The sequence below is a fragment of the Symsagittifera roscoffensis genome, chromosome 9 (genome assembly GCF_963678635.1).
Source record: "Symsagittifera roscoffensis chromosome 9, txSymRosc1.1, whole genome shotgun sequence".
NCBI lineage: Eukaryota > Metazoa > Xenacoelomorpha > Acoela > Convolutidae > Symsagittifera > Symsagittifera roscoffensis.
Genome location: NC_087070.1, coordinates 51,811,526 through 51,955,704, shown reverse-complemented (window position 1 = coordinate 51,955,704; position 144,179 = coordinate 51,811,526). Strand labels below are relative to the sequence as shown.

The 144,179-nt window shown below is 37.9% G+C and overlaps 3 protein-coding genes across 6 annotated transcripts; all 3 read right to left on the bottom strand.

Moving 5' to 3' along the window:
• Positions 1-28,003: 28,003 nt before the first annotated feature.
• On the bottom strand, positions 28,004-68,325 carry LOC134853833 (myosin heavy chain, striated muscle-like). Of its 4 annotated transcripts, none has more exons than XM_063869763.1 (38): positions 68,198-68,325; positions 66,890-67,072; positions 66,454-66,546; positions 64,796-64,939; positions 64,285-64,441; positions 63,739-63,766; positions 63,361-63,460; positions 61,615-61,820; positions 60,910-61,012; positions 60,495-60,612; positions 59,100-59,349; positions 58,362-58,633; positions 57,956-58,133; positions 57,534-57,732; positions 57,077-57,282; positions 56,547-56,689; positions 56,163-56,274; positions 55,742-55,946; positions 52,911-53,104; positions 51,815-52,004; positions 51,296-51,528; positions 49,289-49,379; positions 38,548-38,604; positions 37,500-37,724; positions 37,070-37,177; positions 36,792-36,955; positions 36,266-36,413; positions 35,949-36,025; positions 35,501-35,687; positions 35,064-35,209; positions 34,437-34,748; positions 33,705-33,897; positions 32,992-33,309; positions 32,499-32,699; positions 31,944-32,126; positions 31,491-31,637; positions 30,092-30,187; positions 28,004-29,193 (listed from the first exon to the last, which is right to left on the bottom strand). In XM_063869763.1, exons 2-37 carry the CDS (start codon positions 66,989-66,991, stop codon positions 30,119-30,121), a joined length of 5,859 nt encoding a protein of 1,952 aa, XP_063725833.1. In that variant the 5' UTR covers positions 66,992-67,072; positions 68,198-68,325; the 3' UTR covers positions 28,004-29,193; positions 30,092-30,118. The 4 variants fall into 4 exon arrangements, with proteins under 4 accessions (XP_063725833.1, XP_063725830.1, XP_063725831.1 ...); XM_063869760.1 differs by lacking the exon at positions 30,092-30,187 and adding an exon at positions 29,550-29,579; XM_063869761.1 differs by lacking the exons at positions 30,092-30,187; positions 68,198-68,325 and adding exons at positions 29,550-29,579; positions 68,062-68,182.
• A 5,610-nt stretch (positions 68,326-73,935) lies between these two features.
• On the bottom strand, positions 73,936-84,770 carry LOC134854668 (protein unc-119-like). Its single transcript, XM_063871017.1, has 5 exons — positions 84,438-84,770; positions 83,909-84,019; positions 79,190-79,364; positions 75,684-75,856; positions 73,936-75,065 (listed from the first exon to the last, which is right to left on the bottom strand). Exons 1-5 carry the CDS (start codon positions 84,637-84,639, stop codon positions 74,953-74,955), a joined length of 774 nt encoding a protein of 257 aa, XP_063727087.1. The 5' UTR covers positions 84,640-84,770; the 3' UTR covers positions 73,936-74,952.
• A 1,255-nt stretch (positions 84,771-86,025) lies between these two features.
• Positions 86,026-96,250, bottom strand: LOC134854493 (uncharacterized). Its single transcript, XM_063870763.1, has 8 exons — positions 95,905-96,250; positions 95,400-95,675; positions 95,017-95,260; positions 94,455-94,653; positions 93,324-93,578; positions 89,293-89,547; positions 88,691-89,063; positions 86,026-86,547 (listed from the first exon to the last, which is right to left on the bottom strand). The coding sequence occupies exons 1-8, from the start codon at positions 96,245-96,247 to the stop codon at positions 86,426-86,428; spliced, it is 2,067 nt and encodes a 688-aa protein (XP_063726833.1). The 5' UTR covers positions 96,248-96,250; the 3' UTR covers positions 86,026-86,425.
• Between the last annotated feature and the right edge of the window lie 47,929 nt (positions 96,251-144,179).

Below are 144,179 nucleotides of genomic sequence, written 5' to 3'. Positions count from 1 at the left end.
TTGAGTTTCCATTAATAGCGCGTTCGCCAAGCTAGGTTATTAAACCATATGTTTGCCAAGTCCATTTTAATTAGTTCCATTACATCAATGATTTAATGTGAAAGCTATATCCCTTTTTGTTTCTGCTTCATTTCCCAATAGTTAGTTCCTTTCCCAATTATAAGTAAGATGATCGATTCTCATTCCCAAGGGTTGGGGTTAGAGAATACGCCATATTCCGCAGGTAATCCCAGATTTTTCTATGCAATTTGAGTCCTAAATTAAATAAACATATTTAAAGTCGTAGTCTTTTTGTTAACCCCTTGTAGTTACGTCTTTTAAGCACATAGACGAAGCAAGGTTTCGCACTACTTGCTGTACAACACTAACAGCATGACAAATAAGCAGTCAGAAATTGAGAAGCAAGACGCAAATCGTTTTTTTTATGTCGAGAAAACCTTACTTTCAAACAACTTTTCATGAATCTTAATTTAAAGTTAAATTTGCATCGAAACTGACCATTTAATGTTTTTTAGACTAGGTTTTCAAACAAAGATTAGATAGAATGGGTATTTAAAATGCAAAATACTCAAAATATGACAGATGGTTGGAAAAATTGCAGATTTGAGAAACTATTCAGTGATTTTATTGGACTTAAGTTGTTTCACGAATCAGTCTTCTTTCCACATTGATAACCTATGCTAAAAATCATTGTATACATAAAAATTCCGTGCTTATTTGCAGACGGAGCAAAAAAAAGATTTTTTTGTTAAATTTCAAGTTTTATGAAAAATTTAAGAAAAAAAACTATGGGTCCTTAAAAATTCTAACTCAATTTTTTTCGCTAATGGCGCTTTAGAAATGGCAGTGGGGATTTTCGAAGAAAGTTTTTAAGAACACTAAAGGAGTCCGTGCTGCGGGAAATAAGCTGAAAAAAGAAACAGACACATAATAACCCGAAAAAGCAGAAGATTTCTAGTTTGAAAAACAAAAGTTTCCGGCGGTATTCAAATCACAAGTTTTTGTGGTCTCAAGCAGGTGTATTAATTCGATGCCAGATGTACTGGATAATTGTTTGATTATGCATTTTCTTATGATGCAAGATTGGTTCTTCATGCTTCCCCCCCCCCCCCCCCCCCCCCCGCCTGCACGTGGAAACTTTGAAAATTGCAAAGTTAGTAAAAGTGATGAAAATAAGTATGTAGTCAACAAAAATGACAATCTTTGAGCAGACAGGTTGATACAGAAAAATTATGATTATACAAAATTTTTTTTTTAATTTTTGAGTCCCACCTGAAACTGCAATGAAAAATTCTTGAATTTGCAATAACAAGGAAAACAAATCAGTAATGTAGCAACTAAGCCGAAAATCTGTAGGCAGACTCCGATTGAGCCTGAAAATTTTTTGGAAAAAAAAAATAATTTTTCAAGTTCTCCAGTGAAATTAGAGTGAATATTACTTCCACTTGCAATGAAAGTGACTTATAGCACAAGCAAGATCCGTTATGAGGCAACTTAGCTGAAAAAAAATCAGCAGACAAATGAAAGTCCGACAGTTAAGTTTAACCGAATTTTTTATTTCATTTGCATCAAACCGAAAAGAAAACATGGTCCAGCCGAGACGTCAACCCAAGACATTGGGATGAAATGGCACTGACATCAACGCTAGCCCAGTTAAGAAAGAAGCTGAAAATGGCTAGGTTTCAATATTAAAGACACAGAGGCGGCGCGCTACCCCAAAAAGAGCATTGCAAGCTAGCAGACAGGAAAATAAAGGAGAGCCACTACTTTCAAAATAAACCAACATTTTTGCAAAATCACAACTAAATATTTTCAACATGTTGTCCGGAGGGATGTATTTTTTGTGGAAAACACGTCCAGAAACACTATCAATAAAATTTAATGAAAACTGAAAGTTAATTATCGAGCGAAAAAAAATTGTTGTCAAGAAAAACTTAGAAAAATAATTTCTATTTCGAGATATGCAACATTTTGTTCCATCCGGAAAAAAGCATGCAAATTATGCTTCCTTCGAATGACCAAAAAATAGGTTAGCATGCCGAAAAAAATAGAAGTCGAAGTCACTTAGGACGGAAAAATTTTTAAGCGAAATTTTTTTTTGAAAACTATAATATACGAAGTCAAGCTTAGTAGATTTACAAATTGCAGGAATAAATGAAAGCACAAAAATCAACAAAAAAGAAAACTGTATACAACAAAAAATAATAATAAGACATGGGGCTAAGCCGAAGAAACATAAGCAGACAAATAATAAGCCGACAATTTTTTTGAAACGCAAAAATTAGGGTCCTGCTCAGGCTCAAAAACCAGACCTTTGCTCTCTCAGAAGTATTCATTACCTCCGGCTGAAGTGCCCCGGAGACGGCTTAAAAATTTGAACGCATTATGAACCAAGATACCAATTGGTTCAAGTGATTCTGTTTAACAAGTTGTTAACCCGAAAAAAGTCTTCATTCTGATTTGATAACGCTTGCAAATTGCAAGCGTAAATATATATCAAACATACTTGATTTTTTTTACTTAAGCTTGTAAGACTACTCATTACACCATAAAATTGATGATCATGCGAGGTAGGGAAATATAAAAAGTTTTCAAATTTGTTTTCACAAGGAAACTTAAAATTGGCTACGGTTCGAGATGGCCTGGATAACAGATATTGGCTTATTAATTCGATATCCATATTTTGAGAAGTTTTTCTGGAAAAAGAACTTTTCCACATCTTTCGTTACAAAAAAGGCACACGTCAATGGAGAAAAAAATCATAAAACAGTTTTAAATGGAGATTGAGATGACACTCCAATGATCAATCGAATTTGAGCGAAACAAAACCATTCATTGAGAAGGGAGTCAAATTTCTAAATCTGAACTGAATCAAGACTTAAACGTCACAAATGTGCATGCAGTTATAAAAAAAGAAAAGGAACCAATAAATTTTATGACCCTTACTGCTATAATTTTTTGTGGCCAAGTTTCACTTCAGTACACTATAAAGGAGAAGAAGGGTTTAACTGATTGCTGAAAATGATGAAAACAAAAAGCTCCACATCTGTAGGAGTCATAAAACGGCTGTGAGCTGGACAAACAAAAATATTTAATTATGTTTTTTGATGAAAAACTCAACCAATAGCACCAGGGGTGGATCTAGGATTTTCTCGAGGGGAGGCGGGCAAATTTTCGAAAGTTTGATCGATCTGTTTTTTTTTTCGGTCAACCAATTTCATTTTCTGAGTTTTCCCAAATCAAACAAAAACCCTATTTTGACCAAATTTTTGAAGAAAAAATGCCAAAAAAATACTTTTTGTTAGTTTTTGGAAGGTTTTACCAAATTAAACGCGTTTTTGCGACCTATACTTTCTCTTTTAATTAGTATATATTGGCGCCAAAGTCGCCTTTGGTAAATTTTGAGGATCGGTCAGCAAGAAAAAAGTGTGTCATTATAACCAAAAAGAGGATCCGGTGGTCAGGGGGTCAAATTCCTAAGCAGGAGGAGCGTCCCCCTAAATCTGCCCCTGAATAGTTCCATAAACGACATAATGGAACCTGATCTAAACTACATTTTATGATTGGATAAATTAGATATTTTACCAATGTAAAGTATTTAATATTAACCAATCATGATCCATCTAACTAACAACCCACTTATTTGTAAGTGCTGAAGTTACTTGTAATTTCAGCACCAGAGAGATTTGAATTTAACTTAGAAATTAGTTGGACTCTCCCGAGCACTTCAGCAGCCGCAATAAACCAGTATACCCTAGATCTATTGAGCCTAGCAGAGACTAGTTAAACAACCTGAGACTAGATAGTATAAGAGTAAGATTAGGATCGGTATTAGACTAAGAAGTTGCACGAATCTATCCGGCCGAAAATAAGATAGCGTGACGAGCAGACGGTGTACCCTATCCGAAATTACTCTATGAGTTATACACTCCAGTTCTAACTCATCTGGTGCGACCATAAGTCTCGAACAAGACCTTAATAGCTTAGAATTAACCAAAATAGATTAGAAATTAGACAAAAACATTTACAAAATGTTATACGACAATAATTTAATCGAAATGTCTCTACGACTCAATAGATCAGAGCCAATATTCCGAACCATAACAGAACTACCCGGAATTGGAAGAAGACCTCGAACCAGAGACGACATACGACAAAGTAGAAACTTGCCATATAGCTATATGATAGTTAGGCAAAAACCAGAACAAACTTTTATATTTAGAATACTACTGGCAATGAATTTAGATTTTCATTTGCAAACATAAAACCTTGAAGTTAATCTTCAAAATCATTTCAGGCGCTAAACAAAATTATTAATATACAATAACGATTGATAAAAAGATCTAAGATCGTTACCCTAAAACTCTGCAGTAATATACAAAACATGTTTGAAAAATATTTATTGAAAAATAAAAAATAAAAATTAGTAGCATGACAATAAATGGTTAGTAATCATAAATCATCCTGTTGTTCCAGCTCCATCACCTAAAACATAACAGCAATCATAAACCCACTAATATCATCAAAACACTAAATCTTTCCTTTACACACATTTAAAATTTTATTAAAACTTAAATTCACTTAATTTTAAAACCAGATCATCAAGGCTTATCCTTGGATCTTAAATCATTTTCTACTTAATTAAATTTCAAAAATTGATCATCAAGGCTTATCCTTGGATCAAACAGAACAACTTTGTTCTCCCCCACCCACTTAATTAGTGTCTAACGACCTCAAACGTCGATTCACTACCCAACCCTTTCTAAAGACCTAAGACTAATAGAAATTTTTAAACAAAACTAATCATTCAAATTAGGATAAACAGTGAAGAACTTCGGTTATTCATCCTTCACTTGACCCCCCCTCTTAACAGACCCAGGATAAATCTTAGACTTAGTAAGTTTAAAATAGTATCTAACGAACTACTCGCGTTCTAATTATACCTGAACCTTGTGGATCGATTTACTATTCTCCAACCCTTGAACACAATCACTACCCCTAAGAAAGATTAAGTAAGTTAACACCTTAACTTATACTAGCCACGAGAAAGTAAAAAATCATTCTTCGGAATCGATATACTTTTCTCTCCAACCCTGAACAAATAGACCCAGGTTAAGCTAACCAAAAAATCGTAAGAACTAACAGTTTAGGAAAATAGAAATCATTTAACAACCTTTTGCATACGTCATCCTAAACCTTATGTCATTTAAAAACCTAGGAAATAAACAAACAATCGTTTTACACAATTGTCAAATAGATAATAAAAAATACGACCTTGTAATCACACCTCATACACAAACAGTTGGATACATTCGAACAAAACGACAAACACTAAAAAGAAAAATAATAACGAAACAAAGACAAATAACACGAAAAAGATTTTCAAAAAATCGAAACGCATTTTCAGAATCAGAAACCAACAGTTTAGACGAACTTTACAAACTAAAAGAATCAATAGATAAAAATTGCCCACTTCACGATCAATTATATTTTTCTGACTCAGAAACAACTTCAAATTCATCAAAAAGAGGAAAAAGAAGAATAAAAAAGCAGTATAAACACAAACCAGTACATTTATACAATTGGAATCAACCAATTCGACACATTAATAATTACATATTAACAGTCATCGAACGAAAAAATGAGCTCAACGCACACCCCAGGTGACGAAACCCCAGATGATGATGAAATCTTTCCTTTTATAATAGATGCAACCACTGATAGAGGACAGCATATATTTTGCAAAAATTTACTATTAAATTTATTTGAACCCGGAATCAGTCCATGTAAAACAGAGTTCCCAGATGTAAAAATCAAAAGACAAATCATAGACCACTACTTAAAAGATATATGCAACATAACACAACAGTATGGAATCTACTCCATAGAATTCACCTCACCAAACCATAATAATAGAAAATATACAATTCAAACAGACGATCTTGATTTAGAATTTTCAAAAGTTTTTTCAGAATATATAAAAAGCATCCAATATCATAACTCACAAAGAGCAAACTCCATATTCACCAATGAAGTTTTCGCAATAATATATAGTTATATTTCGATATTAGAAAATGAAATCCCAATAACAAATGTCTCACCGACAGAAACATCTAAACATTTAAGAGTACGACATGAAATCACACTACTCTCTAGTTATTTAAACATCATTAAAGAAAATTTCACGAAAGACGACGTTTCACAACATACAAAACACGATCTACAAAAAATTTTGGCATGGTTCATAATAGATTATTTCACACACAATATTGATTTAATTGCACAAGCAAGAAAAAATTTTAGGCCCCAAAACTCGAACGATGATACCGCTATCACAGAACAATCAGATTATGTTTGGGACCCCGAATGGTCTCATCCCGCATTTATAAGCTTCCCACAATCAATCTCAAGTCAAGCAATAAGTACGATATCTTACATAAGAGATTATGTAAAAATAATACCATTCACCATTGATGCAACACCATTAAACTATCATACATTTTTGCCCGATACACAAAATAATAGTTTAAACTCTACAGTCATACACAATGAAAACCTCAATGGAACTAGGAATCTTACTCAACAAGATATCCAGACACCATCACACTTCATAAATGAAGAAATTGTACACACAACAACTACACAACAAAGTATTTCACCAATACGCCCAAATTTAACAACACCAAGAAATACAAATCCTTCACAAACACAGGTAACCTTACAATCAACCGTTAAACCTTCGGTTGCCCCTAAATATTCACATATGGATTACCAAACATACAGACCCATGACAATACCATCAAAAACACGCAAAACATTCACTAGAAACAACTTTACAGACCATAATTATAATTATACACATCCATCAAAAACATATAATCAACCACAAAGAAATTTTAACCAATATACAAGATCTCGAAATTGGGATAACCCAATGACCCAACCTAATTCAATAAATTTCCAAACAAATCCTCCACAGGATCACAGTGAAAATTACCCATTTTTTCAACAAAATAAAAATAAAAAACAGACATCTTATCAAATGGATTATTTATCCTCAGATGATGATTTCTTACAACCAGATATATTTGCACCAAATACTCAAGAATATCGTAGACAAGGAATACAGAGAACACGTACAAATCATAGAAATTTTTCTCCACAATCAATAGATGCACAACATCAACAACCAATTCAACAACAAAATCCAATGACTGCACACTCGTATCAACCATCACAAATGCAAAATGAAATACCACTCCCATATTATCTCCAACAACATGAAATAACAAGAAACCAACTTTCAAATTTTTCTCAAATGCCAAATGCAGCAGAATCATTACAAATGACAATGAATCCATACCTTATGGGTGGATCATCAATAACATCAAACAAACCTTTAATGGTTTTCACAGGAACAGACCCTGAATACTCTGTAGAAGATTATTTAAATGCAGTAACAGCAAACCTGATTTTAAATATTGGACCTGAACCAATTAATACGCCACTACATCAAAACTGGATACATCGACGCACAGCGTTAATACAAACAACCTTAGATGGCGCAGCCCAAAAATGGTTTTCAGTACTACCTCTAGAAATAAAATCAAACTGGAAAAGGTTTACACAGGAATTTTCAAAAATGTTTGACTCCGAAAGAAACAAACAACAACAAAGAGTTTTATGTAATGAAATTCGCAGATTACCAAACGAAACCATCAAGCAATTAGCAGTACGAATCGAAACACTAGTTCGAAAAGCATATTCATTAAATACACATGACTATAAAAACACAAAGATGACAGAAATCTTAATGATGACCTTAACACCACAATTAAGGAAAATAGCAATAAAAAAGAGAGCATCCCATCCTTCTTCAATTCGAGAACCCGATTTAGATTTTCGAAAACTAGTAGACAAATTAGAACAAGCAGAAATCACGATGAAACTAGAAGAAACGGAAAATCTGAAATTACAATACGTTAACAGAATTGAAACGACTCCCACTAATATTAATAATATACAGGAATCAGAGACAGACCTCGTTGAAAAAATCACTGAAATACTCAATATTTACGAAAAGAACCCAAACTTTAAAGGCAAACCATCTTTCAAAAAATGGTGTAATTATTACCGACGATACGGACATAGTATTTCCGAATGTAGACAAAAACAGCAAGACAATCAAAATAAACCTCAAAAATATAAAGAACCAAATAAATCATTCCATCAATACATGAAAAAAGATCAAAACCTACCGAACAAAACAGTCTACAGCAACAACAGTTCAGGAAAACCACTCCCGAACAATACAAATTATACAAGAAATCAATCACCATATAACTCAAGTTATAGAGGAAGATCACCAGAACGAAGAAACACGCATACTTCATCACAAAATCACTACAATAGACCAAATAGTCGAAATAACTACTCCAGATCACATTCAAATACACAACGATTTGTTTCTAGATCTAATTCCCAATCAAGAAATAACTACTATCCAAACAACCAATCACGAAATTCATCATACAATAGGAATAGAAACTACTCCTATAATCGAAATAGAAGTTATTCAAACAACCGAAACCAGAATTACCCGAACAATCAATCAAGGAATAACTCATATAATAGATCGAACTTTAACAGACCAAACAATAATTACCAATACAGATCGCGAAATAATTCACAGAATCGACACTCAAGTTATAATAATCGTTATAGAAATTATTCCCAATCACCACACCGGAATAATAATAACTATAATAATTCTAATAATCGCCACAGAAGTAGTACACCTAAACATCAAAGACATATTAATCAAGTACAATCTAATCCAGAAACAACATCAGACCCTCCAGGTATTGATGACACAGTAACTGATACGTTACAACTCAATCAAATAAACTGTACATCATCAGATTCAGAAAGTGATACTGAAAACACTCTTTCTATCAATATGATAAAAGTCGAAAATGACTATGAATCTGTCATATATGAACAACCTTTTTCATCACACATATATGAAAATCAATCAGAATTTCTTCAAAATTATTACACTACACCCATAAATTCCACACCAACGACGCAAGAAACAAATGAGATTAACACTACAAATCAAACCAATAAAAATATCAAAACAAAATGCTTGAATACAAACCACATTTATCAAAATATACAAAAAGAACAACCCAAAGAAAAAATTTGGACAATACCATTTCTCTTAGAAAGCCCAAGAAATAAAGAATTTCAACCACCAGACCTTGAAATAGATTTTTTAATTGATTCAGGAGCAGAATCAAACATAATAAACATCCCCACATGGAATGAAATAAAAACTTTACACCCAAAGCTAACACCTCTTGAAACCTCCAGTAAGTTAGCAACAGCACAAGGATCAACATTGATAAACTACGGAAAAATCCAATTATTTCTCCTCCCCACCAGAACAATGGAGCAAAACAAAATTTTAAATAAGCCATTTAAACAAATATTCCATATCACTGATATTAAATATAATATCATTGGAATACCATTTATTTCGAAGTATATACCAACAATTAACATACTAAATAGTAAAATATTAATCAAAGATAAATATACAAAAACAAAAGAAACATCCTTAACATTTTTTCAAAGATTAAATAAACAACCACCATTCTTTTCAAAATTCTACCCGATATTTAACCAACAAAGAAAACACCTAAAACCACTATCAGGAAATATCTATAATTTTTCAATCAAACAAGTTCACCAATATGATAAAGAACAAAACAAACAAAAATTTTATATGTCAGATTTTGAATTCAAACCTATTCACAAATTTTTCAAAATCACAATCTCATCTATAAAATATTTGAAAAATTCGAATTCAGATATCATTTCCTTACATGTCTATAACAACACACCTTACCAAGTAACATTACCTTTAGGACTTTTAGGATATTGTGAAACCAACGCTACAATATCACCAATACACGAAAAAGCTTATCGCGTAAATAATATACTCCAATTACTAGATATTTGCCAATCTACAATTCTTAATGAAGAATTATCTATAAATAATATAATAAGTAACGAAAACAGAAATACGGATTATTTCACAAAAACTCCATATTTCAAACCTACATTCAACATAAGTAACTACACAGAGGACCAACAGAAATTTTTAACAATGTTTAATTTCCAACATTCACAAATAACACAAGACGAATTCGAAAAGTTAGCCAAACAGCTAATTAAATATTCATCAGTCTATGCAACATCAAAATTCGATGTTGGAAAAATCAGTTCATCACTACATCTCCCGTTAATACCAGACGCAGTTTTCAAAAAACAGAGAGCAAGTAAAGTACCAATTCACTTACATGATAAAGTGAACAGATTACTCGATATTTTAGAACAATACAACATTATATCACCAGTTAATAAAGAAGAACAACCAAAAGGGAACACATTTATCAACCCCGTTATCATTCTAGCTAAAGGAGAATCATTAAAAATCGTTCTCGATGCTAGATACCTCAATTCACTTATAGATGAATCAAAATGTAATTGGCCCATTGAACCAATACAAGTTATTTTAACAAAAATAAACGGCAAATACTTTACAACCGCCGATATGAATAGTGCATACAATCAAATGCCACTAGATGAACAATCACGACGTTTAACACAATTTGTTATCGGAAACCAACAATATGAATTCAACCGCTTATTCTATGGAATATCCATAGGACCAGCAGCATTTTCAGCTTTTATGAGCAAAATTTTTAGACCACTAATACTCAAGAAAAACGCAATCACCTATTTAGACGATGTTTTTATGCAATCACAAACAAAAGACGAGATGTTCAATGTTTTAGAAAAATATCACCAAATACTTCAGAACGAAAATCTGAAGGCCGCCCCCGATAAATCACACTTCTTTTTGACAAGAGTTAAATTCTTAGGACATAATATAGAAAGAAAAACAATCACTCCATTGAAATCACGCATTGACGCTATTCAAAAACTTCAACCACCAACAAATAAAAAGAAAATCCAAGAATTTCTTGGAATGTTAAACTTTTTAAGTAAATATGTTTATAAAATGCAATTATATCTACGACCATTTTATAACATCCTTAGACAACAAAATAATTTTGAATGGAACACAGAACATCAAACACGATTTGAAGAAATAAAGAAACTTTTAACTGAACAAATTTCAAACACAATTCCAGATTCAAATCAACCATTTTATGCAATGTGCGATGCTTCGAACTTTGGCATCGGTGCAGCACTATTACAATCACATAATGGTACAAATAAAATGAACCTCATATCAGCAAATTCTCGATTATTCACTCAAGCAGAGCTACGACTCTCAACTCTAATGAGAGAATGTACAGCCATAATATATACACTGACAGAATATGAATTTCTGATACTTGGATCAAAACACCCCACAGTTTTATTCACAGACCATAAACCAATCATCTTTCTCTTTACACAAAAATCTAACCCAAACCACCGAGTTTACAGATTTCAACTAATTCTAATGAAATTTCCAAACTTACATATAGTTTGGACTGCAGGAAAAAATCTTGCATTACCAGACACCTTAAGTCGAAATACACCACCTGAATTACTTACACGAAAAACAACAGTTGAAATACCCAAAAACATAAAATTCTACCTTGCAGAAAACGAAACATCACCCCGATTGGAATGCAAATATGCAGTAAAAACTGATATTGAACAATCACAAATAAATAGTTTACAACATTTCCCACTTTATTTAGATTGTCAAAATAATCATTATGAAGTTGATCTACTTGGAACATCAACTTTCAAACCAATCCCATATTCTCAATGGATAAAAAATAACACCCAACAAAAACGAACAAAACAACACCCGCCTAAGAAAGACCATTTTCCACTAATTGAAAAAGAAGATTTAACTGATAAAATAAATTTATCAGGACCACAAACAAATGATTCAAAATACACAATAAATCAAGTTTTTGACCTTCACGACCCACTTGATACAATACCCTTATCTAAATTCGAAATTGAAAACATTTTTCTCCCTCCAACAGAAACGATTACAATTTCAACACTGAAACAATACCAAAATCTTGACCCGGTAATTCGACAACTAAAATCATGGCACAAATATAAAACTAAACCCGTCAAGGCAGATACAACTATTTTAGGAAATAAAACACTCCTCCGATATTTTCGAAAATTCAATAATACAACAATTAACGAAAACACAGACCTTCTAGAATACAAATTAAATGAATCTACAGTTCCCTGTCTCCCTCTAAGTATGATTCTCATAGCTTTTAATATTTCACATACACAAAATATTAAAGGACACTCTGGATCAGAAAAAACATATTCAAATTTTATACAAAATTTTTACTTCCCAAATGCACCAATTTGGATAAAAGTACTATGCAATGATTGTATAGTATGTCAACTAAATAAACCTTACCCAAATCAAAAACAAATAGCACAAAAACAAGATTTTAAAGGACAAAGTTTGTACTTTAATCATCGTATCTCATTTGATACCAAAGGACCAATTTCACCCTCATCCGAAGGAAACTCCTACATTATGGTAATTGTTGACGCATTTACACATTATGTAGCAATTAACCCAGTACCACATTGTAACGCTTATTACGCTTACACAACACTCTATGAACACTGGATAGCAAAATTCGGACTACCAGAAATTTTAGTTACAGACAACGGTACAGAATTCATAAATAATGAAATTATCACACTATGTCATTTATACAACATTAAACACAAACCACGTACATCTCATGCACCTTGGACAAACGGCTTAGTCGAAGGTATGAACCGTTCATTACAAGAATATCTCAGATGTATCATCAACGGAAATGATACAAAATATATCGAATGGTCAGCAGATGTAAAATTATTTCCCTTAGCATATAATTCACAAATTACGACAACTTTAGGAATGTCACCATACGAAATGGTTTTTAACCAAAAGCCACGCAAACCAATAATGTTTACAGCAAATTCTCATAAAAACGCACAAGGTTATTGTCAACCAAATAAAGACTCAATTTGTTATAACCTACCTTTACATACACACGATGAAGATCATTTTCATCACCCACAAATTCTTAAACTAGCCTCCGGTACACACACCGAATGGATTCTAAATAGAGATAAAAAACACAATGAAATTTATCAAAAAATAACAAAAAAGTTATTACAAAGACAAAACATTAATGAACAAATCAATTCACGTTTTACACCAGCCTCCGAATTAAAAATTGGAACATTTGTTTTAATACCTAATTTTAATACTCAAAAGGGAATTTCTAAAAAATTACAACCCCTTCGAAAAGGACCATACCAAATAATTGCAAGACCCACTGAGGTCACATATAAAATTACCGACTCAAACAAAAAAGAAATCGTTCAACATCGAAACAACCTATTACCTTATTACCCAAAAGAATACGCACTCCGCGAATTAACTCAATTATATTCTTTCACAGGATTAAAAATCATTCAAAATGAACCACATCTGAAAAACACAGAACAAAATGATAACCCCACCGAAAATCAAAACACAAAACCAACCGCCACCAAAAACAATACACAAAACCATAAAGAATCCCCAAAACAAAGAAAAAATAGAAAAATGACCGAACAAATAATACCCCAAGAACAGATCGACAAATCAGAAAATCGAAAAACAACAAGACTCCGAAATCAACCACGTAAAAACTATAAAATATTCATCCCCCAATCTAAAATTTTAAAGAAAGTGGAATTTCAAAAGTAATTTTAACATTATACTTCACAACCTTGAAACCTCCGAAACATTTTTCATTTACATTTTTCAAAATAACATGCTGACAAGTACGCAATAATTCTAGTTCAAAATAGACCAATAGGATTCATCCAATCCGTCACTTTCTCTAACTCAAACTAAGACCAATTAGACGAATCATATAGAACTCCAGGCACATCTATAACTATAACTTTACGACCTCCAGGTCAAAAATAAGCAAACCACTCCAACTTGACAACTAAAATAAACATCACCATAATACCGTACCCCTCCCTTATCTAATAACCCAAAGATCAACAATATTTCCCCAACTCAGACCACGAATACCCCCAAAACAAATTTGTTAACTTAGCCTAAAGTAACAAAATAAACATTTTAATTAGCCTAAAGTATAAAAATCTCACCATACCCCGGATTATTTGACAAACAAAAATAAAGAAAAAGACGACCTCCCGATCACCATGAAAATTGCCCCCAACAATTTTTTACAAAACTCAACCCACTTGTCAAAAAACTAATAAATAATCCGACCACACTTGAAAATCGCCTCAAACAGCAAAAAATATTCGACCAAGAGATCATTTCTTAAATGCTCTTCTCTCAATCAGTTACTCAAATACTCATAAATCTTAAACATTTTTTTACAATACTTGAAACCTTTATAATATTTCTTTTTGATATACTTGAATCTTTTCTAATAATCCTAATCATTTTTTGTAACATTTTTTTAATTTTCTACACTATATTCGAACTATTTCTCCAACTTTCCAAAACCCTTGATTATATCCACAGGTACGATTCATATAACTTGTCTAAATGATACGAACAATTTTCAGTAGAACTGATATTTTTTTATTGTTTGTAATTTTCATAACATTTTTATCATCCCTCATTTTGACAATATGCAAATGTATAAAGAAAGCAATCATCACATTTGCCCTAGCAACAATTTTTCTAATTATTTTTTTGGAAGAATATTATAATAAACATAAACCTTCCCACTAAAGTAACAATTCAAAAATCCATCAAAAATTGCTACCCAACAGTCACAGAATCAGTCTTCACCGACATCATCCCAAGATAACCCAACACCACCTTCAACTACTCAAAATCCTCAAACATCTACACGAATTTCTTTTCAAGACAATCCATACACTTTTGAAGAAAGACATGCTCGTTTATCAGAACCACTAGAACCAGTTCAACGACAAGCACCTCTAAGCGAACCAACATATAACCTATACCCAACACTACCACAAGAACTAAGTAGAATAAGAAATCCTAGTCAAAACCAAAATACAGTCGAAATAAATAGACAAATTATACATCCTCGACGAAACAGAAATTTTCAAACTCCCCGAGTTCATTTTGATATACCTCAATCCCCATCACAAAACACTCCAGAAAACCCCATTGGTATATTACCAGAAACCCCTACGCTTCTTTCACAACGTCGCACCTCAAGCCTACCATCAGATTACTTAGGTTCAACACCAACATCTGAACAAATACGTGAAAATCCCTTTAACCCCCCAAACCAGGCATCACGACTACCATATTGGACAACACATTCATTTACACAAGGTGAATTAAATTTAGTCAATAATCCAATAGATATTTCTACGGATACAACAACATCCTCATCATTACCAGAAACATTATCACTACCATCAACACCATCAATAAGCCAGATTTCACCACCACCTTTTAACTTAAATTTTCCAAATAATCTCGACGCCAGATATCGAGAACAATCATCAATAAATATTCCTTTAAGATTAGATTGGAATACATTTACAGCACCTCCACCATTATTTGGACAACATCAAGAAAGTAACCGCCTTCATAACTGGGCACTTAATAGATTACAATATCGCCAAGATATTCACAACGATATCCGTGATCACAATATTCAAATACTCCAACAAAACAGTTTACAATTAAAGTTTGAAATCACAGTTAAGTTAAACAATATTACCCAACATCCCTACCCATTAAACCCACCTAACATAACAGCTCAATCACTACCACCACCGTTTATAACTACTGAAGTAATATACAAATACGACAGATATACCAAAAACACAATTGGCTACATTACATTTTATAATCCATACTCAGGATTATCATACACATGTATATTCTAAAATTATTAATTTTTCTCCAACTCCTTTTTCTAGTAATCTCAAATCAAAACATAAACCCTTCCCCTCGTACAGGACCACAAGATTTATTAGTAACACATTACGATTGTGAAGAAAATGAACAAAAAACACTACACAAATATGCAATAAATCAAGTATCACAATGTGAAACAGAACCACAAGCTATAGAAACCACAAATGTAATAGCAACACTCTATTCAAAAGCCCGAGCAACAACAGTTACAGGTTATAAATTCACAGCAACATTTTCCGAAAAGAAAGTACATTGTTCACAAGTCTCGAACGGAAACAAAAACCGACTTGACCATGAATCATTCTATCAGAAAATATAGAACGTCTTTTACATCTCAATCCCGACGATTGTAAAAATGAATTACTTAGACTAAACATCACACAAAATAAAAACTCCGAAAGAAAGTTAGTTAACTTTCAAGTTTTTTCAGACTCTGTACATCAATCACAACTTGTACATCAATCCACTTCACAGAACACAATACTCTGAAATATTAGTTGAATACGAAAAAGGATTCGACATGACCACTGGAAAAATAAAACTTGACCCATATGCCACAGGTCATCCTCCAAACGAAGGAACATCCTATATACCAGTTAATTTTGAAAAAAGCAACGGACAACCTGGTGGACATCTAAAACCCCATGACACCAGAAGCACACGCTTACAAGAATTATCACTAATGAATACTACATATTTCGGTAATATCCACTATGATATTCATTTAGATATGAAACTAGATTATACAATTAGCCGAATTTTTCAAGAAATGTCACTCTCCGAATTAGAAACACTACACCAACTATGCGAATTAGAACGAACACAAATATTACAATCACTTGCACTAGCAGTATTAAAAATACCCTATGCAGGATACTTATTATCTGGAAATAGATCAAATTTTTTAGACTATGAAGGAAACATCTTATGGTTTTATACTTGTACTAAAAAAGTATCACCACTATACGTTTTTGAAGATAAACGATGTTATAAAAGAATCCCTATCTTTTATAAGAATAAAGTACATTTCGTGGATACACTTTCACGAAGAACCTATTTCTGGGATACCGCAGTCCCATGTGGATCAGAAAACAGCCACAATGTAGTACAACTAAACCCTGATGAAAATAAATATTATCTTCTCACTCCATATCCCACATTAATGCAATCACTCAAAAAATTTTCACCAGAAAGCATTCGCGCTATTGCTCGAAACCCAAATATAGACTTACAATCAATAGGAATCTATTCAAAATCAGATATTCAACATCACATTAGAACACAACAATTCCAAGAATTATTAACACAAATGGACACTATACAAAGACAATCAATAGATCAAAATTTACGCAAACTTGCAGAAACCGCAGGATTTGCCGATATCTACACGCAAGACTATAGCGGATATTTTAAAGACATTAAAGATTATATATATCTAAACGGTGAAAAATACCGTCCCCAAGATATATCACCAATTAACATTTTTAGCTTTGTTACACTCAAAAATGAGATCCTCGATTTTCTAGGATGGCCCTACTACATCTTAGAAAAATTGACTATTTTATACGCAATGTTTAACTTTATTGGATTTCTTTTCTCACTTTTAAAAGGAATCTACAACACATGTGCTATACACACACAAGTAAACAGACAAGCAAGCGTAGCACGCATACTCTTTGCAGGATTTTTTGGAATCTTTTCTACATCTATAAACAAAATTCTTTTAGACGCACAAATAAAAGAATATAACACAAAAATAGCAACACGACAAAATACATACGACGAAGAACATAACAATGTAGACATAACGCCAACGGCACCACAATTACCACCCCTACCAAATAACCATCCACTATCCCTAGTCCCACGAAATTTTCGAAATTTAGCCATCACACATAATCCAAATTTTCGACTCACCACATCACAAAGTCCCATCCAACATATAATGACACACCAGTCACAAGATCATAATACTTATGAACAAATTATTGAACAACCCCATACCACCGCTTTTCAGTCTCAAAATAATCATTTTTTTAGCCCACGATGAGCCGCCAACTTGGATCACTACACCGATCAAATTTCCACCCAACCAATCTTACCTCTCCAATCCCAATAATACCACTTTTTGCTTTTCCGCCACCCGATTTTCCATCTAGTAATGTAACATCAGGCATGAATTCCGACACTAATTCACACATCTCAGTTTTATATTCCATCTCACAACTCAATAACCCGAATATTGAAACCCCCGATGAATTTGCCGACTCAGAACCATCCCCATCCAATAATTTTCATAACTCTTCTAATTTTTCTCAACCCCCTTTTCAACCCATATTATCCAATAACCCTGACCCAATCACTTCCACACCCTCTTATGCTTCCCAAGTTACCCCAACCTACTCCTCACTTCATTCTGACCAATCATCTCATTCTCCAGACACCCCCCGAATCTCCCCAGAGCTAGATAATTTTATTACCCTTCAACAACAACCCTACCACCTCCATACCCCAACAATAAACCAAATCTCCTCCACAATAGATTCATCCAACCCTCCTACCCCTACACCCTCTTCAATTTATACTGATTCATTAGCACCATCATCCACAACTACTGTATCTTCACTCAGCACTAATAGAGCTTACCGCACTTTTAAAAGGAAGTTCCCCAACCATCCTTTCCCAGCGAAACCAGGAACAGCCCGTGAATACATCAACCATCCACAACACACTAACACAAAAGAATTTTTAGCTATCACCTTACCCTCATTTCCACAAAACACCTTAAACACCCCTCATGACACTAACGAGACACGTAACTTTGTAGACGAATACGTTTTAATGCCTACCCTTCCTTGGACCTCATATTATCATTTTACAAATCCCCTTTGCTTACCTTTATCTAACACTCATATCGATATAGAACGAAATATGGACATGCTATATCGACTCACTACACCACTAACACCTAGACAATTTACTTACATTGGATACAAAAAATCACTAAAAACACACACTGCACCCCGAGCTAATGAATATACACTAGAATATTACGACCATAACATCATCAGAACTAACCAAGATCAATTCTTAGACGACGATCGCTTCGCTAACCCACAAATCACCGAGAAATTTTTCATTAAAACACCATATGTATTTACACTAAATATCTTCGATCGCAAGTTTGACCACATTATCTCAGAAGCACTAACAGACACACAAGCATACGAAAGTTTTAAAGAACGCTTCCAAATATTTTCACTAACCTTTCATTTCCTTGCACCACACGAAAGAGATTTACACTGCTCACACGATATTATGTTGCGCACTAAACAAACCCACACATATAGTTATTATCGCTTCATCCAAAATCACTTTGACCTACACACACCCTCTAGACAACCACACCATCGTTTTCAATTCATTAATTCCAAATACACTTCACCATTTTTCCTAAATTTCACATATTGCATTAAAGATACTAACCTTCATGGTATTCTTCGCAATTATGATCCCATAACCCAAATGTACATCTTCTGTCCCATCACCAAGACCTTCAACGCCGAAGAATCCCGACCCTTCCTTATCCCGCACGAGTTTGTACAACCTATAGAAATCCCAATTTTAGAATTCATCCACAACACTAAATTCAATCACAAATTATATAATCTAATCCAAAACACACCTTATGAGTTTGCAGTTGGCACGGAAGAACTAACCACTATCAAGGCACTTCAATTGTTTTGGCCACTGCTTCAGACTAAAAATATCATCCGCATCTTAGCTAAACTACTAACAACTTCCGATCTCATCCACGACATCTTCCCCCACGGTTTTTTCCCCGACGACTAACAGGTAAGTATGAATTAAATGAATATTACTAACTAATTAAAATATTAAAAAACTCACCATACTTTATCCATGTTTTCTTTAGATTTTTAGCCTTCATCCGACAATTACCTACAAAAACCACAAAAGACAAATAAAAATCGCAAATTTCATCAAACAGATTTCAAAAATTCTATTAATCTCTTACACTTATAAATTTATAAATTTAATACCAATGCAGTAAATTCATTTCTAAAATTTTCCCCACAAGCAGTAAATCTAATTATGATGAAAATTTGTAACTTAAAATTCCCCCATAACTAGCAGTAAATTTCCAAATTCTATGCAGTAAATTAATAAAATGCAAATGCAGTACTAACCTTTTGATATTTTCATTCATTCGCACAGAAATTCTATCCACACTCGCACAGCTCGCCCACGAAGAATTGTTTAAAATAATGAATTTCAGTTTCAAGTTTTCACACTCAACAACTCTAACATATAATAACATGTTTCAAACCTTCCTTTAACCCGGTTGGAAAGGAATCATATACTAAACAAAACTAACCAACGCAGCTTACTAAATACCACAAATCATAGAATAACAGCATGACTAAGAAAAGGAAACCAACGGTACCCAAACCGGATTAACCCAGTTTAAAACTGGATAATTTATTCTTTTGAAGACTATTATAAAGTCTAAAAAAGAAATAATAAAACACAAAAAAGTCGAAAGACAAACCCATACCACGAACAATTTGCTTTTTGGAAAAAGAACATAACCAACAAGACATAAGAAAAACCACAACAAACCCAACATAAAACGTTGTCACATAACAGGACCCCTCATAAAAACCGCATGAAATCATACTCCCACTCCTGGCCTAACCCACCAGGAAGGACGTCCTGAGCATGCTCTATAGCCGGCCTAACCCACCGCGCTACATCCACGCTTTGTGACCACACCTCTATTTTTAATAAGAGCTACTCAAGGGTGAGTAACTCTTCAAAATAACCGAACTAAAACAAAAAGCTTTTGTGAAAACAACTAACTAAAATCATAATTAAAAAATATTAAACTAATAATTGTTTTATAAAATGTAAATTACATTATGCAATACATAGATCAGAATACAACACCAAGGACGAACATCTAAAGATCCCACTACACTCGAGAGAGAATGACCAACCACAATCGATATGCCACTCACAATCACAACTCAAAGGATTTAGAGTACGACTTGACTTCGCAGAAAAGGACTTCATTGAACTAGACCAATGACCACCTCGATGTTCAAGTATACGTACAGATCCGAGTAACCAGGCATCCCCTCCACGCACAATCTCCACGCCATTCCCAAACTAGATCAGACACAAAAGAAGTTCTCCACGCAGAACAGAAAAACCTGACATAGCCAACCATTCTGAAATCAGATTTGAGTTTGTGGCAAAGACTTAGTCGTTGTCACTAGAAGACACAACGTCTTATGTCTCTAACTCCAGCTTCCTGGAACTTCTTTAACAAAGAGGAAACGGAAGAAAATGATGTTCGCCAAAAACCAACGTCCATCATCCATCCTTCAAATTGCAGAAGAACTATTCTAAAAAACTCTGTAAAACCCGGATGGGTGGAACCTGATCTAAACTACATTTTATGATTGGATAAATTAGATATTTTACCAATGTAAAGTATTTAATATTAACCAATCATGATCCATCTAACTAACAACCCACTTATTTGTAAGTGCTGAAGTTACTTGTAATTTCAGCACCAGAGAGATTTGAATTTAACTTAGAAATTAGTTGGACTCTCCCGAGCACTTCAGCAGCCGCAATAAACCAGTATACCCTAGATCTATTGAGCCTAGCAGAGACTAGTTAAACAACCTGAGACTAGATAGTATAAGATTAAGATTAGGATCGGTATTAGACTAAGAAGTTGCACGAATCTATCCGGCCGAAAATAAGATAGCGTGACGAGCAGACGGTGTACCCTATCCGAAATTACTCTATGAGTTATACACTCCAGTTCTAACTCAATAAAATTGCCAAAAAAATCTTTCAATCTTAACTGCGAAATTTGACCAATAGCGAATGATGCACTCTGAAACTATGCGGCAATAAAACTGAGCTGAAGGCTTTTGACAATTCTTTTACTCAAAAAGAACAGATAGCTCACTGAATAACGAGGAACAACCACCATTTCAACCGATTCCAAAAAGTAGATTAATTAAATGAAACGCTTACAAAAGTTATTACGCTTACTTCATTTAAGTGTCATGAAAAAAAATAAATTATAATGGAATCATAGTCAAAAGAATCAATAAGAAATCATTGTACTAGTTAGACTAAAGCGCTTTAATTTTGTTTCACAACAGATACTCTTAGTTAAATCTCCACTGCTGAATAATTGTTCCGACTTTCGATGCGAAAGTAACGGAATATTTGTGCTCGGGGTGGTTTTCTTTCTTCAGACAAATTTCGACTTTTTAACTAGCCATTTTTGACGGAATTTTTTATAGCATTCAAAAAGTATTGTTGTCTTGAGCTCAAACTTGAAAAGATATTTCACCTGTGACCCCTTTTCGTAAAGTTATGGGGGTTTAAAGATTGCCATTTTGATCAATTTGGGACAATTAACGCGCAATATATTTCGCACTTTTAACGCGTAAGCGGAGATTTAATCCGTCTTAGAAATCGTTCCAAATTGGTTGAAAGAAGCTTATTTGCCATGGTTGATGTGTTACAAGGAGCGAAATCTATCCTTTTGTTCTTTATATGGCGTGTGGGGGGATAATTTTCATTAAAAAAACTTCAAATTTTAGAAATAAAAATCATTTTATTTTATTACATTCAATTTTTTTAAGGTCATTACTGCTCCATAAACCCCAAAGGCAGTCGGAACATTCAGGGCTTTGCCTTGATACGAGCAGTCCTGTATATTTTGAAAACATCAATTTGATAGCTCAAATTTGAAGCAATCCTATAAAAGTCTGTGCTGTAAACTAAACTGGTATTAATTTGAAGTTCTTGATTGCAATGTTTCAGAAAATATCAGTAGCATTGATAATAGGGGGTCTTAATTGATTAAATGTAACAAAAAAAATAAAATCAATTATTGAATAAAAATAAACCTGTTTAATTCTAACCTAACCGTCTAATGAAAATGAAATGCATATCAATCAAAAGACCCTTCCTAACCGGTTCCTAACCAAAGGACCAAATCTAAGTTGGTTGGCCACTTCCTGCTCAAGATGAGTTTTGTCACTAAGAAAAAAGTTGAGGAGCTAAACAAAAAACGAATCCAAACACACAGGAAAAGTTTGTAATAGAGCAAGGTTTGTAAGATTTTGTCATGTTCAATAAAAGTTTTATTTTTTTTTGAGAAACTTTCAACAGGTTTTTCTGCAAAAGTCAAACTATTAATCCTAAATTTTATACGCATTTAATACTGAGGCGTGCTGAATTTTACCTCAGAGAAACCGGACGTGGAAAATTATTTTATTTCTTTTTATATCTTTTTTGATCGGTATTTCACTAAAAGTCAACCAAACGACTACTCTTCATAATTTTTTGACAAGGTTTGGTTAATAATTTGATAAAACTGAGTTGTACAAAAATGCATGTCTGACTAACACAGTATAGCTAATTTTGGTCAGTTTACAGTGCGAGTGGCCAGAAAAACCAAACATTTGTCCAATTCGGATCAATTTTTATGAGAAATAAATTTTCATTCTCTGTTATTAGTGTCAATAAAGATAAAAAAAAAAAAAAAAAAATATATATATATATATATATATATATATATATATATATATTGTTTTCTGTAATTTTCAGAAATATAGCTGTTGCAATACCTTACCGTAAGTTTTCATCAGTATTTTTTTCTTAGCTCTTTTACCTACACATACTCCCAAAAAAAAATATTTCAAATCAAAAAAGAATAGAAACTTAAGGGTCCTAAAAAACTTAGAAAAATTAGATATCAAAAATTTTGAATCCAACAGTGAATTGTTCTGATTATAACAAAACAGCAAAGGTATTATCGTTAGAGGTTAAAATTTCAATTGGCGTTTTCCAACAAATTGCCAAAGCATTTGATTTCTACAAAAACAACTTTTACATAGGAAGAAAAAAAATTAGTTTTTAAAACTAAAATAGAGGCGGGCATCAATTGTTTAATTTACCAGCAGAAAGAGAGCTTGGTGGCCCGCAAAATTATTTCGGTTCGTTTGACTTTTAAAATTTTTTGTGTAGCAATTTTGAAGTAGATCTCATATTCGGAAAAATGAATGGTTTTTTTTTTATAATTTGCATTTTTGTGTTATTTTCAGGTTTTTGATCAATGACCCGTTCACTCCGCACTTAAAAGTTTACTTAAAGAACCAAAATGTATTTGGTCAAAAACTGGCTAATATCCTTGAATATTTAATGGGAAATAACCAATCTTTTTAATTCAAATTTTTATTTTGGTCAATTTACTGTCAATCGACAGTAGCATTTATGATAGGGGTTCTTAATTGATTAAGTGTAATTTACAAAAATGAAATCAATTAATGAATGAAAATCAACATGTTAAACTCTAGCTCTCTAATGGAAGTTATATGCAAATAAAACAAATGACCCTTCCTAACTATCTCCTAATCAAATGACCAAATTTAATTTTTTGGGGATAACCTGAACCCCGTGCGTTTTTTTTTCACTAAACAAAAGTGCAGCTTAATAACCAGAGAATCCAAACACACAGGAGGAATTTGCATTAGGGCAGAATTTCTCACTTTAAATAAAACTTAAAGTATTAGGACAGTTTTGAAACAGGTTTTTTTCTGCAACAAAAACCATCAATTTTTTCGCTATGTTTTAGTTTTAAAATTCGCTTTTATAAAGAGTAGAAGTTCCAGCTGGAGCCCATGAGCAGCAATTACTTGAAATTTTGATCTATGTTCCTATCAACAAAAAAATCTTGATTAAAGATAGGTCGGTAGACTAGTAAAATAGTTACTGGGCAGAGACAAAATCACAGGCCTTTATTTTTTTGCCTCATCTAAGATAATTATCATTTTTATAGTGTCACGAGCGCTTGGAGTGATAGAATAGAAAAACAAGATCAATTTTGTTTGGAGTCGCCTAATTAGTCAGTATGCCTATTAATATACAGTAAGATAATATGAATAAAATTTTTAAAAACAAAACTCATACGTTGCAAAAATGTGAGGCTCGAAAACAAAGAAGACCGTATCATTTTTAACAGGGGTTCTTAATTGATTAAGTGCAATTTACAAAAATGAAGTCAGTTATTGAATGAAAATTAACATATTAAACTCTAGCCCTCTAATGGAAGTTATATGCAAACAAAACAAATGACCCTTCCCTAACTATCTTCTAATCAAATGACCAAATTTAATTTTTTGGGGATAATCTGCACCCCATGCATTTTTGTCACTAAACAAAAGTGGGGCTTAATAACCAGAGAATCCAAACACACAGGAGGAATTTGCATTAGGGCAGAATTTCTCACTTTAAATAAAACTTAAAGTATTAGGACAGTTTTGCAACAGGTTTTTTTCTGCAACAAAAACCATCAATTTTTTCGCTATGTTTCAGTTTTAAATATCGCTTTTAATAAGAGTAGAAGTTCCAGCTGGAGCCCATGAGCAGCAATTACTTGAAATTTTGATCTATGTTCCTATCAACAAAAAAAATCTTGATTAAAGATAGGTCGGTAGACTAGTAAAATAGTTACTGCGCAGAGACAAGATCACAGGCCTTTGTTTTTTTGCTTCATCTAACATAATTATCATTTTTATAGTGTCACGAGCGCTTGGAGTGATAGAGTAGAAAAACAAAATCAAATTTGTTTGGAGTCGCATAATTAGTCAGTATGCCTATTAATATACAGTAAGTTAATATGAATAAAATTTTTAAAAACAAAACTCATACGTTGCAAAAATGTGAGGCTCGAAAAAAAAGAAGACCGTAGCATTTTTAGTTGGGGTTCTTAATTGATTAAGTGTAATTCAAAAAAATGAAGTCAGTTATTGAATGAAAATCAACATATTAAACTTTAGCCCTCTAATGGAAGTTATATGCAAATAAAACAAATGACCCTTCCTAACTATCTCCTAATCAAATGACCAAATTTAATTTTTTGGGGATAACCTGAACCCCGTGCGTTTTTTTTTTCACTAAACAAAAGTGCAGCTTAATAACCAGAGCATCCAAACACACAGGAGGAATTTGCATTAGGGCAGAATTTCTCACATTAAATAAAACTTAAAGTATTAGGACAGTTTTGCAACAGGTTTTTTTCTGCAACAAAAACCATCAATTTTTTCGCTATGTTTCAGTTTTAAAAATCGCTTTTAATAAGAGTAGAAGTTCCAGCTGGAGCCCATGAGCAGCAATTACTTGAAATTTTGATCTATGTTCCTATCAACAAAAAAAATCTTGATTAAAGATAGGTCGGTAGACTAGTAAAATAGTTACTGCGCAGAGACAAGATCACAGGCCTTTGTTTTTTTGCTTCATCTAACATAATTATCATTTTTATAGTGTCACGAGCGCTTGGAGTGATAGAGTAGAAAAACAAAATCAAATTTGTTTCGAGTCGCATAATTAGTCAGTATGCCTATTAATATACAGTAAGATATTATGAATAAAAATTTTAAAAACAAAACTCATACGTTGCAAAAATGTGAGGCTCGAAAGCAAAGAAGACAAGACCATAAAAAGAATCATGAGGAAGTATTTTAAAAAGGTCTTCTTGATACCATAATACTTAATTGCTTCATTGATTTGTTCTCAATTTGAAAAACTGTCTAACTATTGCAACTCTTTACAAGTGGCTTAAGACAATAATTTCTAACTTTATTTCTTTTCATGTAATTCGCACAAAACGACTTTCAACTTGAAATCAAAAAGAAATTGAAAAGAAAGGATCGAAGAAAAACATTAAAACTCTATACAGATCCCATCAATTTCAAATCCAACACAAAATTATTTTAACGATACTATGAAGGAAAACCAGGCGATGATTTCGAATAGGCTGAGATTTAAATTATATCAAAATTCAAAAAAAAAACTCTTATCTTTTCGTATGAAACAAATTTTTACCTACCAGTTGCATCAGCAAAAAAAGTTTTAAAATTAAATCCAAATACTAGCATAGAGGGTGTCATTTTAAAAACTTTTATTTGCTCGATTTTCCTTTGGAAAAACAATTTGTTTTTGACAGGGAGCAAGTAGACTTCAGCAAAAATCTGAAATCTCATAACGAAAATTGATACAAAATTTGAATTTTCACAACTAGTCACAAGGTGTCAAAATTTTTAGACTCGTTCAAGTGACAAAATATTTCTGACGAACTGATGAAATATTATCATAAGACTCTACGATCTAAAATTAAAAATCGGGTGACTATACTAAAAATACGGCGGATTACAAATGACTGATTTTGCCGGTTTGGATTGAATAACGCACTCAAATTTTTCAAAATTTAACGGGATATCAAAATTGGCGCAGTAATCTGGCTCAGCAAAGATTTCAATTGAATTGAGGCCAACTCCTTGATCTTAAAGTTGAGTTACTTTATGCAAAAACTATCACCTTGGTTTTAGAGCCCTCGTAGTAAAAGAAAAAATTAACACACTTCATTAGGGGTTTCGAAAATTCTTTTGTAGTGAAAGAGCTTCAATAAGATAGCCCAAATCTTTTGAAAAAATCCGCCATGCCATAGCTTTTTCCCACTTTTGCGAAAATGATTGGGACAAGAAAAGGCTGTGGTTGTTACATATTGTTTCCTTCAATTTTATTTGAATCCAAAAATGTTCCAATTATATAACTTAACAAAAATTGATAAAATACCGACTGTTTATCGATAAAAACTGCTCAAAACTTTCCTATTTTTCATACTTATTATACAAAGACGGCCACGGAGACAGAATATCCGATCTTACTCGTGTAACTTTTTCTTGTTTTAGGTATTTGCTCTTGATTTTCTTAGGTTATAAAGATTTACTCAAATTCTTTTCACAAACTAAAAAAACAGCCAAAATTTGTTATATATTTTTTAAAATGTTAAATTTTTATATGCTTCTAGCACAACAAACGGCTCTCCGCGCTGCTCCACAAATTTCTTCTGTTTTTGTAATCCCGGCAAAAAAAACGTTCAGTGGAAGCGTCTCTTAGTTAAGTATGCTGGTATAAGTACAAGTTAAAGAAGTAAATCATGTAAAATATACAGTAAGATACAATTAAGATCATGCTAAGGATATTGATTGGGGAGAGAATGGGAGGATTTAGGCAAGGGGAGACAACAGCTTTTTACACTTCCAATATTCCATCTTTTTAAAAATTTGTCAATTTTTTATCAGAACTTGGACCAAAAATGCCACCTAAATCTTGCGTCAATTAAGAAGACGGTTAAATTGTAATAAGTATTTAATTTGAATTGAAGCAATAAATAGAAAGTTATTAGATATTCACCGCATACATAATTCATTTAATATTACTGGAGACCTCGGTTTTGAAAAAAAAGCAAGGTTTAATTGGTAGTAGTAGCATTTTTAGCCCAATTTTGCATCAAATATCCAAATCAATCATTTAAATACGTCAATAGCACAACCAAAAGTTATCCATCTTAAATTTACTCTTTCAAAACACGCTTTTGTTAATATTCGCTTCCCAAAAGCTAATAATGTTTGGTTTTATAAGTCAACTTCGGTTTTTCAAAAAAAGTTTCTGATCATTTTATTAGCTTTCATCAAATATTCACTGCATACTAATGGTTAAAGCAATGGGTATGTATAATAACTATTGATAAAATGGTGGTTAATACTTTTCAGAGCAAACTGTAATTTTTCGAATAGTTTTTCGTCTCTCAAAATACTAAATGTCATTTATATGGTCTGTCAGTCCAGAGCTATGTATCAAAATTTAAAATTTCCAGCTCAGCATTTTAAATATTTCAAGTGTCTCAGCAGTAGCAGCGGTTTTGTTATTACATAACAGTTATAAATTATTATTAATTAATCAATTAAGTGCGCAAATCAGGGCAGGTAATGTAGTAGTAAATAAATAGTTGAAAATGAAGTTTCCGTGAATAAATAGTTTTTTGTGAATGAATAAAAGCGCTGATTTCGAGTTTGTTCAGAACAACTGTGAACAAATTTTGATTCTAGTTGCAGCAAAACAGTAGCAAAAGTCTTTCAGTCAGTCCCTCAAGGAGTTTTTTGTCATCCTGATTGTTGTAGTTACTTGTTTTTTTACTCATCAGCTGATGTTTTGTTTCGAGATCTTCGCGATGATGAAGTTGTTTCCGAAGATACCATAGTGACAGTTGAACTGGCAAATCCAGACTAAAAAATAAACAAATTTTACCTACTTACCAACAAAAATTAGTTATAAACATAAAACCAGCAATAAACAAACATATTTTCCTAAGCAACTAAGAAGGATTTCCATACTTTACCCTTTAACTTGCTTTTTTCGTTGAGTGCAAAATTACAAACAATTGAAATTCTACGAAATTGTGTCAGACAGTATTTGAAATTTATCTGCAAATTAGCAAATTTTGCTGAATGTTAAGCGAAATGATGGTGTTTGTATTCAGTTACAGCAAAAGTGGTCAATTCGTGGTTTGAATAAGAACTGAATGGCATGATAATTGGAACTCGGAACTGAAAAGATTCGAAACTCATCACAAATTATTCACCTTGGAGCCTCCCACTTGCTGTAACGCGAACTGAAAACACATAATATGTTCCCCCATTGCTCGAAAAGATTTGATAAAAGGTTAGTTATGGTTTGATTTATATAGTTAGATATGTTCATATTAATAGAAAGACATTTCAATTATGTTTTAAGTTTCTGGAATATATCGTCCAAGTTCTTTTTTTTCAGGTAACTCGACTCCGCTACCAAACAAAAGCGTTGTTACCTTTCAAAACAACTTGGATCGACTTAGACAATTGAGGATATCTGAGATTTTTTTTGAAATGTCTTTAGATTTTAAACCAACTCTCACTTTTGAACCGTTTCTCAGCAATAGCTATTCGCCAAGTTTGAAAAAGCGTTTAAGTAAAAAAAAAACAAGCTTAAAGTCAGTAATTGTGGTCAAATATTTGATTTTTCATTAACTAATTTTAATCAGTTTTGATTTTAAGAAACAGCTAATGGTACAATTTAAGAGAGTTGGCCTTGAATGGTCGTCACTGGATGACACAATAATGTATCTGGCAGTATGACGTAATTTACAATGTAGCGCTCCTATTGGCTGGCGAGTTACTGCTGGTGGACGAGAGGAACAGTGGTGGTGACCAACTGTTGTTCCTCAATCACGATCAACTTTTTCTAAAAGGTAACCAAATAGTAGAAGACAAGTCCTTATTAAGTCATACCTTCCATTTCCATATAAAGAAAAAGAGATTAGTTTATATTTTTATATGAGTCATGTTTCGAATTTGCCGAAAAACCAGATTTTTCAAATATATTTCGGGGGTCTTGGTTATATAATAAGGAAATCTTCCGAGGCCCAATAATTAAGAGCCAGTTTCGAACATTTCCGATAACCTCCAAATATGAAAAAAAAACTGAAAAGGAGCCAGATAAACAAACTGGCAGCTGAAGGTACAAGCTCTTCATCACCCAAGGAACCCACTACTAACCCAATTCATTAACAAAAAAGCGATTTCTGATTAAGCGGGTGTTTTTTCATCCAATTTTTTTCACTAAATTCATTGTATTTAGTAGATGAATAATATACAATAATATAACATAGAGATAGAATAATATACAAAACGAAAGATCAAGGAATCAAAATAAAATTAAATCAAAGTACCCTTCATCATTAACGTGGAAAGATATTTATCTTAAACAGTTAATAAACGCAATAAATTTTTTCTTAACTGGATGCCAAAAATGCATGCGATTTTTTGGCACAATTTTGGATATGTAGAAAGAAATTATCAGAAAAATTCATTCGTATCACAAAATCGTAACTACAGTTAAAACGCTGCTGTTGTCGATAACAGGATGCCTTGATCGTTTAAGCCAAAACTGGTCTTTGAAAAGGTTAAGTTACATTAGATATCAACTCATGCAAAACTGTACAGGTGTAAAAATATGTATTTCTAGGTTATATGGTTCCAAAAATGTCTATCATCTACTTATTGTGATCTACTCATTGCAACAATAACCAATTAAAATATTCATTTACCCTCTAACTAAATGATCCAATATTTCGGAACATAACAATATAACCGATGGTAAAATAAAGATATGATGGGCTTTATATTTAATTGGTATTGTTGAATACATCCCAAAATTAGTATCACTCATTCATGCTACTAGAAGTGTTAATTGTCAAGTCATTGCTTGTACTGCTGCTACTATTCGTCGGAACTTCCACGAGCGAGGTATAACTGCCACCCGAGCTTCTGCGACGTCGACGACTTGGCACCAAAGTCGGAACTCTTTCGGATCCACTACTCGGAGTTGTTACGTAACTCGATAACGAGTTGGTTGCCATGTAATCTGTTACGTTATTAGTATTAGGATGCTGGGTTGATGATGACGTAACTGCACTACTACTCTTGCTCACAAGGCCGAAGCCGAAATTAGTCGAATTGGAATGGAAAGTGGAAAGGTCAGATACCCTGCCAGAAGATGGTCCAGTTGTGGCTCGGCTCTTGGCTCGCAGTTTGGCCAGTTGCGACTCGGCCATTTCGGCTCTCTCGTCGGCTTCATCAACATCATGTTGGAATTTTCTCAGCCTGGCCAAAGCCTGGTTGTTGGCATCTTCCTGCAACAAAGAGGATTTACGTCAACTTTCCATCGATTGATCTAACCCTCGTTTACCTAAACTTAGTTTTAACCTACCAATTTCATTATTAAAAGGTCATATCTTCACATTCTAGCTGTGCTTACCTTATGATGGCAAATCTCTGATTTAAAGCAAAATATCATAATTGAGTGATGCTCCGTGTTTTTATTTGATAAATGGACTTTTAAAGAGGAGCTGCATGGGAGAAGGGGACAAGATAACAGTAATTCTGCAGTGGCAATTTGTTATCTGATAGAGAGATGAGAAGACACAAGTGATACTGACCAGATCCTCGATCTGTTTCTTGAGCTGCAGATGTTTCTTGTTGCTCCTGTCCAACAGTTCGATCTGTTTGTCCTTTTCCTTCTTCTCCTCTTCTGCAGCGAATGCCAACTCCTTCATCCTTCTCTCCACCTTCCTCAACTGCTTAATCGCCTCTGTTGCCTTGATGCTCTCGCTATTCTTCTCCTAAACCAAAACATCAAAAAAACTATATTATAGCACTAAATTGCTTCAAAAATATTTAAAAAATTACTTCAACCAAAATCAATTCGAAAAAAAATATGACCTCTTTCGGAAAAATTTTGCGAGCAAAAGCTAACTTTTGTCTCAAGTTCTATAGTTTTTTTTTCAACTAGCGGCCCGAATTCACTTTATTTCCTGAGTTTCTTCTGTCAAACTTCAGAACGCTTCCGAATGAAAAAACGAGAACGTTCCAACCAATTTTAAATCACTAGAACTAATTGACATTAACGGTTACACCGGCCAGCCAAACTGATATAAGTCTGTGACTTGAACCTCAGAAAAAAAGTTTCAAGTGCGAATGGAGAATGCGCTTACGCCTTCGAGGTCTCTGATTCTAATCTCAAGTCTCTCCACGTTCTTCTTGGACAGTCTGGGGTCCGAGGATCCTCCGTCTTCGAATCGGATGGTGAGTTCCTTGAACTGCTGTTCCACAGTCTTGCACCTTCTCTCAATAGTCTGACTGTGCTCGTGCTCGCTTCTCAACTCCTCCTGCAGTCTGGACACATCCATTTGCGACTGGAACACACGAACGAACCATTTTTACACTTCAATACACTGACTTAATGATCTGAACTAATTACTGAGCAGGAATATTTTAGAACCATTTCAACGTCTGCAAACAAATCGAGAAAGACTGATCCAAGAGTTTCAAGGTGTTCCAAGGTCATATTCCAACTGATGTGCCACAGCAACCTAGAAGTTCCTACCATTTAAAAAGACTCATGTTTCTGATACCGGTGCTAACTTAAGATTATTTAAAACTTAAGATTAATTAAATTAGTTTTCACGTCTTGTCAATGTTGCTTACTTTCTTGGCTCGTTCATCAGCGGCCTTCAATTCGTGAGTCAGATCCTCAACGTCACTCATCGCGTTCTGCAAGTCTGCTTCCAGCTTCCTCTTGGCTGCATTCAGAGCATTCATCTGGCTCTGCAAGTCGGTGATTCTCTCAGAAGCATCAGCTGCGTCGCCCTCTGCCGACCTTCGGAGTCTCTCGGCCTGCTCGTATCCGGATCGGAGTTCCTGCACTTCGTTGCTGAGCATGGTGGCTCTTCGTTCCGACATGTTGTACTGTTCTCGGATCTCGTCCACGTTTCGCTGCTCCTCTTCCAGAGATGTTTGCAGGTCCTGAAGATGCAATTAAATCATAAAAGACCCAATCAATTTAAACTCCCATAACTTTATACAGCTAGCGAATCAGCTCTACCTTTTAATTATCTGGTCTACTTTCAAATTTTAGTCAGAGGCTTATAACAAACTTTGTCGCCTCTCGTACAAACGGAAACACAAAATGCTTCTTTCAAAAAATTTACGAAAATATGTAACAAATTGTTTGATGATCTTTATACTTGATGTGATCAAAATTGGACCAATGCTAATGATATCCCGCACGTTTTTGAAAATATGCTAACGAGCTATTTCATGATGGTTTTTGTCGTGACCTTGCTTTGGGTCACGACCATGTCTTGGGTTACCTGCTATGGATATCTGTTTGGGGAGAGGGGTGGGGGAGGTCTACGTACCTTGACTTGGGTCTGCAGTTTCTTGACTAGTTTCTGTCCCTCTTGGTTGTTCCTGTTGGCGATCTCCAGGGCCACCTCGTACTCGTTGATGTCTGCCTCCAGCTTCTTCCTCCCTTTCAACACCTCCTGCTTGCTCCTCGTCTCCTGCTCCAGAGAGGCCTGGATTGTGTCTATCGTCTTCTGGTATTGTCTCCTATTAATTAAGACACCATCATTAATATTATAGTACAAGTGATTTGAAAAAAAAATGTTATAACTTTTAGTAGAAATTTTTTGAAAAATAAATCTAAACATTCAAAACTCTCAAAACTTTATGTATGCCCAAAATTTTAAGACCAAAGGAGATTTTATTGGTACAATTTAAGGAATTGAGATTCTTTAAAATTCTATAATGAAATTCAGCTTTCACAAAATTCGTTCAAAACTAATGTAAGTGTTCACTTAAGTTCAAAAATACATAAGAGTGAAAAAGAAACAAAAAGGAAAGACTAGAGTGAAGACGGTTTAGAGAGTTAGTGTTACTTTTTTGAATGACTTTTCTCTTTACTGAAAACACATCTCCATAAATACCAAGTCACCATATTTTAGATCAACGAGTACCGAACTAATCCCAAGACATGCTGAATAACATTTGATAGGTCCTTCGCAAGTTTTAGCGTTGTAAAACATATCCTTACATTACAAGAAATCGAGTTTAAAAGAAAGAGAAAGAGATTATTTATTTTTGTTTACCTGACAGTTTCGAATTCCTCGTCCTTCTCGTTGATTCTCTTCTCCAAGTCGCCCTTCAGCTGACTCAGTTCAACTTGAACTCTCATGACCTTGGCCTCTTCATTCTCAATGGTGTGTTCTGCTTCCTCCAGAGCAGTCTGCAGTTCGGCCTTCTCCTGTTCCAGTCGTCGTTTGGCCTTCTCGATGTCGTGCACACTTCGGCCGCCCTCGCCCAACTGGTCAGACAGGTCTGAGATCTCGGTGGTGAGGGTCTTGTTCTCTCGCTTCAGTACCTCAATCGTGTCAATGGTTTCTTCGTACGAAGATTTGAATCTGAAACATCACTCAAAAATGAAACATTCGTCACCATTAACTCATAAACACATTTACATTATACTAAACATATTTTAAACATTTTTACAGATCATCTAACAAATTCAAGCTCCAGTGATAATAATGCCACCACGGTAGTTGCAATACCTGATGATTTAACAGGTGAGCCATTTTTATGTTGGGACTCTTAAATAATAAATAGTTAAAAGCATCCTTGAGCTATTTTTGTACTGCAACTATCTAAGTGCATTGATGGCAGTCTAGTAGGACGCAAGAGTAATTGACAATGCAGTAGTTGTTGGAAGGGTAATTTACCTGAACAGTTCGGTGGAGTAGTTCCTGCACTCCTTCTGGGAGTTGTCGAGTTCGTTCTGCAACTCCTCGACCTTGCCCTTCCAGGTGGCGATCTCCTGGTCGAACTTCTTCTGTGCCTTCTCCACATTGGCATACGAAGACTGCATCTATAAAATTACACAAACAAGAAATAAACAAAAATATCAACAAAAACATACAAACCAACATACTTCGTTTTAATTCGTCAATGTCACTTAGATAGTTTCAGCATCTGATAATATTAGATGATTACACTCTATCCATAACTAAATATGTCACTTGAGAAAAGAATACGCAGAAAACATTCCATTACACACCCTTTTAGCGATTCGAATTATACAAGAAGATTATTATATTAGAAGATTAGACACCTTTGCGATTCGAACCAGTGGCCTATTGGTTGTTACTTGCTGACTTACCCTCTCCAGTTCGATGGTGACGTCTTCTAGGTCTGCCTGCATCCTGTTCTTGATCTTCTCCATGTTGCTGGCCTTGGCAGTCTGACTCTCGAGGTGCTCCTCTGTCTCCTGCAGTTTTATGATCAACTTCTTCCTCGCCTCCTCCAATTCCTCCACTCGTGCGGCACCCTCCAACTCGTACTTGGATCTACACATAATTAATTACTCATTATAACCATATTAGGTAAAATTTACATAATTCAGTTATGTAACGGTTACCTACATATAATTATTTAAACTCATGAGTATCTACAATTTACTAATGGTTATCCTAAATTTTGACGGCACTAAGCTAACAGAATTGAAAACGCCACTAACCCAGCATCTTATTTGATTATTTTTTGGATATTATTTTATTGCGCAATTAGGTTATGCAACATTTTTGATATATTATGTAACAGTTACACACCTGAGGGCGGACACTTCGCTCATGGCCTTCTGCAGCTGTCGTTGCAAGTCGGCCTTGGATGACTCTTCGTCCTCGACCTATAGAAACACGTGATTAAATAACGCAAAACAAAAAAAAACAGCAGCACAATTCATTGATGAAAATATTTTTCAAAAGTTTTTTTATATATACTTTTTTACTTTTCAAGTGCATTTTTTGAAACTAAAAAAACTAAGAGAAATGTTACGTTTTTTTTTTTACAACTGTGGTTCATTATGTGTATGCGTGTGTCCATGTGTGTGTGGTGCGTGTGGGGTGTGTGTGTATATATATAGTACCTGTTCTCTGAGCTGGTCGATTTCTCTCTGGGCGTTGTTGAACTGGATCTGGAGGGAGCTTCTGGCTCGGGACTCCTCCTCTGCCGACCTCTTAGCCTCCTCCAACTGGTTTGTCAGAGTAATCTTGATTCGGTTGGTTGACGAGAAGCTGCAAAAGTGACAAAAACCAAAATCTGAATCATTCTTAATTTAATAGTTTTCTGTATTTTTTTGCTTATAACATTTAAGAAATGATAGCTCTCTTAAAAATGATTCGAAACAGATTGCGTTTGCTTATTTTTGTTGCACCAAGGGTCAATTGACATGAAAATACATGATTATTGAAAAAAAAACATTCTACGAAGAAAGAATACATTTGAATTTCTATAAAAATCTTTATTTTTAGCAGCTTTGACTAAATTTCAAGCTTGTTTAAGACAAAGTTTTAAAATATTTTTAAAATGAATGATGTAAAAATATCTCTATCGGGAGTCGAACCTGTAACCAGGCCTTTCGAATAAAGATAATTTTTCTAGTGTTCTCATACCTGCTCTCGTGTTCCTCGATGTGTCTCGTGAGTTCGGACACCTCTGTCTGCAGTCTAGACTTCTGAGACTGAATCTCCATCACAGTCCTGTTCTGCTCATCCAGCTGTGCCTTCAAGTCAGACAACTGAGAGTCCAGCTGCTGGTTGTTACGGTCCGCCGCTTGCTACAACACACACATTTTAGTTAAATACAAAACAGAAAAGTTACCAAAAATACATGTAGTTCTTAATTAAGGGCACAGCAGTTGTTCTCCATAAGAGAGGTAGTTGATGTCTACCTTGTTCTTGGAGAGGACTTCGAAGTTGCTCTGCAGGTCTTCAGCCTCCATCTTGAACTGGTTTCGCTCTTTCTCCAACTTAGCCTTCATCTTCTGCAAACTGTCAACCTGAACAACACAAAAGCAAAAATTAACTTATTTCTAAGTTGATTAATTGCTACTAATAACTCAACATCATTTTCAGAAATCATTTTTTCAAACCATTCTTTCTTTGCAAGTACTGATAAAAAATTAGAATAAAAGTTGGCATAAATTCTTTTGTTCTAAATACAAATAATTAGAAACAGAGTAAAGCTCTTTTTTCAGAAATCAAATTTTAAGTACTTTTTTTGTAAATTTAGATCTTAGCTTATTGAAAAACAGTATCACAAATTATTAGATCTTCTCGCAGTCGTCGAGCGCTGAATGATGACGATTGTGCTTAACTGACCTGAGCCTGCAGTTCGGCCAGCTGCTCCTGTTGCTTCTTCCTCTGTTGTCCAACACTAGTCTCGTGTTGGATGTGGATCTCCTCAATGTCGTGTCTCAACTTGAGCAGTTCCTGTTCCCTCTTTTTGTTCAGTTCAATCTGGGCAGCTGTCGCTCCGCCCTGTTCATCCAGTCGGTCGGTGAGGTCTTCCAACTCACGTGCAAGCTCTTGTCGCTGTTTCTCCACCTGCAAAAAAAAACATAAAATTTGTTCCAAACGGCACAAGTAAACCCGAAACGCGAGTAAACCGACGAATCAATATTTGAATTTTTTCAAGTTCAAGTCCATTTTGGTTAACAAGGCAAGCATGACTTTATTGTAAATAGTTTATACTGTGGATACTTTGTTTTGAATACATTGTTATTTTCATTGCAAAATTATTTTACTGCCACATTATTGTTCCGACTTTCGATATGAAAGTAACGGAATATTTGTGCTCGGGGTGGGTTTTTTTTCTTCAGACAAATGTCGACTTTTTAACTAGCCATTTTTGACGGAATTTTTTATGCCATTCAAAAGGTATTGTTGCCCTGAGCTTAAATTTGAAAAGATATTTCACCTGTGATCATTTTTCGTAAAGTTATGAGGGTTTAAAGATTGCCATTTTGACCAATTTGGGACAATTAACGCGCAATATAATTCGCGCTATTAACGCGTAAGCGAGATTTAATCCGTCTTATAAATCATTCCAAATTGGTTGAATGAAGCTTATTTGCCATAATTGGTTTGTTACAAGGAACGAAATCTATCGTTTTGTACTTTATATGGCGTGTGGGGGGATGATTCTCATAAAAAAATTTCAAATAAAAAAAAAATTTTCATTTTATTTTATTTCATTTAATTTTTTTATGTATTACTGCTGCTCAATAAACATTAAAAGGCAGTCGGAACATTCAGGGCTTCGCCCTGATACGAGCAGTCTTGTATGATTTAATCATTAAAATATTTTCCATAGCTTCAGGTTTAATTATAATTTTCATTTACTCAATCGGCTAAAATGTTACATCACCTTGGCTCTGTTGAGTCGCTCGGATTCATTCTCTTCCTCGAGCTCCTCGATTCGGTTCTGAAACAGTCACATAGTGAAAAAAAAGTTAGGTTATAACAAGTGTATTTAGTAATAATTCCACAGCTATTTTATAACAAGTGCCAATTTTTAAGGTTTGAGTTTGAAAAAAGTTTTGATAGTTTAGGACTCCTAGGAAATAGAAAAGAGTTTGTCATTTGAGCTTATAATCTTTAGTTCTCAAGTTATTGCTATCTTAATTTGAACCGGTTTTTAAATTAGTTAACACATAGCGTCTGGTCTCGAAACATCATTAATTTTTAAACATCATTTTTGAAAAAAAAGAATTACAGAAAAAGACCAGGCGCGAGAAGTGGTTAAACGTGAGGCGATTAGTCCCTATGATTAAATAATATCCATCAATTCTAATAAAAGTAAAACAAATATGCTAAAAAGAACTCCTATACACACAACTGAGTTCCCTGTAGCTTAATATTTTCTCATATTTTTTCAATTTTATTTTTAGTGAGGCATGGAAATCATTTCAGTGAAAAGACCTCGACGCAGTATTAATTAAGCACGCAGTAATCTGAAAGCGGTGATGAAAATGTTAGTGTCAAAAACTCACTCGTTCAAGAATAATTACACACTTTCTAAACCACTTGCTATAGCACGTGTAGTAAAAACAGAAATGTTGAGTTTTCGTTAAGTCAAGTTTTCACTTCATTATGCCAAGTACACACAAAACCGGTTCAAAAATTCTTTAGAAAGTTATAGAACATTCTAGAAATATCTAGAAGGATAAGAAAAAAGCGTCTGTTAGCGAGTCGTGACTTGAATATCCGCTCTGAAATGCGCTGTCTGAGCTGTCCATGACATGGCTTCGTCCAGGGCTCTGAGAAGTTTCTTCGACTTGGCGGTCGTTCTGTTTTTCTGAGTTACAATTTCGACTTCCTGCTGCGCTGATTTAGTCGACACTACATCTAAGTTTTCAGATGAGTGCAACAAACGGGTGTTGGGGCCGAGCATAACAGCGGATCGCTCCATCTTATAACTTCGTTCCATACTTATAATATAGATTTAATCAGTATTGTCTGTCGAAATTATAAAACGACAAAAAACTCTAAGAAAACGCAAAAATTGATATGAAAATAATCTCCGTAATCACTAAAAAATATATACAAATACTGCAAACGCTCAGCTCAATTCCACAAAGAACTTTACTTTTTGCAAAATGTGTAGATGGATAAGTTTAAATTGTTACTAACAAACTTCACATCTCGGGAACATAAAAAATCCACGAAATTTTCAATCGGAAAAAAAGTATAAATGTAAATGAGACAACACTGATTGCTCTTTGAAAAAATACTAATTGGAATTCATTGTTGGTATGGATTTAAAGCGAGTTAAAATTAGCACGACGATTGAAGAAAACAACCCAAGAAGCGATTGCAACAATGGAGTTCCTGTACGGTGTAACTTTAGACCCTTTGGTGAAACTAAGGCAATACGAAATAACGACTGAGGATTTTGACTGTGCAACTAACACGTGCGAGGTGAAGAGCGAAGAATAAACAGCAATGCAAAACAATGTTGTCCACGATTTGCAGATAAATGTTTCGAAATATTTGGGATCAACTTGAACAGTTTTAGGGAACTTATTACACGTAGTAGGAGAGATAGGCTACTTTAAACACACTCATTTCAGCCCGTTGGGCTTACCTATATACGGAGGTATAGATATAAACTGTTTGTGATTTATAGCATTTGGTTTTAGTCATGGGCTTACCATGTAAGGGCTTCGGGCACCAATTGGGAATTGAACCACAAAGAAAATTTATCTTCGCTCTTTTAGCAGACAAAATAGACACGATTCTAAGGCGCCAGTTTAAGATCCAGAACTAATTGTCAACCTACATGGATCCAAGCTCAAAATCGTGCCCTTCTAAAATCTATTAAAACCACAAAGTATCCAGTACATTTCAATAAAAAACGTGTGCGTAACAGCTTGGTGTCGCGCATTCTGAAGAAACCCAGACGATTGAGTCCAAATGAATTAAACCCGGAGCACACCACAGCCTTCACGGATTATCTGGGCCCACTGTTTTGAAACGGTTTCCTGGGCCCCCTATTGTTGAGTTGTGATTGGGCAAAAAGGTAAAGCTTCTGTTTTGTTTTGTTTGCAAGTTACAAGCTACTTAAGAATTCAAGTTGTAATTTCTTTGTACAACACGAAAGAAGCAGGGATTTTCCTCCAGATATAGAATCATTTTGCCCTAAGATCTATTACCTTTCCCAATGGCATACGAGAAATATAAGTCCTCCAGAGCTATTTTTTCCTCTAAAGAACAAAAGCTTAAACTACTAGTTATACCAACAAGTGGTAACCACTTTTGAAGAGTTATGTGCAGCTGATTATCGATATATTTAGTTCGCAGAAGTTTTGCTTGAAAGGTTTTTGCATTTCAACTAGAATTAATACTTTACGCATAATATACTTAACACCAACCAACTATACTGTTCAAAGAAACTATACCTTTGTAATTCCGCGAGTAGCGGAAACAATGTTACAGAACAAGACTAAGAAAAGCAAATACGATTTGATAACATAACGAGGTCTATGGTTAATATCACACACTCCCAAACTTTATATTTAACCCCCTTGAAATTTCCCCTAAGTTTAAGACTAAGCCTAACCTACCAATCCCGCGAACTTACAAACATTTCTATATGTTTATTTCGTAGTCGCATACCAATTCCGTTTTATCAACTGTGTTATTTCTGTTGCTGAAGTTAAGGGTCAGACGTTACATGTGAGAATAATTGGAAGGTCAAGAGCTATTTCAAGAAATATAATCTGCAAAAAAGGACCAATCGAAACCCAACATTCCGACACTAACCTTCTGGTTTATAGATAAGAAATCAAAGTTTTGCCCACATTTCTCAGAATTAAAGAGGGCGAAATTGAATATCACAGTCTATTCTAAGCTTTGAACATAGCTCATAGCTCTGTCTGATCATAGCTCTCGAAATACAGTGGCTTAAACTTGAATAGTTTTGTTATAAACTATTCCGAGGAAATGAAATAGGCGTGTTTAACACAGACAGGTATAATGGTTGAAATATTGTATTGTAACGGGAATGTTCAAAAGATATGTAAAATGACCCACACGCAACAAAACATATGGATTGGTTTCATGAAAACTATTCTACCAGAAATTACTGTCATTTGTCGAAATGGGTAACATGAAAAACTCAGGAGAACAAATTTTGAAGCTCTTTTATAATTTCATGCTGGAAAATAAGGAACTAAATCGCAAAAAAAAATGAATTTCAGATGTTCAAATTGCCAAAAAATGTAATACGACGAATACATTTTACCTAGAAATGTAAATCACTCCATAAAATTCGAGCAAAAAAAAACAATTTAATGCCAAAAATTCCTTCACATCAAAATTATTGTTCCGACTTTCGATACGCAAGCAGAGGAATATTTGTGCTCGGGGTGTTTTTTTCTTCTTCAGACAAATTTCGACTTTTTTAACTAGCCATTTTGGCTCTTTTCCAGTTCCCCCCCTTCAAATTAATTTTTGAAAACCTTATTTAACGTTGTCATAATGCAATGAAAATTGGCATGGTGAACAAATTGACAATTATGAACAGATTTGTTCTTCATACATTACAGCGTAACATCACGCATTTAGCCGTAATAACACGTAAAACAAACATAAAAATCGATATTTTGAAAGGTGGGGGGGGGGAGTGGAAAAGAGCCGCTATTTGTGACGGAAATTTTTTTTATATCATTTGAAAGGTATTGTTGTTCTGAGCTTAAATTTGAAAAGATATTTCACCTGTGATCATTTTTCGTAAAGTTACAGGGGTTTAAGGATTGCCATTTTGGTCAATTTGGGACAACTAACGCGCGATATATTTCGCGCTAATAACGCGTAAGCGGAGATTTAATCCGTCTTAGAAATTGTTCCAAATTCGCTGAAAGAAGCTTATTTGCCAATTGATTTGTTACAAGGAGCAAAATCTATTCTTTTGTACTTTTTATGGCGTGTGGGGGATGATTTAAAAAAAAACAATCAAGTTTTAGAACAAATTTTTTTTTCATTTTAGTTTATTACATTTCAAGTGTGAAAAAAGCAAATTAGGACCGTAGTGCGAGCTAAATAAAAAATAACGCGAAGGAGGCTAATTAACCCGGCTAACAAATCATTTAAACATAAGTCACTTAGTACTAGAAATAGAGCGCAGAGAAAAAAATTTAACAAAAACGAAAAAAAAAAATTCCAAATATTACTATTTCTAAAAATTTCATCAAAAAATTAAAACAAAAACTACGTCAGAACACATGAAGTGTAGTCGGAACATTCGCATAGTTGCCCTGAAGCAAACAATTTTTTTTTCCGCTGTGAGATTCAAGAACTTAGCTTAGCAATTCAACACACAGCGAACAAAAAAGCTCGTATCAAAACTTTAGCTTGAACCTTCCGACTGCTTTTTATTGATCGCTTTTGTGGTAAAAAAATGGTTAAGCTTTGCCAAACTAAAATAACCGAAGAACACCGTCAGAAAAAAAAACATTTTGATTTGTTATTTGATTCGCAATTTGAAAGCAACCAAAAATAAGAGCAGAGCGTGCAGGCTTACAATAGCTTATTTAAGCTTAAATTAAGCCGTTAAAACTTAAATTTGTTCGAGTAAAAACCTTTTTAGGACTCAATAACTTCAAAAAATTCTGCAAAAAAGTAAGAAAAAATTTTTTTAGTTGTTTTTTTTTTTTTTTTTTTTCTAGCAAATTTTCTATAAAAACAGCTTTTCAATTGGCTTATTTGACTATTACTGTCGCTTCTGCCTAATTAATTTTTTTCGTTCGGATTTTTTTTATCACACAACACAGAAAAAATGACACTAATTTGAAAAAAAAAATGTATTTTTTAAGACCAAGGTCGGAAAATTTTGTGCTACTTGCGCATTAACCGACTATCCTTGTTTCTAAGTGTTTTTTACCCCAACAAAAATAATTTTGGGCGTTTAAAACGCAAGTTTCAAATGAAACCTCTTTACATATTGAAACTTAAGTAAATGTATGTACTTTTAGCTTAATATGCACTTTTAAGTTATCCTGCTGTTAAAAAAAGTAGCTGCTTTTGATGATCACAGTGAAAACATAGAAAGAATCTCGAATGCAGAGAGTCACATATCTCGAAAGGCATACTCTAGGTGAAATTGGAGCAGCACATTTTGTTTGCAATACGGAAACCACACAATCATATCTTAAAAAGCCACAGAACACAAAACCCGGAAACCTAAAAAAAAGTATTTGTAAACGTATTTGTAAAGTGTTTGTATTCAACTTGAATACAAACAAGTGTTAAGCGACACCAAACAGAATCAATTGGAAAAAAGATATAGCAAAAGGGAAGGATCGAGAAAAAAAAGATTAGATACATGGATACGGCCAATTGGTTCTATCGTTTCTGGTGGGACATTCGAAAAACTTACTAAAATCTTTCCGCATACGAAACATGGCGCGTATCCTCGCATACAGCTCGTAACCTCAGGGTCGGGGCAACTTCTACTTTTGACCAAATAACTACGCCACACTTTCAGCAACTCTTTTGGAAACTGAGAACCATCCACAAACTTGTAATCAAAAGCCGGCAAAAACTCGCCCAGAACGGGGATCGAACCTGCTCCCTTCGATTGTTTGTAAATCGACAAAAAATCCAGATCAGTTGTATTCTCTTCTGCAACTGTTTTTGCTTTAACTGTTTGCGTTTGATCTTTAACATCGGTTGCTCTTCGCTTTTGTTTATAATCAATTTCTGATTTTTTCAGTTTTCTTGATTTGTTTTCCTTGGCTTCAAAAAACGTTCGTTGGTTGTTGTATTTGCCCTCTTCTTTAGTATTGGCGGTTAAGTTGTCAGTTTCGTCAAAACTCATGTCAAGTTTCAACGCATCTTTTGGATTCGATGGGTCTTTTGAAAAAGAAAAACTTTCTTTTGCTTTAATTCGTTGCGAAAGCATTGCGTCACTGTCAGTGCCACGAGAAGCGAAACTATCTGAGCTGAGTTCATTCGGGTTTTGTGACATCAAAATGTTTTCAGCATTCGAAACTTGAACTAACGTATCCTCGTCATCTTCGTTATCATTTGAAAAACTTTTTGTTTCATCGTTTGAAATACTGGTCTCGGAATCTCTAGTTCTAATTGTTTTGACTTCTGCTTTTGATTTTCTCGATTCAAGTTTTCTTTGATTTGACTGAGATTCATTTTCGTCCGCGTATGAAACCTCTTCGATAGGTTTTATCTCAATATACAGATAAGTGTCTTCAAATTCTTTCAGTCTTTTGGTCTCTAAAGACAAATCTTCAGGCTGTTTAACTTCCATGTAAACGTATTTATCTTCGTAAAAAGAGTTCTTTAGCGTCCAACACAAACTAGACGAATCGGAACCATTCGGGTCATTTTCTCGCGCTGATTTGATTAAAGTTTCCAAAATCCCACCGTTTTTATCAACTAAGTCCAAGTTTGACTTCGAATCTTTTCTAACGAGGCTTTCTTCTTGTAATTCTAATTTCTTAGAAAATTTGTCAGATTTTTTATCCTTTAACACAGCGGTTTTATTTTCATCGAAATTTTTACGATTGCTTCTCGTGTTCAAATTGCTCTCAATATTTTCTGGTGTATTTTCTTTAAACTTCGTGTTCTTAACTTTTGCTGTATCTGGGAAAATGATCTCGTTTTCTGGAGAAAAACTACTTTTTCGATTTTCTTCAGCGTTCTTAGGTTCGTTCAGTTTTCTCTCCAAGTCCAAAACAGCACGTTTCACTTTTGAAACTTTTACATCTCTTTCCAACAAGTCGCAACTATCTGGGATGCTATTGGAAACGTTTTCAGTTTCAATTTCTTTTGCTCTGTCATCACTTTCCAGGTCATCAAACTTTGATTGCTTTTTGTGCTTCTTTTTTGACTTTTTTGCCGACTTCAGCGATTCTAAATCATCGTCTAGATCACTTAAGTTCAATTCCAAATCCTTCTTGTGTTTCTTGCTTTTGTTCTTTTTCTTTTTCTCTTCTGAATTTTCAGATTTATTTTCAACTTTCACTTTTTCAATATCATCGTCAAAAGTTTCAAGTTGGGTCGAAAATAGCAGTTCGTTCTTCGAAGCTGAAATCTCATCCATTTTTTCACTGGTTTCAGATTTTTCCAAAATATTTGATAACCTTGACGGAAAATCGTCAATATTTGTATCCCCAGTATTTAGTTTGATACTCAAAGTTGACTTTTTGGAGAGCTTCATTTCATCAAACTTGACCTCTAAGTTCTGATAAATTTCAGAGTTATCTCCTTGTTTTTCATGTTTGTCCTTTTTGTTTTTTCTTTTCTCCGCCTTCTGCTCTTTCTTTGCCCTTTTTTCACGCTTTCTCTTCTTCTTCGCTACAAACTCCAGCCATTTGGCCGCTGTGCCCGCCGCTAATTCCAAATCTCGCCAAGATTTGAAATCAGTTTTGGTCAGAATTTCCTGTTTTTGTTCCATGTTTAGACTTGTACAATCACTACGATCAGTAGACAAATTTTCGAAGTTCTCTCCAATTTCTTTAACGGAAGAATATTTCTCACTTTTTTTGGCTTTATTTCGATTTCTGTTAAGGGCTTTTTTCTAGTTTCATGTTTCTCGCAAAATAGCAAAACTATAGCAAAAAAAAGTATTTTTTTCTACGGTATTTTGCATGCAAGAAAATTGGTTTCAATTTTTTTTCCGTTCACACTGACAAGTTGTCACACTTTGATTTCTGTTATCAAAATTCGTTCTCAAAGCATTAAACTTTGTGATATTGAAAACAAAAAAGTAGGGATTGGAAAAGAGCCCTGTTATGTGAGTGCTTGGTCAAATGAGGCTCCATATTTAGGGGAATGCGTTTCTTCAGCACACTTTGGTACCCTACTTTGGGTAAAAAGGGACTGAATCGGATGACCTTGGCTCGCTTAGGGAGACTGTCGCCCGATACACAGGCTGTTTCGCAGTAGTATGCCCTATCCTTTTCGTGCTGACCAGCAAACGATATGGCTTTCTCGAATACTACCATTAAAGCCCAAGTAAGTCACGTGGAGACTCTGCGAAAATGGTTCTTTTTCAAAAATAATTTACAAAAAAAATAGGTCCTTTTTGCCTCTATTACAACCTGAGGTCAATTTTGTAATTTGCTTAAATTATAATTAACAGCGGATAAGTTTAAAAATGATCAATTAACCCTACTGAGCTGATTGGGAATTGAAACTTAATGACAAAAATGGCCAATATTTAACGATCAACTTCGCTAATGAAGATTCCTCGACGACTTAAAAATTGAAAGAAAAAAAAACAGGTTGTAAAGAACCTATTTCAGCTCCACCAATGGTTAACTTGGTAAAATACGTAACACTTATAACAACCAATTAAAATTTTGTTACAATCCAATAGGTAATAAATAACTAATCTCAAATTGGTTGCATGGAAAAACAAAATTCGGAAAGATAGCACGTGGGGAAAGTTCAAATGCACGTGATGAACGAAAAATTAATTAAAACTCAGCTAAGACGACTTCAAATTAGATTTAATTAAATTTCAAAACAAAATATGACCGCGCAAATTTACAATTCTGATGCGAGCGTTTACATTTGAACAAGAAGGACGATTTGAGAGGACACTTAAAGTAGAAGAGACTCTTAATGAAACAAGACAGAACAAAAACGGATAAACCGAAAAAAAAACGAATCGATGAATTATATTGATTTAAAAGCGTCAGTATAAAAATATGCATGCTTCACTCTAATGAGCTCCTGTTTGTACGATATTTCTTTAAATAAAAATTGGCTCGTCTACTCCTCATTTGTGACTGTTTATACTCTTATTTTTTGTTCTCCTAGTCCAATAGTCATGAGAGTTGTCACCCAATTACAAACGGTGATAATACAAAACAGTCAAATACAAAACAGTCCAAAAAATCATGAAAGTAACAAAGAAAAACAGTTCAATACAAAACAGTCCGGTTTAAGGTTGCCAGTGGGCGCACTACTCGCCGGCTTGCGGGCATGACCGGCTCTAACTTTCGTATAAATTCCTGCCCTCTGTTGGCAAGCTCGCAACACGTTGGCACGACTGCGGCGGTCACTTTTTGCATCGGAGTGTTTTTTCGTTGATTTTCATACTGTTCCGGACTGTTTTGTATGGGCCTATTTTGTACAGACACGTCACAAACACATTTGTCTTTTTAAAAAAACTCGTAAAATCAGCGAGAAAAACGTTAAATTCATGTTTAAACAAACATGCTGGCCTCTTTCCCTTATTTTTGTCAGAGTTAAACTCCTTTTAAGAAATCCCAATATTTAGCGTTTAACGGAAAAATGAGAACAACTAAAAAATTCCACGGAAAAATGATTCGTCATTAAGTTCAAGGTCTCACATAGCAGCACATTTATTTTGATCAGTTTGATGCCCTAGAGTATTATTAAGAGACAAACTTCACTGTTTAACAAAAATTAGATTTAATGGAAATACGAGTATTTGTGATCTCCAAAATAATTTTTTTCTCAATAATTTTTACCAAATAAATAATCATTTTCCAGCCCCGGGGCTTACGCGTTGTCGCAAATAAAGAATCGTGCATTGGTTAGTCTTCATCAAGATATTGGGTCTAGCAAACGCCCTTGAGTCATTGTAGGTAAAGTTTTTCCACTAAGTTGACTCGGAGCTTTGCACCACTTGTGATTAAAAAATATATGCCAGTGTTCAGGCGTAAAAAATTGACTGTTCAAAAAGGTGCGACATTTTAAATATTTTCATAATTTTCAACAATTGTTTTTAGAATAGGCACAAAAGTTTTGTTTTCTATGGCCGTTCTCTTTGGAACCATAAAAACTTACTTGACAAAATCGAACCAGACAACACAAATAAATATATTCATTCGGTAATACTCAAGCACACGTTTTCCGAAGTTTTTGCTAGTTTTCGGTAATTTTTTCGTAGCTTTGGCAAAGGAAAAAACTCGAAAAACAACAGCCCAAATCAATGCTAAATGTTCTGAACCATTTTTCTCTTAGTTTATTTTTTGTTCGAAACATATTTTGTCCAAGCTTCTTTTCTCACAGCACTACAGTTTCGAGACATTTGATCTCGTTATTTAGTGATTCGCTTACCTTGAAGGTTACAGCTGAACGTGATGAAAGTCGCATTTTTTACGCCCTTTTTTCGCTGAGAATAACCATTGAATAGCACAGTTCGAAAGCATAATTTGGATTCCATGCAATTGGATTCCATGCAATAATCCACTATTTTTTCAATCCTCTTGTAAGAAACTTTAGGGTAAAAAATTAATACAATTGTAATTCAACACATGATGATTGAAATATAACTTAACCCATGAACGAGGATTGAAAAAATTAACATGATATATGAATTTGATTATCTTAAGCAGTTATAATGGCACTTGTTATAAAAATAACGCGGAAAAAAATATTTCTTGAACCAATACAAAAAAGTCACGGCCATAATTTTGCATCAATAAGAAAAACTATTTCGTAGAGAGAGAAAATTTTAATAACAAAAAGGGATCTCAGAAACCCATTTTTTAAAATTTCTATTAAAAAAGTTTTTCAATTATTATTTTTGTTTCGAAAAAGATGTTGCAAGAACAATGGCCGTCACTGTAAAAGAAGGTTCTAGAAGGTTGAAATATGAAACTGAGACTGACCTCTAGGTCCTTGACCTTCTTCCTTTGCTGGTTGGTGCCTCCCTCCAGGTCCTGGATTTTGCTGTTCAGGTTCTGGATCTCAAACTCGCGCCTAAACAGAACGTACAGAATAGTTATAAGCGAAAACACTTCAAGCCATTTTCTGGTATTATTTACGAAAAGTTAGAGCGCAAATCGTTGGTTGATTGCTGTGCGAATGCGCGTGTAGATGTGCGAGTGCATGGTTGCCTCGCGCAAAATTTCTCGAGTTTAAATGCCTGAAAGACGAAGCTTTTGTCAACCTTTTTTGTGGGTCCACCAAATTTTGGACCCACATTTTGTCAACCTTTTTTGTTGGTCCACCACATTTATTTCCTTAGTTCTTTCAACAAAATCATGATGGCACTTGACTTTAGGGCCAGTCAGAAAAAATTGAATTTGTAAAAGAAAGCCAAAGGGGTGGCCCTTTGGGCGGTCAGTAGGTCAAATCCTGCGAAACAGGCGTCCGTTCCCCTCCCGTAAATCCGCTTTTGGTTCAACTTATTTGCCAATTACCAATATGGGGAAAAATTACTTTTCAAAATTTATTATCCAAAATGTTCATAGTGTTTCACGAAAGGAGAGAGGGTTGAAACAAACTTCGAGATATATAAACAATTTTTCTATTATATATATTAAGCTGTAAATACAAAAAGTTATTCGTTTTAATTGTATTATTCGTTTTAATAAGATAATCCCTTATTTTATCAAAAGTTAGCACACCGGAATATGCAGAAATTTCATGAAAAATACTCAACCTTGATTAGAGAAAATTCATCTTGTTCGTGAACTTTTTCACTAGTAGCGCCATCTTCTTTACCGAAACCCGACAAAAAAATTAACAAAATCAATTTACTTTTTTGCAGCGGTTACTGGGGTCGAAGTCCTGTGCGGCTTGCGCAAAAAGCAAAAAATAGCCCAATCAGCTTAAAAACAGAGGCAAAGGCGAGCTTTGCAATACTTGAGATATAACAGAAACATTGTAGTAGATGATAGTGGAAAAAAAGAGATGGAAATTGATTTTTTTTTTGAAAAGTTGAAGAAATTACTCGAAAAAAGCCGAAAAAATTACATCTAAAAAAAACAAACCTCTGCCTCTTATTATGTGCATAAACAGCGTTCAAATCATAGGGAATCAATTACCGAACGGCAACTGAAGCGACAAAATTTGAATCGAACCCGAAAAAGAAAATTTGTCATGAAAGACTTTTAGCCATATAGTTTTGAAATTCAAGAAGTGATCCATCCTTCCTGAAACACCCAAAAGCGAGCTTTGCTGAAGACTTTTAAGCCTTCAAAATTACGCGATATTTGTTGAGTAACCTGCAATAACATAAGCCGCAACCGATAAATAGAAAAAGAAAAAATATAAATACTATTCAAAATCAGAGTTGGTAAATTTATAAGTTACAGAACATTTTTCAATGATAGTAAAAACAGTTCAAATCAAAGTAAAACCTCATGCTTTGGAAAATGAGTAGCTAAACAAGCCTATCACTAATGTACATTGCATTTGGAAAACAAACAGAAAATGAGCCGACGGAAGTAAGTACGAAAGCAACGAATCCGAAAAAGAATTTCATCATTTTTGAATGAGCTGATTTGAAAAACTAGTTACTACCTATCATGAGCTACAAGGTAGTTTTATGTGAATTTTCAAATAATTGTGCATGTCAGCCTGCACGTGATACAGTTAAAGTAACTCCACGTATTTTTTTTTATTTTTTACACTTTAAAAAAAAAATTGTTTATGGGAAAAAGTCTAGTTCCCGAATACGAAAACACTGACATTGTTCTCGCAGCTGATATTACAAGGAGAGCCAATCCTAATGCATGTTGTTTCAGACTTGTAATAATCCTTTGATCTGTCCGATTATTCGATCTTAAACCTGTTATATTACATTAGCGCGAGAATCACATTAGCCCGTCATGAGAAGGACGGTATGTATGATAAAGCATTCAATTATATCAAGATGGCTTGTTACTCACTTGCGCACTTGGTCCTCCAGATCGTGTTTGCTCCTGTCCAGTTCATCAATAGCCTCCTGGGCCATCTTCAGGTCTCCTTCCAACTTCCTCCTCACCTTCTCAAGGTCACTCCTCGCCTTCTTCTCTCTCTCCAGATTGTCTTCAGTCTCCTCCAGCTGGCCTTCCATCTTGACCTTGACCTTGTGCAGGTGGTTGACCTTGTCCTCCTCAGATTGCAGGTCCTCCAGAGTTTTCTAAAAGGTCGAACAAAAGCTAATAGAGAATCGCTACCATTCAAGAAATCTGAGTTCTGTATGCATAAAAGAAAAAATGGATCAACTTTGCCAACGAAAAGAACAAAAACATAAGAAGACGTTTAACTGCCCCATCAATGTTGAGCTGGATTCTTCCTTTGTACTGAAGTTTATAACTGCTTTCCAATACAAATATTTGATACCATTCATGTTTGCCTGAGATAACAAAAAATTGTTCACGGGAAATTGTGGACGGACAATGGACGAATGGAGATATTGGTGTTACCTGGTGCTGGTTCTCGAGATCCTTCTTGGCATGTTGCAGTTTGGACAGAGCCTGATCCAGTTGCATTTTTTCGTCCTTGATCTGGTTGATCATGTGCTCCTTGCTCTTGCCCTCGTCACTGGTCTTGTGCAGTCTCTGCTCCATCTGGGCAATGTCAGTCTTCAGGTCTGCAACTTCACCCTCTAGTTTCCTAAACACTCACATTCCTGTAATATTCAACCAGGAAAACAAATGCAGTATATATTTAGCCCTTAAGAGATAGTATAACCCAAGTATTTTTTAAGCAATATCTTTGACATTCAGCGGCTTATTCGGTCAGACAACAGCAAAGTTTCGACTTCAAATGAGCAGCTTAAACTTAATAAACTACGTTTAAATTCATCGAGCTTAAAGGATATTAATTACCATTAATTTGGGATTAACTATCAATCAACGGCACCCAGCTGAATCAGCCTATAGCTTCCTACACTTAAAATATTGAGATAACGGAGGCTAAAAAGAAACAATTGCAAAGTTTCTTCGAATACCAAACTTCATAGCGGTCTCAGGGGGCGCTTTCCTGTTTTGTTAAATACACAACAGAAAGGTTGGGACAGTAAATGTCTCTGTATATTCTAGAATGCAAAAATAACAGTAACAATTTTACTCTCAGGTGCTTAATTATCAGGACCCCCAGACGAAGCATGTTCACCTTCAAAAAATTGCCTGAACCATGAGGCTCAGCAAGAGATCGAATCAGGGATCGTACGCGTATGAACAGGACTCGAAGGCCGTTTATACCCCAGTTGTTTGTTCTGAAAGCCCTTAATGAGTGGCAAAATTTGTGATTGAGTTTAAAAAAATTGAATTGAAATCAGCATTTTGTCGTACATATCTTGCCGTACACATAAACAACCCTCCCCCCCCCCCTCATTCCAATAACTAAGCACCTGCTTGAGAACACTCTTGTAAAACTCTTGCATATTCAAGTTTAGAGAAAAGAGTTACCAACCAATTGATGAATATCACCAATGTTATTTGATTACATATATTTTTCGAAAAAAATAATAACTAATTTTAATTAGCTAAAGCAGCTTAATATTAGACTCAATGTTACCTCTTCTGGTTGGTGACGTCAGCATTGGTGTTCTCCTCGTCCTCCAGTCTCTCCTGCAGATCCTTCACCTGGTTGTCCAGGTCATGTTTCTGCTTGGTCAACTTATCGGCCCTGTCTTGCTCCTCGCCCAGCTTAGTTTCAGACTGTTCCAACTTCACAGTCATATCAGCTTTCTCTTGACTCAATTTGTTAATCTAAACAGAAAATAAATTAAAGGAATTAATCATAATAACAAGAAAAAATTCATAATGGAAAAAGACTAATCGGTTGCTGAGCCAGCAGCATAGAAAGCTCCAAGTACATAAGCGAAACACGGATAGCCGGTTACTGTACAAGTAGCACAGAATGCTCCGACCATATGCTTTTCAGGGCTTAAATTAAGCAGGAATTAATCATAATAACAAGAAAAAAATCATAATAGAACAAGACTAATCGGTTGCTGAGCCAGCAGCATAGAAAGCTCCAAGCACATAAGCGAAACACCGATTGCCGGTTACTGTACAAGTAGCACAGAATGCTCCGACCATATGCTTTTCAGGGCTTAAATTAATTAAATGATATAAAAATTTTGATTTTGGGCCGTTTTGGGCTGTTGTAAGCCTGCTCGCTCGCTCATATCATTCTTTCGATATTTTATTAAAAATCAAAGAATTTAAACCAGTTTTTCTCGATAGTGAAACTTGTTGAACATTTTTAATGCCGTTCAAATTACGACTGGAAGGGCTTCAATTTGGTATATCAATCGACCCATTCTGATGATTGTTTGTGGTACCTGATTTTGCGTGGAAAACAACAAATGAAAAAAAACTATTACACACCCGAATACAAAGCTCCTCCCCATTTTTCAAATGGTCGGAACAAAAAGACTAAAACATTTTTTGTTCAAAATTTTTATTTCTGGTTGCAATAAGAGAAACTAGACAAAGCCTTATAAAATGTGAAAAAAAAATTAACAAAAAATTATATTGCCAAAAATGCGTTAAATGAAACTTCGATAACTATTTTTCCCGGAGCAAAACTATTTTTGTACAGCTCAAAGCAGCTTTTCCTATTATAACAACTACTCGCTCGCATTGCTCACTCAAAAGTAAGACAAAAAAAACTTCATATTCGCGTGGAAAAAAACTAAATCACTCCAAAAAAGCATAGTTCCTCCCCACTTTCATGGGAGGGAACAAATAGTTATATCAATAATTATTAATAATATTTTTAAAAAAAAGCTAAGCGCTTCATGAAAGTTCCGACCGTTTTTTAACTGAATAAACACTTAGACAAACTTTATTTGGAAAGCTAGCCCAGATAGTATTTGGTCGAACAACAAAAACTGAATCAATTAACGAACTGAAGTCAATTTGAATGGATTTCTCAGGCTATTGTTATTTATATAGTCGATATTGGTTAGATTAAAAATATTTATATTCAGAAAACCCCGGAATACTTTTGCTTGGGAGTAGTTTTTTTTCAGACTAATTTCTCCTTTGTCACTAAATAATTTTGAAAATTTTTAAAAAATATTTGAAAGATTTTGAAGCCTTGAACTCAAATTTAAAAAGATTATTTACTTGTGAATACTTATTTTTGCGAAGTTAAGGGGGCTTAAAAACTGCCAAACGGCAATAAAAAAAATTTATATATGTATTTTTGAACGTTAATCAAAGTTGTTGACAAAAAATTATTTCGGAAACTTTAAACAGGCAAAACACGCACGGATTTGCCCTGATAGGAGCATTCGTGTCACTATTTTTGCTTGGCTGGGTAGAATCTACAACTTTAATTGCTCTACCTCCAACTGTAGCATTTTTTTCACCATGAAAACAAGAAGTTAAGTACCAAAGAAAACATCGTAAATAATCAAAAGCACAAGGTCAAACAATCAAAAAGCATCGAAATATGCAAACAAGCTACAAAAGCTACGACATTCTTCTTCTTTAATGAAAGCTACGGCATAGTTTGCTTGCATGATAATTTACTATAAAATAACTCAATAAATAAAAACAAAATGAAAAACTTTTGCATAACTAAATAAAACGCAGTTAATAAAAAGCCATAACAGTAAGTTAATAAATCCAAATTTGATTGTTGTTTTTTCAACATTTCTATAATGAAAGCACGGCTGATTAAGTTTAATGATACGTTATATCAGTAACAACGCTTATGAATATGTTTTTTTTATACTGAATGACTAAACCAAAACTAAGCGTAGACAGCTTCCTCGGCGTTCTGCTGTGTGTCTTAATTTCAAAACTGCAATTAAAATCATAGAAAATTTGAATTTTCATTAAGTTTAATGATACATGTATGGGGTGAGTAATTTCTCCTTTGTCATTAAACACTTTTGAAAAAATTTTGAAAAATATTTGAAAGATTTTGAAGCCTTGAACTCAAATTTAAAAAGATTATTTACTTGTGAATACTTGTTTTTGTGAAGTTAAGGGGCTCAAAAACGGCAACAACGGCCAAACGGCAATGATGGCCAAACGGCAATAATTAATGAGAAAATTATTGACAATGATACACAGTTAAGAATATCCACCAATATGTACATGTATCATAAAATGAGGCTAATATTTTCTCAATATCAGCCATCAGCAACAGATGAGTGCCCGAAATTGAAGAAAAGCTACGAAAAAATTTGGATCTCTTCAACTATTCCCCATTGCAAAAAGGGGAACTCAATACTAGGTACAAAAAAGCATAATCGCTTTATCGTTGAATATATTCTTCATATGGGTGGATATTCTTAACTGTGTATCATAGGAGGCGAAATGCTTAAAGGTATCCAACAGTTCGGTTTAAAAATAAACAAAATAGTTTGCTGGTTCTTTTCTTACCTTTTCTTCGAACTCCTTGTTGGCCTTTTCGATGCTCTCGAACTTCTCCATCATGGCCTTGGCCTCCTCCTCCTTCTGCTTCATCTCCTCGTCCGCCTTGGCCAGAGAGAGCAGTGGCTTGACCTTGGAGTACATCTTGAACCAGAGCCAGTTGCGCAGCTGCAGGTACTTCCTCACATTGCGCTGGATCACCATCAGGCCAATCCTGTCAAGTTGGTCATGATTTAATTACAACAGAGGCGAAGCTGAACTTTGCTGACAGAGATAACAAAAAGGGTTTGTTCCAAGGCAATAAAATAGGCTTAAAAATCTGGGATTAAAGACGGCCGCATCTAGCGTCTAAGCTCAATACGATTCAACTTTAAAAACTTATAAGCACATATAAACATTCTGAGAAGCTGTGAAAAATAGGAAGACTAGCCTCTGGTCCAGCATCTTCTTGAACTTCTTCCTCATCGCATTGCCTCTGATGTAGCACTGGAAGCTGGTGATGATGGTCGACACCTTCTCGTCTCGCATCTCCTCGAGATTACCTAAAATAGCAGACAACAACTGTCAATACAACTCAAGGTCAAGGAGCTTAGCTATATAAACCATCGCATATGTTTGGTGCAAAATATCTCAAAATAGACTAAAAGATATCTGGAAACATTATTTCCAGCAGTTATTCAACAAATATATTTGGTCTTCTTTATCTAAAAAGTTTTGTTTCCATGTTATATAATATCTTTTAAAGTTAAAGTCTTCTCTTTTACGCAGTATTTGCTACTTTTGTCCATGTATTTCACTGAAACAATTCACTCACCCAGCACACCGGCCTTGAAGAACAGTTTGGTGTGTCCGAATCGGTAGAGGTTCTTGTCTAGATCGATTTTATCGATGATGGTCTTGGACCCGTCTTTGGGGTCAGTCTCGTCAGTCACTTCGGCAGCAGCCAAGATCTTGTACCTGCAGAACAAAAATAGTGATCTAGAAGCTAAAATCGTAATTCGATTAGAGACAAAAGTAATTATGAGGAGACTGGAAGCGGAAAACTTCAAGTTTCGTTGGTCTTGAGTTTTATGAAATTTTAAGACAGATCAGGCAATTTAATACTGCCTTTCGTAAACTCAATGAGCTTGTTGAAGCTAGGTAAGGATAACTCAAATTAAGGCTCCATTTCAACCTCAGAACTTGTAAATGCTCACTTATATGCATTGTATTTAGTTTTTTTTTTCCAGCCAAGGTTACTTATCATGCCCACTTATTTGGCGTTTTGATTTTTAGCTATACTAGTGACTTAGGTTTCATTAAAATAAAATAGTAACCAGGGATTCGATAAGTTATGATAGTGACCTAGGTTTGAAGTCGTTGTACTGGAGCCGATTGGGGAATCCCTTTCGACAGATACGGATACCCTCGAGGACACCGTTGCACCTCAGCTGATGCAAGACCAAGTCGGGCTCCACCAAAGCAGGCGTCTTCCTCTCATTCGGCACAATGCAACGGATGAAGTGAGGCTGGGTGCTGTGTAGAGTCGTCATCAATTTGTTCAGCTGGTCCTGCAAACAAACAGCACGTCACACGTTCAATTCCCTATCATTGCAAGCGAAGCTGGGCAGAGCACGCCGTTTTTGAATTTCATTAAATTTCAAACATTTTCGTCATAATTTTTTAAAAAATCAATACATCATGAAATAATCGCAATGTTAGTGCCACAAATCATATGACCATTTATGTTCAATTTTTTCATGGTAAAATTCAATCGATAAAGGATTTAATTAAAAACAAAGTTAATGCTTCGTTAAGTTACCTTGTGGTTTCCAGAGATGGTCTGGGCTGAGCCACCCTTCTTCTTCTTGCCCTTGCCACCACCGCCGCCGCCTCCAGCGTCGGCATCCTCGACCTTGAAGATGGCGGCGAGGAGTTTCACGTCCGATTTGCCGAACAGCTCAGCCACAGTGTCATTCATTGGATCCTTGTTCTTCTCCAACCAGTTGGTGATGTTGTATCTGCATGACACGATTACAATAAGCACAAGTAAGCAAACAAAAACAAATTTAAGTTGGCTGCCAGCGCTTGAAATTTGTAAATGGTTTTCCATGTTTTTTCTTAGAATCTCAACTCAAGCGATTCGTCGGAAGGGCTAAAAATTCTTTCGTTTTTTTTATAGTAAAAATCTCTATTTATGTTATAGTATTGAAAATTCGATTAAAAAATGTGACTGCAACTGACCCGACAGTGCCTGCGTAGTGATGCAGTTCGAAGTGGACGGGGAACTTGGTCTTGGATCCTGCCTTGGGCTTGCCGTAGGACTTGCTCTTGCCATTGTGGTTGTCCTCCAGCTTCTTCAGGAACGTCTGGTCACTGGCCTTGGGCACAATGCACTCTTCCTCCAGGATGGACAGGATGCCTATCATCAATACAGAGTTTCATGAAGAAAGTAGGATTAAAGAACGTCAGCGTAATGAATTATCGGTTGAATTGACAGTAATGCAATTCAACGTTAATATTTCTATTAAGAGAAATCATCGCCCATTTTTAGCCAAAGCGACGGACATAGGGACGTAAGGGGGTGGGGCGACGTTGCAGGGAGAACATCTGAGGTTAAATATCTAAACATATCTGCACGATGACTCACCCATCGGTTTCTCGATGAGCAAGATGGTCTCAGCCAAGTCCATTCCGAAGTCAATGAACTCCCACACGATTCCCTCCTTCTTGTACTCCTCTTGTTCCTGCACGAACATGTGGTGGTTGAAGAACTGCTGCAGCTTCTCATTCGTGAAGTTGATGCACAGTTGCTCGAACGTGTTCAGGTCGAAGATCTCGAATCCAGCGATGTCAAGCACTCCGATGAAACACTGTCGAGGCAAGTCAGTGTCCAGGGTCTTGTTCACACGCAGGATCAGCCTGAAAACGATGTCACGTCACGTGATATAGAAAAAAAACTGATCGCTGAGTTGCAAGTGTTTTGCAAAAAGATAGAACTATAGACATCTGAAGATTAAAATGAACAATTTAAAGGACAAGCTGTAAAATTGTTTTCTAAACATAACATGAATATTCCAACAATAATAAACCAAATATGATAATGTATTGTCCGAATGTTTTTCGAGCGAAAAACAAACATTAGGCCAAATGGTACTTACATTTTAAAAATTTAAAAAAGTTTTCGTGAATTAAAATTACTAAAAATATAATTAAAAAAAATCAGAAGTCCAACCGCGAAAAATCAAATTTAAGCGTGAGCAAATTTTAAGACTTTTCCGTAAAAAAAAACATACAAGAAATCATCACGACCTACATAAGAGTCTTCGCTACTTTCATTGACTCTGAATAAAAAAAAACTCAAGGAAACCTAATGAAATTTACTTACCATTTGAACATCTTGTCGAAGATGGCCTTGCCCATTGCACTCTGGGCATATCCGACCTGGTCCACAGTTTGACCTTTAGTGACGTATTCGGATCCGACCTTGACTCGGGGCTTGACGAATCCCTTGAGGAGCTCGTCCGTCTTCACTCCGAGCAGTTCGGCTGCCAATTCGGCGTCATCTTTGCCGTCAGGTTCGGCGTTTTCCTCTCGGGGTCTCTGCTTGAACTTCATGTTGCCCAAGTGCAAGATACCTAGTGAATATCTACTTCTATTCAAACAACTGTAGACATCTTTACTTTTGAGCAGAACTTATCATCAATTATTCATCATTACCATTTTAATCAAACTTGGGAATGTTTTTAACTTCAAAATAATTATCTGCTCAAACTGAAGATTTAGAAATTAACGCACAAGAACCCACTTTATCCAGTGACTCTCAAAATCATTCCGTTAAGCTTAAAACTAGTTGAGATTTCAGCTGCTTCAAATCAGTGAAGTAAGTAAACTCCTGAATATCTCATAGCTTTATGATCATGGCAAAACTTATCAAAATTTTGATATTTATATAAAAATTAAATATTTTTATGAAAATTTTCAATTACGTATTTGCATAAAAATTACAATATTTAAAAGAAAAATTGAAAATTTTCTTGATCCTTGCAAACCAAACTCGAAACGGAGGTACGGCTCACTTGCAGTTTTTTACAAACTAGCCGATAAAAAATTAGACGAAAACCTTCAAGTCAAATTTTTTTAAATAAAAATTTCAAAAAAAAACAAAAATTTTCTAATGTTTATTCAAATGAAGTCAATTTTGAGAAAAACATGCGGCGAAAGACAATTTCCAGTGTGCAAAAAGAACTGAAAATAACTTCCGAATCTGTTACTAAGCGGGCAATACTTGTGTGGACGCTCGCTGGGCTGTAAGAAAAACTGGCCATAAAAAATTCGACTATTTAAAACTTTCGGGGTGACTCAATATAAAGTACACACACGCAAACATTTTAATTTTTTAACGACGCAAATTGTGGTGACTGAACCAACCTCAACGAGCTAAATGTAACATAAGCCGAATGATACTTTTTAACAAAAAAAATGAAAAAATTAGGCGAAATGGCAGAGTTGGGAAATTAACCATCAACATTAAAAAAAAACAAATTTCGCATAGAAGAGTTATTTTAAATGCAGACATGCTCAAAATATGACCGATGGTTGACGAAAACAGGTTTGTGAAAACGATTCGGTGCTTCGGTTACACAAGTTGTTAACCTGAAAACGTCTACTTTACGATTTGATAACGATTGCTAATCGCAAGTGAATTACTTTTTCGTACGAATATGAAATATGAAGTTTTAATGGGCGGGGAGGGGGTGGGGTTAAAAGGAAAAGTGTTTACCTGCGCATAGTTTGTAGAGTTCCTCCTTCTCTTTGGGTTCGAATCCCAGGATGTCGAAGGCCTCGTCAGTCAGCTGGGCCTCCTCGGTATCATCGATGGATTTCACCACATATTGACCCTGAAAACAATAACAACAACAACAATCAGCAACACGTTAGAACTATCACCGAAAAATAAGGTCACATGAATAGTTGTCTTCTTTTAACTTTCATTTTTTACATGGAAGAACTTATTGGAAAGTAACAAGAAGTCGAAGTAATTAGTTTAAAAGTTGCTTGTTTCATGTAACTCTTTCTACCAAATGGATACAAAATGACTTAGTATCTTCAAAACAATCAAGTATCTCTTTTTTAATCAGAGGGGTTGTGTAAAGGGGAGTTATCTAAAAGGGGGTGAGTAATTAAGTAGTACTGACATCGTGGATGAACTTGTAGTCCTCGGGATTGCCACTCAGCTTCAGTTTCTCCTTCAATCCCGGAACACCAGGCGACAAGATCTGGTAGAAGATGTGGTAACACCTAAAGCACCACACACCGCTCATCCCAAACATCTACATGAGAATCATTCTACTAAGGAAACTTAAACTACTTTGAATTCTACAAACAGATAATCTCAGTAAAAGTGCATTAGGCGAACATTTAGGGAGTGTAAGTCGTTTATCAAAGTAACGGTAAGAATATTTAACTCGCGGAAAGAAAAAAATCAATTACCGATTCTCGACGAAGACCATTCTTTCATATAAAAATTGGATTGTATGGAAAAGCATTTTTAGCATTTTCGGGATATGCAGGTGAGCCAGAGCTATATTCACACGATCAAACTAATTTTAAGGAGCAGTGGTAGGCCCAGTGAAAAATTGGTATACTTTTTGAATCGTTTCTCAAAATAAGAGTAATCTTAATTTTTTCGATACAAAGAGGTTAAATCAAGATAATTTTACTCGGCTCTTTTATTTTTTCTCGAAGATTTGCGGATTTTTGTGCCAAGTTTTGGAATCATGTTTTTGCAGCAGTTTTCCTGTAATAAATTTGCAAAATGAAAATTTAGCTTCTTTTTCAAAAACTTCAATGTAAATTTGTGGTTTTAAAACTGATCTGGACGGAGTAGAATAATGACTAACCTCTCCATGCCTTCCATCTGGCTGGTCACTCTGGCCTTCTCCAGCAGGTAGTGCTCAATGTCAGCACCAGACAGTTTGCCCACACTTGAAAAGTGAATTCGGATGAACTTTCCGAATCGAGACGAGTTGTCGTTTCTAACGGTCTTGGCATTTCCGAACGACTCCAGCACAGGGTTCGTTTGCACAATTTGGTCCTCCAGCGACGGCTACGAACACACAAAAAATTAGTTAATAATTCTTCAAGATGTGTTTTGTGTATTTTTTCACCAGAATGAACTCCTAATAAAAAACTTGAAAAACGCAACATTTAAAAAGTTAAATTATGATTCCGTGATTTGAAAAACACGTGAATGATTCAAAACTGAGATCTTGCATATATTTGACTACTCTACTCATTTATACGGAAAACATGATGAAAAACTGAAGAAGAAAACAATCATAATTAATAATGTTTTTCATCTTAGAAGATAGAATTTTGCAATCCGAAAAATGGGGTTTAGAAGTTAGAAATGCGATTAGAATAAAAGAAAGTGGTTATAAAAATACAACTTTTTTTCAGTCCCACTTCTGATTTTTGCCAAAATAGTATTTCATAAATGATAATTTGAATTAACTTTCCTTTCAATAACTATAGTGACGCATGTCAAAGTGAACGAGTAAAAAATTTGATTTTTTTTTCATGCCAACGAAAATTGAGGCCTGAACAACTCTCATAAAACTATTGTGATAATTTCACGAGTGACAAGTGAAACTGAAAAAGAGCCAAAAATTCTAGTTTGGTTTCAGTTCATGAAGGTCAATTACAAGTTACGGGTTATGACAGAGCGCATGCTATGCTGTGACCTAAGTTGGAGAATGAGATAGGAAAAGTTTGTTCGAAGAAGGAAAAGAAATAAATACTTGAATCCAGCGTTCCACCAAATCAGGGATAAGTTTGATATGATACCTCTAAGTCAAAAACCGAAGAACATAAAATATGAAATATCTGCTGCAAAACTCAATTATCGCAATCATTCTGTTGTCTAAGATTTTCTAGCTTTGACAGTCAAAGCAACTAACACAAATTCATAAAAAAGTAGCCTTTAATGTTGAAAAAATTAAATGTTTCGTTTAGGAATTGCAGTATATCTCTTTCTTCGAGCCTTAAATTAAAATAGTAACAAGTTAGGCTTCAACGGGGGAAATAATGGATCCCAGTTCTTCGGTTTGTTGACTTTTCATTCGACGAAGCAATTACCTGTCCGTCTTTTCGCAATTCAGAATTTTGTCCAATTTCAGCGAAATAGTAAATGACTTTTTTGGTGTTCTCCGTTTTGCCCGCTCCCGATTCACCCCTGCATATTAAAGTCATCAGGGTTCAAAAGCTCACAAGTTTGACTTTTTAAAACTTCTATAGCACGAAGAGACCGGTCTCAAAATAGTGCCGCAAACTCCATTTACTGCAAATGAAGACCTAATTTCTTTTCCTTCGAGCTTTGAAACAAAACCGGTTTTTACTGAAGAAACAGCAACCGGCGTTCAAAACCTGATTCTCAATTTTAAATCATGAAAAAGGTATAAACTTGAAACTCTTGTCAGATATTGATTTGTAAACTGAACTAAAATAGTTAAACCAATTGTGTAGAAAACAAAACACGACACACATACACGAACACAAAAAAACGAGTGCTGGCAAAATAATTGAAATCAGTGCGAGACACAGTTATGTAGCTTCTTTTCGAGGAAATCTGGTTCCTTTTTTGGTACCTTAGAGTCGGTCTTCTTTGCAGTCGGATCTGAGCCGAGCAGGGCGAAGTACGAGATGACCTTTTTGGTGTTCTCGGTTTTACCCGCACCAGATTCACCGCTAGAGGGACACACAATTTAGTAATGGAAAAATAGAAATTCAAGTAGTTCGATTGAATGGATTTTGCAAAAATTCACGCTGCGCGCAAAAATCAATCCTTTCTGTTAATTACGGATAAAATTTCCCAGATAATTTTCTTAGACTTCCTGAGACGTCATTAAAATAATCAATTAAAATCCTTGCTATTTATTTTGTATTTTAATTTTTCTTGCAAAAAATATGAGTTATGAATTCTTAAGTAAGTATATGTAAAAGTTAGTTATTAGCTGCAAACTCACGTGATCAAGATCGACTGGTTTTGCTTCTCTGAAATCAAATAAGTAAAATCAGTCAGATTCAAGCCGCTGTTAGACTACAACTGAAGATTTCGATTTGGATTTTCATCTAGACAATAAAAAATGACAAATAAAAAACAATCAGGGAATAATTTCCACTGAATTTGGACACAAGTCTTTTTGGTCGAGGAGTTCTTTTTGGTCTTACAGAATTTTTTTTTTACTATAATATTGGTCCTGCGAAAATTTCAAGTTTGGCATACTCTTTGATGACTTTAATATTTAATTCTGAGGTAATTTTGATGACTTTTATTTTTAATTCTGAGGCAATTTTTACCTAATTTTCGATATAATTAGCTCACATTCTGCAGTTTTTTTACCAAAATTAATCGCCATTTTAAAAAATCAACCAAAAATTTAGAAAAAAATGAAAATTAATTGAAATTGAATTGTTCGAAACACTCTGCGCTACTTATACAGCAACCGGAATTGCTTGCTAATAATATACGTGTTTTATTGAAGTAAAGCAAAAGTGTGACTTATTATTACCCATCATCATGTCAGTGTATGCGTTGTCAGAGATGGCGAACACGTGAGGGGGGACCTCGGTCCTCCTCTTGCCCTTGTAGTAGTTCACACACCTGTGCCCGTAGATGGGCAGTCGCTTGTACGGGTTGATAGCCACGCAAAACAGACCAGAGTAGGTCTAAACAATAAATAACATACACTCACTATACGCGCAATGAACAAACTATTATGATGTTAATCGGAAGTGACCGGTGGCAAAATTGACTCTTTAGCCATCCAAATAGACTTCACTTTCATTCAATTTTCCCATGTTTTTGACAAGCAATAGTAATTTAATTTAAGGGAGTGACAGAAAAAGGACAATTTTTTACCAAAACTTGACAAAAATTCCAACATTTCAATTTTAAACACAATTTTTCTCTACAGGCTCAAATTAATGCTGTGATATTCTGTGCCGACTAAGCGAATTCAACTGAGACGTGAACGAAGGTAGAGTAACATGAGACAAGGGATTATGAGGAGGCTGACTCACGTAGATGAGGAACTCGACGTATCTGCACTTGAGATTGTAGAGGATGCTGGCCTCATTCAAGTAGGTCAACGAACTCATGTCCTCCCACTTCTCGAACTTCGGGGGGTTCACCAGACCGACGTCGTCCTTCTTGAACGTCTTCTCCTACACCACACAAAACACAGAGACAGTCAATGATATACTATAGATAGTACACAAGGTAGTAACAAACGCACGAAATTTTTGTCACGAAAATTCTAACCATAATTGTTTGAAAAAACTTCAAATCAGCAAAAATGTTGAATAAAGGAATGTCTTTTTCAGCTTCACAAGTAATTATCATTTTAAAACTGATAAACTTCCCACGAAAGAGGCCTTAAGTGAAAATATTTTATTGTTCCGACTTTCGATACGAAAGTAACGGAATATTTGTGCTCGGGTGGGTTTTTTTTTCTTCAGACAAATTTCGACTTTTTAACTAGCCATTTTTGACGGAATTTTTTTTATATCATTCGAAAGGTATTGTTGTCCTGAGCTCAAATTTGAAAAGATATTTCACCTGTGATCATTTTCGTAAAGTTACGGGGTTTACAGATCGCCATTTTGACCAATTTGGGACAACTAACGCGCGATATATTTCGCGCTATTAACGCGTAAGCGGAGAGTTAATCCGTCTTAGAAATCGTTCCAAATTGGTTAAAAGAAGCTTATATGCCATAAATGGTTTGTTACAAGGAGCAAAATCTATCCTTTTGTACTTTATATGGCGTATGGGGGGATGATTTTCATAAAAAATTTCAAATTTTAGAAGAAAAAAATGTGCATTTTGTTTTATTTCATTGAATTTTTTAATGTTATTACTGCTCCATAAACCTTAAAAGGCAGTCGGAACATTCAGGGCTTCGCCCTGATACGAGCAGTCTTGTTTTTTTTAAAATGTCTTTTTTCGTAACAAAACAAACAAGACTGCTCGTATCAGGGCGAAGCCCTGTAAGTTCCGACTGCCTTTTAACGTTTATGGAGCAGTAATAACATAAACAACAAAAAAATTAAATGAAATAAAATAAAATGAAAAACTTTTTTCTAAAATTTGAAAATGTTTCTATGAAAACGATCCCCCCACACGCCATATAAAGTACAAAACAAAAGATTTCGCTCCTTGTAACAAATCAATTATAGCAAATAAGCTTCTTTCAACCAATTTGGAACGATTTCTAAGACGGATTAAATCTCCGCTTACGCGTTAATAGCGCGAATTATATCGCGCGTTGATTGTCCCAAATTGGTCAAAATGGCAATCTTTAAACCCTCATAACTTTACGAAAAATGATCACAGGTGAAATATCTTTTCAAATTTAAGCTCAGGGCAACAATACCTTTTGAATGGCATAAAAAATTTCTGTCAAAAATGGCTAGTTAAAAAGTCGAAATTTGTCTGAAGAAATAAAACCCACCCCGATCACAAATATTCCGTTACTTTCGTATCGAAAGTCGGAACAATAAAAACCGAGTAAAACCAACGTTTCTTTTTCATTCAAAATTGAGATATTACAATTTTTCACCAATTTGAAACACTTTTTTTTGGTAATTTTTGGTAACTGAACAAAAACTATGGTGGAAGTGTACTACTAGATGAAGAGAGTAAAAAAACAAATGAATGATGATTGAACTTAGCTGACCTCCATGCTGGGCAAGGTGACAGTGCAACTTTCGTCATCCTGCTTTACGACATCGGCCATAACGTAACCTTCCTTCCTGTCAGGAACCCACACCTAAACAGAAAATAACACCAACTGCAATGTCGTTGACAGTATCAACAAAGCTATCTGATACCAACCTCATTTTTCTCACTTTTTTGGAGATTCTGGCAGTAAAAAGCCTCCGAAAACTAAACTACAATATTACTCGGAGATTCTAGTAGTAAGGGATTCCGTGAATTTTGATCGCCAGAGTTGTAAGGGATTCTCTGACTTTTGATCGACAGAGAACAGTTAATAATGAATAGTGCTACTAAGAATTTTCACGGCCAGAATTCTCGAATCTCTAATAAGATAATAGTTTGGTAGTATTTATAGCCGTAGGGGAGGGGGGAGAAAAAAGATGGGTAGTACTTACTTTTCCCTTGACGTCTGCGCCCGACTGTCCGATCTCGACATTCCTGACGAGATACAGCTCCATGTCGGACTCGTCCATTCCTTTGAAACTCGGTCCGGGCATTTTGATTGGCTAACGAGACAGGTCTCTGCTGTTGCTTCAATTTATGACAATTAAACAGTTGAAGTTGGCAAGAACACTTTCCTACACAAACACCACACAAATTAATGCAGATAATGACAGAAAACATGGTTTATTTTTGTATCCATCATAACACATCCATCATAAAAGCTTAAATTCAGATCGCTTTAATATAGTATACAAGCGATTAACTGTACAAAACAATCAGGTAATGAGTTGATCGAACTTTGTAAAAACCGTGAATTGAAAAAAGGTTAAATCCAAATCCGTTTCTCATTTTTCATTCAAAATTTTATTCCTCTAAAAAGCCTTTGATAACATAAAATTTGAGGCTCTTTTAGAATTACATAATTTCTTGTAATCCACGTGCATTGTAATACCAACGAAAATCATCATATTTTGGGGGGGGGGATTTCTGGTTGCTTAATAACTCAAAAGGATTCAAAAATTTGATTTTATCATCTGGGATTCATTTACAAAAAAAGATTCACTAAAAACTCACCGATAATCATAACTAAAGATTTCTTTAAGCAATAAGTCAGCGAATAGTTGCAAAAAAATTTACTTAACATTTATTACGAGTTCGAATATTTTACATGTTTAGAAAACAGTACCACCACTTGCCAGTTATAAGGCCAATGCAACAGTACTTAATTGACAAAACTATTCATACAATTTATGACGATTTGATGAAAAACTGAACGCTGATAATATTGCTCAATAGTAATTTTAGTCAAGAAATTAGACAAGCTCGAAAAAAAAACAACGGATTTTCTGTTAGAAAAAAAATTCAAATCGCTGCTAGCTGATTAGAAATCTTATAGCAACTTCGCACAAGTGATGCAATTTCAATACTGCCCCGCATCTTCAGTTTTTGAAGTAAAAATTAGTCTATTAGTATGCCCAAAAACTTAAAAAACCTTGCAAGTGAAAAAGTTACCCAGTCTACTGTTCAGGAAACGCCCCAATTTTAGAGCCTTAGTTTTTAATATTGAGAACAAACTTTTTTGTTGGCCCAGAAAAAGGAGAGGAAAATAATTTTGATGACTCACCTGGGAAGTTGCACTAGTAAATAGTATGTTATGATTTCCCTTATCAACTGGAGCTTTGTTAAACGTTAAGGCGTTCAGCAATATTGGACAAATTTGGGTAAATTTTAGTCGAAATACAAGAAATGAAGTTACCAACCTGCTAATATAATCGCTGAGAGTAGAATGATTTCAGAGGCTAAGGATTAACTTGCAACCTGTTTTCGTTTTGGCTCTAGGCGTCCAGAATTCAACAAACCCAACAGCAGTTTCAGAAATTTTACACAGAGGGTATTGGAGAAAGGGGGAATATTCCACGTTATTGGTTACCCTTTTCCAAATTTTGGAGACAATTCTAAATTTGGGACTTTTTCTGGGATATATCAAGCGGCGTGTACGTGTTTTATGTATTTATTACATTTTGCAGGTTTTCTACAATATAACACCACGCTGATATTCAGAGGGCATATTAAGTTCTGGGCGAAGCTGAAGCTTAAAGCTTTACAGTCGACAAGTTTGGTTCACGCGATTCGAATTAACCCCTTGCCTAGCTTGGGCAAAACCAGTAGACGCACAGTTGCAATTCCCCGCAGAAGAACTTACAGGCGAAATCTGTTTGTGAGATTGGTTCTATATTCGAAGTATTTTGAGGAGTTGTCGCGTTGAACATGTTCAAGTATCATAAATAAATGTCACTTAGTTTGCAAGTATTTCTTTTTACTATCCATTTTATATACAATACAGCACACGTACTTGTCTCTAGCGGGCTTGGCTTTATTCGCTATTCCCGTAAACTCTTTCTAAATCAAAAACTCAAAGAAACGAAATCAAATAGGCAACGATAATAAAAACCCAAACTTAAAGAAAATGCTATTAAAAGACTCAGAATTTCAGCAGACGCTAAAGTTATAAAAATCAACCGTGTTGCAGGCGTTAAACTTTATTCCGGGTTTATTTTGATACCCCCATTTCAAACTTGGGGAATATTTCCAATGAAAGCACGCCATGTTTAAGGTATGGAAATTACCCGCAGAATATCTGTTTTATTTTTATCAGCATAATGGCTAAGTTCAAAAGGGGAGTGTGTTTTATACATTGATAGTTGAGCACTGACTTGGTAGCCCAGAATGTTGGGCAATAAAATAGTCTGATAATAGAAAATCAACATTCCAAGAAACAGATTTGCTGGGCTAGAAATAGTATGTTTTTGAGTCTATAAAAGGTCCACAAATAGTCCAGCCAGGTTTTTGTACTTTTACTTGGATAAAAGTGGACAAAATACTTTTATGATTAGCATGTTTACTTCATTTTGCTTCAAGCTGAGATTTCAAACCCAGTCTAAAAATTCACCTGAGAAGAATCCAACATTGTCTCCACAATCAAAACTAATGTCAAAAACTAAATCAAAACGATTTAGATTCAGATACATTTCTACCCAGCCCTAAAAATTCGCATTCGCAAGTTAAGTCAAGCTTTTTATGCTTTCATTCCAACCAGGAACAATGCATAAAGTCGCAATATACCAAAAAGTTTTGAACCAAATTGCTTAGGAAAAACTGAGAAATATGACATATCTAGGCCGGCCGAACCGTGTGAATCCAGAACACTGTATGCCGCTTGCACTGTCTGCGAAAAGCTTGTTGTTCTGATCGCTCCTGACGAAAGAAGAGGATGAAAACCATGGTGTAGGGTTATCGACAGATTTAGGAAAGATAATACCTTAATTTAGGAATTCGACACCCTCAGCACCCAGAGAATCCTTTTGGTACTATTTTACATCCTCCAAAAATGCACCATAAATTATAGCAAAAAAGGATCTCGGTCTCTAGCTTTTGATACTGTTGAATATGACGGTAAAGTCTTTTTTTTTTACTAGCCAATCATGTTTGTCCAATCTGTCCCAATCTTATCGTTTTCCAGTTTTACTATAAGATTTATTGAGAATAAAAAATAAGAGTATGATTAAGATCAGCTCCGGACTTAAAGTTATAGGAACCAATCCGAACGAAAATAGGTTGCGTCACAAACAGACGGTGTAGTCTATCTGAAATCTTTCTATGAGGTACAGATCGACTACAGCGTGTTTGCGCGCATCCTTTTTTCGGCCCGATAGGTTCGCATAACTTTCAAGTCCAATACTGGTCTTAATCTTACTCTTAATTATAACTCTTAATATGAACAGCAGCAAAATATTCATTAATTTAAAGTCAACATTTTTTAGAATCAGTTTTTCAAATTTCTCCCGCAAATATCTTGAACGAAAGTTTGAGAATCTACAAACAACTGAGGAGCTAGAATGTTGACGAGCTTAACGATTCGCTGTGAACAGTCGGTCGTTTCAAGGCTCTTCTTTGTTCTCTTCACCTTACATTTCAAATTTTTCGCGTTTAAAATCTTCGTTTGTTACGCTCTTTCTTTCGTTTGTTACGCTCTTATGAATGGCAAGCCAATATAGATCAAATAGAGACTACGATCACTAGATGCCTTTATTAAAAAATAAGGCGATGCTATAAAACTTAGTTGCTTTGCGAAATAACTTCGAAGTATCGGCGCTGATTAACGCCCAAGTAGGGAACAACAACTATGTTAAATTCAACAACGCAGAAGATATTGATAAACTGAAAAATCCAGTTATGAAACAAACACGCCCCAGCGCTAACAAGAGTAATCTTTTTATGGTTAGTGATAAAGATCGTATTCAAATGGGTTGATGTGTTTGGATAATTTCAATCAAACCATATACAGCTATAGCATTTTATTTGATTAACACTACCAAAACTTTGTTAGCTTCCCTTTATCACACAATCACGTGAAATTAGTATGTGTTAACACTGGTACAAAGCCAAGTACACGGATAATTCTGATTGCAACAAGCCAAAAAAATCTTTCAAACGGAATTACTGCATCTAATCAAATAGTGTTTGATAGTCATTGTGATAGTTCCTAGGTATAATCTTTGCTTTGTTTGTGATAGTACAGTTGTATCCAATCAAAGTTGAGCAGAACTTCTTAAAAAATTCCATAAAATCAATTCCGACTTATTTTGCTTTTAAATATACAAGAAAAAAAATTGTTTTCTCCAAAATGATTTTAGTGCGCCAAAACAATTACGGTTTTTTTCGTTTCTCCCTTTCTGGGTAAAAAAATCAACCAGAACAAAATTCTTCAAAATGTTTTCCCAAAAAGGCACGGAAACCACTATTTCTTCTCACAGTACTTGATCGTTAGAAACTTACGTGAGCATTTGTATCATTGAATTCCAAAAACATTGAAAGACAGAAACTTCTTGTGTTCCTTCCATAAGATTTTGAAAACATTTTCGATTGTGTTCTGTAGTGCGTGTTCTGCGACTGTCGTGCTGAAATGATCTTATCAATTTTGACCCTGGCGTGTTCTGCGACTTCTGCGTTAACTTTGGGGCCAAGGTCAAATCAAAATGAGATTTTCGGGAAAAAATAATATTACAAAAGCAATGGTGTTCGGCGAATTCCGTGATCAGCATAGCTACAATATAGAGAAGTTTCAAAGCTGATTCCTACGGAATGATTTTTCAGTTTCCGCCTTCAGTTCCACGTTGAAATTTACAGAAATTAGTTATCAATTTATCAGTTTTACTTACATATCCCATTAATTCGATGATTAAATTAAATGGCAAAAAAACTTTATCAATAATCAATACAAAGTTTGAACCATCTAGGAAAGCGTAACAAAAAGCTGAATTTCAGTATTTTTCCAAAATCTTCGATCATGCAATGAAAAAAACTTTGCCCAATTCGAAGTGTATCTAGAAGCACCTAAGTCCAAACTGAAGACCATAGCTTTAGCGAAAATATGGTTTAATGAAACTAATCACTCAAATTTGATTGGTCAAAGTAAATTAATTAGAATACAATTGATTTCTTAATGAAAAAAATCAGCCTAAGGAAATTGAAGAAAAATTAACATTTGTACCATAAAAAGTGCATTTCTACAAACTTATCAAACTTTTATATAACATGTCAAGACAAGAAGAAAACGCTAAAATTTTCAAAAGAGTTAACGGTTACAGAAGAAATTGAAGACATTCTTAGACAGAATACACAAAAGTAAATCTTAAAAAAAGAGACCCAGTCAACGCAGAATAAAAACTTAACTTCCACAAGAGGCAGTATTCTGCTCATGCTCAGCCATGAAGTTAAATCCTGTGAAAAAAATTAGAAAGGAAAAAGTTATATAGACAATTATTATTGATTAGCTGTACCAAAAGAAAAAAATAACAAACAGAGTTGGAAAAAAGTTATGAACGCAATAAAACAGAAAAAAAAGACTGTTATTTGAAAAATTTCAACTTTCGAAAAAATTTATATGAAAAAATATATTACAGCTTTTTGACTTTCTACAGCAATTTATGATTGAAAATTTTGATGAAACTAACTCAATTTGAGAAAACTGGATCAATGAGCAAAAAACTGGATCGCTGAAAAGTCTGCAATTTAAATTAACTTTCGAAACTAAAACTCGATCACGTTTTTCACGACTTTTGCTGTTCGATAGTTAAGAAAGGAAATGAATTGAAGTTTACAAGATATCAAAACTCGAAAAATCAAATTCGAGCTTAAGCAAAGTTTAAAAGCTTTTCTTGAAAAAATCACCAACTAAAAAAAACTATATAAGAGTAGAGTATTCACTACTTTCATGGCTCTTAATCAGCTTAACCTTATTGGATATAATTTATTAATTGGAACGCTAATTGGGACACAATTAATTAATTCGAAATTGAAAGCTCAAGTTTTTTTTTCAACTGGGAATTCTTAAACGTGAAACCCAACTTTGATGCTTGATTCAATCGTTTTTGTGCGCAATTTGAACTTTTGCTATTGCAGAGTGAAAAGCGCCTAGTATTTCGCAACTGAAAAACAACATTTTTTTTTAAATTAAAGAAAAATGAAACCGCAAGCAAAAGAAAAGCAATTAACTTGAACTTTTTCTGGAAACAAGAACATAGCCCACAGAAAATTGGAAAAGCATCAAAAATGTAAAAACAGCGCAAGCTTAAAACTATTTCATCTCAAAAACTAATCCATTTTGCAAAAAAATTCAACAAAAATCAAAAACGCAATATGCAAATTAATTTGATAGGCAAATTGAGAGGGAAAACCTTTGGAGACGTTCGTTTTCTTACGAGAAAGCGACCTTCACAACTATCTTCACTACAATTCAACCAGATTGTTTTGCTTTTTCGAGATTGTTTTTCTGTTTTTGTATAAAATCCAGAGGCGAACCTACACTTCCTAAATAGCAGCGATAAAACGGCAAAAGGAATATCCAAACAGTTAAAAACGTGAAGCAGGCAAAAGAAAAAAAACAATTGTAAGGGTCTTGAGCCCCTGACCTGGTTATTAATAATGCCACGTCATCGCATCTACCAAAACTAGCCACCAAAAAGCGATACAACAGATGGTATTTAACTGCCAACGTTATGCCAGCAAATCTATGAGTTGGTTTTTTGCGAGTTGGAATGAAAAAAATGAAGTTCGTAATGGGAAACTACGCTCGCCATTGTAGTACGAACGCTCTACGAGACAATTAATACGATTTCATATTCCATATGATCTAGTATGTGACCAAAAATAAAACCAGGAAATGACTCGACACCCACAGATTTCCGATCTGGAAATGACCGGAGTTTTTACGCTGACTTAATTTAGTTAGGATACCCTTCTTATCAGATAAACATGAATGGGTAATCCGTAATCAACGAGAAAAGTGTTATTTCACAACACGAGAAAACTCGATGCAAAAAAGAGCCACAATTCAAAATTAATTGGAGAGCAGCTTTAGCGGTTTTCTCAAATTGGCTAATAAGATTAGCGCACACTTGTCACGTTATTTTTCTTGCATTCTGAAGTCTTGAAAAAGAGTCGGACAAAACTCAATTCTTCAAAATGTATGTTCTAATTTTATCAAAATATTATCCAATTTTCAAAAATCTGCCGAATTAATTTCAGGACAGATTTCAGCAAGCAAAGAAAAAAACTTTCATCCGATCAATATAAAACACGCAGTTTCGAAAAATGATATTTTGTACAACAAATTATTATCACTAACTATTAATATAACAAACTTTAGTTTCGGATTCAATGCACTTTCCACAAACGGCTTCCAACTTCAAAGACAAACAAAAATAGGACCAGCATTCTTAAAACATAGCCAATCGAGTATTGGAAAAGAGTAATGAACGCAAGTAAACATCAAAAAAAACTCACTTTCTTGAAAAAACCTTTCGAATTTCAATGAAAAAAATAGATGCCCTTTAAGCTCTTTGAAATTCTAGTACAATTTACGATTGGCCTTTTTCTGATAACATTAACCCAACTTGAGAAAACTGGATCAATATTTGAAAATCTAGAAATTAAATTCCACTTTCGAAACTAGAAATCGTTCACTTTTTTTTGCGCCATTTCCACATTCGTATTTGGAGAGTGCTATTTACGTCACTTTCAGCAGATGAGTTTCAATTGAACTCAAAAAGTGCATTATACCTAATTGCATCAATAGTTTAAGACTTTTTACTAAAAAAAAGTCAGCAAGACCTTCACTACATTCATTACTCTTAAAGGGAGGTAGACAGTTCAAACAGCAGATTTATTTACGAGCCGATTCATTTAGGATCCGATGTAAATAATGATGCTTATTTAATATAAAACTCAATTTAATAGCTCACAAAATTGCAACTTTCGGCTAGTGAATATCAGCTTCTTTCGGATCAAATTACGGAGGAATGCACATGAGAATAATACAAAGCAACAAGTTTAGGTCAATTCTAAATACATTCAAGCTCGAATGTCATATTTTCTAAGTTCCTTTTGATTCACAGAGGGGTGAAACCTCAAGCGCTGTTTGAAGGACAGCTTTTATGTTATTTGTCTATTTTTTTCATCCTCCGTAATTGTATGAGTACTCTGCTTTGTTGTGCATTATGAGCCTGTCGTCCACAAAGTAAAAACTATCCGATTTAGTTTCCCATGGAGATTTCACCATCTGGTCAACTGAAACATAACAAACATAAGAACAGAAACTCGGCAGTAACAAACATAAGAACAGAAACTCCGCAGTAAATGTTTGAGCATTTATTCAGTCTTGCAATATTTCTTTAAAAAACTATTTTTTGATAAGCTTCCTATCAGGCAGGAACAGAGCTGAAGTGCCTTCGTACTGAAATTTGGGGGTGTATAGAAGCCCATTATGTTCTGTGCTCAATGTTTGAGAGTGATGCAGTATTTACAAACTTAACAAAACACAAAAAAATTGTGCATACAAATCAAAATCAAGAAAAAACCGCTCTTTTCCAGTCAGCGGTGAAGATGTGGTAAATTGGTTCTTTGTCTGATGAATGAATAGTTTATTAAAAACTGAGCACTTATCATCTTGCTCTATAAATAGATCAAGTAAATATCTTGAAGCTCATAACACGCGTGTAAGTCACTCGACTCTGATTGACAAAAAATCTTCTTCGTTAACGAAGAAAAAGTTACCAAGTTAAAACTTCCACTAATCAACCAATATATTACATCAACACTCCCAAACCCCCCCCCCCCCAATCACTTTATAGGAAAGGACATTGGCAATACGAAAAAGCATGCCTAAGTATCATCATGGCTACTTACTGGTGGCCTGGTCGAGTGGCGGGAAATCGTAGATGTGCTCGATTGAGTTGTGTGAGAGGGGCATGCAGAATCCGAAGTCGAAGTCAAACTCCTTCAAAAGTCTGTCTTTGAAGAAGTGACGTTCAACCATCCTGAACTTGTTCAGTGCCACTTCCCCTATCGAGAACTCTATCCTACAACACATCACTCATATGTTAGAACATAGCCATCTAATAGTTGGAAAATAGTAATGAACGCAAGGAAACTAAAAAAAAACTTGTTTTTTCAAGAGCCTTCAACTTTTGAATTTCGAAGAAAAAAGCAGATGGTCTTAAAGCTCTTTGAATTTGTAGAACAATTTATGAAGGACACTTTTTGTTAAAATTAACCTAATTTGAGAAAACTGGATCAATAAGTATAACTTTTATTTCGCTGGGAAATCTGATAATTAATTTCCATTTTCGAAATCAGAAGTTGATCACGTTTTTCGTGACATTTACACTTTTGCTGTTCAAGAGTGGAGTTTTCCTTTCTTTTAACAATGAAAACGCACTAACTTAGAAAAAAATCACAAGTCAAACAGCGAAAAATCAAAACTAAGCGTGAACAAATTTCAAGATTTTTTCCTGAATAAAAAATAAACAAGACCTATATAAGAGTACTCATTACGTTAATTACTCTTACTAAACCAAGCGAGTTGATGAAGGCACGAAGACAATGATAGTCATTACTTCTGGATGTCCCCTCAAAATTGCTGCAGTATCGGATTTAAGGAAGGGGAACTATTAGACCTCATCACAACCCCACAAATTGCTTCTTTCATTGTTTAGGCGGACCAAAAATATCCTTCCTTTCTCTCAAATTCTCAATAAACTGTAACAGCATACTAAACGCTTCCAAATTACCTGACATAACACTGCATGCCAAACCACCATTTTCGAAATAAAAATTCTCTTGGATCCAAAAAATTGAATTTTTATGAGGAACGTTTATGATAGACCACAAAATCTCCGGACAACAAACGTCTGCGAATAATTGCATGCTTCCTGGAACAGAAAAATTGGAAGAAACCACCCATCTCTATGGGCAGTTGTGGAAGAATTGAAAAAACAGGAAAAATTCACAAAAATGTATACTCCAAAATTTCGTAAGGTGAACCTCCACAGGAAAAAAGCGGCCTTTACTCAATGCCAAAATCCAGCGATTGAAAAACAATTATGAGAAGAATATTATCAGTTTGGACATTTATTGGAACAATTTAGGCGTGATTTGCCGAAATTTGTTTAAAAACATGAATGTAAATTTTACATGTCAATTATGCATAATTTATTCAATTCATAACTCTCCGGTAATATTCGGATTTGAAGTTTTATGTTCATTTAAATTAATGGTTTTGATAGGTATTGTCATTTTAAGTTCTTTTTGTATTTTTGAAACTTAACTCTAAAGGACAATTTTTTTGGCCCTTTCCTTTTGATAGCAGTGACGTCTAAAATGCTAGATCTGTAAAAAAAAATTCCTTCTAACTTCGTTTTTGTAGCATCCGTCTAATTTGCTTATCGTCTAATTTCCTAGGCCCCCATGATTTGCTTATTCTCTAATTATCCCAAGTTAATTGTTCTCAACATATTACAACCACAGATGAATAGGGAAGTTCTCAAGCGCAAATAACCAAATGCTCAAACTTTTATCAATCAGAATACATTAATTATAAATTCGATGCAACAAAGCGGCATTCTGTTTCTGAAAAGGCATCGAATGGTTGAAAATTTTCGCGCAGTCAGTCCTTGAAGTATGAAAAAAGCCCCCAGATGACAATAATGAATGTTCCCGTTTCTCGGCAAACTGACACTTCGGCAGATTGGTCCTTCAACCTCTTTTCTTACCGACGTGTCAAAACTTGAAATGCATTGCCCTGATATTTAAGAAAATATACCGATTATAAGAAAATATTTTAGGACGGTTTAGTACAAGGGTGCCGAAGTAAAGGAGCAGCCAAAGTTTCACAAGGACTTTCGAAAAGATGATGATGTAAACATCAAGTTGCAATGGCAAGAGAAAGCGATAAAACTTCTGTAATTGTTTAACTTTCCATTCGCAATCTGCTTTGGCTGTTCTTCGAAAATGAATTACTTGGAGAGGCGAATTCCTACAGGCTAATCCTAGGCAGAGTTGCAAGCCTCATTTGAACCTAATTTTTACTGTAAATAAATGACATTCCATAGCTGAACTATAAATTGTCACACCATGATTTCACATCTTGTAATCTAACCTCATTGATATTTGTATACGTTAGTAGAGATCACTCACTTTGTGAGCAACTATCATGACCGGTTGCCAGCATAAAATATAACAAATTTAACTTGTGAAATGGCGTTCTGAACTGAAACAAATCAAAGCTATTAGCTTTGTTACATGGTGGCAGCGACAGAGCGCTCCTAGCGCCTGAATCCCGCATCTAGCTCATGGCTTGCTTTGGAGTGTTAGGCGGATCAACATTCAACCAACGGTGTTCCTTCTGAGGATAATACTTTTGGCCAGCTTTATCAGACCTTCAACACTGCAACAAGAAAGCAGCAAGAGTAGATCCGTTCGGATATGGCCGTGATTGCAAAACGAGTTAAAACTAGAGCAAATTGTGTGCAAAACCCAGGCTGATGGCGTGGATATCTGCGCCTAACATCCAGAGGGCAAAAAGAAAAAGTCAACACAGTGCTCTAACAAAAATCTGCGCAAAAAACAGCAACGAGCCACATATTGAGTGATATGGAGGGAAGAGTGATATTCCATAGCTGTACTATGAACTGTCACGCCATGATTTCATTAATAATTATTAATATGTAAAGATCACTTACTATGTAAGCAACGATCAAGACCGGTTGCCAGCTTAATATATAACAATTTTAACTTGTGCTATAGCGTTTTGAACAAAAAGACTCCAAAGCTATCAGCTCCATTACAAATGAATTGACACTTAATTTGTTTTGAGGCTGGTGATTCTGCTGGAACTCAATTAATTTATAAAATATTCATTTACAAACAATTCTCCTTGAGTAGCATCATGAATTTTACAAAGTAAAAAATTACTAGAGCAATTTAAAAAATATATTCATACGTTTTTTTCCCTAAAGTTCAAACAAATCCGAAGATAAAGCCATTAGAATGTTGAAAAAAATTTTTAATAATTCAAAGACGGTTTTTCCGGCTTAGTGAAACTTATTTGAGCTTTCGGCACTCTTGAACACCTCTATTAGGATATAACGCACTCTCGAGGAAAGAAAGTGGTAAAGTCTCGACATCATCATCATCACCACCACCAAACATTGCCTATTCTATTGCCTCTCAAATGTTTGTAAAAAAACTGATATTAATTATATAATTAGTCTGAAGGCAATATCTCAAGTGATCATCTTACACGGTATCTTTTAAACATTTAAATCATTGTGCTCAATGCTCTCACGTTAGTGATAAACCATTGATCATCATTATCAAATAAGGTAACAAAATGTTAAGTTGGTTAGACTTACGTGGCGCCCACTTGTTTCAGTTTGAGGAAGTGAGGGCTGAACTTGTATCTGACGAATCTGCCACTGTTCTCTGAGGATGCACTGCTGGCGTGGCCCTGGTCTCCCCCTCGCGGACTCACTGAGTCATCGCCCCTCTCCTCCCCTCCCCTCTCTCCATCCGGGTCATGGTGCTCGTCTGTAACACACGGCAAAATGAAAACAAAATAGTCATTAACGGCTGAAAAAAAATGAAAAATTCACTGCAACACCCAAAAGAAACTGTAACAAAAGAAACTTATCCGATTTCTACTTAAAGCCCGCCAAACCTTTATTGATATTACTAAGATATCATTCAACTATCCGACCGAAAACCGAAATATCAAACTAAAATTGGGTAGATATTGGTGGGTTACACAAAAATCTTAATGTAAAAGAGCTTGATGGTTTAATATTAAACCAAAATTTATTCATGGACAAATAAAAAACTTGAAGGATATAAATCTTATGAATTTATAAAAAGAGATAAAAGCTTTATCGATAACAAAATTCTAACAGCTTATGAGCGCTATGTGCAGTAGCGGAAAAAGTTCGACAAATAAGGTCGAGAAATTCCTAGATCAGCGCCTGCCTATGTGTAAGAATTGCTGAAAATTAGCTTTCGTTCTCTAAAACAGAGAACTCCAAATTCTTTCTTAAATTTCGTGTACTTAATAAACGTATAACCATACGCAGAGGCGAATCGCAGCATCGTATCACTTGCGATAGAACGCAATTTTAAAAACGTAGAAAGTCCAAAGTAGAATAATGTTTAGAAAAACTAGGTCTACCAAAAATTCAATTGTTGTATGGCTCGATAGAAGTTCATTTTTGGCACATATTCCAAAAATTTGAATATCAAACTAGCAACAGACTCAAGTATATGAACGGGAAACAAATTGAGCAATTGAGTCGAAAAAAAATGAATTCAAAAAAAAACATTTCTGTTTTAAGTCAAGGATAAGAAAATCCGTGACGTGGCAAACAAAGCCATAACACCAGTTCAAAAGTTTCAAATCCCCCTGAAAATGCAATGAACACACTTGCACTTGCAACCACAACGAAAGTGGCTTTCAGCACAAGCAAAATACGCGATGTGGTAAATAAGCCCACAAAACTGAAGAAGACCAACGAAAGTCCGACAATTCAAACTTTTACCGGAATAAAATTTTCAAATCCACACTTACTGAAAAAAAAAACGAAGCCCGGTAGGGACTCGAACAACAGACCTTGAGGTGCAAAGTCGACAGCGCTACTTTTATGCCAAGTGTGAAGGAAAATAAAAGTTGAAAATGTTCATTAAAAAAAGGTTGGAGACATGTACGAAAAGTTGTTTACGGGAAAAAATCTAGTTCCCGATTGCAAGACACTTCTCGCAAGTGTAAATACAAAAAAAAAATCGAGTTTTTGTACCTATGATCATTTTTCTGCAAGAAAAAGTGCTACTAATTGACAAATATATATTCCAAATGCTTGAATATAACGAATGTCAATCACTAACTCTTAGAAAAAATGGGGCATATGTCGATCATTGATGACAATTACTTGTTCATAAGTTAAAGTTTAATTATAATATTTGCTATAATACTTGGAAAAAACACATGGTTCTTACGACTGCTGCTTAAATGTTAACAAAACTGCTATTGTAGAGAAAAAGTAGAGCGATTTTTATACTCTAGTTATTCAGAAATCGCATATTAAAAAATTCCAATAGTTTAAACAATGGTTTTGTCAAGGGTGTTCAATAATCAAACAACAATTAAAACGATGAGAGCTTGTTTAGTCCATCTTAAGTGTATGCGAATTGGGCTACCTTTGATAGCTTGAGGAAAATTCAATTCAAAGAGGATTAAAGTGATATATTTTTTTGTCCAAACCTTGAAGAATATAACAATAATATCATTTGACTCAAGGATGATTCTTAATGGATAGTGATTAAGCCCTATGTCTATCCTCTCCCTGGCCATTGCATAAGATAAATGTTTGCTGATGTTGCATAACACTTGATTTTAGAGAAAATCTTTCCGTCTTTCTTTCATACCCTTCTCTGAAATAAACTGTTGAAAACTAAAATTGTTTATGCTGACCAATTTTTAAGATTTCGTGACCTTTTGCTTAGTACCTATTTTCAAAAAAAAAAAAGATTTTGGATTAATAAAGAATTAAATTTTCTCTTCTTGGGAAGTTTCAACCCATCAACGGTAGAAAGAAAAGTTTTAAATTTTTCTGTCCTTGAATAAGAAACTGTTTTCTGTCCTTGAATTAAGCATAGCAAACAGATGATTGGAACTGTAAAAAAATCAAAAACGAAAAAAAAAAATGGACTGAGGATTTTGAATACTTTTCATCTTAAAAAAAAAACATCACGTTATAGCTCTTTGTATTTTACACAGAATCGAAGCTGGGCTTCGCAAATATTAGTGAAAAAACGTCAAATATCCAGGAGCTTTAAACTGCACAAAAAACAATTTTGCACGAAAAAAAATTGCAGAAAAGTAATTTTGCAGCCTACTGCTTGAAAAAGGGCCCCAAAAACAGTATATCAATAGATTGGCATTCAAATATGAATTTGAAAAACCATAACTAAAACCTCGAAAAATAAAATTTGAGGGTGAACAAATTTTTTCAAGACATTTGCCTGAAAAAAAATCATCACGTCCTATATGTGATAATCACTTCGTTCTTTTACAAATTAACAAGCGTGTACTGCACCACCGGTGCTTCGAATTTTCAACAACTCAAAATAAAAACTTTTCTTTGAGTGTACTCTGACAGCACCCAATTACAGGGTTCGTGATTAAAAATTTTGCAAAGTTTTTTATACAAATTTTGAAGAACCATAAAATTTTGTAAGTTTTATACAAGTTCTTCGAAAAATTTAAAATGAACTAAAACACGTCACATCTGGAAAACTGAAAGCAATTGAGCAGACGCATTTGGACGCAAGATTTGCAACTCCTGAGAGTAACTTCAAATTTTTAAAATTTTCCATTCGATTTTTTAATTCAAATTTTGAAAAAACCATAATTAATTGTGACATTTTTATATCTAAGTATATAATGTATTAAGAAACGTCACATCTGGGAAACTGAAAGCAATTGAGCAGTCGCATTTGGACGCAAGATTTGCAACTCCTGAGAGTTTTCTTGCAGTACCCAACTACAATGTTGGGAAATTCAAATTTTGAGAAACTGCACCTTAAGTTTTGTATAAGAGGTAATTTTTTTGAAAACCAGAAAAAAAGTACATCTCGAAAACTACCAAATTTGAGCAATCTTCTTTGATGGCAATATTCGCAATCTTTGAAAGTACACAACTACAGGGTTGGCAATTTCACTTTAAAAAATTATTTTGTAATTTGAGTTTTCCGAAAAATTCAAAAAATCGTCGTATCTCTTATACAAAAATGATTTAGCCATTCTTAATTTTGAAAAAAACTTTAAAAAACGCCGTATCTCGAAAACTACAAAAACTTGAGCAGCCAAATTCAGAGGCAAGATTCGCAACCCCCTGAGATTACCCTCACAGATTCCAATAACAGGATTGAGATCTTCAAAGTTTTGGAATTTTTTAACATTAGTTTTTTAGAAAATTTCGATGAAAATCATAAAAAAACGTCATATCTCGAAAAGTACCAGGATTTGAGCAGTCATAATTGGCAGCGAAAATCCAAAAAATCCACATCACGAAAACTACAACAATTTGAGCAGCCATAGTCAAAGGCAAGATTCGCAATCCCAGAGAGTACTCTCACAATATCCAACACCAGGATTGAGATCTTCAACTTTTTGGAATTTTTTAAAATCTAAGTTTTTCAAAAAATCATAGAAAACGTCATATCTCGAAAACTACAAGGATTTGAGAAGTGAGAATGTGGGGCAAGATTCGCAACTCCTCAGAGTACCCTGGGGGTTGCAACACATGCAAAAATAACAGATTGAAAAAGCTTAAACATGGCGAGATAGTGAAGCCCGCATTTAAATATATAATAGATAGATAGATAATAGATGAAAATTAAAAAATTAGGCGACGGGTAGACAGACATAATCAAATCAATTTAAAAAGCAGGTATACAGACAGACAGACAGACAGACAGGCTTAATTTGGCCTCGGAAAAATACTGACAAATTATTGACCTTGCGAAAAACTAAATGAAAAATTTTCTTAAGCATTGCAATATATGCTATAGCTTAAACATGAAAAAATTCTTTCGTTAAACATGCAAAATTATTATGCTTAAACATGGGAGATAGCTGTCACTCGCATTTATATATAGTATAGATAGATAGATATAGATTAAATATATAATAGATAGATAGATAATAGATGAAAATTAAAAAATTAGGAGACGGGTAGGAAGACAAAATCAAATTAATTCAAAAAGCAGGTATACAGACAGACAGACAGACAGACAGACAGACAGACAGACAGACAGACAGACAGACAGACAGGCTTAATTTGGCCTCGGAAAAAATACTGACAAATTATTGACCTTGCGAAAAACTAAATGAAAAATTTTCTTAAGCATTGCAATATATGCTATAGCTTAAACATGAAAAATTCTTTCGTTAAACATGCAAAATTATTATGCTTAAACGTGGGAGATAGCTGTCACTCGCATTTAAATATAGTATAGATAGATAGATTATCAAATTATTAGAAATTCAAGAAGAAGTAGAAACACGAGCTTGAGTGCTATCCAACCTTGTTGTGGCTTGGCTACCTCGAACAGAGTGTGTCCACTCTCTAGGTCTCTGATTTTGAATTTGGTGAAGTCTATTTTGTACTCTGTGCTGTTCACCTTGCAAAGGTAATCTAAACACGATACACAGACATCAAATCAACTATGAAACATAATTTTTAGATCAACATGTTCACCTTCTATGCTCACACGCTGCCTATTCAAGATATGATAGTGAAATTATTTCTATTTTTTTTTATAAAGAAGTCTATCCAATTCCAAAATGTATTAATTGTGCATTTTAGTAGACTATAACTCTATTGCCACTTTAAATCCTCGTGATTCAAGGCCTTGAACGTAGAAAGAAATTACCAGACCAGAAATATACAGGTAGTGATTTTAGGACGACAACCCAGAACTACCTATTAGCTCCTGAATAAAACGGATCTCTGATAACATTTAAACCCAAAGTAGCGCCTCACTTTGCATGATAAAATCAGGCTCAGCTTTCCAAGAAAAATTCAATTTTTATTAGCTTTTGAAAAACCTCACCGTCAGCTATACAATTGAGTCTCTTCACGTCATTTGGTGTGATAACCTCCTTGCCATGAAGATCCTGCATGGTGATGGGAGGACCAACTGCAGCATTTCTAGAGGGAGATCCCCCATTCGAGGCACCACTGCCGATGTTGAGACGTCGCAACATCCCGGAGGCAGATCCTACTCCTCCTGAGTCCACTTTACTCTCGGGCATTCTTCCACTTGGACTTGCACGATTCAGAATAGGACTAGAGTTGATATCATACAGAATTGCAGCTTATGAACTGCTTTCTTCGATAAATTATTCTAATTATGCCTTCTCTTCATATGCTAATGTACAAATACTATCTGAAATTTATTGACGATCTTTCGTAAAATATAGATATTACGTTGACGCAATACAGACTCCGCTATTTAAATCGAAAGTCGTAACGACATAATCATTGAGCAAATAAATGATAATGATGCCTCGTCTAACTTCAAGCCAAATTTCAAAGTATTGTAAGTTACCTCAAATACAGTCACGGAGTTTCGAATCGCCTGAAAATTACAAGAAAAAATCGATAAACAATTTCCTAAATGATCAGGGGCGGATTTAGGGAAGGGGCAGACGCTCCGCTCCCCCCCCCCCCCCTAATGGATTCGACCCCCAGCTGACCCAAAGGTCCCCCTTTGTACTACTTCGGGATATCCACTTTTGGCTGACGGACCCAAAAATGTTTTGTAAAGGCGCCTTAGGCGCCAATATATACTAACTTTAGGGGGGAGCGCACGCCAAAAAACGCAATTTTTTTGGTAAAAATTATTTTATTTAGGGAAGGAACGGACGCTCATTTTGAAAAATTGAATTACATATCGAAATGACCTTTTTCAAGATACCACCTCTGGCATCAAAATAAGGTCGACTTGGCTCCTTGTACCTCAACATTTACTTTCCTGAAGACTTAGGAACAATAAATTGAATGTATTGGTTCATTTTTATGCGACTTAAATAACGTTACAGTGAAATTGAAAAGTATCACAACAGGAAAACTGAACACAGCATTAAAGAATTCCAAACAAATTCGAAAGAATTCCAAACAAATTCGAGTTTCCAATTCAATCCTATCTAGTAGATAAAAGATTTGACAATCGGAAATTGCTCCTCCATCATTATTAGATACTACTGCGCACCACGATGACAAAACTAGACATTGCTTACAGCATATTATATCTTGACATTTCACGAAATAATTAATCATTTTTTGAAAGTCTTGATGAGCTACAATTCAATGTATTGTCTGAACCCCAGTTTGTCTAAGGCTCTGAGCTTTTTTAAACAATTTTTAGTTTAAAAAAACATATAAAACTTAAAGCTAATAGTATGCTACAAGCGATAAAAGTAAATCAGACTAGAAAAGAATGAAACGAAAAGGCCTTACAAATTTCACTTACATCACATAAGCTCAATGACTGATAATTAACGCTGTTAACTAATCCCACTTTTGATAGAATAAAACTGTTTTTGTTTTCAATAGCGAAAGAACCACACAAACACTGAAGATGCAATAAGGGATATCCTGTCGAATATTCATTCTAGCCTTTTTAACGAAATCTTACAATTGAGAAATTAGACTTCCAATCAGAAAAAATGTTGACAAAAAATGGCTCTCCTACCTGACTCATCCCAATTAGTCTTTGAAAATTTTAAAGTTAAGAAGACACCACTTATCAGCAAGAAGAAGGACCAAAAATCCATCTCTTCAGCTCTTTACGAAGAAACATGTTAAACACCAAATTAAATTCCGGCAAAACTTGCATTACCATTGATGAGCTAATAAATTCTGAGCAAACGCAATTTCAACTTCATTCAGCCTTCTCTTCTTTATTTGAACTTAGTTCAGCGGAGAAAGAGCCAATTTTTCTTAAATGATAGTAACTTTTTATTCGACCCAACATCACAAATTGCAACAGTTAACTACGTGTAGTGTCATGGTGGGGTGGTGAAACATGGGTTTAAATTAGTTTGACTTGGGCTTGAAAGGAGCATTGGATGGTTTGTTGGAGTCTGTTAAGAACTCCTTGCCATTGTAGAGTCTGTTCGGCTGCAGTTGTCGTCTAGGACGCCCATTCGTATCAGAACCTGAAACATAAAATGTGGATTTGAAGTCAACATTCTGTCTTGCGGGTGAAGTGTCCACAAATGGCCAACTCGTATCGAAGCATATTTTATACTGAAGTAAATATAGAAGCGAGGCAGAGCTTTGCACCACTTGCAATACCACAAAAACATACCATTACACTGAGGCGAAGCTGCGCTTCGCAAAGACAAGAAGGAAAATGCAAAAAAGAGCTCAAACACGGAAAGTGAACTAAAGAAAAGATTAAAAAACCTTGAATATTTTTTTTGAGACTAGGAGTATCACGTGCTCATATCTGCTCCACAACCGCTTGTATTTTTACTAACACCAGCCACCAATAAAGCAGCTTCAATTTCTATTAAAATGCCAATGTTAAGCAGCAAAAATTCGACCAAAAAAATAACTATTAAAATGTTCCGGATTTGAAGATCCGATTTTGTGAGTAGGAGTCTGACGCCCTCGCATTTGCGCCATCGTCGCTTGGACGTAAGCTAATGGCCCAGCTAATGATGGATCTACCTGTTATAATAATTATAATCATAAATTGTAGTGATACGGAAAAGCCTAATTTTCAAAAAAAGGACTTTAAGTTAAACCCTAGTGTTTCTCTGCTAAGTAGGAGATTAACCGCGTATTTAAAGAAGAAAACAGCTAGCTCTTCGAAGTCTGAATCTCAGATTTGGCTAGGTAGTTTTCGAAAGAAGTGAGAGAGTTTCCAAAAATCGACTAAAAAATCAAAAGTTTGATTTTTCTAAATCCATAAACTTTTATCCTCTAAAGCATGGGAATAGCCTCTGCTTTCTACAACCTTTTTTAAGATTGAAAATTTCCGCACCTTGATTCTTTAGATTGAACCCTTAAAATCAGATTTAGGAGGTAGTTTTCGAGATTAGTGACAAAACTTCTAAAACGGTAAAAATTTAAGGAATTTTTCGAAAGTCCTCAGTTTTTCTACAAAAATCAGGGTAAAACAGATTACTCAGGGAAAATCTAAGCACCATTTTGGTTTTAATGAACTATCAACCTCAGAACCAGCAGGTTAGTTTTGGAAAAACAAAATAACTTTCCAAAAACGGGCAAAATTTCAAAAATTGTAGACACATTTAAGGCCATATTTTTTTTTTTGCAAAAGCATAGCATAGCATAGCATAGCCGCTTGCGCAGGTAGGATTCAGACGATTGATTTTTTATTTAGCTGAAATCCTTAATCTCCAATTTGGCAGGGTAGTTTTTGAGAAAAGTCCAAAAAGTGTTAAGAATTAATCAAAATGACAAAAAAAATGGCTTTTTTGAGGCAATTATTTTTTTCTGCCAAATTTAGGGAATAATTTTTGAGAAGGGGAGATCTCCATAATTTGTTCTTTTGATTAAAACCGTGATCTCAGACTTGATCTCGCATTTGATATTTGAGAAAATGAAAAAACTCAAAACAAATATGTCAAAAAACCCCCCTACTGAAATTTTCGAAGGTCGTAGAACGTGAGATAAAATGAAACGACACAAGCAAAAAAAATGAAGGCACATAAAAAAAGCAGCCGGTTTTTCCTTTGGTACCATTATTTTGAAAACCCTTACAAATGTTTTTGAGAATTAATGAAATTTCTGCAAAACATTTCCAAAGCGTTGAAAAATTTAACGAAAAACAACAAATCCCATACATTTTTACAAAACATGTCTTTTTCAAACATGACTTAACACTAGCGAAAAATAAAGCAGCAACATATGCCATTAAATTGTTTATGCTTAAATGAGTTTTAATATGATTAAATTGAAATATAACAAATGGGCACTTTTATTTGCGACTTAGGTTAGAAAAAAAATTCTTCGTAATAATACACTCCGCTTCGCTTGTGTAAAGAGCTAGCAGACAAAAGATGGAACGAAAGCCAATAAGTTGAAAACCAACAGCTAGGAAAATTTCATAATTATGCCTCGAAGGATGTTCCATTTAATGAAAACACGTCAAGCAATGAGATCGATAGCGTAAAATAAATATTTCAAATCAATTATCGATTGGCAACAAAGCCGAAAAACTTGCAATAAAGCAACTAAGTGATTCTGTTACAAGTTGTTCACCAGCCAAAAGTCTATATTCCATTTGATTACGCATGCTAACTGCAAGCGTAAAAAATTAAATCAGCTTACCGCTGCCAGTTTCTCCTCTGTTTCCAGGCAAAGCTCGATTCGGATCATTCTCGTCTTCTGAAATCTCCTCAAAAATATCGTCCCCGACATTTTGTCGTGTTCCCTTTCCCTGATCATGTTGGCTCGTTCCCACCGTGAAGCCCCCACTTGAATCCTGTCCTTGTTCAGACATATTCCCCGCAACACCTCCGGCTGCACCTGGCCCTCCGGTTGATCCGGTTTTGGACTGGACGTCGAATGAGGGCACTACTACTCTGGCCTGTTTGCGGCTGAGGTCTTCGAGTGTTGATTTGGAAGTGTGAGGTCCTTTCACAGAGATGGTATAGAGGCCTTCCTCGCGATAGCGGGATCCGAACTTACTCGAATCCGCGACCTACGCAAAACCAAATCTGCTTCTATTGTTGAAATCACTAGAATATTATAGGCTTGAAATTGACAGGACAATCAAATACATATTCCAATACTAGTTACTCGTTTTGGGAAAAAGTTGCTGCGTTTTCTCTTCCAGTTTCCCAAAACGAGTAACTCAGTTTTCGCGTGAGTTAAAATGATGATCGAAATAGAAGACTAAAGAGACCAGGAGAGTGAAACAGTTTTTAAACCTGTGACTTGAGAGAGACAATTTCCGCTCTAAGACTGTCAATTGTATCATTGAGACGATTAATCGCAATCAGCATCTCGGGAGCAGAGGCAAAATTCACACCGCTTCCTGCAGCTGCCATGTACTCGAGTGATCCCTGACCCATCATCGCTCCACTTGTGCCCCCCAAATGGGGGTGTGTGGGGATTCCAGACTCGACTGCCGAGGGAATCATCAGGGCTTGTTGAGCTGCCACTCCCACCGATGACATAGATTGCTGAAACATCAGAAGACAAACAATGACTAACGATAAACCGATGTTGAAACGCATTCAAAAAAGCAGCAGACAGTTAATTTGAAAAATTTGCAGAACTAGATAGTAAAAAATAACAGGAAAAAAATAACACGTAATCAACAGACAGTTAGAAAAGAGTCAATGAGAAGCAAGGAAACAAAAAGCTTCCGAAACTCAAATTAAAACATTGCCAACAGACAGTTGGAAAAAAAGGCAATAAAGACAAAAAAATTGGCTTGTTTTTTGGAAAAACTTCAACTTCCGAAATGCGAACAAAAAATTATATGGCCCTAATCGTCTTTGAACACAAAACAAATTATGATTTGCACATTTTCGATAAAATTATCCCATTTTGAGCAAAATGGATCAATAAGTAAAATTTTTGTTTCACTCGGAAACCTGAAAACTAAATTCTACTTTCGAAACTAGAAGTCGATCACGTTTTTCGTGACATTTAGACTTTTGCTATTCGATATTTCAGTTCGCCTTCCTTTTAACGAAGAGAATGAACTGAACTGAAAAAGAAATCAATAATTAAACTGCAAAAATGTAAATTTGAGCCTGAACAAATTATAAGACTATTCCTGAAAAAAAAAACAATCAAAACGTATTTAAGAGTCTGATTTACGTTCATCGAATCTTAAACATAGCCAACAGACAGTTGGATAAATGTCAAAGAACGCAAGAAAACTGGAAAAAGTCTCTGTTGGCTATGTTTAAGAGTCGATGAACGTAGTTCAGACTCTTATATAGATTGTGATGATTTTTTTTTCAAGAAAAGTATTATATTTTCAGACTCCAATTCACTTTTTCGTGGTTTAACTATTGATCTCTTTTTCAGTTCGAAAAAATTACTGTTTTTGAAAAAAATTTTAAATTCAAATCTTTCACGTTTTTCGTGACTTTTACACTTTCTGTTTGATAGTTGAGTTGCCTTCGTTGTAACAAAGGCAAGTGAACTGATCTTAAGGCTTGTAAAAGAACTGAACTTAAGAAATCAAAAGCAAGCCCCGATAGCACAACTTGAATGTAATCAAATTTTAAGACTCTTTCCTGAGAATTAAAAAAAACTCAGCACCACCAATGTAAGTGCCTGCACTGCGTCCTTTCACATTTAAAAACGTTGCATTACAAGCTAGTTCATAGAAAACAGAAGGAAATCAATTTCTTTGAGAAATTAAGTTGAATTATTTGAAAAAAAATATATACTTGGAAAAAGTAAAACATAGAAGCGAAGTTGTAATTCGCATACACAAGCAAAAATATGGCCGATAACGCTCCTAGGAAAAACTGAATGAGAAAAACTTTGAGCCTACAAAATTTACGACGCCATTTATGACGCATTAGCAAAACCAGTCAAAATGAAAAAAAAATACCAACTAACATGCCTCAATTTTTAGAGCGGACGAATTTTAGCTAGTATACGGAAAAGTTCATAAAAACATCCGACCCTGGCCAGGTTCGAACCCTCTTATTTTGATGCTGTTCTCCTTCCCGACCTCTACGCTACAGATCCATGATACCTTGAAGCTAAATTGTTATTTGTAATATAATAGTTTGTGGTAATACCCTTAGTATTGGCTGTACTTAATAGCTGCTTATTGGTCAAAATGAACACAATTTGTCGCAACAATATTTGCGACTTAGCTTGGAAAAAAAAGAGTTCATACTATAACACAAGTTTTGCTTGTGTAAAAAACTATGTCTGTAAAATTTTTATACCTTTGCTTCGGATGATGAGCGAAAACAGTTTTGAAAAGCATGAGAATTATTTACCCAGCAGCAATCTGAGGCGACAAAAATTGGGTTGACCCTCGTTAAGCCGAAAACAATCTGTAGCAAAAAAAATTAAATGATAAAAATTTTTTACGACTCGTCCCTACCGAAACACGCAAAAGTAATTAGAAACTTTGGTATTTCGTTCAGCCGATATAAGATATATCAAAACCGTTAAATCGATACATGCAAAATATATAATAAATCACAGCTGGTTCATTTAAAAAAAAACAACTTTCAATTAAAGTAAAAACTTCAAATCAAATCAAAACCCAAGCTTTCGAAAGAACCACAAAATGAACTGCATTTGATCAAATAAATGAAAATTGAGCTGACATAAAAAATACGATAAAACAAAAATCTGATTGAAAAAATTACTGCCTAAATTGAACTACAAAGTAGTTTTATTTGAATTTTCCAAAAACGTTTACGGAAAAAAATCTAGTTCCAAATTACAAGTACACTTGCTCTCGCGAGTATGCAAAAAAAACACATTTGTTGTTGGCGGTGCTTAAATTTAAGGATTCCTGTTTTGGGCTTGGGATAAACTCCCATGAGACATTGAATGCTTGTCTATCCTCTCCCGAATCTCATTGAAAATGTCATGAGTCAATTTAACCGGATTTTGTTTTGATATTGATAACCAAGAATTTAGTTTTCTTTCTTTTAACACCATTTCCACTTTATACTCAGATAGCGTAATTTATCTTACCTTTAAAAAATTAATTTGAACTTAAAAAGGAATCAAAAGTCAAACAGCAAAAAAACGTGTCATGATCAAACATCAAAACATTTTGCTGAAAACAACACAATTCAACACGACCTATATAAGTGTCTTAACTGCGTTCATAAATACTTACAAACATGACCTAAAATTCCTTCTTATTCACTAAAACTTAACGCGTACAACCCATAAAAGAAATATGCATGCAATCAAACATGCTTTAAACCTCGAGTTTGCAATATGTAATCCCGTTAATAAATCATTACTTGCGCAAACAAATATTTATAAGAACACAGCCAACAGACAAATAGAAAAGAGTTATGAGCGCAAGGAAACAAAAATATACTTCTTTTTGAAAATCAAAGTAAAAAGTAAAGACTTAAAACTCTTTGAATTTCAAGAACAATTAATGATAGACATTTTTACAAAAAATTAATATAATTTGAGAAAACTGGATCAATCACTAAACTTTTCATTTCGCTAGGAAACTTGAAAACTAATTTCCACTTTCGAAACTAGAATTGGATCATAATTTTCAACATATTTTCATTTACATAATTGGAGAGCTCACATATCTAACTTTTGAGCAGATGAAACTGAATGCAAATCAAAAAGCTCATGGATACCTAGAAGCACTCATTAATGCTTTAATAAGTATCAATGCACTTCTGTAGTTATTAGAGCATTTTAAGACTTCCTGAAAAAAAAATTATCGCGGCCTATATAAGAGTATGAACTTCGTTTATCGACCCGTAAAAATGGATGGCATTAAAGCTCATTGAATTTCTAGAACAATTTATGCCTGACTCTTTTTTGATAAAATTAACCCAATTTGTGATAACTGGATCAATCACAATTTTTTTTTCACTTCGCTGAGAAATCTGAAAAATAAATACCAATTTCGAAAAAAGAACTCGATCATGCTTTTCAAGACCTTTACCTTTACGTAATTGGAGAGCGCACATTACCTAACTTTTAGCAGCTGAAACTGAATTGAATTCGAATAGTGCATTTATGCCAAGAAGCATTCCTAAATGCATTTATATGTATGAATGCCTTTCTGTAGTTAATGGAGCAATTTAAGAAAAGTAATTTGGAACCTGAACAAATTTCAAGATTTTTCCTAAAAAACCAAAAAAAATAATAACGACATTTACATGAGTCTGAACTACGTTCATTGACTCTAAAAAATTTACGTTTTTAATATAAACCTGCCTATAAAATTTGGATTTCAATAAGGAGAGATTTTTTTACCAACCAATACATTCTGGGTGTCCAAATGAGCATGAGTCTGTTGCATTGCCCCTCCCCCTCCCAGCTCACTCAACAACTGAGCGTGTTCAATCTCGGCAGAATCCCTCCCCAGCAGACCAGATGGGTTGTTGCTGCTGTTATTGTTGATCCCCTGGGGGTCAAACTGGTGATGATGATGATGGTGGTCAGATGATAGTTTGGCCACTTTGCTTCGTCTGCTTCCACTTGGCTTCGGGGTGCGTCCAGTTAGAATGTTTGGCTAAAACAGTCATATGGGACTTCATTGATTGACATGCAAGCAAACCCCAAAATAGTACAAAACTCATACTGCGGTTTGCACTAGTACGAATACAGTATCTTTATCAGAGTTGCAATTGATTCAAGCCCCATTTCAAAGCCCCCCTCATTACTTTATGGTGTAACGAGTAGTACAAGGTTAATTATGCAGAGGTTAATTAGTGGTGCAACATTCGAACATAGCCTTCGAATTTTAGTCAAAAAGATAAGAACATTAGCCGAGTTTAGAACGTTCGTTATTTCATTCGGATTTTCTGTTCTCTTGAGAAAAAATGAAGATCAAAACTTAAGCGAAAATACTTCAATTTTCATGCAAAAAATTTGGATATTCCCACGATATCCAGTAGTTGCTGCTCTTTTCTTGGTTGAAAAGTTTCCAGCTGTGCTGAACACACGCTCAGGAGGATCAAAGCAGCTTCAATTTGCTAGTAGCTTTGTTGTTTTTCGCTCGCTAGACAAGTCGATTAAAAAACTCCATAACACGCAGGTTACAAAGGACAAAATAATCGCGGTAGCCTTCGAAAGCTTTTCTGCGAATGAATATTCAAAATTCGGTTGCACCAATACTTGTTATGGCTTAATTTGTCAATTCTGATTACAATCAGACAACGTGAACAATCATTTTACTTGTAAAAATTTGCATGTGGGGGAAGGAAAAAGAGCCCAAAGCACAAATAAATGAAACTGAATTATCAAATATCTAGGTTTAAAATTTGGCTTTCTAGAAAACTATTTTTTTGAACTTTCACTAAACTCAATTAGAAAACAAAGTTAAGCAATGTGCATTAAGAGCGGAACGCAAAATGAGCATAAACAAATCAGTCGAAGCTTAACTCACTGTAGCTTCTGTAGGTTGAATGAACCTCTGCATCTCTCGCACAGAGAACAGAGTCTCGAAGGGAGGATCAAGTGAGTCATTGTCCGACTGGCCAGGGGCCTGGCAACACAGAGAGACTATGGCCCGATGCCAACAGGCCTTCTCCGCCCCCACGCCACAACTGCAACTGATTGTGGGCTCGTATTGCACGACTAAGTACCTGTCAACGACTACCACATTATTCAACACGCCCAATTTTATCAAATTAGCTCTTAAACTATGCGGCCTTACAATTAAATTAATTTAGATCTTAATTGCCACATCACAAAAAAAAACACCACAATCATTATATCGTTGATTGAAAAAAAACATTCAAAACAAAATAAAGTCTTGTTGAAGCGTCACTTGATAGGCAATGGAGCACTTTTAAAGCATCGCGGAAGTAACCGGTAACGCTACTTAGAGCAAACATTTTTCTATTCATTTTAGTCTCAGACACTATTTCATTATACTTGTAATCATCTTGTCGCCGCAGATCACAATACTTTCACCAGAATTTGTTCATTGATAGTTTTTAGTCTACCTCTTTTGGATGTTGTTCTCATTGAAACATGAGTAGATAATATGTGAGGTAACATGAGGAGGCGCTCGCAGAACACAGACTGCCGGGACACCGTGCTGGGCTGCTGAGTTACAATACTGCTTGTAGCTCTCCACAAAGTCTTTGTGGCAGTTGTCCAGAATCTGCTGGTCGATGAAGATAGGCTCCGGGGCACTTGCTGGGCCATCCTCCACCGCAACGCAATGTTCACACTCTTCGATGGAACCTTAAGCAATTGAGACAAAGCATAAAAATAATTCAAAGATATATAACCAGATTTTCTTCATTACGCACGTCATTTTAAGCCGTGGTAGTAGCATTATTAGATTTTTTGCTATAAAACCAATATCGCCAGAGATACTAACCCTCTCGTCTCTTGGCTTTGCACACTGAGTTGGAACACCTTTTGGACCCATTTGCCAGTTTGATCACGTGAGCTGGATTCGGAGTCAGTTGGGAGTAGCTGATGACCCCGTACAGTTCTCTGTCCTCGTCGATGAGGTGTGCATAAGTGGTCTTCACTGTACCAGGAGCATAGTGTAGATGTTGAAAGTGCTTCAACATGCAACTCATCGCGAAGGGCTTGGCACAGATTGCACAATGGTAGTGCACGTACAGTCGCGCCTCACAACGACATCGTTCTGAAGTATTAAAAAAAACATTATGAGTCATAATGTGTTGCCAAGTAAAGCAATCAGAAAACTCGCATTCGATCTTAATCAAACTAAACTGTGTATCAGAAGCTCATCCAACAATTTTCAGTATATTTAGAAAAAAAAAAACATTTTCTAATTCTCCGACTCAGTTCGCCAAAAAACCGCAACATGTCAAATTATGAGGTAATATAACATCCAAAAACAACTCTCTTACCGTGCTTCGGTCTTGGCAACTGATCGACCATGTTCTGCTCCTCCATCTGCTGTTGGATTACTTGTTGAGTCTGCTGGGCGTGTGGTTGCACTAACACCTGTTGCGCCAGCTGCTGATGCTCCACGCCAGGCGCAGATGTAGTCACAATAGTATGATGCCCATCACTGAGTGTTAAAAGGTTCCCGTCTAATTGTCCAGGAGCTGAAGAGATCACATGTCCGTCTTCTGTGACATAGTGGTCTGTTATGACTTCTTCCGCTGTTTCTCCCACCATTTCCTCGCCAACAACTATTTCTTCATAGTAACCGTCGTCTAAGAAGGCGACGTTCGGTTTGTCAACCATTTCTGCTCTGAAAAAAAATGTTTAAAAAATTGTCAGCCAGCAGGCCAATCCCTCTTGTGTTATTTTACTTTTTTTCTGAGGTTAAAAATTTGTTTATATATAGCAATTTATAAATCTTTGTTTATTGAGTCAAGCTTTTTAGTTCTGTGCTTCAGTGAGTTCAGCGAAAACTCGAACATATCGATGTTCGTCAAAACACGTTTTCTGCTTTCTTCTGAATTTTTGAGGTTCTCCGAGCTATTCATTTCTTCTGATTGGACTGTCAAGCTCATTTCATTAAACTCAGAAGATTTGGACAGTTCAACTATCATTTTACGAGTTTCAGCGATCAATTTTTCCATACTTTCAATATAACTTCGCGTGTCTTTGTTTGTCCAATTGAAACGCAAAAACTGATTCGTAATCTTTAGGTATATTAGAAAGTTCACTAGGCAGCTATGTCTATCAAATTGCTCAAGAATGTTGCTTTCTTTCGCGAATGAAAAACTCATCAATAAAGCTTTTGGCAGCCTAAAATTTTCACCAGCGACTTTAGCTGACTGCGCTGCTTCTTTTATTACCCCAACAAAAACGCCTAGTACATGATCGTCGTCTTGAAATCCTTCACTCAGTTTGTAAATTAACCAAATGCGAGGTTGAGGTTTGAAGAGAGTGACTATAGATTGAATTTGTTTAACGAAGCGCTTTGGTGCCTCTTCGCTTTTTAACTTTCTGGCACATTTTATCAGGTTGGTAATCATGACTGTCAAATTTGGTATCTCTAAATCATAGTAATCGTATGCACAAACAGGAACTTTCGGTAAATCTTCAATGCAACCAGCAAAGTTTTTTAGAAGTTCGTCGTTGCAAATATCAATGCTTGAAGAAAATAAGCGGGCAATGTGGATTAGCAAATAAGTACTATCAAAAACGAAAGGCAGTTTCTGTTCGGATATCAAGTACTCTAGAAACGCCAAGACAAAAAACCTGTACTTTTTGTTGAAGAACAAAGGCATTTTCTTTTGTTTAAAAGACAACAGCTCAACGACGTTGAAGCTTGGGCTAAGATAAAGGTTTTTAAAAATAAACGCATCTTCTCTAAGCGCTTCGTATAGCTTGACAGGATAAAGATCAACAACTCTAGCTATCACACAGAAATGCTCTAAATCTGTAAATTTTAACTTAGATACAGCCTTCAAGGTCAAAAACCATTGATGAGTATTCATTTGAAGTGATTCAGCATACACTGGAAAATTAGTCAGAAACTCATGTTTGAACGATTCGGGTGAATTTAACAGCAACGAATCAATATTGGAAGCGAAACAATGGCCGTCAAAATCTTCAAACTCTAACAGTTTTTGAACCAAGGGCAAATAGTCCATTTGAGGAGATTCAAAAAAATCTTCAGATTTAAACGCGGATGAATAAAACTTCTCGACTAAACATAGGATTTTACGCTCATTGCAAGGATCGTCATCCATAGCAATCTGTAAATTCATAGAAACAAAACATACCAACAGTTCAAAAAAAATCACTGAAAATTTCAGTTTCCCGTTTCGTAACGAAACTTGGGCCAACTTGACAATATGCACAAACAAATTTGTCGAAATTTTTCACTTCTGTGTACATTGAATCGTGTACGTTTTCAGAACCACCCAAACCTGATTCTAATAAAGTCCTTGATACAATTAGTTTTACTGAGCTCGAGATACGTGAAATATGTCAATCGTTGAACACAAATAAAAGTAAAGGCCCCGACGATTTATCGCCAGTACTTTTCACTAAAACACAAGCATCTCTGTCTCATTCTATCCATCAAATATTTTCTAAAATTATTTAAACTAGGCGTTCTCCAGGCTACTGGAAAGCAGCTATAATCAGCCCAATTCATAACAGAGACGATAAAAATGACATTGAAAATTATAGACCCGTCTCCCTTCTTTGTATATTTTCGAAAATATTAGAGCAAATAATATTTAGGAGAATCTATGAACATCTATCACCTATGTCTCATAGTTTTAAGAAATGTAACATTCGTCTACTTCGGTCACATATGAGGCTTAAGAAAAATAGGCCCTATAACCATTGGCTCAGGAGTCAGGGACACTATCTCTTGTGTTTTTCTACCTCAAAACGGTCGGAGCCAATTCGGTTCACTTGCGACATGAGACTAAAACCCGTTACAGCTTAAAGGCCACTACCAAAATACACCCACTCTAGAAAATAAGAACGTCCCCATACTTAGGTCTCAAAATACCCAAAATACACGAACGCCGTTAAAAACAGGGTCGGAACAATCCGTTAAGTTACTTTTTTTTGGACAGTGGAACTTTGATCCATTTCAGATGGATCAACCTAAAACTCGCCTTATCTCAACATAACTATCACAAAATACACTCGGGAAAATTAAATTAGGTACTCACATAGCAGCACACTTGAGAATTAGAGTAATTAAGTTAATTAGTAACTCTAGCATAAATACGATTGAAAATAACTTGAGAAGTTTGCTATCAATGAATTTCAATCAAAGGAAATGAGTTTTAACTTGAGAATATAATTTTGGGGTCTGAACCGTTGGGAGAGTTCAGTTGTCCACCTTTCCACTGAAGGTTCACTCTGGTTCAGTTGGATTTCGATCTGCTCTCTTGATTGCTCTGTCTCCTATATCAAGATAGGACAGCTCTACTCTCGTGTTTTTTTTACTAGAATCTCGGAAATTGCGAATAGCAATTTCCCGCTGTTTTTTTCTGCCAATTTTTCGCAATTGCAATTCGGTCGTTCTGATTTTATTTCTGATGTTTTCAGTTGTCGCGAGAAAGTTGAGCATGACAGGCTCAATTCGAATTTTTGAAAAATTAAACTTCATCCCAAAACTACGTATTTCGTATCCATCAAGGTCAAACTCCCAGATATGACCGACTGGCACATACTCCCCGGACTCAAGATCGATGTCCTCATCGCGTGCTGTTGTCTGTCAGTGAATCCCAGGAAAACCGAGTGTTGCTCAAGGTACAGTGCCAGTGGTCATTTACAGAAGTTTGCAGCAGACTTAAGTTTATCTACACCCCAAAATTCACAACCATATAAATTTTTCACACTATCGCTGAATAGCAATCAAAATCTGCACACACCTGCAACATTGAATTTTTGCTTTTTAAGCTAGTAATTTAAAATTTCTTTTGTCCTATTCAATCAGGAAATTGTCATGAGGCTTTTTGATTTATATAATACATATAACATATCAATAACAATATCTCATTTGTTAAAACTTCTTTTTCGTGAACCGAGATTTCACCCAAGTGCACCCTCTGCTCTCTTCTTCCCTGTCAAGACTCAAGACTCTAGAATTTCCCATTGAGCCACCTGCTCATCTCGCGTTCATCGCCTTCGAGGTACCAGACCCAGACGTACTTGACACCGTAATCTGTTTCAACAGTGCCTCTTCATCATCGGAGCTAATCACGATCTCTTCCCAGGCTTTCAGCTGTTCATAGGACCGCATCCATTCCCTTTGCTCCTGCATCCCATACCAGGCAGAGGTTTGCGTGATCCGAATACCACACCGTTTGTGCCAGACAGTGGCATGGATATTCACCATGTGTGATTTCAATACTCCTAAGGTTGCGCTCTCCCGAGGCTTCTAGGAGAGGTTCATGTTCCATCATCTTCTCGTGTATCGTATCGTTCTCCTCCACATTTCGAGCACCACCCATCGGTTTCCCGATCACGTTTTGTCTCCCTCAAGTCATCCCTCTGCTCTCTCGGCACTGTTCCTCGGATTTTTCTCAATAACCTGTTTGAGTGATGCGACATCCGAGCCAATCTTACGCACTTGGGCACTGAGAAGGCCTTGTCTATTAATACCCTTTGGCTGGATGCCTCCACCATCGCCATGTGCAATGGGTAGTGGCTGCCGCATAGGTTGGCCATCACTGACCCCACTAGGGACTTCGCATTTAGAGGTAGGCCATAGGCTTCGCTCATAGGAAATCCCATTTCCGCCTCAAGTCCGACCTTCCAGCTTTTGATGTGTTTCTGGGTTACCTGCAACACCCCGGGCCATGACTCCACGCTCAACGCGGTGACCAAATGGTGTTCAGACTCTAGCCTCTCCAGTGACTGCAGACTGCACATCCTTGAGAAGAATCCCAGAGCTGTTGCTATATTCACAGTGGTACTCGCGTAACACTCAGCCACTATCTGTACTTCACTCTTCTCCCTCTCTGTGATATCTTCAAACCAAGTGACTAGATCTTCTTTTTGGAAGGATTGTATCCTAACGCATGACCGTCCATCACAGTCGAATAAAGACAACTACCCGGCTCCATCTTCTTCGCCGACCCTAGTTTACTCGTCGCTTCGCCTGACTCCTTCACCTGAGGCAAGATCAGCTTGTGCAATATACTCAATATTGCCAGATCTTCGTCCTCCGTTGGTGCTAACCTCACTCGCTCCGAGACTTCCTCGATCAGGCTCGCGTGGGGAAGTGGGCACCAGGAGGGCCTTAGCAATTTCCACACCACTCCCAGATTTGCGACTAACATGCCGTTCCCGTTACCCATCTTTAGCTCGACTCTTTTACTTGAGCGCGGCACGCTTATCACCTCTGGTGTTTTCTCGAGAATCAAGCCCTAGCTCGGTCTCTCCCTCTCTACTGTGTCTATTTCCACTATCTTCTCTGTCCAAAACTTTAGTAGCTCCGCTACCTCGTAGTTCCTGTGAGCGCCTTCGGCATCCGAATCCAAGAAAGGTTGTCGCCATCCTCATTTCTCCAGACAAGTACTGATATTCTCCCTTCTTATTGGGTTTCGAGTACTCTCCTGACGAGGCCAAGTTACGGTGTACGTCGTGCCCCTCCTCAAATTTCTAGTTGTAGAATCTCCGTATCTCGTCTAACTTTCTGTGGCTCTCTAGAGACTGCCTGAAACCATCCTCTTTTTCTATCCCAGTACTCTGGTATACATTCAAGATGACTGCTGAGATTCTCCTTTCCAATGTCTTACTTCCGATTGCTCTTTGTTGACATGCTAGGATGGTACTGTCGGTCATCACCGACATTATCCACCTCAAGAAACAAGTAGCGTCTTTCCGCCTTGCCAGAATCAAGCCTGATTTATCCCTAGCAATGTGTTGCATCAATGTCTGATATACTTCTAGATTTTTTCCACCCAATTTCAACTTGTCATGCAAGGTCAGCGTTTCTAATTCTATTCCCACCAGGCTCCACGCGAACATCAGTTGTCCCGCTGTTCTAACGAAGGGATTCGCCATCAACGACGACGTCGATGAGGATGTCCTCATCGCTTCTTCAAAATGATCCTTTAACAAGTTCTGCCAAGTTCTCTTCAGTTGGCTCCCCAATTCTAATTTGTTAATCTGCTGGGTAGCCCAGTTGCGTCGCTTGCGTGACACTCCACTGTCGAGTTTCTTTAGGCAGTCTTCCAGTTCCTTCAATATCTCCAGGGCCACCCACCACGGCCGGGAGGTGTTCCTCGTTTTTTTCTTCTCAATAGGATCACTAGTTACTTGCTTCCCAGTGGCCTGGTGTTCATTTGAGACCCACTCTTTGCCAACATCCACTTCCCATGTCTGCCCGCTCGTCGAACCTCTTTTCATATTCGTCCTCTGGGGCCTGAAGTCTTCTTCCGTTGTCGAGTTGGTGGAAACCTCCATCTCTTTTTCTACCTCGAGAAATTTCCTTGGTTCGGAGCTACTCTTGTAGGCTGCTGTCTTCCACCGTGCCAGAACCATGGGAGCCGTCTCTCTCAGGTTTCTCTCTGTGACTGCGTCCGCCGAAGGACTACCTAACCCTTCTACCTCTCTCTTTCTCTTACGAGACTTCACGTCTTTACTTGGGGGCATCACTGATTCGACCTCTTTGTCTCCATCCAACCCTTCCAACTCTTGCCTCCCCCCTGCTCGAGCCTTAAGGATATCAGTACTTTTAATTATATTACTAACTTCAACCTTATACCGCCTTACACCTTCAACCATTTTATCGACAGTTTTTTGTTTCAGAGTAGAGCTGTCTTTTACATTCATCTTCTTTGGTCTTCGGTTGCGCCTTTCTCAATTCGACCATCTTGCTCAGCAGCTCTCCTCTTGCTTTTTCATCCGGACCAATTGCCATCAGGACAGGTTCCCCAAACTTCACCACCGTGTTCCACAGTTCTTCTTTGAAATTGTCTAATGTGATCTCGCTATTCGCCTCTCGATTAAACTCTCTCAAGAATTCTCGCCAAGCCTCCTCATCCAGAGTCCCTAGGAACATGGTCTTGTTTCCTCCAAAGGTATTCTTCTCACTCTCTTGGGCACTCACGAGTATCATTCCCATGTTGGAAGTCTCGCTCGTCAGCGGTAACTCCAGGTTCTTGCGAGGGGATGAGGTCAGAGGTGGCGTGGCAGTGTCTGCCCAGTCCTCTCCGCTCAGATCTTTCAACAGTTTTTGGGCGCTGAAATCCTCCTCCACTTGTTTTGGTTCCGGCGTGTTTCCCACTTCCATCTCCTCTCCTGCCTCACTGAGAGTCTCATCCATGCTTTCTTCTTCTCGAATTTTGGGGGCATTGAGCCTCTCATCTTCTTCGCTTGAGTCGTCCATGAGTTTATTTTTATATCACAGGTGTGGAAATAGACCGCTGCGGTATAGCCGATGAATAGGGGGTCCCAGCCATCGGTGAATTCCCTTTGCTGCCTCTCCGCCGCCGCTCTCGTGAACAGGGATGTGACCACCAGGGAACTATTTATTCCCAGGCTCATTCTCCTGACCGTTGGGAACTCGGGAATGGTTGCTGGCAAGATTTCCTTCTCTAGTATCGCTTCTAGCTCCCTTTTCACCAACTCGAAGCTTTTCTTCCATGCGGGAATTCTCAAGATCTCTTGTCCACTCGCCGTCAGGTGATTCAAGTTCCAGAACTTGGGATAAGTCTCGATGGGGCCTTCACGTTTTCCCCCCATCCTGCACTGCAGTTGCCCCCGGAAGTTATATACCACCAACTCGGGATCTTTCACTTTTCCAAAGAGTACCGTGTTACTCATTTGCGCTCTCAGCACCTCTTGCTGACACCAGTTGATTGCCGTCCCATCCAACACACTTATCAGGCTCAAGTGTGCCACAGAGTTGCGGTAAGCCGCCACTAGAGGATCCGGAAACGCGTATGTTACTGCTGGTCCGTAAATGTAAGTTACGACCTCCTCCAGCCCCTGGATTATTCCCATTGGGTCCGATCTCATCGCCAGGCTCAGGTCTAACAACAGAGGTATGCCACCATTCATCTGTCTCCATTCATCTTTCGTTTTCGGGTTCTTCTCCTCGCCAGTCATATGTCGATTCTGCATCAGGAGATATTCCACCAGCAGCGTCTTCAGTCCCGCAGCACAGTTATACAAGTAGGTGTCTATGCTCGAGTGGATCTTCCCCATCGACAAGGGGCTCCCCATATTTCGTCAGCCGATGAAATGGCACCAGCTCACCATGGGTCAGGAGCACCAGTGCCAGATATCCATCAATCCGTCTGAACATATACGCTGGACCCATGTTGAATAGGTACCTCGGGTAAACTAGGTACAGGGCCAACAAAAGGCTTATGGATATGCTCAGTATTTCTTGTACAAAGGCCCCGAAAATGGTCTCTTTAGCACTAAACACTCCAGCCATGAATTCCTTCTCCCAACAAGGACTCAAGAACTTGAGAATCTCGTGATCATTTCTTGTCCTCAGCTCGCCTTTCGCGTGCTCCCTCCAGAATCCCCCGATGGTGACCTCGGTCGCAGCCAAATTTTTTCTCTCGTTACTTGGTCCCCTTGACTTGCTGGTGGAGCTCGTGATGGTCAAATCCATACTTCGGAACCACAAGCTGGCCGTCAAGTGACTTATTATTGGGTGGTCATCCCCTATAGCCGGACTGAACTTGAGTTGTCTGGCGAAATTCGATATTTCTAGCAAGAGGACTTCATCCAAAACAATGAGGATATCTGCTAATTCATAGAAGCCCCTCAAGGCGTGGGACACATCCACATACGCCGCCGCCAGTTCTGACTTGCGAAGCCTCAAGTTCGTCGGTTCCAACTCTCGATTGGGAGCTGCCATCAGGATCCGCCATGCATTCCATTTAAGGCTATTAAGATCAAAACCGCATATACAAAATGCAGAGCAGGAGGCATGCTCGCGTACCCGGGGGACGTCGTGAATACCACTCTTGTCTTGGATCCAAATCGGGAAGTGACGTTTTACTGCACCTCATTCATCGCCGCAAACAACGTCTGGATAGCTTCCTAAATTTTCCTTGGCGCAGGCTCATCGCCCTTGAGTTGCTCAAGAAACCCAGTCGCAAGCAGTGGCCATTCATTCCTGCAAACAGTAGTAGCTCTGGCTCGCAAGGCATTTCTGATTTTATCGCAACCACCAGGGTTAACATCTGGTTCAATTCAGCCCTTGGCAGCGAGTATATCAAGGTCTCCGGCCAGAACAACTTGGGAGACGTTCCCTCGAAGTCCGATCCCGCCACGATGATCACCCTTGCGGCAGCTGGATCTGCTCTGTCATAAACTGCTAAAGTCTTGGCCAATTGGGCATTCGCGCAGGGTTTCCCATATCTCGGGTCGTCCGCCAATCTCGTCCCTCATAAGCGGCATCTGGCAGTTCAATTTCTCTTGGTTCCAGTAGTTTGTCCACTACCCTCAACTGCGCGGGAGTCGCCAGCCTGATTCTGGCTATACTAGTTCGGTGCTTAAAGGGCCTCCACTATGAGCCCCGGACTCCCCAGCAACTTGAGAGGTCTGTAGTTGATCGGTCCCATGACCAATCTTATGGGAATCCAAGTCAGATCAGCCGTCTCCATCATTCTTGCCCTCGAGAAATGCGTCTCGTGGGCTTTTAACCAGTCCACGCATTGGTGTCTACTTAAGTCCTCGTGTGACACGCGCTCGAGGCCCAGAGCTTCCGCCAACTCTTGCCTGCACTCCAGATCCTCCAGGTCCAGCTCCTTTACCTTCTCCAGATATCTCGTCGGGCTTGTCTCCGCCGGTCTCTCCACCCTCTTGCTCTCTACCACTACCACCGAGGACACTACCGAACTCTGGGGCGTTGGTGACGTTGCTTCCTCGGCCTCCATCGGTGCGGAACCCGGTAATTTAGTCCGGCTACTTCTCGAGCTGTCTCTAGAATCGACCCCTGCCCCCAGGCGACTGGATAGGGTTCTTGAGGCAAGGAAAGGGGGATTTGGAGGTGGACCGAATGTGAATTGGGCCGTCTCAAGCAGGTCTGCCTCTAATGCATTTATGTGCCTTTGGAAAATGTCGTTCAACCATTCCACTCCCCTAGGCCTGTCAAAATGGATTCCATCTGAGGATGCATCGTCGGGGAAGGCTCGCTCCATTTGCTCGGCTACATCCAGCAATCCAATGGGAAGGACACTCCTCTGATGTATTTGCCTGACTACTTCGTTCAGGTTTCGTACTTTTGTATTCATCTCCATCGCGTGTTGGTCAGCCTTCATATTGTAAGAGATGGTACAAACTGTGAGTATGGCAGGATCCATTTGAATCCGTAACTCCTCAAGGATACATCTCATTTTGTCATGTAGCCTCATGACTTTCCTTCACTCCCCTCTGGACACGTCAATAGTCCCGATCGTTAGAGTTACCGTGTATATTCTTGCCATCCCTAGCATCTCGAGTGATGCCAATATCTGTGGCATTGCAGCTCCAGAGAAACTCAAGATCCCAGTCTGCTAATGCGACTGAATCCGGGTCAGCACCCGCAGCAGGCTGTCCCCTATGATTAGGTGGACCGTACCATCCGGCACACGTGGCTGCGTATAGTATTCCACCCAAGTCGCGTCATGGAAGCAATCCCTCCTGGCTCTTTGTGCTGTGTTCCAATCCATGCGGTTGTGCCTGTGGTATCTGCCCTCCGTGTTCTTCTTGTAACTTGCGATTACCACACTCCTGACCGGTTGCTCCCTCCAAGTCGGGGGTAACTCCACTCTGGCTGGACTCTCACGATTTCTCAGCTGTAGCCTCTCATTCAATTCTTTCAGACGCGAAGAGCTCCCGCTCACCTGACTGCCGCTCGGGGTTGAACTCGGAGTATACCCCGGCAGTGCTACGTCCATCAATGGGCGTATCAGTTGTGTCTCTAAACCACGCATGGAGGACGTTGACTCAGTCGGTATCCATACCTCCAACCCTTCGTTCATGTGTTCTCTAGCCGCGCGGTCTAGGTTAAACCGTCCCTTCGATCTGGGAGCCTCATCCACCTCCATACGTGTCTCTGGCCTCGAACCGGCGGCCGTTCGCTCCTTGGCCCTGGCTCCCTTTTGCATGTCGAGCTCTCGTTGTCGGCGCTGGATTTTCTCAAGTTCCGACTTTAGCTGTTCGCAATTCGCCGCATTCTCTCGCACCCTTTGTTCTTGCTGGTGCTCGGCCTTCAGAATATCGAGTTCCCGCCGCGCTTGGTCGCTTTCAATTTGCTTGATTCCTCTCGAGCTTCGCCTGATCCCGGTCAAGATTCGCCTTGTTCTGGTCCCTTTGTGTCCTCTCAAGTTCTCTTTTCAGACTACTGAGGTCAGGATACGCCTCTTCCGTTTGCTGCGCTCGCGTCATAGAGGGTGGCTTACTCGTGGTCTGGAACGCTGACCTTGCCGATGGTCTGGTAGGTAGTGGGAACTCCCCTGCGCCGTACTCGGTGTCGTTACTCAAGCCAGGATTCCTTGCCAAGTCGAATCCTCTCACCCCTCCATCCACATTCCAGGACAGCCATCTGGTCTGCTCTTGGTTGGATATGCCATCAGTGGTGTAGTCGACCATTAAAACCGCTTCTGTTACAGACTCCCTGCATTCACCCTGCTCTTCCAGTTGAAGGATGGCGTTCAGCATCACTGCCATTCTTTCATCCACTTGGGTACAAACCAGGTCCCTCAAGCGTCTGTATAATTCATCAAGCGTGGGCCTCTTCAGATCCGCGGGCATGGACTTCCAAAATCGATCTGCCATTTTTATAATCTCTAGATGATCTTGCGCACGTACCAACTTGAGGCTTACCGTACCAACTTGAGTATTACCGTACCAACTTGAGTATTTGAGAAATAACCTTTGCAAATGTTGCTGACTGTGGGTTTGTTCAAGACCTTCTTTTTTCTTTCAGTTGAGTATAGTTGGTTAGTCAACTTGACTTTACCAAATCAATCTGAAAATAAAACTTGATCTTTAGACTAAGATGCTATGTTCCTAACCTAAGCCCCCCCCCCATTATTATAGTTAAAACCTTATCCTTTCGTTCAACTAAAATAATTCAATTGGAAGTTTTCTAAGAGCATGCAGATTCATTTTACGTTTTAGCACCGTCAGTCATTTTAAGTTTAATTGTCATGCCAATCACATTTAAGATCCTTTTACCTGTTTCGTGCCCCAATACCTAACTTGAGATCCCTTCATGCCCAACTCGAGACCCCCATGTACCCGACTCAGGCGATACTCAAGTAGTATTTCTTGTGCAGATGTACCATTATCTCCGTTTCTGCGAAGACCACGTGTAGAATAGCATATAGTTCCCTTGGGCTCAACTTGCCCCTGTTCGGGTCATAGACCGGCATTGAGACTTCCGTTATTCTTCTTTCGATCATGAAATCTCGCAGTCTCGTTAGTGCCAACACCACGTGTTCAGGATTGATCGTGTTCCTCTCACTGACCCTCGTCACTAAGAAGCACAGATATTTGCCTGGGACTTGTGCTACTGATGGTGGAAGCGCAGCCATTCCTCCCGGCCCCGGTCTCTGTCTGAACAGAAACTCCACGTTCTGGTATTCTCTCTTGAAGTCGGCCTCCAGTCTTGATTTGAAACTCATGTCCGCCGTGATACAGATTGTGCTAGTCCTGTCCGACAGAATGAAGTCGCTATCCGTTATCAGGATGTTCTCCAAGTATTCGTTGGGTATTTCAAACTTCGTTTTGAAATTCCGACCTATGGTAGGCTCAGCCTCCTCCCCATCCAGTTCCAGTTCGCTCGTTTTTCTCACTTCCCTGAGTTTCTTTATCATCAAATTTTCGGTGTGGGTAAGTCCTACCCCCACTCCCCGGACAAAAATATTTATCGACGTCCCCGTCGATGGTGCTGGGTCCAAATTATCTGGTGGAATCTCGAGCGGCCTGTCTGTTGCTGTCCAGTCGAAGAGGGGATCCTCCGTTTTCATGTGCTTTCCCGCTGACACGTCGACTTGTTGGATGCTTTGTCCTTCGCCGCTTCCATTCTTGACATCGCGCATCCATTCTAATATCCTCAAGTTCGTATTCTATCTCATCTCTATCTCGCTCTGTTCCAAATCTGTCTCTTGTTCTGGTGTCGAGTAGTCTTCCTGCGGGTAGTGTTCATTATCATTGATAATTTGCCATTCATCGTCGGCTGCTAGTTCGCCCACACTTAGTAGCTCTTCGCTTAGTTCATCGGGCTGTATCTTATCAATCAAGAAATCATCTCCGTACCTGTTGTACCTCATGCCTGTCCGTTTGCGATTGCCACTCCTAGTCCCCGCTGGTATCGGTAAGTCTGGTTCTGTCCACTTTGGCACCTCTCCCTGCTCCGGATCGTTCCAGTCTTCTTCCACAAAGGGTTCCGCCTCAGAGTCCGCTTCTATCTTTTCATTGTCATCCAAACTCAAGTTCTCGTTGCCATCATTTTTCTCTCTGGTGCCTTTTTCGTTCACTTCACACGCTGGCATCACCAGTAGGTAATCAAGTCCCTCCATGTCCTGTGGTATAAACCAGTCCTCTGGATATAGGACGTGAGGCTTCAGATTTTCATAAAGTGCTGCTCGCCCCGTACTCAAGCGGTAGAACCGTCCTTGTTGGTCTACTTCCGTTATCATGAATGGTCCTCTCCATTTCTGAAGTAGTTTCTTTGTCCCTTTGGGCGGTATGACATTCTGGAAGACCCACACGTACTGGCCCACTTCATATGGCTTCGCCTGTAGTATCTTTTCATCATATTTCTTGCGCTGTCTCATTTGTGCTTGCGCAGTGTTCCTCCTGCAGAGCTCGTTTAGTTCCTGCTGTCTCCTGATCGCTTCTTTCACTTAATCTTGAGGCGACATCCTCTTCCCTTCGAATTCCGGGTAAAAGAATGTCAGGGGCATTGCTCTCTCCCTGCCCGTCAACATCATGAAAGGACTGATACCCGTTGTTGAGTGTTGCGTACTGTTGTACGCCCCTACGACTTGTGGCAGATATTTATCCCAGTCCGTCATGTATCTTGAGCAGTATACCCTCAGCATGTTCACCAACGTTCTATTCTGTCTCTCTACCAGCCCGTTGGTCTGAGGATGGTAGGTTGTTGAGTGTGCTTGAGCAATGTGTGACATCTTCATCAATTCTTTTGTCAAGTCCGCCACAAAGGCTTTGCCGTTGTCTGACTGAAAAGTCATTGAACAACCATATCGTGATATCCAATGCGTTATCAGGTGGTCACAAGTCTCCTCTGCTGAGGCTGTCTGACACGGGACCGCTTCTGCCAACTTTGTGAAGTGATCTATTATAACCAGTATCTGGTTATATCCCGACTCTGTCATGCAGAGTTTTTGATGGTCTATCTGCACCACCTCGTTAAATTCCGAGCTTTCAACGAACTTGAGTGGGAACTTCATTTTCCTTGGGTCTTTTACTTGCAGGCATGCCAGGCATGCATTCACCCATCTCTCGCAAGCTTTCCTTAATCCTGGCCAATCAAACCTGTGAAGTATTCTCTGTTGCACTTTGTCTATCCCCTGGTGTCCCATCTGATCGTGCAATCTGAATAACACTTCCGTCTGATACAATTGTGGTAATATGATGAGGTTGTGCTTGTGTAATATCTTCTCCTCATCTTTTCTCTTGCACGCTACCACCCCATCAGCTGTGTGATATAGTAAATCTTTTCTTTCTTTGTAGAACTGGCTCAAGATCTTGTAGCTGTCTTCCTCCAGGTCCCCTTTCTCCTTGAACCCCGTCCGGATCCATTTGGAGAGGTTACTTGTCATCTTGTCATTCTTTTGGGCCCTTATCAGGTCCGACAGCCTATTTCTCGCTTTGACATGTTCCTTTAGTGCCATGATCTGTACATTAATTTCCCCAGAGTTGTGGATGTCATCCTTCAGCCTTACGCATATTATCCTCTTCACAATCTTCGTATCATCTTCTGGCACCAGATTCGTTCTGACATTTGAGTTGCACGATTGTTCCCTGAATGGTTTCCTCGATACCGCAATTTTCTCAAGTTCTTCACCTCATTGTACTTCTTGTTCATCCGAGTTGTACGTTCCTGAGGAGGGATCTGTTTGTAGCTCCCTGTCGCGGTGTCTCATCTTCTCCTCTGCCAGTATCATGCATAGACTATCCTGATCATCGCTGCTCGTTTCCGAATCTTCATCCCATTCCTCACACTCCCTGGACAATTCTTCTTCTCCATTATCTTCTTTCTCTGTGAACGTGGACCACTCCCCGGATTCTTGACCTAGTCCCAGGTTTTCAGCTTCTTCCTTAAACGCCACTTTCTTTTTCCTAACCCGAGTCCGCTCAAGTAGGTTATCAGGGATTTTATCAACCGGTGACCGCACGACTTCTTTGCCATCATTATTGCTTCCTCTTAAAGAGTCTGCGTTGCCAACTGTTTCATTCCATCGCAGTATCGTGACTTCTGGTTCCTCCCTACCCGTTCTTTCGTTCACGGGTTTATCATCTGCCAGTTTCTCAAGTAATCTCCACAAGTCTTCATCTATCTGAGTATCTCCCGTTTCCACCTGGTTGAGATCATAGCTTTTTGCCTTGAGCGTCTCTCTCACAATTTTTGACTCGAGCATAATCTCTATCGGCATTCCTCGGGTCTTCTTCAAGATTGTTTTCTCTGGAGGCTCTTCTGGTAATTCGGAGTGATCTTCTATGGGTTAGCCTGACTTGTCTAGCCATCTCGTGAGTGGAAGACTATCATACGTTTCTTTGTCCATGAAGGAGAAGCCATCTTTGATTTCGGGCCTATCTCCGTTCCTGTCTTTCGTAGAACTCCGTCTTCTTACTCAAGCTATTGGCATTCTGATGTTTGTCCTTTGTTCTATGCTCAATTATCATGTTGTACCCATCCAGACGAACTATCCATCTCCCAATGTAGCTCTGGTCCATCGAGTACGTCTTCAGCCAGCTGAGTGCCCTGTTGTCGACCCGCTGCTTAAATGGCTCACTGCCTAAGTATGCTCTATATTTCTTGACAAAATTAACCACCGCGAACATCTCTGATTTTGGCGCCCGGTACTTAATTTCCGTATCACTCAAGACTTTGCTCCCGTATGCTATTGGTCTTAAGACTGTCTTCCCGTTCCATTCTTGTTCTTGATGGAGAATTCCAGAAATCGCGACTACCGACGCATCCGTATTCAACACGTACATCACTTTTTCCGTTGGCATCCGTAACACCGGTGCCTCGCACAACTCTTTCTTTATTCTCTGGAATGATTCTTCTGCTGCGTTGTTTCATGTGAACTTTTTGCCTTTGTGTCTCATTAATTGTTGCATCGGGTATACCTTGTCCGCATAGCCCTTGATGAATTCCCTGTAGTAGTTCGCAAAACCCAGGAAGCTCATCAACTGGAGTTCCGTTTTTGGCGATTTCCAAGTTAGAACTGCTTCTACTGCATCTGGATTCGGTCTGATGCCGTGCCTGTCCACCATCCTGCCCAAGTATTTTATCGAATCCTTGAGTATTTCGCTTTTTGATGGTTTACATTTAGCCCCGACCTCTTCATACATGCAAACACCTCGTCCAGTCGCTCGATGTGGTCTTCTAGTGTGGGCGTCGCTATTACCACTTCATCCACATAGCACATTACCAGATTGCCGTACTTCTTCGTCACACCTATCAGCGCATGTGCCATCAACCGTTGAAATGTAGCTGTGGCATTGCAAAGACCAAACGGCATCCGTTTCCATTGAAACAGCCCTAAATCGCAAGCGAACCCTGTTGTGTCCCTGTCTTGCTTCCTCAGTGGGACCTGCTAGAAGGCCGAACCTAAATCAAGAGTCGTAAAAAATTTTGCGTCACCTAACTTCGAGAGGCTCTCGTCAATCCTAGGTATGGGATAGGCATCCTTCACCGTGACGGAGTTCAGATACCGAAAGTCACAGCAAAACCTCAATTGGTCGCCTTTCTTTTTGGCCATCACTACTCCACACGCCCATGGTGACTTGGATGGTTTTATCATGTCATACTCTAGTAATGTCTCTATTTCTTTCCTACATGCCTCTGATTTGTGTGGGGTAATTCGCCTCGCCCCCTCCCTGTGTGGTACCGCATTCTCTTCAAGTTCTATTTCATGCTCAACAAAATTACAACACCCGATGTCTGCCTTATGTCTCGAAAAACTTCCTCGTTGCGCTCTAGTGCGTCCTTGATGGCTTCGAGCTGTTCGTCCGTTGTCTTGCCCATTAAATGTTCGACCTCCAGAATATACCGGTTTATCACTCTGCATTTCATCTAGTGTGGGCTGTTCCGGAAAATTCGAACAGCTCAATAGCCCATCGTCTGTCTCTGACTTAAGTGATTTCACAAGACCTGATGAACCTTTTACTTTTTTCAATCGTCTCAAGATACAAATTTTGTCCCTATGGTTGGGACAATCAACAACTTCATGTTGTTTTGAATTTTCAGTCATTTCAAATCGAGTTTTAACGGGTAAAGCATATCCCAGCTTCCTCCCCCTCTGTATCGTGATGGGTATATCAAGAGTATTCAACAAGACACTGACACAGAGACCGCTCTTGGTTATCGAGAAGGATCTTCCTAAAACAGCAGCACTTTGACTATTAGGGTTTGGGACTATGCATACTTGCTTGTTGTCACTTAGTTCATTGTAATTTTTCATTCGCAAGCTTACAATTGCCGCTTCGTTCGCCTTCAGCCTCACCCTCCTACTCAACAACACGGGTGCTTTATTTTCATTCGCTATTATTAAATTTACCGGTTTAATTGCGTACCTCCTATCCGGGTTCCGTATTCTGAACATCGCATTGTTTAAATCAATTGTTACGTCGAAGCTCCTGATGAAGTCTCTGCCTAAAATGAACTGGTCAGACTCATCTTGGTTTTCTACTACAAGAAAGCTCATCCACAGATTGCGTTCCCCTAGATTTAGGACTTATTATTTGTGTTCTGCCTAGCACCCGCAGCGCCCCTTTGTTAGCAGCTGACAACCGTATTCTCGAGTCTATCAAGTCATCTTTGTTGAAGCCCATTCGTTCCCAAGTTTCGATTGGTATTACACTCACGACCGCTCCAGTATCGAGTAACCCACGCAACTGAGTCTTCTTACCACTTATGTCAAGCACATGTGCTGATACGTCTGCCTCTGTCCCGATGTGCTTTTTATCTTCCTCCAGCATGGCACAGTGTCCAATCGATCTCACCTTTAGTTCTTCTTTGCCCACGTAGATCTGCCCCACTAGATCTTCATCACATGTTATCATTGTTTTCGTGTAGATGTTTATCCCATCTATATTCAAAATCACCTCATGCGGACCATACGCTTCTGTATATCTGTTGTCCACACGGACCGACTTGCTGACACCTCTCGTGAGTAGCGCCCTCAAGGCTCTAGAAGTCGTCTGTGGGCTTATCGCACTCAAGTAATCTGCGTATACGTCGATGTGCATTATTGTCCGGTCGCTGGGTTCGCTTAAGTTCCTTGTCACCTCATGGCCACCTACAGTGATTATTGACATTATCCTGGCTCCGATTTTCGTTATGCCAAATGGCTTTCCCGTCACCTTTTTCAGAGTGTTGCAATTTCCACTCTTTGTCGACCCTGCTACAGCTTCTGACACTGGCACCGAGCAACTTAACGTCTCATTCAATCTCTGTCTGTCGATCTCTTGCTTCAACCTTTGCTCTATTTCCTTTGTCGCTAAGTCCTGTTTCACCTTGTTAATCGCCTCTGACGCCGCTTTCTGATAATTTATCTCTGGGGCATTCCTGACCGTGGCCTCTATCGCACTTTTAACTTGCGTTACAGCCTTCACTGTCTCGGTGCTTCCAAGTTTTTTGTTTCAAACTCAGCTTGTCTATTTCTCTGATTCTGCACTCCCGCTAATGCCAATTTATGCTTGGGGTGACTCTGGTTCTTGACTGCCTCACAAAAAAAGGACAGTCTATCCTGAAGTGCCCCTCCTGATTGCAGAAGAAGCATCTTGCACCTATTTTGAGGATTAAGCCACTATAGTACTCGTGTTCCTCCATCTGGCTCATATCTTCCTCATCTGGTGCATATCCCAGACTCTTCATGCCCTGCTTGTATGTTGTGCAATCCGCCGAGTGATGATCAGCTGACCCGCAGTTCGCGCATGATCTACGTTTGTCCATGTCATCTCTAGGCTTGTACCATGACGACCTTTGTGGTTGGCTCCCCCCTTGCATGTTCCTGTTATCCGAATATGTGTATTTCTTGAGCTTCATTGACATGTACTCTCTATGACTTCTGTCTCATCTCTTCTGGAGTCGGCGCATTGTCTTTCGACAATGTGTAGTAGGTTGCTAACAGTATTCTCAAGTCATCACTTTTTACCCCATCAATGAACTTTGAGGCGATGCTAAAGTTTTTTCTGTTCGTTGACTCTTCAGGATCATTTCTTCGTCTCAAGCTCTCGAGATCATCTAGGATCCGATCAATCGATTCATCGTCCCTTTGCCTTCACTTTTCAAATCGAATCATCGCTTGATGACCCTTCATGCCTGACCCGAATCGATTCAACAATATCTCGAAGATTTTATCCGCAGTGTCGCGTTCATCTTCCTTCTTCGCAACTACGCATTTCAACGCCGTGCCTTCTAAGTTGCTGAGTATCGCTGTGCATGCTTGTCTCTCATCGTTCAAGTTGTCTTGTTCCAAGTGTAATCTCATGACTTCTACCCAAGTATCAATGCATCCGTCTGAATCATCCTTGAATTCTTTCGGTTTTTTGAAAATTTTTCCTGGATTTGCTACCTCCTCTGTCTCGTAGTGAAGGCTTCTAGTGTCCTGTTCATCCTCTCCCAGGTGCTTCATAGCATCCCAGGTGCCCACGTCATAGCATCCGGTCCCACGTTATTGTGAGTCGTGGAATCTCCTGGACCACTCGTCGTATTTGCTGTTCCACTTTTCATAATTGCTTTACCCCCCCCCCGGTGCTTTGCTCACCGCATCCCGGGGTAATGGTAACGGTGTTGATTGCCGTTTGTTCCGTTGTGGTTCCACGAAGTCAACTCTGTTGCCTTGCGTTCGATCCGCTGCGGGCCTGTCCTGTGACGTAGAGTTTCTCAAGATGGCGTCTAGTTTTGCCTGTATTGCACATGAACTCTCAGCCTGGTCCCTTCTCATTGTATCCATTCTTGTTTCCAGACTCCCCAACTGGCTGTTCACTGAGTCATACCGTTGCTTCATCTCTTGCATGTCTTTTTTGATGTTCTTGTCTCGCTCTGCATCAGTGGCATCTACTTTGTCTGACATCTGCTGAAGCTTTACCTCTGTCGCCCTCGCCAGATTGAAATAGTTGTCCAGGTACTCGTGTTTGTTGTATCTTAATTCTTTCTTTATCACCTCTCTATCCTCCTCGCTGCGCTTTAGTCTCTTGTCGATCTGATCTAGCTTCGCCATCAGATCGCACAGCTCAAGAGAATTGGTTGTTTCATAGTCAGCTGTTGCCCTGTTGTTGGCTGCTGCTCCCTGTTTAACCTGGTCTTCATCTTGGTTAGCCTCTGTCGTTTTCGTGGAAACTGTTCCAATTGTTTTGCCTTTTTCGGCTTTCGGTTCCTCTGTTACTATGGTTCTTGATTTCATCCCGACCATCATTGCCAACCTTTCAGTAAATGACGTTCTTTTTACTTGAGACTCGTCTTCACCGTTTCTGGCGTGTTGCCTGTTGTGTCCTACACAGTGTCTATCGGCGAGAACTCCATCGACTTTTGATTTGGTTCCTCTGCATTCGGCATTGGTGTCGACTCCGTCCTCTTCTTCCCTACATCATCCACTCTGGTCTGGTGTTTCTAGGTCAATCTCGTCGGCGGGTTCCGCTTGTTTCCCTTCCGCGCCCTCTTTCGTCTTGTTTTCTTTAGTACTTCTCGTGTTGACCATGCTAACTGAAAAGTTCTATTTGGTTTTTCTTGGGCCAACCGATGTCATTTTTCGTTGCGACGAATTACATTTTGTCTTTGACTCTGTAGCTCTTTTTTCAGTTATCGGTACCCTGCTCCGTCTCATGATTTCCACAATTATTTCTATTTAAAATATCGTTGTTTACAAAATCCTACTCCAAGGATAAAATCTCTTATGATAAAATTAGTTTAAAAAATTTACAATATAATAAAAACAACGTTTCCTATTCCCTTTTAAGTTTTATGAAAAATTTATTTATTCGTGATTCCCACAGTACCGGATCTATCGCGATTTAACGTTCCGACTAGTCCTATTGCTTTTAATTTAGCGATAAGTTATTTCAACCTGTCTTAGTACTCTTTAGTACCGTCAACCCACTTTTTTATACTGTTCCAAGACTTCCCGTTACTGTCCCTACTCTTCTATGTACTGTCCCAAGCTTTCTCTCTACTGTCCCAAGACTACTCGGTGCTGTCCCAGTACTTCTTGTTAGTGTCCCAAGACCACTGTCCCAAGACCCTTGCCCCAAGACTACTGTCCCAAGACTAGTGTCCCAAGACTACTGTCCCAAGACTACTGTCCCAAGACTACTGTCCCAAGACCACTGTCCCAAGACTACTGTCCCAAGACTACTGTCCCAAGACTACTGTCCCAAGACTACTGTCCCAAGATCACTGTCCCAAGACCACTGTCCCAAGACCACTGTCCCAAGACCACTGTCCCAAGACCACTGTCCCAAGACTACTGTCCCAAGACTACTGTCCCAAGACCACTGTCCCAAGACCGCACCGTCCCAAGACTGCACTGTCTCAAGACTGCACTGTCCCAAGACCGTTCCGTCTCAAGACTGTACTGTCCCAAGACCATACCAAGACTGCTCTGGCCCAAGACTGTCCCAAGACTGCACCGTCCCAAGACTGTCCCAATACTGCACTGTCCCAAGACTGTCCCAAGACTGCACTGCCCCAAGACTACTGTCCCAAGACCACTGTCCCAAGACCACTGTCTCAAGACCACTGTCCCAAGACCACTGTCCCAAGACCACTGTCCCAAGACCATTGTCCCAAGACCACTGTCCCAAGACTACTGTCCCAAGACCACTGTCCCAAGACTGCACCGTCCCAAGACTGCACTGTCCCAAGACTGCACTGTCCCAAGACCGTGCCGTCCCAAGACTGTACTGTCCCAAGACCGTACCAAGACTGCTCTGGCCCAAGACTGTCCCAAGACTGCACCGTCCCAAGACTGTCCCAATACTGCACTGTCCCAAGACTGTCCCAAGACTGCACTGCCCCAAAACCGTCCCCAGACTGCACTGTCCCAAGACTTCTTCGGTACTGTCCAAAGACTTGTCACCAAGTGTCTGGATAGTAGGATTTCTTCCTCTTCGTTGTGGGGACTCTTGAACCACTGTACCGTGTACCACCACTTGAGCTCTAGTAAAAACTTTCCCAAAAACCCTATCTTAATGGCCAAAAGCTTCAAATACTGACCCCCCTGTATTTATCTCCCTTTCGTTGTTTCAGGCAATTTGAAACCCAACTTCTTCGCAGGTTTTTTGTGATCACCTGTTCGTTAAAATACCAATGAAAAATTCTCACCAAAACGTAAAAATTTAAACAGGAAAAATTATAAAAACAGAGAGATGAACCCACCTAAAACTCAAAGCTGACAGATGTCAACCTTTGTCCGAAAAAAAAACGTCTGGTACCTGATTGCCACTCGTTTTCCTCCCCCCTGCTAGCGATCTTATGGGGTATCACAAAAACTGTCTATGTCCGTTCCCCCCTACCGATCAGACCAGGGTACTTACCTTAATTTGATGTCAAATCTGGATATCCGCTTCTTATAACCGACGCGTGTAAGTATTTAATGTAACTAAATCGACGATGCCGATCAATTAGTTACTCTAATGTGTCCCCCCTTTTTACACTTCACAACCACCAACCTCTAACCTAACCAGCCCCCCTTCTAACCTCCCCCCTCTTTAGCCCCCCTCTTAAGCCAAAAAATCCCTTAAGCGCCGGATGCTAAACCTCTCGAGAGAAAACCGTAGACCTGTTTCCAGGCCTGCTTGTGTAAAAACTTCCTCAAAACAAGGGGGCTCCGCTTATCCAATTTTACACTTATTTCCTATAATGTAATGTGGATTTTAACGATACCCGTTTGCCCAACTTGAGAACACCCCTGTGCGTCCTCTTCTTGTTGTAGCGATCCCGTGCTGGTTGTTTCCTTGACTCGTCCTGCGGCTGATCACCAGCACCACTTTCGCACTTGGCTGGTCACCTGTTCCAGTCAAGTCTCCTAATGGTCCAGCTAAATCCCTCTGAACCAATTTCCCACTCGAATGGTCACCTGTTCCAGTCAAGTCTCCTAATGGTCCAGCTAAGTTGCAAGCTATCTGAAAACCCTTTACAACGCCCCACACTCGGGCACCTTTTCAGATTGCTAAAATGATCGAAACGATCGGTCTTTTAAAAAACAGTATGGGTATACTATTTAATTAATATAAAGGTTTGATCCAACTAATTTGGTGTCAAAGTCACTGTCATTTTTTGTTTTATGGTTTTTGTTCCTTTTTCTGTTCTTTTTTCTTGTTTTTGTTTCGCTTTTTGTCTTTTGCTCGTTTTTTCGTCCCCCTAGTTAACCCCCCTTACTCGGTTAGCTAAGCCTCCTTCGGAGAGCGTACCAGGAAATTTTCTCGAGTTTTCTTTAAAAAGTATCACGGTACAACCGGAAGGTTTACACGTTCCCGCTGAACCGTACCACCAGTACTCTAGAATGGGCATGTAGCCCGGAGCTGCGTCAAGTGGGTTCGACTCCGTAGCCCTATCTCAACAGAACTATCACAAAATACACTCGGGAAAATTAAATTGGGTACTCACATAGCAGCACCCTTGAGAATTACAGTAGTTAAGTTAATTAGTAACTCTAGCAAAAATACGATTGAATATAACTTGAGAATTTTGCTATCAATGAATTCCAATCAAAGGAAATGAGTTTTAACTTGAGAATATAGTTTTGGGGTCTGAACCATTGGGAGACTTCAGTTGTCCACCTTTCCACTGAAGGTTCACTCTGGTTCAGTTGGATTTCGATCTGCTCTCTTGATTACTCTGTCTCCTACATCAAGATAGGACAGCTCTACTCTCGTGTTTTTTTTACTAGAATCTCGGAAATTGCGAATAGCAATTTCCCGCTGTTTTTTTTCTGCCAATTTTTCACAATTGCAATTCGGTCGTTCTGATTTTATTTCTGATGTTTTCAGTTGTCGCGAGAAAGTTGAGCATGACAGGCTCAATTCGAATTTTTGAAAAATTAAACTTCAACCCAAAACTACGTATTTCGTATTCCTCAAGGTCAAACTTCCAGATATGACCGACTGGCACAAAGATTAAAACGTTAATTCAAACGTTTTCGCACATTTTGTGCTGCATCAGGATTAAAAATTTTTACAAAATTTACATAACGATCAAAGATCTGAAAAATGAGAAACAAGTCTAAAAAGGCTCAAAAACTTTTTAACCAATCAAATTTGAACAACTGTAATTACATAATATACTTACGTAATCATGAATAACATTTTCCTGTAAATGTCTGAGATTGTTGTAGTTTTTTGTTCTTTCATGGTTATAAATTTTTGATTTTGGAACATTTTTGATTCTGACATGTCAGTTTTTTTTATTTTTTAGCCATGTTATACATAGACTATACTTTTTGTGTTAATTCCCGGCTCCTGAATTCATCGCCTGTGTTGATCTTCGGCCTCTCCCTTATGCAAATCTGTGTTGATCTTCGGCCAAATATGCAAAACCTCTAGTGTCAAAAGTTTATGAGTGTTGGCTGTTTGGTCTATAATCTCTGACTTCAGCTCAGCAGTACCGCCTACATCCTTATTACATTCTAACAAGTGTTGTCCTACTGGGGAGTCCCCTTTGCGGTGTTCATCGACCCTTGTGGCTAAATGTCGGACTGTCTGACCGACATAGGTGGAGTTACATCCACTACATGTAAGCTTTTACACCAATTTGGATCTCAGTTCACGAGCAAAGGAAGTTTTGAGGGATGGCAAGCATGTTTTCAGTTTTCTTGTGGTAAAAATTATTTGTGGTAAAAATTATTTGTGATATTAGCCGAACCTTTGCAGCTAACAGTTGAGAATGATTGCCTCAATATTGCATTGTCAGAAGGGGTGATGAGTCTCTCAACCATTTATCAATTCTCAGTTCTGCTGCCTTCACCTATAAATTTCAGGATAGTGTTTGAAACTCTTAACAAGATCATTGAGGGAAAGAAAAGTTTAGAGGTGAAGGCATCAGAACTGAGAAAGGATAAATGGTTGAAAGACTCACCACCCCTTCTTACAAAGCAAAATCGAGGCAATCCATCTCAACTGTTAGCTGCAAAGTTTCGGCTAATATCCGGGGCACAAATAATTATTATAACAAGATAATTGAAAACATGCTTGCCATCCCTCAAAACTTCCTTTTCTCGTGAACTGAGATCCAAACTGGTGTACAAGCTTACATGTAGTGGCTGTAACTCCACCTATGTCGGTCAGACAGTCCGTTATTTAGCCACGAGGGTCGATGAACACGGCAAAGGGGACTGCCCAGAAGGACAAAACTTGTTAGATTGAAATAAGGAGGTAGGCGGTACTTCTGAGCTGAAGTCAGAGATTATAGACCAAACAGCCAAAAATCATAAGCAACTGACACTAGAGGCTTTGCATATTTGGAGGGAGAGGCCGAAGATGAACACACGCGATGAATTCAGGAGCCGTGAATTAACACTAAAATTATGGAACTGGTGCCTTTCGACAATTTAAACTATGTATTTCTTTTTTACATTCAGCTGATGTGATGAATTGGAACAAAAACTTATTTTTATTTTGGATGTTGCATGTAGAAGTCGGTAGACTTTGCCTGATTTTTGAATTCTTCTCATAAAAGCATCTAAGAGTTAAGAACTTGTAATTTAGCAGGTTCGCCATCTGTAAATTATTGGTTATGAAATTGCCGAAAGAGTTTCTGAGTAATGGAATGAGGTTGGAAGATTTTTTTGAGTTTCTTGTATCGTTTATTATTCTCCATTTTTCGCGTTCGCTTTTTTTCGAGTTAAACAGTTGGGATATAAACTTATCATCTTCGTAGTTTATCTTTGGTTTGTCGTTGCAAATGAAAATAGTCTTCTGCGGGGCACATTCTTTAATGGTGTCAGCAATGTTATATATGAAGATGTCAAACATTACTTCGGGATTATTCTTGCTATAGAAACTTCTCCAATTTATAGCTGATAGTTTTTGTTTGAGTTTGTAATCGGAGTAATTGGATTTGTCATTTAATTTACGTTTGTTTGGTCTTACCTTGTTGTTCAGCTTAAGTTCTGTTATGAATGCTGTTGCTTGGTGGTCGGTCTTGATTGGTGCTGTGAATATTATTGAATTATTTGTTAATTCTTTTATGCTTAAGTCGGTGATAATATAGTCAATTTGTGTTTTTGAGTGAGTAGGTGTTAGTTTGTTAGTGACGTCCAGATTATATGATAATTAGAATGTATCGAAAGACTGTTTGTCGTCCTAGTTGAGATAGTTGAGATTGTAATCTCCTAGTAAAATTAGGTTTGAATTAAATGACTGTGCATGGTCAATTGATTTGGCTAGATCTTCTAAGAAGTCTGTTTTGTTGTTGCTATTAGGATTGTAGGCTAGGTTTAATAGAGTGGTTCTATCATTTTTGTTGAGTCCGGCTTTAAATTCATTCCAGACGCTAGGATACTTTTTGTGCATGTTGTTTAAGTCATGTCTATCTCTTGGGTTTAACTTTTTAGGAACCAGTAACATGACCCCTCCACCCTTCAGTTTTTTACTTGATTCATAAGTTCTATCACATCGGAACAACTTCTGTTTGTCATTGTCTATGGCCCATAGTTTATCGTCATTTGTATCATTCAACCATGTCTCGGAAAATCCGAAAATTGTATTATCATTAAGAGTTGTAATAAGTTGTTTGAGATCTGAACGCTTTCTAGATAAACTTCTACAATAAAGGTGTAGTACTTTTAAGTCGTTGTTGCAGTTTTCCAGTTTTTTTTACTGGACTGAATTCCATGAAGGGTCCTGGATTTAGGTGGATATCCCTTGATGTTAGGAGAGTTTTATGAAGGGACCTTTTTGTTTTATTGTAAGTTTTGCTTGTGTTTTTTATATATTAAATGTAATAGTAATAGCTTATATTATTAAGTATATTGTAATAATATTTGTTCGAGTATAATGTGGCAACCCGTGGAGAAAGATACTTTCCTTTCTTTTATTCAGTACCTTATACGCTACAAATTGATCGCTTTTGCAGAAACTGATGACTAGTTAAGACAAAAAGTAACAGCATATCGTTTTGTAGAACAATTTTAGTTAAAATTACAAATAACAGTCGTTTATCAAAAAGATAGTTTATACCAGGATTACTTAATAATGAAAACCTTGCGAGTAGTTATATGACTGCTGGTTACGATTCAGATTTTAGTTATAATTACTACCACAGCCCCATGAGTTGTTGTTGAAATTATTTTGAACAGTTTGTCGGCTATGACCAGTTTGTCGGCCATATGGGTGCATGCGATCGTTACTATAGGGTCGATTAGTAGAACTATAAACATTATTATGTTGATAATTGGAAAGCGACATTTGGTTGGAATTTGCTTTTCCAGAATCATCAGGGACTGGTTTTACCCTCGGGAGTTTACTTGAGTGTTTGAACACGTATGAGCCGAGGCAATTGCGCAAAAATGGTATACCTAATTCATCGTTCAAGTGTATAGTGTCGAAATGTAAACTCTGATAGCTCTCCAAGCTTTTGATGTATGAATTTAGGTTTAGCACCTCAAATCCCATCGTCGAACCATACAATTCTTTCAGAAAACTATTATAATGAACAATTTTGTCATTAGCATCATCATTGTTAAGTATTGGCGGTATTTCGCAAATAACAATCAAATCTGGTGAAAAATTTTTTGCAGTTAATAAAGTAATAAGTTCGTCATATTTGGCGCTAAATTCATAAGCCGTTGAGTGAAATTTTTTTAAGATGAAGTTTGCCGCATCTTGGATTATCACACACTTAAGTTTTTTTTTCAATAAACTTTGGTCAAGGATTTTTTTTTCCCTCAGTGGAGCTACCCCTGTACGCATGAACAGCCGTATCATTAGGGAAAGTTTCATTTTTTACCCTAGCAATTATACTTGAAACCAAAATTCAGTTCACATACTCCTCTGGTATAGGAAAAAGGCGAAAAGTGTGTCACATTTTTCGATACTTTTTTTGCTTTCGTCGATGTTGACTGTAGTTTGCCATAATTCTCTGCTTCCGATGTTTTCTCAATAAACTGCATTAATCTTCCTTTTGGTTGTGCAAATCGGAGTAAATCTTGTATAATGCTGATTTTTGAAGTCCAATAAATTCTTCTTGGCTAATTTTTTTGCTTGACATGTTTAAAAAGGATGCAAATGACTGGTAACTGGAAGGACAGTATTTAATTGAAACAGATTTTCGAATAAAGCATGTATGAACTTTTCCAAATTTGAGTATTGATAATATAATGTATGGATTTTTTGTTTTAGTTCGAAGAGTTTTTCTGGTTCAGACTAATCTCTATCTAAACGACTGTATTTATGTTTTTAGAGAAATTTCATTTAGTGTTTGAAGGTAAAAAAAATCAAAGGCAAAAATAATGAAATAAAGAGCAAAAAAAAGCCGACTGATCAAGAGCAATGACCTTATTATTCAGTATCAACATGGGTTTCGAAAGAATAAATCCACGGTCCTACAGCTATTATTTTTCTTACAGACAACCTAAAAAAGTCAGGACGAAGCGAGTGATATCGAGACCGCTTTTACAGACTTTAGTGAAGTGTTCGACCGTGTTGACCACGGTATCTTCTTGATGAAGCTTTTCAAAATGGAGTAGGTAGAAAATGGATCAAATTATTGAAATATTATCTACCAAACAAGTCCTAATCTGTCAAAGTGAATAGCGAAATCAAAGATCCAAAGCCCGTATTAAGCGGAGTGCCCCAAGGCAGCATCCTCGGGCTATTGTTTTTCCTAATTTTTTCTAATGACTTGCCTTCTTTTTGCAAAAATTTCACACCTTTGCTTTTCGCCGATGATGCAAAATTCATCAGCCTAGAATAAGCTAAAGAAGAAGTTCAAAATGAACTTAACGTGATTTACAACTGGACCGTCGAAAATAATATACCATTCAATGGTGATAAATGCACCCACGTGAGCCTTACTAAAAGTTCAAACAAATTTTGCTTCAACATTGCGGAAATTAAATTAGTGGACACTCAGAAAGATGTAGGGGTCATAATTTCAAACGACATGAGCTGGAATCCACACATTGACATAGCAGACTTAAAAGCAAATAAAACTTTTTTCGCGATCAAAAGAAACTATTTAAACAGATTAGCGAAACTGAATTTTTTCGAATCCATGATAATCTCCATGATTCTTCGCGCAAGTCCGTGTTGAGGTTTAAATAAGTATGTAATGTCCGAATTAGAGACCTTTCAGCGAAGAACAATAAAATGGATTTGCGTTAGTAGTGTCCCATACAAAGAAGTTTTGAAAGTACTAGGGATTCTTCCTTTGCCAAAGTTTATTCAGCTAAACAACTTGCTGTTGCTTTCGAAATTGATTTTGAGACGTTATGAGGCATGTAATCTAGACATACCATATTACACAGGGTTCTTGCGCGCCAATTTTTTTCAGCTGAGACGTCCAAGGAAAGCCAAATGCCAACAGAACTTCATGTACCATACCTGTCGGCTTGCGAATGTGTTAAAAATCGATTTAAGTGAAGGGATTGGCTTGAAACGACGTTTTCTAAAAATCATAAGGTCAAAATTCGAGCAATACAATTAAAGCGACAAGTGCACTTGGAAATTAGCGTGCGATTGTACTATGAACAATTGCAGAAACAGAACTGTTATTTAAAACGAGAAACTGACGGGGTCCAAACCCCTTATGTGAACCACAGAATTCATATTACTACTACTACCACTACTACTACTACTACTACTACTACTACTACTTTTACTACTACTACTACTAATCAGAATAGAGGGATCCGTGAAGAAGGTGGATATGTCATACCATGATACAAAAAGTAACGTTTGGTTTTGGATGATAGAAATCTAGCCGAAGGCTAGAAGATAGTTCTCCGAGACCTGAAAAACATACTGAAATTGGAAAAAAAACTGGAGCTAAGGCACAAAAAACGAGCTGTTTTCTAGAACCGACCACAAAAACGCAGTACAGAACAACCATAGTCGATTTCAAAAATGTCGAAAAGGGATCCCCTAAATCTTAGGCTCCCCTGAAGGCGACTCTTGTCGCAAAGAATTGCTCAATGAAAGAATAAGTTATTGGCAAGCTGGATGCACATTTGGACAAACTGGATGCACAAGCTGGATGCATATTTGGACAAACTGGATGCACAAGCTGGAATAGAAATTTTTGATCATATCAAACAATTTCCTATAACTTTATGCCTAGATCGAGAACTAATTAGCATCAAAGCAGTAGAGTGCTGTACTACCAAGTAATTCATATCAAGTTTTACATTGAGCAGGGTTTCGATTATGCACGAGTAGTTTTCCTAGACCTTTCCAAGTCGTTCGACAGAGTACAAGATTATCACATTATTCAGAACCTGAAATTAGTCAGAACAACAATTAATACTTTCAAAATAAAATTGATCACGGATTTCCTCACGCACCGTAAGCAGTTTGTTATATACCAAGAAAATTCCTCAGATATTGCATCGACGATCCAGGGTGTGTTTGCCATTCCGCCGGTTCGACACAGCCGAACCCTCCGACGAGCAGGAAAAAGAACATAAGCGTTGTTAATCACGAACTCATTACGAAAAGGAAGGTCGGAATGTTCTAGAAGTTCGAAGTGCAGCGGAACGGCCAAGTTTGGTAGAAAAGTCAATAAAAACACACAACCGGAGATACAGAACGAAAAACGGTCGATAGAAAAACACGAGAGTAACGAGACGTCTTATCGTGGTAACAAGACACGATAAGACACTTAGCAGGAAGGGATCTCACAAAAGGAGACTTCAGTGGAACATCCGGAGCGGAACAGTACCCTCCCGTGCCACGAAATTGAGGAAAGAACCACGTTATTCCCAGAGAAGTACGGAATTAGAATCCCGGTACCTGGAGACTGATATATGCTGACAGACTGTGATAAACGCATAGTTTTAGCTACTTTAATGCCATGAACATTTGAATTAATTCCAATATTGCATAGTCTTTCAGAGTATGAGTAGCTAGAAAGAGGAAAGGGTCAATCCATCTCCATTTAGTATATAACTGTCAATAAAAACATATTTAAATAGGATATACGAGCCGTGTTTTTAATGTTAGTCATGTAGTCTGGGGATCCGAGACCCAGCTATGTGATTATCTTCGCATGCAAAATAAAGCTGATTAAAAGTCTTTTGACTGTTTGCCTAAAAATGGTAACTCTTAGTTAGTCCTAAACAGACAAAAAAACCAACTGGCTAGATCTAGACGGTGAAAAACGAGTAGAGTTTAGGTGACTGACGCCGGCCAATAGGTGCTTTTTCTACGCTCCGTCACTATGTAGTATTTGAGCGAATATTACATAGACGCTTTTATGGCGCTCCTGGGTGGGCCTGTGAAAGACCATCATGATCAGCAAAGGTTCCAGTGACGAACTCTCCGCTCCGGGTTGCCTGAGTTAGAGGCTTTAATGTCCTGTATTGTACTAGGGGGAAGGTAGCGACCCTCCGCCTGGTACTATTTAGCATTTTAACTTAGTTAAGACCAAAGTTTCCGGGGGTCGAAGGGTTGGGCGGGAAGTCATGAGCATGGGCGGGAAGTCATGAAAACAAATTTACTTGAAAACAAAAAAGTACAAAAAAAACACTAAAAAAACCAAAAAGCACAAAAACTGTTAAAAAAAAATATAAAATGACAGTTTATATACTATTTGATCTGACTTTCCTATTTTTATTGTCTCAGATTGATTTATATCATTTCCGATTAAAAGACCGAGTGTTTTGGTGGTGGGTAAGGTACCCTCCTTTGAGTGTTGTTTGAGTATTTAGGCACGTTAATCATAATTTTGCCGGTGATCGGAGGGTAGAGTGGCAAGCTGACAGACGTGTTCCTGACTCAACAATAGGCAACAAGGCAACATCCACAACGACTGTTGGGTGTCGTTGATACAATTTCAGTATCGTTCGGGTATTCATTAAAGTTTAAGTGGTGGGGGGCACAATTGGCGCGGTCCGACTGCACCTCCATCGATTGCAATTTTCCGAGTTAAGGGTCTTACCTCGGATATCTTGGTCCAAAGGAGGGTGTAGTAATATCAATTGACGACTACCAATAGGTTTTTTTCCACTTTGTATTTTACTTATCTCCCATTTAGACCCAAGAAACACTCCAATTTTGTCGAAAAATACTGATTTTTGACCAAACTGGTAACCCCAGAAATTTTGGATATCCGAGTTTTTCCGAATAGCAAAAAGCTTCTGCGCAGTGAGCTACTACGTAGTTCGATTCCCCCAACCAAATAAACCGCGCGGAAAAAAAAGACTTAAAAGAAGTTAGTAAAAAATATTTTTTTTCGATCAAACTTTTTGTAATTTTCTGAATTTCGTCAATATGTTTTGAGAATCAAGTTTTTGAGTTTTTAGAGTTGAAGCGATAAATAATTTTACGTTAGGAGCCTGCTAGCATAACGTGTTAAGTTGCTAGTGTAACTTTTGAGTAACCCTCCGAATAGCTCCGTGGATAGAGCTAGAGACTTAAAGAGCGGAAAAGGAAGGAATCGGAGGGTCCAAATTTGATAGTTTTTGACCAATTTGTTTTTTTTTGCAAACCAATTTTGGTCCAGTTTTTTTCGCAGTATTCCAGTGCCGTACAGAGCTACTGCGCTCGTTTTAAGCATTTTTAGGCAGTTTTAAGTGCGAAAAAAGTGTCTGAGAACCTACATACGTAGTGAAAAAAGGCCAATTTGGCAAACGCGTTTTTGTTGATTTCTCAAAGACTAACAAACCGATCGGAATAATTTTAGTACCCTGAGTCGACGTTGTTGACCATTTTTTTGAATCGCAACCGTTTTTAGTTGATAACTTCAGGAGAGAAAATTTTTTTAGAATTTGTTAATTCGGAGGGTCCAACTTTTAGGGAACCCTCCGATCAGCAGAAATTTTTATAAAACCACGTTTTATCTATCTGGGACGGTTATCCGACTCAACCAACCTAGTTTTAAGTAAGTTAGACTGATATTGGAGGCTTTACAGCGGTGAAATGATCTGTTTTCGTAATTTTTGTGGAACCCTCCGAAGCAAGCCTCCGGAGTCAGCTAAGCCACTTAGCAACTCTCCTTAGCAGTAATTTTTCACGCAACCCTCCGAGACAGTTTAAATAACCCCTAGAGTGAATTAAGCTTGATGTGACTACTTTTCAGACCAGCTAGAGATTTTAGACATCTTTAAGCGAGACTTGAAAAACTTAGAATTTTGAGGGAACCCTTCGAAGCAACCCTCCGGAATAAGCTAAGTCCTCTATCAACCCTCCGATCCGAAGTAACCCTCCGAGGTGCCTTAACCCCTTAACAACCCTCCTTAGTGAAAATTTGGAGGTACCCTCCGGGACAACTTGAACATCTCGGATATCCATTTAAGGTCTAAATAGAAGGTCGACTACTCACGAGACGTGTATACTAGGAGAATAGTGGCCCAGTTGACCCGGAGATTCGCGAAAACTTTTGATTTTAAATCGGGTTCATCACTAGTATCCGAACAAAATTTTTTGATTGGGATTTTGGTTGTGTGGTTGCCTTGAGCTACTTAATAGGAAGGCTCGCGCAATCCGGGAACACATAAAAGAAGACCTCGGTGAGTGTATTAGACAAGACACACTCACTTGAGAAGACAGAGTTGTTCCCTACTCTCGTGCACTCCGAGCTCTCCGGATGTGGGAGAGCTTTTGCTTAGACTCTAGATCAAGAGGTTGCCTTGAGCTACGTAGTTGGACAGCTTGGGAAATCGCAGGAGATATAAAAGAAGGCATTGGTGAGTGTATTAGACAAGACGAACTCACTTGAGAAGACAGTGTCCTGGGCTTCGTTTTTTTGGAGTTGTCCAATCGAGGGAAGTCTTTTTCTTTAAGACTAAGTTTTTTTTATCTGTTACAGAAACCATCACTGCTCTTTTATAAAATATTGTTTGTTTTAAATGAAGCAATGATTTGATAGATTTGTGGCGGTAAAGTGATACTGAACGAAAGATCGCTGTCACCTATAGGGTATTCTTATCTTATTATCAATTGTGTTTTGTGTGTTAGTTACAATATCCTGTGAAATTTTGTGATACTGTTATAATAGGTAACTGAGTGGAGTAAGTAATAACTCAACACCACTGGGCAGGCCCTGTGGGTAACTTTAGCTGAGTCATTGATAGCATCTCTAAGAATTTGAAATGATATTTTTGATAATGAAGAAGGTGAGTAGGCAGGCTTGAGCAAATTTTCTCGATTTTTTTTGGTACTTGTGCATTGTCGTCAAAAGATAAATGTTTTTTTTTAATCACGAAACATGCAGCGTAGAGACTCGCTAGGAGAAACAACTAAGATTCCCAGGCTGAGCACGGTAAGCACGCGGAGGTTCAAATCACGGCGTAGCCAATCCTCGACTAGTAGCATTTCCGACGTTTTCGCTTGTGAAGCAGTAAGTGAAGATCATAGTGATCGTTCAGTGAGCGGAATGAAACTAAGAAGTGAGAACGAAGAGATGGCGACGAAGAGCGGGACGCCGAGGTCGGAGCGGCTAACGTGACGCCAACTGATCCCTTCGAGGAAGGGGAGCAAACGCTAATCCGACCCGACCACCGCCATCGCGAGGACCTTGAGGAGCCTGGCGAGGATTTTGAGCGGGTAGAAACAGGAAAATCTCAAGATACCTCGGAGTCAACCGTGCGAGGAGAGAGGTCAAATAGGACACTCAAAAAACCGAAATATTACAAGGACGAATCAGATGGCTGCATCGATACCTGGATAGAAGTGATGAAGTTACATTTTGGGGAGGAGAATATCTCCAAGAAACAGGAATGCAGCGCACTGACCAGCAATCTAGAGGCCACGGCCCTAAGCTGTGTAATGGCGAAAAGGACTAATGAACGAGACAGTGCTCGCAAAATATTCGACATCTTGCTGAATCCTTTCGGCTCGGATGTACAGGGGCACCAAGCTATGAAACGAGGCGCCGAAGAGATGACGATTGCAGAGACAAGATTTTGGATGACCTCGAGTTACTCAGAAGGAGAAGGAACCCTGACGAGAGGATATCGTAACTTGATCATTGCCTCAAAATTCATGAATGGATTAAAAAGTAATGAGCTAAAAACCATGTTGGCCACAAACTTCACCCTATCGCTAAATCAAGTGCCCACGCCCGATGATTTGCGCATGAAGTCGCGTGAGTATCTGCTCATAAAACCAAGGGCGCAAAATCGTTACAGCAATTAGGGCAACTACACTGGAAAAAACACTGGCGCAAATTCCAGCTGGTATAGATCTCGTGACGACACGGATAAGAGGAGGTTATGTGCGAATTGTGCTTCGATGGACCACCATGTTTTAGCCTGTTCTACTTACAAGCAAAATATGAAGGCGATAGGCTAATTTCTTGACGAGGTTGATGCAATCGACAAGGACCACGAAGAGTATGTGAGAGGGCTCATTATAAAAAATGGACCGAGATAATTCTTCTGTAATTTGGAGGGACATTTCTCGTCGGATTGCACACAATTCAGGGATGCAGTAGTGGACGCGAAGCAACCCCGCCATAAAGAGGCACTTTCAGCGGCAAAGGCTAGCCGAGCACGCCTGATGAATGAAGCTGAATCGCGGAAGAAAGAGGTGACACCAGGCACATTCACGACCAAGAAGGTGAAGACCTTACCTGATGAGGCGATTACCTCGAGCCTGGAGGCAGGGTCAGCCGGTGCTCTCAAAGTAGATTATGGCCGCTCTACAGAATGTTCAGCAAGAAATGGCCACCAAAGAGATTGAGCAAAGGGTAAGGTCAGAGTTATAAAACACAGAGCTGCGCAAGAAACTTGAAGTTCTAAGAAAAAACAGTGGAAGAAGAAAATAACCATGAACCCAAGAAGCAGGGTCTAAAGTTGAATGTCATCTCGGGGAAGACCTTCGGCATGGCAAGAGAGGGGACGAAAATCATGTCGATCATATCGGTCGCAGGACATCAGATGGTGAAGAACTTGAGTGAACCGTCCGAGATCACGCTAGTACACCTAGACATCTACGCGGGCTACCTGATAGAGAAAGATCCCAAGTTGGATTCTAGTGCCGTGAAAGCGTTGCTAACAACAGGAGGCCCGAGACTCAAGAAAAGAGATGGACACTACATTGAAATTTATGGCCCAAATCCAAGTCTGATGAATGTGGACTGCATAAACATTTACACTAAAGCTCACGTGACCGATGCAAGTGACCAGTCAGGCCGGATCTACATCGATCGAGAAGAACTTAACGTCCGACGAATCGGAACAACGCCATGCTCGAACAAGACGCAGTTCATATATGCTGTGAAGCCGATCTGGCCGCGCATGTGCTAGACGTGCAGAGCATACAACTCTCCGTGAAGGGACTATTAGACACCGGAGCAAAGGTCAGTGTCATGCCTGTCAGCATATGGACAGACATGGGTTTTGATAGGTCGGATCTGATTCCGACTAATATCAGACTCGCAGCGGCTAATCAGGGTGCAATTAATGTGACAGGAGGGACCCCCATCATCTCATTGCAGCTAGGAGGGACACATCTCTGGACCAGTTCTTCTTAGGACGAGATTTTGTGCGCAGCTTCGATGTCACGATTGAACTCAACGACAGGTTGATAAGAATCACCGACTCAGAGTGGAATTATGAAAAGAAACCAATTAATAAAATCTGATTAACCAAGCCAAGGTGCCAATTTTCCTAGATCGGGAGGTTAGGTTACAACTACATCAAGCTGTAATAGCGACATTTAGGATGAGGAACCTGAATGAGCTTAGTAACGACAGTCAGGTGTGTCTGTTTCCCAACCCAAACAGTAAAAATTCAGCTGTTTTAGGAAGAAGCTTCTCAATCACTCAGAGCGGGCTGTGTGTGAGTGTGTTGTTGAAAACAGAGGCAACAACGGTGACGATACAACGAAGCAAGAAACTTGGTTACGCATTGCCTCTGAGTACAGAGTATTGAAGTGTGGAGAATTTCAAGAAATATGAAGTAACTGAATGTGCTTTACACGCCAACCAAGATTCATAATAAAGAGGATAAAGGAATTGAAGTCTTTAAAAAAGTTGTTTTCAATGAAATCAGAGGCAGACGATAAACTGTCTAGATGCTCAAATTTTCCTGAGAAACCAACAGAAACAGAATTAGCATCAAACAAGCCGGTCTTGCCTGAGGTAGAGCACTTGAAAGGCAACTTCTCGGATAAGGAGCTAGACTCGCTCAGAGCGGTGTTGGACTGGAACGCAGAGGTTTTTTTCGATACACAAGGCTGATACAAGCTGCTGCAGTTTTATAGAACATGAGATATAAATAAAGAGGGTTCGGTACCTCATAGGGAGGGAGCTAGGAGAATGACCCCACACAGTCCGAAGTATGCAGAAAAAAAATTGAAATGTTAATGGAAAACGACAAGATTGAACCGTCGAAGTCCCCGTGGGCTTGCAAGTGGTCATGGCAAAAAAAAGGGGGCAACTTAGGTTTTCTTGTGATTTCGGCTACCTGAATGCGGTAACGATAAAGGACGCATACCCGTTTCCCCGCATCGACGAGAGCCTCTCCAAGTTAGGAGATGCAAAATTCTTCACGACGTTGGATTTGGGCTCTGCGTTCTGGCAAGTGCCCCTCAGAAAACAAGATCGAGAGAAAACAGGCTTCGCGGGTGAACTGGGGCTGTACCAATGGAAAAGAATGCAGTTTGGACTATGCAATGCGACGGCTACGTTCCAGCGATTAATGGCTCAGGAACTGACGAATGTAACGAAAAAGTATGGCAACCTGATAATGTGTTACGCTAATGACGTGGTCATTCCGATACCAACGCTGGAGGACCATATAGAGAGACTAAACGAGGTTTTTACTTGCAAGAAATAGGCCGGCCTGAAACGCAAACCTTCCAAGTGCTAAATCTTGAGAGACCCACAGTAACTGTGGGTCGCCTTATAGATAAACAAGGGGTCAGATCGATCGAAGGCACCAACGACCGACACGCAATTGATGAGCTTTCTCAGATTCGCTAATTACTACCGAGAGATTATCAGAGGGTATGTAGACAAGATATACCCCAAGCGGAAGTTGATGCGAATTAAGGGCAAAAAAAAAGAATTTCAGCTGGACTGACGAGGCTCAGGTCTCCTTTGAGAACATCCAGCACAAACTTTGCGAGGCTCCGGTCCTCGGCATCACGACAGAAAAGGGGATGCAAAAATTGATGAGAAAAAAAGAAATTCAGCTGGACTGACGAGGCTCAGGTCTCCTTTGAGAACATCCAGCACAAACTTTGCGAGGCTCCGGTCCTCGACATCCCGACAGAAAAGGGGATGTTTTTATTAGATACAGACGCATCAGTAGTTGCAATATCGGTCATACTTCACCAGGAACAAGAGTGGAATGGGAGGACTGACCTCTGACCAATAGCTTACGGAAGTAAAGTCCTGAGCGACACTGAAATGAAGTACGGTGCACCAAAGGCGGAGATGTTCGCGGTGATCATTTTCGTTGAAAAATACAGAGCCTATTTTGGGAGTGCTCCCTTCAAGTTGCGTGTAGACAATCGTGCTCTTGATGGTCTGAAGACTTTTTCGATGGTTCAAAGCTACACTGGTCGCTGGATCGTGCGTCTGGACGGCTATCACATGATCATAGAGCATCGATCCCTTGACAAACACCAGAATGACGATAGCCTCATTAAAAAGACAGTGTTCTATGAGCAATTAGACGACAAGCAGGCTAACCAGGCAGAAATCAAGGATGGTTTATTTTTTCTGGATAAGGAGACCTATTACAAGCTGCCACTCACCAATTGGCTTGACAAGTTCGGGCACCACATACCAGGACACCCTGAACTTCCCGTGAAGACGGCTGCTGAGATATAAATGTTGGCGAAAGGTGATCAGGTTCCGTTGGATTTGCTAGTTCGATCAAACCTGGTGCAGCAAGAACTGATTAGGCTGGGTGTCAACAGCATAGCCCTGCTAAACAAGACGGTGAACGTGGCACCGGATGTCATGCTGAAACTCCGTGACCTGCTTGACAGAGAGGTTGAAAAGCATGACCATGAGTGGATGGAGACCATGCAGAGGTTGACAATCGCCGAAAAACCGGAGATGAGCCCAGTAGCAATTCGGAGTCGGGACGTTGAACTGGATTGCCGATTGATGGTGAATCAATTAGTGAGTTCGGTTCCGAAAGATGTCCTTCTGAGGACTTCGTATTAGGAGTGTCAACAATCGGTCGCTGTTCAAACCGCTCAAGTGGTCAGTGTTGGATTAAGATCCAGCGTAACGAGAAAAATTCAGTTCACGGAGACAAAGGAGGAGTAAAAGCCGAGCTCGGACTGTTCATCCGGAGACAAAACATTGTCCGGGGACTCATGCACATTCGGGCCCGGACAGGATGACACTGTCGAAGCGACCAAGCGACAGAATGTTGTACGGGGAGTCGAGTTCAGAGCGACCAAGAAACAGAATTTTGTCCGGGGAGTCGAGAAATATCATAAACTATTCAGAAGACGATGATGCAGTGTCCATCAGCTCAAGTGATGACTCGCAGTCTCAGCCTTGGGAGAAGGTGTCAGAAACTACATCCAATTCCGACGTCTGGGAAATCGCGATTCATTATTTGCTAGTAGAATGGAAGCAGCGCGGGCTGGATAGAGAAATGCATCAAGACTCAGACAGAGACCGGTATACCTCCGATGAGGAGGGCACGGTAGATGACAAAGCCGCAGATGAACTTGAGTTAATGGCAGTGTCGAAACGTCCGACTAGGTTACTTCCACATGCTTTGGTCCTCCGTACCAATCTGGAACCATCAGTGCAAGAAGCGACACCTTTGAAAAAGATATGGTGTGTTATGTTGCTGAACGATGCTCATGCACCGGAGATAGTTAGCGGACAACTAAACGTGATGAAGACATATCTAAAAGCCAGGTACAGACTGTCAGATCTTTTAGGTGCTCAGCGACGTGATAGAATGACGAGTAATGTAAAGAGATGGATCAAAAACGGAGCACCTGACAAAAGTGATTTGGAAGAAGACAGCTATAAGATCCTAAAGCAATTTTAATTAAAGAGACATGACTTGTTGTACTTGAATGAAGAAGGGATCGTGGCCTGCAAACGCAAGGAAGAGGACAAAGTACTTTACAAATATAATTCGATAGTGCTACCACGAAGGTACCAAACTGAATTGCTCTTTCGTTCACATGATTAGATGGGCCATCAAGGCGTGGACAAAGTGTATAAGCGGATACAGAAGCGATTTGTGTGGCCAGGGTTGAAGAAGGCTTGTGAAAGTGGATCTCTGCATGCTTGTCATGTCAGCAGGCAAAGGACCCCAGGAAGCTGAGATTTCCTCTTCAGTCAATATAGTCATCAGGATTCAATGAGGTTGTGCAAATTGATCATCAGAAAACATGCATGACGGCCACGGGCTATAATCAAGTGCCGGTGATTATTGATCATTTCACAAAGTATGCAGAAGCAGCTCGCTGTATGACAGCATCAGCGGAGGAAACGTGTGATCACATGATAAACGTATGGACAGCGAGACGCGGCTGTCCAATCTTATTCCAATCAGACGATGGCAAAGCATTCGAGGGTGCTCTCACAAAGGAGTTAATAAAGAGGTCACAGGTGGCACAGGCGCACTCGACCACTTATCTCCCACAAACGAATGGCTGGATTGAAAGTCAGAATCTCACATTAGTGTCCATGTTGAGGGTATAATGCTCACGGTAAATGGATGAATGAGATAGGCACTTGCCGCAAGTAATGGGCGCTTATAACAGCACCGAACACTCCTCCACGGGAATATGATGTTAACCGGTCTTGAGAAAGCCCTTCCATTAACTTTCTTCTACCCTGATAACGAAGGAGAGAAAACAGCACCACAAACGTACGTGCGTGTTGTGATCAGGAGGCAGCAGGAACTGAATGATCTATGCAGGAGGAACACGCAACAGGCTCAAATTAGACAAAAAAAGAAGATTTGATAAGAGGATTGCGGATGCAAAATTCTACTCAGTCGGAAACTATGTCTGGGCGTTCCAGGAGGTAGTTCCATCAAAGGGAACCAAAAATTTGCTGACAAATTGGCGCGGTCCATTTCAAATAACTGAAGTGCATCGTGGAGGTCGTTTTTATCAGTTGAGTCCCGGACGGGCAGCCGAGATTACGAGATTATCAAGACCCACAATGCCTCATCGGACGACTGGTGTATCCCAACCGACATGCATGATGAGGACTAATTGATAGTGGACCCTGCCTGTGAGGTGGATGAAAGAGGCACGCGCGACAAAAACGACGGGAATGAGATGGTAGATAATTCTGATCTGCCACTGGACCTGGAGTTGAACGAGCACGTTGAGGTTGACGACGAGACCCTTCCGTATGCCGAAGAAGATTGGGACTGCTCAGAGCAAACTGAAGTTGATAAATGAGTTCAGCCTGACTTTCCCTTCACCGTGGAAACACGCCAGGGCAAAAGAGGAAAGATCAAGGAGAAATACAAGCCATATGGCGAGGTTTTCTCCATAGACAGAACAGTTTTGTGCGATGTGGGCCTGGACGAAATAGTTGTGCCACATGAGATTGACCTGGTCGATGACGCAGAACAATACTGGATCGAATAGCTCTGTGGATAGAGCTAAAGACTTAAAGATCGGAAAAGGAAGAAATCGGAGGGTCCAAAATTGATAGTTTTTGACCAATTTGTTTTTTTTGCAAACCAAATTTGGTCCAGTTTTTTTGCAATATTCCAGTGCCGTACAGAGCTACTACGCTCGTTTTAAGCATTTTTAGGCAGTTTTAGCAAGAAATGCGAAAAAAGTGTCTGAGAACCTACATACGTAGTGAAAAAAGGTCAATTTGGCAAACGCGTTTTTGTCGATTTCTCAAAGACTAAAACCGATCGGAATAATTTTAGTACCATGAGTCGACGTTTTTGACCATTTTTTGGAATCGCAACCGTTTTTAGTTGATAACTTCAGGAGAGAAAATTTTTTTAGAATTTGTTAGTTCGGAGGGTCCAACTTTTAGGGAACCCTCCGAGCAGCAGAAATTTTTATAAAACCACGTTTTATTCTACTGGGAAGGTTATCCGACTCAGCCAACCTAGTTTTAAGTAAGTTAGACTGATATTGGATGCTTTACAGCGGTGAAATGATCTGTTTTCGTGATTTTTGGGGAACCCTCCGAAGCAAGCCTCCGGAGTCAGCTAAGCCACTTAGCAACTCTCCTTAGCAGTAATTTTTGACGCAACCCTCCGAGACAGTTTAAATAACCCCTAGAGTGAATTAAGCTTGTTGTGACTACTTTTCAGACCAGCTAGAGATTTTAGACATCTTTAAGCGAGACTTGAAAAACTTAGAATTTTGAGGGAACCCTTCGAAGCAACCCTCCGGAATAAGCTAAGTCCTCTATCAACCCTCCGATCCGAAGTAACACTCCGAGGTGCCTTAACCCCTTAACAACCCTCCTTAGTGAAAATTTGGAGGTACCCTCCGGGACAACTTGAACATCTCGGATATCCATTTAAGGTCTAAATAGAAGGTCGACTACTCACGAGACGTGTATACTAGGAGAATAGTGGCCCAGTTGACCCGGAGATTCACGAAAACTTTTGATTTTAAGTCGGGTTCATCACTAGTATCCGAACAAATTTTTTTGATTGTGATTTTGGTTGTGTGGTTGCCTTGAGCTACTTAATAGGAAGGCTCGCGCAATCCGGGAACACATAAAAGAAGACCTCGGTGAGTGTATTAGACAAGACGCACTCACTTGAGAAGACAAAGTTGTTCCCTACTCTCGTGCACTTGGAGCTCTCCGGATGTGGGAGAGCTTTTGCTTAGACTCTAGATATTTTCGATCAAGAGGTTGCCTTGAGCTACGTAGTTGGACAGCTTGGGAAATCGCAGGAGATATAAAAGAAGGCATTGGTGAGTGTATTAGACAAGACTCACTTGAGAAGACAGTGTCCTGGGCTTCGTTCTTTTGGAGTGGTCCAATCGAGGGAAGTCTTTTTTTTAAGACAAAGTTTTTTTTTTATCTGTTACTGAAACCATCACTGCTCTTTTATAAAATATTGTTTGATTTTAAATTAAGCAATGATTTGATACGTTTGTGGCGGTAAAGCAATACTGAACGAAAGATCGCTGTCACCTATAGGGTATTCTTATCTTATTATCAATTGTGTTTTGTGTGTTAGTTACAATATCCTGTGAAATTTTGTGATACTGTTAACTATACTAGGTAACTGAGTGGAGTAAGTAATAACTCAACATTGGGCAGGCCCTGTGTGTAACTTAAGCTGAGTCATTGATAGCATCTCTAAGAGATTGAAATGATATTTTTGATATTGAAGAATGTGAGTAGGCAGGCTTGAGAAAATTTTCTCGATTCTTTTTTTGGTACTTGTGCATTGTCGTCAAAAGATAAATGTTTTCCTTTATCCCGAAACATGCAGCGTAGAGACTCGCTAGGAGAAACAACTAAGGTTCCCAGGCTGAGCACGGGAAGCACACGGAGGTTCAAATCACGGCGTAGCCAATCCTCGATTAGTAGCATTTCCGACGTTTTCGCTTGTGAAGCAGCAAGTGAAGATCATAGTGATCTTTCAGTGAGCCGAATGAAACTAAAAAGTGAGAAAAAAAGAGATGGTGACGAAGAGCGGGACGCCGAGGCCGGAGCGGCTAATGTGACGCCAACTGATCCCTACGAGGAAGGGGAGCAAACGCTAGTCCGACCCGACCACCGCCATCGCGAGGACCTGGAAGAGCCTGGCGAGGATTTTGAGCGGGTAAAAACAGGAAAAACTCAAGAAACCTTGGAGTCAACCGAGAGAAGAGAGAGGTCAAGAAGGACACTCAAAAACCGAAAAATTACAAGGACGAATCAGATGGCTGCATCGATACCTGGATAGAGGTGATGAAGTTACATTTTGGGGAGAAGAAATTCTCCAAGAAAGAGGAATGCAGCTCACTGACCAGCAACCTAGAGGTCACGGCCCTAAGCTGTGTAATGGCGAAAAGGACTAATGAACGAGACAGTGCTCGCGAAATATTCGACATCTTGCTGAATTCTTTCGGCTCGGATGTACAGGGGCACCAAGCTATGAAACGAGGCGCCGAAGAGATGAGGATTGCAGAGACAATATTTTGGATGACCTCGAGTTACTCAGAGGGAGAAGGAACCCTGACGAGAGGATATCGTAACGGAACTTGGTCATTGCCTCAAAAGTCATGGATGGATTAAAAATAATGAGCTAAAAACCATGTTGGCCACAAACTTCACCCTATCGCTAAATCAAGTGCCCACGCCCGATGATTTGCGCATGAAGTCGCGTGAGTATCTGCTCATAAAACCAAGGACGCAAAATTGTTACAGCAATTAGGGCAACTACAGTGGAACAAATACTGGCGCAAATTCCAGTTGGTATAGATCTCGTGACGACATGGATAAGAGGAGCTCATGTGCAAATTGTGCTTCAATGAACCACCATATTTTAGCCTGATCTACTTACAAGCAAAATATGAAAGCGATAGGCTAATTTCTTGCCGAGGTTGATGCAATCGACAAGGATCACGAAGAGTATGTGAGAGGGCTCATTATAAAAAATGGACCGAGATGCTTCTTCTGTAATTTGGAGGGACATTTCTCGTCGGATTGCACTCAATTCAGGGATGCAGTAGTAGACGCGAAGCATCCCCGCCATAAAGAAGCGCTTTCAGCGGCGAAGGCTAGCCGAGCACGCCTGATGAATGAAACTGAATCGCGGAAGAAAGAGGTGACACCAGGCACATTCACGACCAAGAAGGCGAAGACCTTACCTGATAAGGCGATTGCCTCGAGCCTGAAGGCAGGGTCAGCCGGTTTTCTCAAGGTAGATTATGGCCGCTCTACAGAATGTTCAGCAAGAATTGGACACCAAAGAGATTGAGCAAAGGGTAAGGTCAGAGTTAGAAAACACAGAGCTGCGCGAGAAACTTGACATTCTAGGAAAAAACAGTGGAAGAAGAAAATAACCATGAACCCAAGAAGCAGGGTCTAAAGTTGAATTTCATCTCTCGGGGAAGACCTTTTGGCATGACAAGAGAGGGGACGAAAATAATGTCGATCATATCGGTCGCAGGCCATCAGATGGTGAAAAACTTGAGTGAACCGTCCGAGATCACGCTAGTACACCTAGACATCTACGCGGACTACCTGGTGAGAAAGATCCCAAGTTGGATTATAGGGCCGTGAAAGCATTGCTCACAACAGGAGGCCCGAGACTCATGAAAAGAGATGGACGGATCTACATTGATCGAGAAGATCTTAACGTCCAACGAATCGCAACAACGCCATGCTCGAACAAGACGCAGTTCTTATAGGCTGTGAAGCCGATCTGGCCGCGCATGCGCTAGTCGTGCAGGGCATACAACTCTCCGTGAAGGGACTATTAGACACCGGAGCAGTGGTCAGTGTCATGCCTATGAGCATATGGACAGACATGGGTTTTGATAGGTCGGATCTGATTCCGACTAATATCAGACTGGCAGCGGCTAATCAGGGTGCAATTAATGTGACAGGAGGGACCCCCATCATCTCATTGCAGCTAGGAGGGACACATCTCTGGACCAGTTCTTCTTAGGACGAGATTTTGTGCGCAGCTTCGATGTCACGATTGAACTCAACGACAGGTTGATAAGAATCACCGACTCAGAGTGGAATTATGAAAAGAAACCAATTAATAAAACCTGATTAACCAAGCCAAGGTGCCAATTTTCCTAGATCGGGAGGTTAGGTTAAAACCACATCAAGCTGTAATAGCGACATTTAGGATGAGGAACCTGAATGAGCTTAGTAACGACAGTCAGGTGTGTCTGTTTCCCAACCCAAACAGTAAGAATTCAGCTGTTTTAGGAAGAAGTTTCTCACTCACTCAGAGCGGGCTGTGTGTGAGTGTGTTATTGAAAACAGAGGCAACAACGATCACGTTACAACGAAGCAAGAAACTTGGTTACGATTGCCTCTGAGTACAGAGTTTTGAAGTGTGGAGAACTTCAAGAAATATGAAGTAACTGAATGTCCTTTCCACGCCAATCAAGATTCATATCAAAGAGGATAAAGGAATTGAAGTCTTTAAAAAAGTTGTTTCCAACGAAATCAGAGGCAGACGATAAACTGTCTAGTTGCTCAAATTTTCCTGAGATATCAACAGAAACAGAATTAGCATCAAACAAGCCGGTCTTGCCTGAGATAGAGCACTTGAAAGGCAACTTCTCGGATAAGGAGCTAGACGCGCTCAGAGCGGTGTTGGACTGGAACGCAGAGGTTTTTTTTCGAAGCACAAGGCTGATACAAGCTGCTGCAGTTTTATAGAACATGAGATAGAAATAAAGAGGGTTCGGTACCTCATAGGGAGGGAGCTAGGAGAATGACCCCACACAGGTCCGAAGTATGCAGAAAAAAAAATTGAAATATTAATGGAAAACGACAAGATTGAACCGTCGAAGTCCCCGTGGGCTTGCGAGTGGTCATGGCAAAAAAGAAGAGGGCAACTTAGGTTTTCTTGTGATTTCGGCTACCTGAATGCGGTAACGATAAAGGACGCATACCCGTTTCCCCGCATCGACGAGAGCCTCTCCAAGTTAGGAGATGCAAAATTCTTCACGACGTTGGATTTGGGCTCTGCGTTCTCGCAAGTGCCCCTCAGAAAACAAAATCGAGAGAAAACAGGCTTCTCGTATGAACTGGGGCTGTACCAATGGAAAAGAATGCAGTTTGGACTATTCAATGCGACGGCTACGTTCCAGCGATTAATGGCTCAGGAACTGACGAATGTAACAAAAAAGTATGACAACCTGATAATGTGTTACGTTAATGACGTGGTCATTCCGATACCAACGCTGGAGGACCATATAGAGAGACTAAACGAGGTCTTTACTTGCATGAAATAATCCGGCCTGAAATGCAAACCTTCCAAGTGCTAAATCTTGAGAGACACAATCAAGTAACTGTGGGTCGCCTTGTAGATAAACAAGGGGTCAGATCGATCGAAGGCACCAACGACCGACACGCAATTGATGAGCTTTCTCGGATTCGCTAATTACTACCGAGAGATTATCAGAGGGTATGTAGACAAGATATACCCCAAGCGGAAGTTGCTGCAAAATAAGGGTAAGAAATTCAGCTGGACTGACGAGGCTCAGGTCTCCTTTGAGAACATCCAGCACAAACTTTGCGAAGCTCCGGTCCTCGGCATCCCGGCAGAAAAGGGGATGTTTGTATTAGATACAGACGCATCAGTAGTTGCAATATCGGGCATACTTCACCAGGACCAATAGCTTACGGAAGTAAAGTCCTGAGCGACACTGAAAAGAAGTACGGTGCACCAAAGGCGGAGATGTTCGCGGTGATTATTTTCGTTGAAAAATACAGAGCCTATTTCGGGAGTGCTGCCTTCAAGTTGCGTGTAGACAATCGTGCTCTTGCTGGTCTGAAGACTTTTTCGATGGTTCAAAGCTACACTGGTCGCTAGATCGTGCGTCTGGACGGCTATCACATGATCATAGAGCATCAATCCCTTGACAAACACCAGAATGACGACAGCCTCATTAAAAAGACAGTGTTCTATGAGCAATTAGACGACAAGCAGGCTAACCAGGCAGAAATCAAGGACGGTTTATTTTTTCTGGATAAGGAGACCTATTACAAGCTGCCACTCACCAATTGGCTTGACAAGTTTGGGCACCACATAACAGGACACCCTGAATTTCCCGTGAAGACGGCTGCTGAGATATAAATGTTGGCGAAAGGTGATCAGGTTCCGTTGGATTTGCTAGTTCGATCAAACCTGGTGCAGCAAGAACTGATTAGGCTGGGTGTCAACAGCATAGCCCTGCTAAACAAGACGGTGAACGTGGCACCGGATGTCATGCTGAAACTCCGTGACCTGCTTGACAGAGAGGTTGAAAAGCATGACCATGAGTGGATGGAGACCATGCAGAGGTTGACAATCACCGAAAAAACGGAGATGAGCCCAGTAGCAATTCGGAGTCGGGACGTTGAACTGGATTGCCGATTGATGGTGAATCAATTAGTGAGTTCGGTTCCGAAAGATGTCCTTCTGAGGACTTCGTATTAGGAGTGTCAACAATCGGTCGCTGTTCAAACCGCTCAAGTGGTCAGTGTTGGATTAAGATCCAGCGTAACGAGAAAAATTCAGTTCACCGAGACAAAACATTGTCCGGGGAGTCATGCACCTTCGGGCCCGGACAGGATGACACTGTCGAAGCGACCAAGCGACAGAATGTTGTCCAGGGAGTCGAGCAATATCATAAACTATTCAGAAGACGATGATGCAGTATCCATCAGCTCAAGTGATGACTCGCAGTCTCAGCCTTGGGAGAAGGTGTCAGAAACTACATCCAATTCCGACCTCTGGGAAATCGCGATTCATTATTTGCTAGTAGAATGGAAGCAGCGCGGGCT

Excerpts from the sequence above, each read along its gene's own strand:
- LOC134853833 (XM_063869760.1), bottom strand. The coding sequence starts at position 66,991 with ATGCCCGGACCGAGTTTCAAAGGAATGGACGAGTCCGACATGGAGCTG. Across the intron at positions 63,461-63,738 it reads AACCAGTCGATCTTGATCAC|CGGTGAATCTGGTGCGGGTA; the intron begins GTGAGTTTGCAG and ends GTGTCCCTCTAG. Across the intron at positions 51,529-51,814 it reads ATCTCGAGAACCAGCACCAG|AAAACTCTGGAGGACCTGCA; the intron begins GTAACACCAATA and ends TCGACCTTTTAG.
- LOC134854668 (XM_063871017.1), bottom strand. The coding sequence starts at position 84,639 with ATGCCCGAGAGTAAAGTGGACTCAGGAGGAGTAGGATCTGCCTCCGGG. Across the intron at positions 79,365-83,908 it reads GGTAGCCAAGCCACAACAAG|ACGAGCACCATGACCCGGAT; the intron begins GTTGGATAGCAC and ends CGTGTGTTACAG. Across the intron at positions 75,857-79,189 it reads CTGAAACAAGTGGGCGCCAC|GATAGAGTTCTCGATAGGGG; the intron begins GTAAGTCTAACC and ends GATGTGTTGTAG.
- LOC134854493 (XM_063870763.1), bottom strand. The coding sequence starts at position 96,247 with ATGGTTGACAAACCGAACGTCGCCTTCTTAGACGACGGTTACTATGAA. Across the intron at positions 95,676-95,904 it reads GTTGCCAAGACCGAAGCACG|AACGATGTCGTTGTGAGGCG; the intron begins GTAAGAGAGTTG and ends TTAATACTTCAG. Across the intron at positions 86,548-88,690 it reads CAGAGGAGAAACTGGCAGCG|GTTCTGATACGAATGGGCGT; the intron begins GTAAGCTGATTT and ends TTTATGTTTCAG.